This window comes from Aethalodelphis obliquidens, unplaced genomic scaffold (assembly GCF_003676395.1).
Source record: "Aethalodelphis obliquidens isolate GAN/ISIS:26980383/991018 unplaced genomic scaffold, ASM367639v1 scaffold83, whole genome shotgun sequence".
NCBI lineage: Eukaryota > Metazoa > Chordata > Mammalia > Artiodactyla > Delphinidae > Aethalodelphis > Aethalodelphis obliquidens.
In genome coordinates, this window is record NW_020838027.1 from 3,458,163 (window position 1) to 3,599,486 (window position 141,324).

The 141,324-nt window shown below is 53.1% G+C and overlaps 2 protein-coding genes and 1 pseudogene across 5 annotated transcripts in view; 2 read left to right on the forward strand and 1 right to left on the reverse strand.

Moving 5' to 3' along the window:
• The first annotated feature begins 35,433 nt into the window (after positions 1-35,433).
• Positions 35,434-113,806, forward strand: PRMT8 (protein arginine methyltransferase 8). 2 transcript variants are annotated; one of them, XM_027093295.1, is made up of 10 exons: positions 35,434-35,949; positions 68,031-68,216; positions 77,785-77,940; positions 79,998-80,061; positions 92,848-92,990; positions 93,560-93,647; positions 101,034-101,149; positions 106,262-106,412; positions 112,079-112,200; positions 112,960-113,801. In XM_027093295.1, the coding sequence occupies exons 1-10, from the start codon at positions 35,875-35,877 to the stop codon at positions 113,041-113,043; spliced, it is 1,185 nt and encodes a 394-aa protein (XP_026949096.1). In that variant the 5' UTR covers positions 35,434-35,874; the 3' UTR covers positions 113,044-113,801. The 2 variants fall into 2 exon arrangements, with proteins under 2 accessions (XP_026949096.1, XP_026949097.1); XM_027093296.1 differs by lacking the exon at positions 35,434-35,949 and adding an exon at positions 59,911-59,958 and having other exon boundaries at positions 112,960-113,806.
• Positions 81,353-91,378, forward strand: LOC113613029 (forkhead box protein R1 pseudogene; annotated as a pseudogene).
• Positions 113,807-133,469: 19,663 nt separating the features above from the next.
• Positions 133,470-141,324, reverse strand: part of CRACR2A (calcium release activated channel regulator 2A) — a 114,925-nt gene continuing 107,070 nt past the window's right edge. For 2 of the 3 annotated variants that reach the window (XM_027093179.1, XM_027093180.1), the window contains exons 17-19: positions 138,418-138,519; positions 136,091-136,167; positions 133,470-134,570 (exon numbers count right to left, since the gene is read on the reverse strand). In XM_027093179.1, coding sequence (XP_026948980.1) covers positions 134,486-134,570; positions 136,091-136,167; positions 138,418-138,519 — 264 coding nt within the window. In that variant the 3' untranslated portion in view covers positions 133,470-134,485. Of the gene's footprint in view, positions 134,571-136,090; positions 137,669-138,417; positions 138,520-141,324 lie in introns of all 3 variants that reach the window. The other variant, XR_003430015.1, reaches the window with a different exon arrangement.

The window sequence follows — 141,324 nt, forward strand, 5'->3', positions numbered from 1 at the left end:
CTTAAGCCTCTGGAACACTTTCCGGGGGGAGCTGCCCTGACTCCTTCGCCTTGAACTTTTGCTCATTTCCTTGATCCCAGCCATCACTTTGACCTACTGTGCCTCGTGCCGTTTCACGACAAAACTGTAGCCGTTTTTCTCTGTCCGGCAGGTGGGGAGTAGGGAAGATAGATGTGGCTTCTCCCCATAAGTAAGCTGCAGGACGCCGAGTCAACATTATTAATGACGGTGAAGATGACAACATCTCCCCGGTGACCTGCAATTTTCTTTAGGAAAAAAGCGCCAGGCCTGCGTGGCCTTCAGGCGGCTGAGCTGAGAAAATGGGGCCCCCCTTCCTCTTGGCTTCATTCAAACACCACGGAGAGAGGATGAATACATCCTCTCTGGCCAGATGCCAGAGCACAGGAAATTTTAGGAGAATCTGAAACGGAACTTGAAAATTATTCCCAGCCACGCGTGTCTTGCCTTTTCCCCAGCAGAGAGCTCTGAGAGCTCACGTCCTGAGTGGTCTCCTCAGCAGCTGCCCTGGGCTGGGGCCCCCTGTCCAGGGCTGGAGGGGGGCTCGGTAGCCTCTGCTGGCCCCTTCCTGCAGTTTGCTGCTGGCAACTGAGGGCCCACATCCAAGGATGTACCAGAAGGGCAGCTGTGTGACCTGGAAGCCCCTTGTTTCATAGACAACCCTGCTGCCGCCTGCCCCCAGCCCCAGGCTTAGGAACGGGGCTTGCTGTCTTCTGGGCCTCTTCCCAGGACATCTGCCTCCCTAGGGTGGGATTCTGGGGTCAGGCTTCCCAAGGTGGAGGAGCCCTGGATTGCAAGACTGGTTCGTCTTGGGGCCCCTGAAGGGCTGGGGAATGTTCAAGCCACAGCCCCGGTTACTGTGGGAAGGCTGCCCCCCCCCCCCCCCCCCCCCCAAAGGCTGCCATAGAAACATCTGAAGACCCGAGAGGCAAGCATCTCTAAGACATGGTGGGGCACGAGGAGGGTACAAGAGGGGCCAATCAGAGGACCGCTCGGCAAACCTTATGTATCTGTGGGCAGAGTGCAGCTTGGTTGGCATTTCAAGAGAAAAAAATCAAACAAAAGACATTCCAGCCTATCCAGAGCTTACAACCTGATGGGGGAGACACGTAAGAACTGGATGGGCTCATGTTTTCATGTGATCAGAGAGCCCCTCCAGGACTCCTGGGGCCTAAGGCCTCAGCGGGCGGGACCACAGGCCTGGCGCTGCGACCTGAGGGTGGTGGTTGGCACGTGCTCTTGGGTGAGGGTCCGTAGGTGAGGTGCAGGACGTGGCCTCTGACTTCCGAAACCTTGCTTTCTGTTGGGAAAGGCCAGGGGCTACACTCTCCACACCGAGGTGACCTCGAGGTGGGCCTGGGGGTGATGTGTCTGGCTCAACGACTGCGGGGGGAGCACAGAGTCGGGGGCATCCTTAGAAGCGAGCTCCTTCTCGGAGCCAGCCCTGCACCGCTGGAGGGACCGGCCTAAAGCAGCCCGCCCCGAGGGCGCTGCACCCAGTCCTGATTGGTTCAGGCCTCCACACCCGGCTGGCTCAGATCAGCCCCGCTGGGCTGCCCCCTGCACGGCTCACATCAGGCCCCCCGTGACCAGGTCCGGATGTGGCTCAGCTCGTGTGGTACCCTGGTGCTCTCGTTCACGGAAACCCCCTTCTCAGGCCCAGCCCCCAAGCCTGGGCTCCTGGCGGGGAGGGTCCTCCAGCCTCTGGTGGAGCACCGTCTTCAGGGCTGGGACGACGGGGTCACCCGTGTCTCTCGCGGCAAGTTTACGACGGGCTCTTTCAGCTTTCAGGAAGCAGTGATAGGCTCAGGTGGCTTCAGGTAATGGGGGCTTATTGTAAGGCTACATGAGGACATGGCCAAGGCGGGCGACCTCTGGCTCTCAGCCGCGTGGAGCCCTGGACGCTCACGGGGGCCCAGCACCTGATCTCGCCTGGAGACTGCTTCCTGCTTCCAGCATTTCATTTGCATCTCTGTCAACTCCTGAGGCCACCGCCTGCCCCCCGGGGGCTCTGGCTTCTCTGTCCTTCTGTCAGTATCTCCTTAAGTTTCCTCTGAGTCCTTAAGAGGGAGGACACGGCTGGGCCCTCGGGGCTGGGGCCCCAGCAAGCCCATGTCCTGGGCCGCTGCTTGGCCTCAAGGTGGCCACTGTCGGCTCAGGCTCTAATCCCACGTCCAACATTTGCGGCCAGGGTGGTAGTGTCACAGGGTACAAAGCATGGTGACCCGCATGTGAGGCGTGGCCTATGGATGCCCTCCTGAGATCCGGGCGCGTGCTTGAGGGGAGCCCGTGGCGGGGCCTGGGGTGAGGAGAGAGCTGCAAGCTGTGGTCAAAGGCCCCGGGCAGCGCGGGAAGAGCCTCAGGGACACTTCCCCACGTTATTAGAGGTCCTCATACATGCCCACCAAAGGCCCTTCCTAGACCCCTATGAAGTGGGATGGGAAAGGACTGTCGGGGGGCCCAGTGCAGCAGCTGCCTCGCCTCCAGCTCAGGTGCTGAGTCTCCTGGACCCCCGCCTGCATCAGCCCCCTCCCCTCCCCGGGCACCAAGGCATCTCCCACCTGCCCCTCCGGGCTTTAAATGCGAAAGGCAGGCGGCAGCAGGAACCAGATAGGGACCAGGCTGCTCCTTTCAGAGCCAGGATTACTCATTTTAGAGGAGAGTATTTACAGTTTGATGGGAAGTGAATCACCAGTCTTGATGAAAGACCACATTATGCGAAAGCTCTTTAGAGGAGGGGTGATGGGGGCTGGAAAGGAAGGGAAGCCACCGCAAAGGAAGTTGTTCACGGCTTAGCATCCAAGGAGGCGTAGGCCAGGGCCAGGGCAAGCTGGGTCCCAGTCCCTCACCCAAACCCGGCCACGATTCACCCACTCGCCTTTGCCTTTTGCCACCGGCAGGTTGGCAGGGGAGAGCTGGAGCGGGGCTGGGCAGGGGCCTCCAAGCCTGGGGGTAGAGGCGTAGAGCCAGAGGACCAGGGCCCTGAGATGGGACAGGGGAGCAGGGGAGCTGGAGGAGGGGTGGGGCGCTGCCCTTACTTCTGCTTCTGTGCCCCCTCCCGAAACTGGACCAAACCCTCCCGCACCCCCAACAAAGACAGGGCCGTTCACTGAGGTGTGGGTGCTTCCATGCACGCCAGGTGGGAGCTGCTCCGTGGGGGCTTCAGGGCAGCAGCCCCACCTGGCCACCAGGGGTTCTCTCCTCAATCGTGTCTGAGCTGCCGCCCCAGGCGACAGAGAGGACGCAGAGACAGAGCCATCCCAGCATCCTCAGCGCAGCCTCAGCGCTAACTGCCGGCTGCCACTCACCTGCCCCAACGGAATTAACGGAAGCTGTCAACAGCCCCGCCCTGACCTCATTGGGCAGAAGCGCGTCCTCAGCGGACGTGAGCTCCTCTTTCTTCTGAGACAGCCTCCCTCCTGTCTCGGAGCAGGAAGTGCTCTCACGTGCAGTCCACGTGGCAGACAGAGAAAGGAGTTGGGCCTCTTATTTTCCCTCATGACAAAGCCCATTGTGTGCTCACGTATGAGTTTCAGGACTGGTCCTAGGAAGAGCTGCTGACAGGGCCAAAGACAAGCCAAGGAGAAGGTGTGCCAGGGAATTAAAGTCCTCGAGGAGGGTCAGCGGTCCCCTGACTGCAGCCAACCTCAAAACGCATGGTCACTTTGGGCTGAACTGGTCTTAAGCCAGTGAGGTCACAGAAATGTATCTGTTAGAAAGATCTGACTGGTCCTTTCCCCTGAGATCTTGTAGCATAGATACAGGCAGATGGAAAAGACATGCGAAGCCTACGTCACTGCATGAGTGTAGGGGTCAGTACCTACTGGAGAGTGGTGAGTGGTGGAGGTCACAGGAGTGTGTGTTGAAGGAGTGAAATTAGCAGAAGAAAGGCCCTAGGATTCAGGGTTTGCTTATGGTAAAATCAGAGACATCTGGAAGGATGGAGCTAGAAACCCGAATCAGAACTGCCCTTGAAAGTGAGATTTATGACTGAAACAATGTTATCCTGAGAATTTCTAGTTTCTGGTTTCAGATGTAAGATTATGGCTGGTGGGTGAATGTATACACCTGCAGGTATACACATGGACCTATCTGTCTTGGACTTTTGGAAGGTTTTCTCTGGCTGAAGATTGTTGGCTAGGTTAGAATATCAAGGAAGGTTATAGTTGCTTTTTCTCCATTTCTCTAAGAAGTTGGACTTTCATAAACTCTAGTGGAGGTTTGCAGCTGCGTAGAGGGAAAAGCATTGGATTTAAATTTGAATCTTGGCCCTGCCAGGCTGTGTGCTCTAGGACAAGCCATTCACCATTTTGGGCGGTGCTCTAGAGAGTAACAGCTATCTTGCAGGAGACTGTTAACGATCAAGAGGGAGTACAACCAGGAAAAAGATATGTAAACTGTAAAGAGCTGTCATCACCTGACAGTGGTGATGGTGATGATCTTTATGCCCCTGGGATATTGGTGCACGTTCTCACCTAGAGCAGCTATATGTGCAGGATGATCCTTCCAGCTCGAGGATTCTCATAGGTTAAAGGACGCTGCTGTTACCTGGGGTTTAACACACCGGGCCCTACCACCTACTGCTTTATCCCAGAAGATGTGGGGCTGGGGGAGCCTCCATTAGCAATACTCAATACCTGGGTTACGGATGAGTGGCATGTACAAGGGGGCGGGGGTAGTTAACAGCCTTTGAGAGCCATCTGAACCGGCAAGTTATTTTTGTTCAGAAACACAAAGCAAACATTAGCGGTGAAAGGATGCAAACCGCATCCTGCCTATTTAAAGCCATAAAGGAAGGGAGCACAATTACACAGGCAAAGAGGCTCTTGCGTTTCCCCAGCCATGAATTCTGGTTAAAAAGTGCACACAAGCCACAAAGATAGCCGATACCGTCTCCTCAACTGCTAATGCAATGTGTTTCTTCCGTGTACTTCTTTAAGAAAGAAAAAAATACCCTAAAAATAAAGCAGCGTCACACTTTCTCCAACTTGCTATCTCATTTGAGCTTTCTGTTTATATTCTGTTGAGAAAATCTCAAGACATTATCTGTTTTCTCTAAAGTAGCAGTTGATTTTTCCCGGGCGTGGAGTGGGGGAGGATAAATGTAATTTTTCTAAGCACACACGCATTCATTTACTCACTATTAAGCCCTGTCACCTCCCGAGCTCTCTCCTAGGTGGGGATTAACAAAAATAAACTAAAAAGACCCTGCCCTTGGGGAAGAAAAGGCATACACCCTAGCATCTCTCTTTGATTTGTCAAGAGAGAGGTAAGAGGTTTGGGGGTAAGAAGAGGCGCAGTTGTTTCTAGTACATCTGAGCTTCTAGGGGTACATTGAGTGCCTGATGGGGAGATAGGGGGCATTAGCACTAGAGGTGGGCTTAAACCAGATCACAGGTGGCCTTGGATAATGGGCTAAGGCTTTGTGACTTTATGTTTAAGGCACAAGGAGTAACAAGTTTTTTGAGCAGGGGAGTAGGATGGTCTGGCTATAAATAGAACCTGAAATTTGGAATCTCAGTTTTGAGAATGAACCTAGAAGATAATTGCACGGGTGGATTTAAGGTGACTTGAGAATGTTTGAAAGGGAACAGCAGTTTGGGGTTGCCCGCCCACTAGTGTCATACTTGCTGCGTCTCTTTATTTGGCATGGAGAACTAGGCATGTGTACCAAGGGGAGCTGGATTCTTTTGTAATTCGCTCTGTGGCCGAGATAGACAATTGAGAGACCTAGAGGACGTGTCTGAAGTGCTGAATGGGAGGAACTGGTTCCCCCAGGCGGGAGATGTCTCTTCCTATGGGGGGGGGGGCACAGAAGCCAGACACGATAACAGGCTCTGGTGACCAGGACGAATGCATGTTGATGAGGGAGGGGAGGGACGCTGCGGGCGCCAAGCTCTGGTGATCTCGGCTCAAGTCTGAGCGTTGCCACTAATCTGCTGTGTGACCTTGAACAAGTTGCTTTTCTTCTCTGGGCCTGAGTCTCCTCATCTGTAAACTGAGAGGTTAGACTGGATGGTCTCTAAATTTCCTTTGAGCTCTGACATTCTGTGGGTCATGGAACTGAGCGAGGCTGCGGTCCCTCTGGCATGGCATGTGGGGTCCCCAAGTGTCTCTTCCCCCTCTTTGGTGCTGAGGAAGACAGCTCAGCAGGGTGTACTTTCCCCCAGGTCCCCGGCCAGGTCTTACAACCTGAGTTCGAGTTCTGGCCTTGCTATCTGTCAGCAGGGTGAACTTGGGCAAGTCACTTAATCTCTGTTTCCTTTTCTAAAAAATGGGTAAATTCATGTATCCATGTCCTCCAGCCAAAGACTCTTCCTTTTGGCCAAAGGAGATAGAGCCAAGCTGTACGACGTTCAACTCTGACATCCAGATCTCGCCCATTGCTGAATTTTTGCAGGTCAAGATTAGGAGGGGCTCCAGAGAACGTAGTGTGTAGTTGGCCTAGGGGGTCAATCTCCTTCTGGTTCCTTTGCTGCAAGGTGAGTTGCTGGCTCCGGAGACTTGCTAATGACTGCAGAATAGCATCAAACATCCTGGACAGAATATATCAACCAACTGCAACACAGGCAACCATTGGAAACAAAAGGATGTTTAGTTCTCGTGACTGGTCTCAAAGCCAGGGGGCCTAGATAAACCTCAGACAGTGAAAACATGTCCCAGAATCCATCTGGGTCTGCTTTAGAGAGCCAGGTGGCTTTCTCTTGTACCTGGTCAGATACTGTCCTACTTGTCCTGAAGTATTGACGTATAGGGATAGCAAGACCTGTTTGCTGTAACATCAGTTTCTCTTTGACTACCTAAGAAGAAACTGAGGGGTCTGTGATTATCCAGCGTGAACTAACTCTGGCTAATGACGTTTGAACTGACCTGCTGGATTTCTAGGGCAGAGGGTGCTGTGTTTTATGATGTCTGTTAGGGTCAGAGACAAGTTTGGACCACCTTTCTCAGTCGTGTTAACCCCTCCCGTGGGAACTGTGGCTCTCAGAGTGCGTGATGTGCTCTGTGCTTGCCTCTTTTGGAGGTCTCTGAGTACACTCTTCAGGGAAACTTGGAGGGGTGGTCATTTGAAGCATCTGAAAATCTCCAGTAGCTATGCTGAAGAGGTAGAGTACGTTAGTGTGATGGCAGGTGGGTGTAAGCATGATGTCCACAGGAGAAGTAATCCCCTCGTGGGGCACATACCGTACTAGGAGAATATTGTTTAGCACCATAGGGGTGAGCCAACTTTTTGTCCCTCAAGGTGGACAGATTCCTTGAGTGGATTCAAAGAGTTCCTGCAAAGCAAGAGCAGGTGGACTCTTGTAGCTGGAAGAGCCGCAGTATTAGTTTCCCTGCCTGGTGAACTAGGTTTTACTGATAGGGTTGTAATAACCTCAGCAGAAACATCTTGTTGAAGTGCAGGCAAATTTCAATTTTTAAAGACTCAAATTTGGAATTAATAGTGTGAGAGAAACTTAAAAGCCAGAAGGGCCCACAGAAGGAAATCCACCTTCTTAAGTGTTTAAAGAAGTATTATTAGAGTTTGTCAAAAATCAGTTAAATTCAGAGCAAGAGCTAAGTTTGAAGAAAAACACGAGTTTTGGTTTTTCCTAAGTGGCAGAAAAACATAGGGAGTCAAGTAGCAGGAGGAGGAAGGTAAGGGAGCTCGTGCTGAGCAAAGCACAGCGATAAGCAGTAGATGACACGCACGTGAACGAGAATCTCAAGGGCTTTGCACACCCCCTACATGAGCCATTATCACTATTCTATTTAGTTGAATATAATATGGCATATATATAATTTTTCTTTTTAAACAAGTTACGGAAACGGCAGAACTTACTTACATCATGAAACCAGTATAGAAAACTTAGGAAGGTTGAATCATGAGAATTTGAACCATGGCCTCATTGAAAGCAAAATATTGTGCTGACATTATTTGTATAGGGCAACTTATTTTTGAAGACCCTGAATCAAGCCCAAGACTCTACCTCGGATCTAAAGCCTTTTCTAAGTATCTCAACAATGTAGTAAAAATAAAAAGACTATTATGTAAGTATACTTCTCAGCGTCCACGCAAAGAAACACAACTGAATAACTTCCCTTTCAGACATTCTTGACTGTTCATCTGGGCTCTAGATATTCCTGGAATGTACACACAACTACTGAGGGATATTTTTGGTCAGTTATCTTTAGTTTTCCAAGAGAGGGAAAAATAGAGGGCTAGAGACCAAAAAATTAGAGGAAACTGGTTTCCAATAACATGAAATTATCATTATAAGGCTAACGAAGTCTCTTCTGCGTGAAGAGCTAAGGAAGGTTAGATATAGAAAAGCAGCATTTGACATATGCACTCGAAAGCGTGGCCTCACACTGTTTTAGACAATAGCATGGGCCCTTGACAGTTGTATCGAGCTGTATGGTAAAAAGCCAACACTTATTTATCCCCAAAGTATGGAAACTAAGGTGGGGGGTTGTGTCTTCTGTATTAAATGAGATAATCTCTGTCTTAGACAAGACAGACCTTCATGCAGTTTCCTCTCAAATGAACCACCTTGTTCTTGCCAAAATTCCCCCAAGTGGCCAGTGCAATTCCAAACTGTCTCTCACGTTGTGTTAGAGAACTGAGAAATGGGTTAAGACAACAGAGAATGTGGAAGCAGCAGGTGTGAGGCCAAGAAGAGTGTCGTTTCAGGTTAAGAAGAAAGACCCTGAGAAAACCAGAAGACTCAGGAAGGAGGCTGTGTGTCTCGGGACCGTGGTCAGAGGCCAACGGCTGGTCGTCAGTGGTCAGGGGCTGACCCGAATCCTCCGGATTCCAGGCAGATGGAACTTAAAGAAGGCAGTTCCCTAGAACGACACAAAGACGAGATTGGGCGAGGCGCCTTTGGAAGGCTTTGAATCAATAACCTGAGATAAAGTTGGTCCCAAAGGATGCTGGTCTGAGGAGATCTCCTGAACGCCTGCATCCCAGAGACCAGCGCCAGGGCGGACTACTTGATACCGTGTCTGTGCTCTTCCTGTCGGCTTTTCCACAAACAGCACTTAAGACATTAGACAGACAGACAGATGTAGGAGCAGCAGTTAGAATGCTAGACAACAGTTTCCCCAGGGAGCAACCCAAGTCTGACCAGACAACCAAGAATTCCCGCAGCATCTCATTCCTAGGAGAACAGAATTAGCTCAGAGCCAAAGGGCCTCAAGGTGATCCTGGAACTCAGTTTGGGCCGAGCTCCCCTCCAGCCACGGGCCAGCTGGTGGGAGGCCTGGAGGCGTCGGATGTGAGGTCCACAGCAGAGAACAGAGTCTCTGGGTTCCAGGAAACAAGGCTTCTCTGCTGTAGCTAAGCTCACTCTTCAGGGGAACCTCCGTTTCTGCCAATTGCCTCCAGGCAAAAGCCGCCCAGAACGCGCCTGCAATTGAATAAAAATGGGTTTTTTTGACTTGTTACAAGAGGGGAAGAACGCTCACCCGTGGAGGGGTTGTCAGAAGAAACTTTGGGGTTTGGGCTTGTGTTGGGTGATTCTGGGGAGGGTGTAGTTCAGTATGGTGGGATCTCTCTCTGGGTTGAATATTAATCAGGAAGCAGGTGGGAGGTTCTGACTGTGTATCTTAATAATTTTCACCTAGAAGTTGAGACGCTTGGGCGTATCCCTAGGATGGGGAGACGCCTGACGTTTGTGCGTCTGCTTAGACCAGATTATGAAGTAGTCTTGCCTTATGGTCAGTGACTGTGTCTGACGTTGGCGTCCTGGGAGATTATGTCCAACAGAACACCCTGGTCCAGCGCCCGCCCTACCCCTGACAAACCGAGGCCGACCTGTGGGCAACAGGGCAGTTCCTGAAGGTCTGGGGCTGCGTTTCTCTTTGTCATAGAGACCAATTCTTCAGTACTGCCGGGAGACTCAAAACAGAGAACTGCGGAAGGATGTGTAAAAATAAACAGCACGAGGGAAATGAACAATTCTTAAGCTGATACTTTCCTTACCTGGGAGTCGCTTATGCAGAAGCCTTAGCCACTGAGAAAACAACCAAGAGACTGGAAGCAAGCCGGCCGTGCTTCTAAGCACCTGAAATAAATCCCGCAATGCCCCGCATTTTTACAGGAGCAAAACCGATCCGTTCTATCTGGCACACATTCTAACTAGTTTTGTTATCATGCTCACAGTAGGTTAGAAATGCAAGGGGGTAGGGCCGGGAACGGTCAGACGCGGGTGGGCCCTGAGGACATTATGCTGATGAAAGAAACCAGATACTCAGGACTGCATTTCTACAGAAATGTCCAGAAGAGGCAAATCCAGAAGGACAGACGGGAGAGTAAAGGACAGACGGTTTCCAGGGCTGGGGGGAGGGGAATGGGGAGTGACAATTAAATGGGTATGGGATTTCTTTGGTCGGGGGGATGAAAATATTTGGAATTAGATAGTGGTGATGGCTGTGCAACTTTGAGAATATACTAAAAACCACCTTAAAGGGGTACATTTTGGGCTTCCCGGGTGGCGCAGTGGTTGAGAGTCCGCCTGCCGATGCAGGGGACACGGGTTTGTGCCCTGGTCCAGGAGGATCCCACATGCCGCGGAGTGGCTGGGCCCGTGAGCCGTGGCCGCTGAGCCTGCGTGTCCGGAGCCTGTGCTCCGCAACGGGAGAGGCCACAACAGTGAGAGGCCCGCGTACTGCAAAAAAAAAAGGGTACATTTTGTGATAGGTAGTCTATATTTCGATTAAAAAAATGTTATATTGAAGAAGATCTGGCAGCCTGGTAATGTGATAGCAAGGAGGATTCAGACACAAGGAGAGCTTTACTCAGAAGCAGAGCCACCTAGAGCCCTAAGCTCTGCCTGCAGCCTCTGCCGGCTTCACCAAGGCCACCCCACAAATGGACACCACGTCCCTGTTGGCCACCTGCGGACCTGGGCGCCAAGGGATAGAAAGACGACTAAGACATGATCCCTGTGCTCTGGAGGGGTGACACCCCACACAGCAGTGGGCATCCGTACTGATGAGCCCCTCAAGAGAAGGTTGCCTTATTTCCAAAATGTTTAGTTTAAGAAGCAGGGGAGCAGGTCATCGGTAATAAACTTGTAAAAAAAATAATTTCTTTTAAAACCTCTAGCCTTTTAAAGAAATGTGAAAACTTCTGGCATCCAATGTCAGTGAGCTAGAAAGATAAGGCATGTGGAATGGCTCGTTTCCCAGAGAAGCGAGATGCTCACTGTGTTTGCGGAAAGGCAGACATCCCCACAGACCTCGGTAACCCCGGTGATTCCCATGTATTCCGAATCCGCCAGCCTCCTGCATGTGGGATCTCACAGCAGCTGCCCCCGTTGTACTAACTTTTGTTATTTTGCCAAAAGACTCCGTGTGCCTCTCACTCAGGGGGCCAAGAACACAGAAGGCTGTAGTGGAGGGAAAGAGGACCCAGGAAATGGGGGGCTGTGTTCGGGGGCCGCTCAGGGGAGGCCTGATTAAACTCCCCCCAACCCCGTTCTCCAGGCTCTACATCAGCAGTTTTGCTCAGCGAGTGGAGATCCGTGTGCGCCTTTACCTCCAGGGTTTTCCGGGGGAAGGAGGTGGGGAGGTGCAAAGGGAGGGCCCACCCGGGACTGGTATCTCTCAGAAGGCAGGACCGCGCACTGCTATAAATCACTGCCTCAGGCGGACAGCTGTGGCCCCGGGTGGCTTCAGAGGGGACCGTGGAGGCAGAGGGAGAGGGGAGTGATTGACCCCGGGCTCCTGCCACTTGCTGGGCTTCGGGCAGGAGTCCGGGAGGGCAGGATGGGGTGAAAGGCAGCAGGCGTCTGAGTGTGGAGACTCACCCAAGCCCCCAGCCCTCTTCCGTCCTCTCCCCGTGACCCCCCGCAGGTTTAAGGAGCTTGGGGGTCAGTCAGACTCTCTCAGGGGCACAGAGGCCCTCTGGGGTGACTGTCAGTAATGGGGATTTATCGTAAGGATATTTCTGGAAATTGGAAAGATTCCACAAATGCTGAGGGCAGATTGGCTTCCAGGAGTGTGAACAGGATTCTGGATCTCAAGCAGCTCCAGGGGTCGTGCTTATCCCGGCTTTCTGGCGAGATGGAGCCCCTGGACCACGCCGCCTGGTCCTCGGGCCCCCTGCCCTGACTCTGCCACTCTCAGCCACCTGCTTCCGCTTATTCTCGGCCCCGAGAGGCTCACTTGCGCTTCTCTCTCTGTGCCTTTTAGCTTCTAGTCACACTACCAGCTGCCTTTTCTCTCGAATTCAAATCTCTGGAAAGAGTTCGATTAGACCATTGTCACCATGACCCCTGTCAGTAGCCACTTTCACACGAGGCCACCTCCGGGAATGATACACTGGCCGTCGTGAAGTGAGATGTCCACCGGTCCTGTCAGCTGTAGCTTGGATAACAGAATCGCAGCTGACAGCCGGGTGTCCTAGGTGGATGCAGACTGTTCGTGCTGGTGGTGGGATGGGTGTGTGTGCGGGGCATGTCGAATGAGGGAGTAGCAGGTCTCCTAAGACTTGGCCTGTCTGAACTTTGTCCCAGCGATACAAACTATGAAGCTAGTGCACACGGGAGACAGCCCTGCCCGCAGAGCTCTTTCTCCCCGAGTCAGGTCTCCCCGAGCGAGGCTGGGAAGTGCTGTCTCGTTCCCAACTCTCTCTCTCTTCCTTTTTTGGGTCCTGTAAGTGAGAACAAGCAGAGGCGACTGGAAGGTCTGCAGAGCTCTTTCTGGCTACAGGAGATAATTCTCAGTTTGCCCTAAGGAACGGGTTCCACTCTGGCCCTGCTTACTAGACGCCTCAGCCCATCCGAACCTGTTCCTTTTTACATGAAACCGAACGTTTCTGAATTCCAAAGTAGGATTTGGAGGCTAGTGAGTCCTTCAATGTTTGGTAAATGAATGAATGGACGAATGCATGAAAGCCATCAGACCCTCAAGGAGGGCTGGCTGGGAGGGGGTCGAGGTGTCTGACTTTGGTAGAAGAAAGGCCTCGCTTTGAATCCTGGCTCTGCCCTTGGCAACTATGTGACGTGGGGACAAATCACTTAACTTCTCTGAGCCTGCCTTTCCTCAACTGTAAGGTGAGGCTTATGCCCACGGCTAAGTGCTTGGGGCATGGCCGTGACCATGGGGTTCCCAGCACAGGGCCTGAGGCGAGGTGCTCATGACCAGGCTGGCTCCAGGGGGCTGGTGGGCAGGGGGCGCGAGCCCACCAGGAAATCAGCCGCCCGGCCATGTCTGTGGATGGGGGGGGAAGGCCAGGCCCAGTCCCAAGCCGCTGGAACCCTCCTCACTCCCAGGGAGTTGGCAAGGCCGCCAGGACTGCGGTCCACTTCCAACCAGGGCTAGACTACCAGTGAGGCGGGCGGGCCGTGTCCCAGCCCGGCAAGAGCTGGTTCCAGCATAGGGGTGACACCACCAGTGGTGCCGTGGGGTCCATGGAGGCTTAGGGGCCAGAGACCCATTGCCGTGGGTCAGGGGGGGTGGGGGTGAATGGGCAAATGGAAAAGCCGAGAGCCAGCAGGGTCAGAGAAGAGCAAGCCCCGGGGCTGGGGGCTGGGGGGAGACACCGGCCGCCGGGAGGGTGACCTCTGACCGGAGGCCGGGAGCGCCCCTTGAGTCCGCCGAGTGCCAGCCTGATGCCAGGCAGGCTCTTACAGTCTGAGTCTGTGATGCAGTGCGGACGGTGGGGGGGGAGGGTCTGGGCGGGGAAAGGCACTAGGAGCCCAGAGAAGCCCCAGCGGGGGAACCCCTCGCGGCCGGTGGCCGCTGTGCGCTGGTGGAGACAAGCCGTCCCCATCACCGTCCCCCTCGCCCCACCCGCCACGGGCCCACCTGCCCGCGCCTCGCGCATCCCGACGTCTCATCCCTCGGTCCCCCAGCATCAAGGGCCTGGGAGTCTTCCTCCCAGGACTCCCAGTAAGTCCCCCGCGTTGTCACGTGCTTCGCTAGGACCCGCGTGTCAGCCACTCCTGCACTAAGCACGTCGCCTCGTCGGCCTCTTCGTCTGCCCAGCTGAGCCACCGCTGTGGGAGCCACTTGGACTCAGCCTCGCTGGGTGGCTGCTGCGCTCCTGCTTGGGCCGGCCGGGAGCGGCTGAAGGCCGCACGAGCTCCCGGCTTCAGGCCAGCACGGGGCTTCCCAGCTGTGCCGTCCCTGATGCGGCCCCAAGGTCCCGCACACCCTCATCCCTGGTCCCCACAAGTGCCGTCCCAAACCCTCAGCTGCCTCCCTGAGCTCTGCTTCCTGCTGACTTCCCCTCCCCAGCCCCAGCTCCCGGCAACCTCACCTTGCACTTCAAGGTGAAAGTGAAGTTCAGTACGTGGGAGGACCCTTCTGCCCACTCCTTCTGGCAGCCCCTCGTCCCACGACACTGGTGGAGGGCGCTTGCGCCCCGCGCCTCGCCTCTGAGTCCCATCCCCTCCCTGTTGCCTGGGGGGCTTATTCCATGTCTGGTGGTTCTCTCCCTGCCTGAATCTTTTCCTCACCGCCAGCTCCTTTCCCTTGGTGTTTCAACTCGCTCCTGGCTCTTTCAGTACAATTTACGACAAAACCCTCTCTCAACCCCAGGTCCCTCTGAAACTGGGGCCTGGTCGCCGCTTCTCTTGACAGTTCAGCGTTCTTGAAAGTACCGTCTGTGTTTACTGTCTCTACCGGCATCCCTTCCTGCTCACCTGCCAACCCTCCCAATCCAGCTCTCATAGAGCTGCCCACCTCACTGCCCACCTCTGCTCTTGAAGATGCTGTGCAACCACTCAGCTGAGATCACTGCTGACCTCCGCTTATAAAGCCCAGTGGACACCCCTCCCAGGCCCCCCGTACCTCCAAGGCTCTTCCGAGGGTTGCCGTTGACCTCGTCTCCCCCGAGATGCCCTGCTGCCCTGACTTCCCTGACTGTGCTGTCTCTCGAGCCCTGCTTTCTCAGCCTCCTTGCTGAGATCCTCTTCCTCTGTTCACCCCACTTAAAGATTGGGGTCTTCCAGAACTCCGTGTCTCCCTCTGCCGTTCCCAACTGTCATGTTCTCCTCGAGTTCAAATGTTATCGTGGTGCACGTGACTGCCAGCTGGCGTGGGCGCCCGGCCAGAGGTCTTTCCCGAGGACTGCCTGTCGACGGGGACCTCCTCCTGGCTACCCCCAAACTGAATTCCTTCCCTGACGCCCAGCCTGCTCCTCCTTGGCTCCCTATCTGGGTAAATGTTGTCTCCAGCCACCCACTGGCCAGATGAACCACTGCACGAGACCCAGCTGCGCTCAGCCCACCCGGCTGCCTGCTCTGCGCCATGGGTCCTTCTGCTCTGCGCCCAAACCCAGCCCTCACCCTGTCGGTGGAGTGCATCCTTCATCTCGGCTGCCACGGTGTCCTCCAGGCCCCTGGCATCTCTTGCTGGGGTTTATGCAGCCTCCGTGCCCCGCCCACGCCCCCTCCCATTCATTCTCCACGCAGTGGCCGGGATGAGCGTCTACAAATGCGACCCTGCATCCCCCCACTTAAAATTCTTCCCGGCTTCTCCAGTGCCTCCGGGATAAAGTCCAAACTCCTTAGCAGGGTGTCCGAGGCCCCCCACATCCAGTGGTCTCGATGAGCGTGGCGAATGGGACCCGGAGACTGGTGCTCAAGTCCCGACAGCACTTTTGCTGTGTGACTTCGAGTAAGTTACTTAACCTCTGTGAGCCTCTGTGTTCTGTGTCCAGCTGTTGGCGAGGGGGCAGGTGACGCCTGCTCTTTGGGGGCTGAGTCTGTTTCTGTAGCTGTCTTTTGATCTTTGTCTCAGGGCGGGTGCGCTCCCAGTGGGGCCCGCTGTTTCCTGCCCTGGACCAGCGCCCGCTGTGTCTCTGGACCATTAGCTTATCCCCCCCGACAGTCGCCCGGTGCCCCTGCGCTGGCTCCTGAGCTGTGTCCTCCCCAGAAGCCGCCCCTATCCAATCCTTTCCTTGTTTCCACGCCACTGCCACTGTCTGCAGCCCGCGCCGGGGCCTGGCGCCTTTCACTTCTATTTGCTTAACACTCCTCACCACTGTTTAGGGTTCTTCTCGGGAATCACCGGCTGGAAGTTTCCCCTGCACACACCTAGACTAGTTGTGGCTCCCAGATGTTTCCATAGAGTCTTTCCCTCGTCCCGTCAAGGCCCTCAGCTCCCGTCTCCTCGAGGGCTCTTGGCTGACTGATGCAGCCCCGGAGGGTAGGGATCATGTCTTCGTTATCTTTATATCCCTAGTGCTCAGCCCGGCACCTCAGGTTGTCCGTAAACCTTTGTGGAACGGAGTTGTCTCCGGGCGGTACTGGAATCCTCACTTCCATTATTTATCGTTTATAATGCTCTCCTTCTTGTTTGTTTCTGTTCCTCTGGAGAGTAGGGGCTGTCAGGCCATCAGACTGTAAGCTGCCTGAGGACAGGGTCCCTGTCTGAGTGGTGCCGTCAGCACACAGGTGACCCTCATCAGCACTGCCGACTGCCCGGCCTCGGAGAGGTGGGAAATGTCACGTGGGGAGACCGCGTCCTTCTCCCACTTTGCGCAGAGCAAACCCAGTGGCTGTCCCCAAGGCACCGGCTCATGAGAGGTGGCAGTGGGGGAAAGGGGCCGAGCACGTTTGGGGGGTGTGCAGAGCCGAGGCCTGGGTGCCTGGGAGGGCGCTGGACATTGGGCCTGGGGGCCATTAGCCGAGGACCGACCTTTCCCCACCCAGACGGTTTCAGCTTTTGTTTTAAAATCGGCTTCAGGCCGGTCAGAGCATCTCTGAGTGTCACCTGCCACCGGGTGAACCAGTGAACTTGCCTGTTTGTCTTGCGAGGGATCCTGGGGGTTCCTTCTGCCTGATGACCTGGGCTGAGCTGCCGGCCCCCTGCCGGCCAAGTCCTCCGTGGCTCCGCAGCCTGCGGCCACCTCCCGAGTTGTTACGCTCCTGGGGTGCGCATTGCTTTGGTCTCTAGCAGAGGTGGAGGTGGAATGCAGGCGAGCAGTCTGCGCAAACCTCCCTAAGGGTGGTCCTGCCAGGGCGAGCAGCGGCTGTCCCCTCCGGCCTCCCTGGGAAGCCGAGCTTGCCTCTTCCCCCTGGCCAGGGGTCCCAGCGCTGGGGTCCTGGGAGGCTGATGCTGGGGTGGGGAGGCACAGGCAGCTGCTCTGCTCAAGTCCTGGGAGAGCCCTGTGTCCCAGAACACCCTTGTTTGTAACGATCACTCTCTTCCCTGTCCTGTGGGTGTGTGATGTGCGTGGAGGACGGGGGTCTGAAGGGCGATGAACTTCGTGCCTCTAGTTCTGTGTTTTAGACATATTTTCCCATGGCAGAGCTTTTAAAGTTGGTTTTCTGCTAATTTGCCAAGAATGGGGTTGGGCTGGGGACTCAGCCTAGCTTCAGGAGTCATGTGCTTTGTCTGCTAAAAACCTAGGCATGTTGGTAGAGGGAAGACCTCATTTGGGTCACTGGTCCTAAGACCGATTTTAATAAAAATTCCTTAATCTTCCCTCCAAAGACTGGAGTTTCCAGAGCAGAGCCCCAAATGTTTTCTGGCCCCGTTGGGAGCCAAGCAACTTTGAGGGGAGCTTCAGCCGGCAGTGGGGGTGGGTCAGGCCAGGCACACAGCAGCCCTTCTTGCTAGGAGGTGGGTGTCTAGGAATGAGGGAGCTTGTGTCCTCGCCTCCAAAAGTCTTTGGAAGGGGACAAGCCCTCCTCCACGTGCAGTGACAGAAACGTGAGCCTGTGGGGCGAGGCGGGCGGAAATGAAGACGTCTTCTTTCAAGTCTGATTCTCCGCGTGAAAGAGGTTCTGCTACTGGCAGGTTTATAAACAGGGAATCGGGCGAGTGCCTGCGAGCGCGTCTGCACTCACAGGCCCTGGAGGACTCCCGTCGAGCCCCAGCCCTGGTTCGGCCGCAGACACGTGTTCTCCCTCCCTCGCCCCTCCCTCTCTTGGGGTAGGCTTCTTGCCCAGGGCTGTGCAGGCAGGTCAGGAGAAGAGGCAGACTGGATGAGTCCCTGCAAAACAGCCTTCTCTGGTGGAGCCCTCCCAGCCGGGTTCATCAGGATGGTCGCCCTGGAGCTCTGACGGCCACCTCTTGCCCTCTTTTCTGCCTGACAGAAGGTCTGCAGCTGTTTGCAGGTTCTGACGTGAGCGTCCAAGCATGCAGCAGGGCTGTGAACCAAACAGGGACAGGGCTTGGAGTCTGTCCACTTGTGGACGGGGGAGGGAGGCCAGCCCTGTGTCTTGGAGAAACCAGGCAGCATCTCGAGTGAATCAGCATCCTGTACGTGTATGTGTATTTGCAGGAACTTGCATTTGTAGGGTCCGCCTGGAGTGTGATTGGCTGTAGGTGGGAACCAAGTTGCCTCCGGTGGTGCTGGATGTGAGGAGGTTGGGGAAAGGGGGTCGCGAGGGCTGTGGGGCTGCAGGGGTCTGTTTACAAGGCTACCTGGTTGTGCAAAAATTATTAAAAAAAACCTGCTTCCTAATCTTGCTCCAGAATAATGAAAGGCAGTGAGCCCGAAAATAAGGGTTAGGGGGAGGGGCCAGAACTGGGGTGTGGCCACTGATTCACTCACTCACTCACTCATTCATTCATTCGACTAGTGTGTACAAGCACCTTCTGTGTGCTCAGCGCACAGTAGGGCCAGGCACGGAGAGGGGGACACACAGAAGGTCTGGCTCCGTGCTCTTGGGGCTCACGGTGGGGAAACTGAGAGGCACGGCCAGGACACGGCGGAGCCCCCGTGCGGCACAAGACTGGGAGGTAGCTGCACTTTGTTCATTTTGGACCAGAGAGGGGGGACGTGGGGTGCCCCGGGTACCTGGATTTCCCTGTGGGGGATATTCCTATGGCCTTTAAGTTCGGAAACATCTCCTCTGAGCACTTTTGCTGGAGATCTTTAAAAGGACACCACCCTCTGCCTGAGGAAACGGAACCCATGGAACACAACTTCATCTCTTTTTAATGGTTTGGTCCTAACCTTCCCTTCCCTTGACTGTCCCCCAGCCTGTTATTGCTTTGCCGCTGTGGTACCCTAATCGGCCATCACCCTTACCGATCGAGGACCGACTGGAGGAAGGACGGAAGCTATTTTGTTTAATGAGCAAAGCTGAGCCTCGTATTCAACCGAAGGTGATCAGCTTTGGCTTGGTGATGGGGGTGTTGCAGGGACAGTGCGATGACGGTTCTCGTACTCTTCTGAGAGCGTTTTCCTTGCCTTAAGCTGTGTTCTGCAGACTCACAGTGGCTGGATGTAACTTTTGACTAAAGTAGGACAAAACTCCGTAAGACGCTGTGTCAACGTGAGTGACGTGGTGTCTAATACTTTGAGAGTTTAAAGAAAAAAAAAGATTCCCCTGGGGCTGGGAGGCCACAGGAAACGTTTTATGGGACGGAAAGTTAGCTAGACCTCGGGAATGGGACAGGGCCTTGGTGAGCCGAAGGGAGGCGGCCACATTATTGAGAAGGGGTAGACTGAACTCTCCAATGGAATCAAGATACCTTCATGATACGTACATATAACTCTTCATGAGGCTCTACGTGGTGCCACATCCTCCATCCCGCAGCCCGTGCAGGGATTTATCCTATAGAACCTGGGCCCCTCCGCGTTCCACAGGAGCCAGTGGCACATTTGCTGGCCACGGGTGCTGCCTGGATTGTGAATGTGAATCACAGGAGAGAAACTTGTTCTTCCGGCTTTGACTCCAATGACAAAACATGGGACAGCATCACTGAGCTTCCATGTGTGCTTCAAAGGCAGAGGAGGAAGAGGGCTGGTTTCATCTCCTTCTTGTGCTGTCAAAGGCCCATCCCCTTATCTAGAATCCAACTTTCCCTAATATTTTGGAAGGATGAGAAAGTCGCACTTGGAATCAGGAGCCCCCAGTGGGTATCAGCTCATGTGCGCACCTGTTATTAACGAAAAGCGTGAGGGTCCTTTTTCAATTTGTAAATCCTTGGGAAATTCAGAATAATAGGGAAAAGCAAAAAAAACAAAAGAAAAAAACAACCACCATTCAACTGGGCCTAAGACCCTTCCAACAGATGGCCAGTTGTCCATCCACTTAGAATGGGAGGGGGAGCTTGTTGAAATCAGTCACTGTCAGTGAATCAACAACTATTTTTCAAACGCAGGAAAATTTAAAATAAAATGCAGAGTGAGGCGTTAGAATCCATTCATTCATCTAATCACTCTTTATTGAGACCACATCACTTCTTTGCTTCAAGATGAGGGTTTCAGCAAAATTGGCAATCTCACCCTTCCATCCCAAACTCCCAGAAATGACAGAATATATACTTTAAAAAAATATAAGCAGTGCCAGAAATCAAAAAAGGATGTCCCTGGTACGTCAGAAATGGACGAATCCCTGAAGGATGGAAAGTAGTCGAGATCAGATTGATGAAGGAACTCACGGCTTCAAATGTCCCTACAGAAGGATTACTAAGAAATGGGCTCCGGGACTGGAAGTGGCAGACATGGGGCAGAGGGAAGGCAGGAGTACATGAGAGGGTGAGCAGTTGGGGTTACCAGGAGGATCAGGCAGGCAGGTGAACCCCTCCACACCTCCACATCTGACCCCCATGGGGCAGGCAGTGGGCAATAGAGATTGCTGGGATGCATGGGTGAGAGAGGCAGAGCAGTGTTCTGGGTGGCTGACACAACCCAGGAAGATGTCCACTTCTACACTCCCTGCTCACTCACTCTCCCAAGAGCAGGGGCTTTCCCTTGCTTGTGTTGGAAAGGCTGGGGTAAAACCTGCCCCAGCATATATCCAGATCCTTCCCTCTGCTGACCAGGCCCACGTGGACTTTCTGATACAAAAAATGAGTGTGCCTCCAGGGTTCACCAAAAAGATGTGCAAAAGCAAACAAAAGTTCACACTCAGGGAAATGCTAATGGTGTAAGCAGAATAGGACTTTTCCAGAGCCTTTGGAATAAGTACAGCTATCGGATCTGTAAAAACTCAGCCAGAGACCTTGGAAACTAAAAATGTTCACAACGACATGTAAAAATCAACAAATGGGCTGGACCAGCAGAGTGGATGGAACTGAAGAGAAATTCGTGCACTGGAGGAGTTCTCTGCAGCATGTGGTCTAAAGGACCACGAGATGGAGATATGGAAAGAAACACTGAGATGTGGAGGACACATTCTGTCCACAAGACGTTTCCAAAGGAAGGAAAGGATGGAATGGAAAGAATAAAGTAGAAAAGAAACACTGCTAGAAAATTTACCAGGAGATAGAAAAGAAACCATTTAAGACAAAATCCCAAGATTAAATAGCATGACCAAGGGCCAAGTAGGGAGAGTGACAAACACCTATAATTAGTTACAGCACAACCGCAAAGTTAGAGGAAGACTACTAGAAAAAGCAGAAACAAAAACTTAACAACTTCCAGAGAGAAAGAGGGGAGGAAAAAAGATGATCTAAACAGGAGAAGGGTGAGAAGGACAACAGACCTCTCACTGGCTACACTGGATGCAAAAAGGCAGTGGAACCAAGGGCATGAACCCTCGGGGGCGGGGAAGACAGTGAGCAGGAATCTGTCCCCAGTAAAACTCTCCTTCAAGCGTGTCGGGGAAAAGAGTCATTTTGGACATTAGGGATTCAAAGAGTTTACCATCCACTGGCTCCCTCTAAAAAAATTAAAACTGGTCACAAAAAGCAGGATAAAAGTGGGAGTGAAGAACCTCCTTTTGGCCAACGGCACACACTTCTGTCTCAGAAAGAGACAGTTTGCTCCGAGCTGGGGGTGAGTGGACTCACTCATCATCTCCCCAGGACAGCTGGCTGAACAGAAACAACGGCCGCTATAGAAGGTCTTTGGCTGCCTTTGCGCGGTCACCATGGTAAAGTGTGCGATGGACCTGACGCCGGCGATCTCCTCTCAACCCCCATCAGAGCCTTTGCTTTCGTCTCTGGAGCCTAAAGAGGCATGGCTACCTGGCTGGGGCCGCCAGCATCCCATGAAGTGTTTGCTGTCTCTTAATTCTCAAATCCATCCCATGAGTGTTCAGAGGGGATGAGGCTGGGAGAGTCTCTCTCTCCCAGCCTGATGCTCTGGGTGGCAGTAGACACACCTGTGTGACCTTTACCCATTGGAAGCAGTGCGATGGCAGACTTAGGTTGCTAAGAGCATCAGGCATATGCCTGACTGGGAGGTCTGCCCGGTGGCCTGGCCCGTTGGAGAGACTGACAGCTGTGCTGGATGAAGGGGGAAGATCCGTCAGGAAGCAGCCCTGAGGGCTTTGGGGAGGAACGAAGGAAGGAAATAAAAGTTGTTGTAGGAGGTTACAGGCACTAGAAGTCCAGGCGAAGCCACAGGGTGCTGCTTTAGGACGCCTGGCGGGTGGGAGAGGAGGCGTAAGGGGCTGCCCCAAGGTCCCCGGAGCCTGAGCTGGCATAGCCAGTCCTGGCTGGAGCCCCTGGCAGGCCTCTCCACAGAGAAAGTCTTGGAAGCTCTTTAAAAATTCATGTTATTAAAGTAAGCTTCTCCCTCCAATTTCTCTCCTCCGCATAATTGTGCCTGTGGAAACCAAGCGGGGTTCATGTTCCAAGCATGAGTTTGTGCTTCCCTGGTGGCCGCTGTTCGTGGCTCGGCCTGGTTCCCTGTGGGCCAGAGCTGGTCCCAAGACTCCTTCACCCGCATGGGCCTTGGCCCGGGTTCTCCCTGGCTCTCCAGGTTGGGGGAGGCGGGGAACCAGCCGTGCCCAACCGGCTGTCTTCAGAAGGGCCCCAGGAACTTGGCTAGTGTTTTTATTATAGTCCTAGACTGTGCAATCTAATGGGGGGCCCTTGAAGCCCTATGTCCTGCCCCCTGGCTCCAGGCATCACTAGACTTAAACCGTTTTCCTTAGATAACTGTCTTCATTGCTTAAAAAAAAAAACCTCCAAAGACACAGCTACCATGACATCTCTTGAAAAGGCTTTCCTGCTTTTCACTTGCTGATGGCCAAGAAAGGTTAAATCACTCCTGTGCAAGCCCACTGGGTTCAGGGGAAGGGCCAGCCTGAGGGCTCTCCCCACCCCCGAGGAACGCTGGACACACATGGTCTCATGGCATCTTTGCCCCGGAATGAGGAGGCCTCTTGGAACCTGCTGTGTACGTTACATATGTTACGTATTACATGTTTTTACATGTTACCTGTTAGCGTCGGGTTCGGCCCTCCGGTTTCTTTATTCATGCTTCAGGCACTATCCACTCATTTAAAAGCATCTCAGTGGAAGTGGAGGACACTGTGGAAGTGGGGGCAGAGAGGAAGAGGCAGTGGTGTTGGGGAAGATGGGAGAGGAACAGGAAGCCGTTTGTGGCTGCCTTGCAGATAGACGCCCAGCGGTCCCAGTCCACGGATGCTCTGCGTGGGCACGGAGAATGCGGAACCCTGGCTGGCATGTTTCTCCATAAATTCCCAGCTAGAGAGACCCTCTCTGCAAGCCTCACTTGGATGCAGTGTTTTAGAACAGATGATTCCTACTGGGAGACCATGAGCATTTGAGATCCTCAGGGGGAAGAGGTGGCATTTAAGCTTTCTTTTTTTTAAAAACAGAAAAACCACTTTGAAGATAGGTAGGGTTGGGTGTTCTTGTGGCCCACGTGCTGGAGCCCTTGGAGCACAAGCTTTCCCAGTACTTTTTCTTTCCTTTCCTCATTTGTTTGGAGCTGGGGAAGCACCTCTCCTCTGGATGCCACCACGGGTTCCCAACGACAGAATGGAGAGTTGAGAGTGACCCACGGATTCAGCTCGTCGAAACTCTACAGAGGAAGATGACCGGGAACGCCAGGGACTCGAAGCGCCGGGACAGACCTTAGCCACGCCCTCCCACTTGTCTCTTGATAACTCCCTCCCCAGGGTCTTCAGCAACTTGGGGCAGAGCTGGGATTAGAATTTGAGACTCCTGATTTCAGTTCAGTGCTTCCCCCCCGCCTCCCCAGAACTCCATGCTTTCTCTGCAGCCTGCCGGCCAGGGCACAACTTATACCATCAGGCAGGAGAATGAAACCCCGGTGTAACCTGATTGGGAAGGGTGCGGGGTGAACTTCCACCCCAGAACGATGCTCTCATCAGCGTGGAACTGATGCTTGACCTTCCACCATTAGAGATTCATTCCTTTGTCACTTGGAGGTGAGGCCGGCTTCCAGAGTCTCCTCCTGAAATTTACGTACCTCTGGGAAGGCCACCCATGGCTGACAGCTAGCAACCGGCTTGGGCTGTTTCTCCAGGAGAGGTGATAGCTGATGGTGGTAGGGGTGGAGGGGAAGGCGGGGCAGAGAGATATGAAACTCGCTGAAGCAGGAGGACAGAGCTGGGACTGGTGTGAGAACAGGTCCTCCCTGTTGTGGACCTTCCATACGTGCTACCGCCTACCTGCCCACTACCTGTAGGGCAGAACATGACCTGATAACACTGGTGGGAAATTCCTGTCACTGAGGCGTGAGCAAATGTTTGGAAACTGAAAGGGAAAGACAGGGCTGCCCAGCCATCTGCCCTCTGAGTACGCCCAGCCCGAGCCGTCGACGCTGGGGCGGGTCCCCTCTGCTCCCCCAGGGTACATCGTCTGCAGGGACTCACCTGCATGGGCGCTTCCATCCACGGCTGAAGAACAGAGGTGCTTGTGCCGTTATTTTGTGATTGGAAGACAGGCGAAGAGACCGAGGCGGCGGAGGGGATGGGGTGTGATCTGTGTTCCACCCTGACGCGGGGCCTCGTGTCCTGGCAGACGAACGGAAGGGTTAGGGTCAGAAACGGAAAGGGCCGTTTCCCCAGAAGGCTCAGTGAGACTCAGAGCACGAGAAGTGAGCTTGGGGGCTCGGCAGATCTGCCCCAGCTTCTGCACGACATCGGGAATTGCCAGGTGCACAGACAGCAGCCTCCACGGCCATCAGCAGCTTCCTGAGGGACGTTGACAACACGGGCCACGGCAAGGCTCCGGAAGCAAGTTCAAGGTCACTGGACGTTGACCAAGGGGAGCAGAGACGAAGAAGAAGACTCAGCGTGAGTGCACGCAGTGTGGTCCTGCAGGGTCCCCTAGAGACCCTTAGGAGGGTCTTTGGGGGGCTAGGGCACTATAAGGGATTCTCTGTCACATGAAGTTTCAAGAAGAGGAACTTTGGACCCTTGTTACTTAGTTGTGACACAGGGTGGAGTGGCCTGGTTATACTGGAGTTCCTCTTACACCAGCCGAGCCCTGCCTGAGATGCTGATAGACAAAAGTGCCTCTGATCCCAGGACAGGAAAGGAGCCCTTGGTCCTGCTTAGAGAAAGTCCAGTAGTTCATGGGTGCAATCTCCTTCTTCCCCACCCAAGTCATGGCCATGATTCTACAGGACTGGAAACTTTGTCCCAAACTTGGCTTGGGAAAGGGCAGAGTTTTCAGGGACTGCATTATCCAATCAGGAGAAGAAAGGGGGAAGCCTACCCTTGTCTTATGAACTTGAGGGTAAAATGAGGCGGAAGGAGGGGAATGAGATTTGCTCAGAGCCATCCAGCTGGAAACCGTGACCTGAACCTTCCAGGGCTGGTTTATGGGACAGCGGGGAAAGATACAGATGGGGATTTGTTTCAAAAAGAAAAGGTCATCTTCGCAGGCTGCAGAAGAGCCAGGGTGTATAAGCAAAGTTGTTCTGATGTCATTCTCCCCCTCTTCCTCAGCCATCCACCTGCCAAAGTGCCGACTCCTTCCTGCCTGCCTGTGATTAATCCCAGTTTGTTCAGGATGCATTCACTGAGTCCTGAAGATGTTGAGTGACAGATTTGGCCACTTGCATAAGCTGAGTTTTCCAGAAGTTAAGGGAAAAGGGCAATGTCCTCCACACCTGCCAGTACGGTATGTGACCCAGGGTGACACCACTCAGAGCTGTTACTAAGCAGACGTGACAGAAAGAGCTGCAGCAAGAATACGGTTTGATAGATGCCATTTAGATGGAGTGGCCCTGTCTCGAGCCATCGCCCGCTTGACAGATACCGGGCCTCTGGGGGTGTTCTGTTTGGAGAGTCGAACATAACAGCAGATGCAGCTTTGCAGACTGAAGTTGGTCACATCCACACCCAGCACACCGTCGCACCCGTTTACTGAGGTGTGCAATGAGCCTGGCTCTGGGTCAGGCCGGATGCACCAACCTGACCCACCTTTGTTTTTTTTTAATTAAAGTAGAGTTGATGTACAGTGTTGTGATCATTTCTGCTCTATAGCAAAGTGATTCAGTTATATATATATTTTTCTTTTTAAAATTCTTTTCATTATGGTTTATTACAGGATATCGAATATAGTTCCCTGTGCTCTACAGCAGGACCTTGTTGTTTATCTACTTTATATGTAATGGTTTTCATCTGCTCAACCCAACCTCCCACTCCGTCCTGCCCCACTCCCCCTCCCCCTTGGCAACAACAGGTCTGTTCTCTATGTCTGTGAGTCTGTTTCTGTTTTGTAGGTAGGTTCATTTGTCATATTTTAGATTCCACATATAAGTGATATCATATGGTATTTGTCTTTCTCTTTCTGACTTACTTCACTTAGTGTGACCTTCTCTAAGTCCATCCATGTTGCTGTAAATGGCATTATTTCATTCTTTTTTATGGCTGAGTAATATTCCATTGTATATATGTACCACATCTTCTTTATCCATTCATCTGTCGATGGACATTTAGGTTGCTTCCATGTCCTGCCTGTTGTACATAGTGCTGCAGTGAACATTGGGGTGCATGTATCTTTTGGAATTATGGTTTTCTCAGGGTATATGCCCAGGAGTGGGATTGCTGGATCATATGGTAGCTCTATCTTTAGTTTTCGGAGGAACCTCCATGCTGTTCTCCATAGAGGCTGCACCAACTTACATTCCCACCACCAGTGTAGGAGCGTTCCCTTTCCTGCACACCCGCTCCAGCATTTGTTATTTGCAGACTTTTAAAGGACGGCCATTCTGACCGGCATGAGGTGCTGCCTCACTGTAGCTTTGATTTGCATTTCTCTAATAATCGGTGACGCTGAGTATCTTTTTGTGTGCCGATTCGGCCCACCTCTATTTGCAGGTGGGGATTTCGGGGCTCAGAGAAGTGGAGCGATGTGCCCAAAGTCACAGAGGAAAGTATCAGAATCTGGATGTAAAACCAGGTCTGTGGTCTTCCTCCTGGTGGAGTTGTGGGCAGGCGTGGGCTCTAGGCTGTGTTCAGTCCCCCATTAGGAGCGTGCTCACCTCTGGGCTTGGTGTGGACTCAGTGCCTGGCCTGGCACTGCTTGGCCTGCAGTCACTGCTCTGAGGTCCCCAGGCTCCCCCTCCTCCCGTGAGGCCCTAGGAGAGAAGCGGCATGTCCACGGGAGAGACCCTTAGCTTTTCCAGAATATTTCCATCCCAGGAGAGGGAAGCCCTTCCCTCTGGAAGCCACAGCTGCATTTGAATTAAACGGATACCCGGACGGCCCATGGAACCGAAGCCACTCTTTCCTTGCTGTGTGATTTTTAAATGTCACCCAACCTTTATGCAGTTTTTCCCATGGAATAACCCTGAGAGATATGTGAGGATGATAACTGATGCTTGTTTTCCCCACAGGCGAATCAGCCCCAGAGTGGACCGCCCCTGATAGGATCAGAACTCTGGCCGCTGTCTGGACCACCGCCCATGGCCAACGTTGTGTACTGGGGACAACACGTTAATCTGAATAAATTTTGAAGCCAAGACTCATGAGACAGGTATAAATTCTATTTGCACGCACCTGGAAACATAAAATGGGGCAGACAAGCGATTTTTGGGTAATCTGCCAGTTTGCACGTTCATGCGTCGATACGGATCACTGAGACCTGATAGGGTTGTAATTGACCAGAGCCCCGCAGCCTGGGCTGTCAAGGAATTCACTGGTTTTCCCATTGAGCTCTGTTCCTTCGTAAGCGTCTGGGAAATCAAGTGATGACTATTTATAACGACCGCTTGGTGATGACTTTGAGACCGCTAAAGTCAAACAGGATGGTTTAAAATAATGGAATCTGCCCTTTGACCTCTGGAAAGCCCTAATCCTGGCCCCGTGCTGGAGTGACCATTGTAATGAGCGTTAGCTGCAGGCCCCCTTTGTAAGTCTCCGACTCGACAGGAGTGGACCTTCCATTTGATCACTCTGACACGTCAGGGGAGAGTGTGTCCCACTCCTCAGCCTTTGTTTTGGTCATCAGAGTTGAGTTTTGGTTTGAGATGCATGTGACCGGCCTTTGTTGTTACGTGGGTGTGGTTAGAAACATAATTCATGCCAGACATAAAAAGGACAAAGCAGAAAGGGGATGTGGGGCTTGTCTCATGCAAACCCCTTCTTTTAAAGAAGAGGTGGGGGGCTCAGAGAGGGAAAGTGACTTCCTCAAAGCCACCGAGCTATTGAACGACAGAGCTGGGACTAGAGCACAGATCCGATGGCCCCCGGCAGTGATGCTCTCCCTGCGCAGCACGCCGTTGCTGTCCCGCGTGGATAGACATGGTCTTCTCCGGACAGATGCTGGGAAGGAAACTCACTTTTCTTAGAACGCTATTTCCTAGGAAACGTGCTTAATGCTTTATCTACGTTGGTTCATTTTATTCTCCCAATGCATCTGCCAGAGAGCGATCACCAGGAAACCACCCTTGTACCGACGGAGACGCTACCTACTGGTCCGCAAGACCACAAAGCCCAGGCCCTTTCTCCCAGGCTCTGGCCAAAGGTCTCTCCTTCCTTTTGCTTCTTCTTCCCTCGGCGTCTCTCACACTTTCAGGCATCCTCTGATAGCCTGAAATGGGAGGTTTTAAGTGGTGTAAGGTTTCTTTGGCTTAAGGGGTCACGGGTGGGTCACATCTTATGGGCAAGTCTGAAACACGACAAATGTTATCTCAAAAGGGACCAAACAAGACTCCTCTGGGAAGTGGAGGCTGTGGTTTTCCAGGTGGCGGGTTTCTATCAGGCCCCGTGAAAAGTGGCAGTGGCATCCTGCCTCCAAGCCAGGCTCTCCTTCTGGCACAGCCTCCTGGAAGGAATGGGAAATGAAGGTGGCCCCGAAAGCCTGAGTATCCTCTGTGGCCATTGCACCCAAGTGGCATGTAATTGATGCCTACTTTTTTTGTCTTTATTATTTTTCAGACTATAGAGCCTCTTGGTAACATCCAATTCATGCCTGGCTGCCTAGACTTGGAATCAGTCTGGTTTCCCTCTAGGGAAAAATACCCCATGTCTCAGCCCATCTCGTGAACACTTTGCCAGGCTGTAGAGCTCTTGGTGTCGAAATGCGTTTTAAACAAGGATCGTGTCTTTTATCTCATGGATCTTCCCCCTCAAGTGCTTACTCCAGGGCTTTGAATGCAGTAAATATTTTTGTACTCGACGTTGGAATAGCAGATGGGAAGGGAGGCTGGATGTGCACCTTCCAAGGGTTCAGGCTACACTCTGAGGAAGCACATTTTGGAGAGGATCTGGCAATAAAAATTAAAATGATATCACTTTTGGGAAACTATCTTATGGAAGCAAAGCTCCTGTTTATAAGGGTGTATGTAAAAGAACATTTATTGCAAAACTGCCTAGAGTGACATTCAAGATACTTAGAATGACTTGAAAATCCATCAGTAGGGTGCTGGTTTATGAAAGCATGGCTTATCCACACATTGAGACGTTTTACAGCTTTTAAAAATAATAACTTGGGGGCTTCCCTGGTGGCGCAGTGGTTGAGAGTCCGCCTGCCGATGCAGGGGACACGGGTTCGTGCCCCGGTCCGGGAAGATCCCACATGCCGCGGAGCAGCTGGGCCCCTGAGCCATGGCCGCTGAGCCTGCGCGTCCGGAGCCTGTGCTCCGCAATGAGAGAGGCCACAACAGTGAGAGGCCCGCATACTGCAAAAAAAGAAAAATAAAATAATAATAACTTGGATTTACGTGTAATAACATAGAAAGGAGTCTATAATACACTGTGTAACAAAGAAGCCAAGTTGCTGAGCCACGTCTATTATTCCACGTCTATACAACACATATACAGAGTTTCAATGTACGATTTTACGACTTTACCATGGTGTGAAAGTGGTCCGCATTCAGTAGGAACCATACTTTGAATGTTGAGTTTTGATCCTTTCCCGGGCTGGCGATAGGCAGGGAAACCCTCCCTCATGATGCTGGGCGGTGGCAGCCCCGAGATCACATTAAACAACCGACATACTTATAACTGTTCTGTACTCAGACAGCGTTCTGTGTTTCACTTTCAGTTCAGTATGCAATACATTACATGGTGTATTTGACACTTTATTATAAAATAGGCCTTGGGTGAGATGATTTTGCCCAACTGTAGGCTAATGTAAGTGTTCTGAGCATGTTTAATGTCGGCCGAGCTAAGCTGTGATGTTTGGGAGGGTTAAGTGTATTAAGCACATTTTCGACTTATGGTATTTTCCATCTGGGAGGGTTTTATCAGGAGGTAACCCCATTGTAAGTTAAGAAAGATCTGTTGATACGTTTGCATGAGAAACAAATGGAGGATACACAGCAAAATGTTAGTATCACGGTAGAGGGGTAATATTTTACACTTTAAAAAATCTAGCAGAGATTTATATTAAAGAAGAAGCCCTTTGGGAATGGAAGAAATAGATCAGGGTGGTTAACTGGTCCAGAAAGGAAACAGGTGGAATCAAACACAGCTTTCTTTGCCGCCTCCATTCTCTGTGCACTTTCAGGTAGGGCCACCCATGAAACTCCAGAGATCAGCCCTGCACTAGGGCAGGTCACAGTGTGTTATATGCCCCAAGAGGCATCAGTACTTAATGCTTTTGGGGGGCCAAGGCTGAGAAACTTCCCATCCATAAAAGTTTTGGAAACACATTTGGAAGAACTTTGGTATCTTGATAAAGAAGCTGTCCCCAGCCTTACCTGAATGGAGGCTACTGGTCCAGGCCTTAAAGCCTCCAGGGTCTCCCTGTCCATATCAATAGATAGCTCTTGCAGGGCCTTCCTGACTATAAGCCATTTATTATAGCTGTATTTAACCTATAAGAACCAATCCATATGACCTCTGATAGTACCTGAATCCCTAACCAACTCCTCCTGGAAGTTAGGTCATCAGGGTAGGGCTGTCTTTTCATCTTTTAGTCCAGAATGCCTGGCACAGTGCTTGGCTACTGTAGTAGCTGTGGTATAAGGGCTAATGGAAGAAAATGTGTGTTAAGTTCCTGCACCACATAGACTGAGTTGATTTCTAGCTGGCTTTGGGGAGACTCAGGAGAGATTTTCCAGAAAAAGGGGAGCCTTTATGAGAGACTTGAAAAAGAGGAACGGAGTAGCGTGTACAACTTCCACCAAGAAGAAAAAGCTGATTTTTGTCGCGATAGCATTTTAGAAAGACTATTTTAGTATCTTTAAGGGCTCTGCCACTGTGTCCCTCTTCTGCTTTCTCCAGAGAAGTTTGGGTTCCATCGTAGGCCACTGACAAAACGTCTGGATGTCTTCGGAGTCCTTCTCACCCTGAGAGAAAGGCAGGTGAAAATAGTCTAGCTTTTCAGGGGCCTAAAACACCAAAGATTAAGCTCTGACTGCAGACCTACTAAGAAAATGCCTCCCAAATATAGTGAGAATAAAGAGTCAAACCAAACAGTATCATATCCAGCACAAAACCACAGTGAGTTGATTCAATCAGACATTATCCGAGCAAGGAAGACATAACATTCCGGTTTTAATGGCAAGAAAAAAAAAAAAAGGGAAGAAACCCAAATTACTTTGCAGGCGTTGGTGGCACTCTTACAAGTTGTTTTTCGGAACACAGTTTAAGAAATAATTCAGCCTTGGGTTGGGGAGAATTAGGGCGGCAGAGGCTCTCATGCAGGAGAACTTCCCAGGTGTGGGGCCGTCTGGGGGCTCAGCCAGGTAGCCGGCTGCCGCAGCCTTGGCTTGTCTCCCATCTCCCAGAAGACACGAAGCGCACTGCTGGGTTCGCTGCTGGGAGGTGGTGATGGATAACGGCTGTGGCCTGATTCTTGAGGAGCCGTGGATTCACCGCAGCGTGTCTCGGCCATATGTGAGCCCTGGCCACGTGTGAGGTTCCCTGAGGGGGAAGACACACGCTCTTTCTTACACAGCCCCTTTTATTGAAGCAAGCACACGTGAACAGGCTAGAATCTGGGCTTTCCCAGGCAGTATGGTCTGCAGGTCGGAGAAGCGGCATCCTGGCCCCCAGGCACTGGGTTTTGGGAGGCAGCAGAGGAACGGTTGCTTGGCTCCTGGAGTAGAGCTACTACACACGGTCTTCACCTTCCGGAGGCCTGGGAGGAGATGATTATGGGATGGAACTTCAGAGGCCTTGCTCAACCTTCCAGGGTTTGCAGCTCTGCTGCAACAGCTACACCAAATCATTAGTCCAACTGAAACCTTCTAGAACCACTCCCTTGTTCCTGGAACCTGGGTAACCTCCTGGATTCGCATGCTGACTCTACCACTGGGGCAGTTCTCTGTGTTTCTGTGTCATCTGTTATGATGTGGGGACAGTGACAGCATCTCTCTACCTCAAAGAGTTGTCGAAAGAACTTCATGAGGACACATCTGGGAAAGTCTCCAGCACATAAGGGCTCTATCAAGTTTAACTCAGAGCCTAGCACAGTGCCTAGCAAATGTTAGCACAACGTCCGTTGTCTGACCCTAAGCCAGGCCTTGTTTTAAGCATTTTACATGTACTCTTCAATACATTTTGTGGCACTGAAGATCTAGCATAAGAAAAATGACATAAGCAAAATGTGTCTTCAGGACCTCTGTACCCAGTAGGACCTACTGTGCAGACCACTCATTTAACTCACATCCTGGAGAAGTCCCTGTACTCCTTGTCATACGTCCTTTTGCCTCCCAGCAGAGTCCTTTCCGAAGCTCTTCTACAAAAGTTCTCTCTATGTCAAAGCCTCCAGGGTAATTAAATTAAGAGCTGTTCAATGGTCATTCCAGTATCTTTTGTTGCCTGTTGCTAAGCCCAGGGCCTATTCATGAGCTAGGTATATAAGTGATGCCCAGTAAGTTCTTTGTGGAATGACTAGATCTTGCAAAAGACTATGTGACATACCTATACAAAAGAGAAGGAGAAAGACCGAATTCTTGTGAACAGTGGGGATGGTGAGAAAACGCTACCGGAAAATGCCTGCTATGTGCTAGGCACTTTTTATGCATCATGAATTTTCACAACTCCAGGAGATGGGTATCCAGGTAATCCTTTGCTGTGTAGCAAATTACCCCCAAACTTAGTCTCTTAAAAGTAACAGTTATTTTGCTTGTGAATTTGTAAAGAGGTGGGAGCGTAGAAGGGGCAACTCCTCTCTGCTCCGAGGTGGCTCTGCAGAGGACAGGAGTGTCCACTTTCAGGACCGCTCAGTCTTGTCCCCCAGCCTCTCTGGAGCCACCCTGGTGGCCTGGCCTCCTCAGGCATGGCCCCAGGCTGGCTCGGGGTTGGATGGGTCGGACTAGAAAACTCTTTGCTCTGAGAATACAGCTCTCCATCTCAGCCTCTCCACTCCCCCTTGCAAGGGGAGCCGTGCTTGGGGAGAAGCTTGGGGAGAAGCCAAGCGAAGCAAAAGATTTCAACAGAGAATGGAGGAAACACACCCACTGAGGTTCTCATAGCAACATAATCACGCACAGGCAGCAGCCTATTTCGGTGGGAGCTAGTCTGAGCCTCCCTCCCCGCCCCGGTTCGTCACAGAATGGATGCACTGCACAGGCTGCAGCAGTATGAGGTGGGGTAGGGTGGAGAGAGAGCGCTGGACTGGAAGCCAGGGGGCTGGGGAGCTGCTCTGAGATGCTCTGTCAGCTAGCTGATGGATCACAGACACGTGTCCTCTCTCTGATCTCGGGCTCCTTGTCCGTAAAATGAGAGGATAGGACTGAAGAACTGGGAAGACCCTTTCTGGTTTCTGTTGACTGTACAAGTACTGAGCCTCTCCTGGTAGGAGATCAGATGTCTCAAGATCTTTTGTCTCTGAGAAGGATGCTTAGAGAAAATGGGGCTCAAGAGGGTAAAGGTCACTCCTTAGATTCAGCTCATTTGCCCCCCACCACCACCTTCTGCGCGTTGGCAGGATGTGAAAGGGAAGGAGAATGACCAGGTGTTGCCAGACTCTGCTCGCTCACCCTGAACACGCATCCAGGTTTGTGGTCTGAGAGAGGAGAAGGTTAAGGAGGTTAAGGTCATTCTTTCATTTAAAAGTACTCCTTCCTCAACACACACACACACTCACACACACACTCACCCATTAACTCAAGCCTCTTGCCCACTCTCCATCCCCTCCTCCACTTATTGCAATGTATCCTCTCTTTCCCGAGGACCAGGTGATGGAAATGTCTTTAGACCCTGGCCCATTTCTTCAATGGACTCGGGTTAGTTGAGGGCAATCAGGCTCACACCTCCTGGCTGTCAAAGGTGACGTTAAATAACAAATAGGGCATGCGTGCAGGACTGCTCTGCCTAGGTAAGCACAGGGGGGAAGTGAAGAGAGCCAGGACGCCCAAGGAGCCCCTTTTAGGTCCCTGCCCTTGACTTGTGAACTGAAAGCTTGAAAGTGCAGCTGTCTTCGAAGGAGTCAGCCCCAGAGGCCTGTTGTAATGGGGGACACAGAGCGCCCCCCCCAGCCCGTTTTAATCCCCACCCGCCTGACAGATGGCCAGTAAGACAGAGAAAAAGAAGCTCTCAAAGTGAAGACAGGAATGCATTGTATAAAAATTCACACCCTCTGCTGCCGCCCAAACTCCCTTAAAAAAGGATCAAGAGAATCCTAATGGGTACGTGACATTCTCCTCCTCTCCCATAAAAGGGACTTCAAGATCTGGTGATGCTGGGGGAGGGGTGAGGAGGGAGAAGAGAGATGTGTGGGCAGGGGGCTGCCGGGGAGACCGGGGCAGGGGGAGCGCGGCGGAAGGCTCACCCATCTGACTTTCTCCCACCCTCTTTCCCAGGCCACCTCTGGCTGAACCTTGGTCCCACCCTCTCGGCCTGGGCGAGGCTTGGAGCCCCAGGTCCTTGGAGAGGGAGAGTGGGAGAAAAAAGGGGTCATGATGCTACACGTAGCCCTAGAGTTGAAAGAGTTAAGGACCCTCCCTCATCCAGGCATCCACCCCGTGGCTCCCCAAACCCCAAACGCGGAGGAAGGATGCATGTATTGGCAGCGGAGCGGGAGAGCTGGGGTGGGGGGGCGCTGGGATGGGAGCGAGGTGACCGTGGCCCAGCCTTGCCCAGGGCCCGTCCTCGGTGGGAAGACGCACACCGGGTCCGAGGACCTGCCGGAGCCCAGCCCCGGCGCCTGCCTTCTCTGAGCATCACGCGTGGCCCGGCTGCGTCCGCGCAGCCCTCGCCCCCCCCCAGCAAGTTGTCCACGGCGCCCGGGAGTGGAGGCGGCCCAGAGACCCCCGGAGCCCGGGCGAGGGGGCGGCCCGGGGCGCGGGGGCCCTCGGTCTGCGCCCAGCAGCAGCCTCCCGCCCGGCCCAGCCTCCTCCCCGCCCCCACTCACCGGCTCAGCCCCCGGGAGGGACGCGCAGGAAGCGTGTTGCTTCGCCCGCTGATCGGCAGAAGTTGAGAGGAGTTGTCGACTGCCTCGGCCGGCCGGACTTTGCGAGCAGCCGGCGAGGAGCCGCCGCCGCCGCCGCCGCCGCCTCCGCGGAGCCTTCGGGGCTCCCTCCCTCCTGCCTGGCCCGCAGCGCGGGTGGAGAGAGGCGGGGAGGGGGTCGCGGGCGCCACAGGAACTCGAAACTGTGTGAAGGAATCCGAGGCCGATGAGAAGGGAGGAAAATAAAACAAAGTGGAGACTGCAGGAAAGACTCCACCGTGGTTGATGGTACCGGCTGATGCTCCAGCAGAGGGACTGGGTTGGGCTTTTATTTTATTTTATTTTTCCTCCCATTTTCTCTTTCTCTCTCTCTTTTAAAGCTACACCAGCTCTCTCTTTCGGCACTATCTCTGTATCACCAAACCCTTGCTGGCTCTTATGGGCATGAAACACTCCTCCCGCTGCCTGCTCCTAAGGAGGAAAATGGCGGAGAACACGGCCGAGAACACCGAGGTAAGGAGGCGAGAGGCCGGGCTCGGAGACCCCGCAGCCCGCCGGGACCCCCGCGCCGCGCGCCGCCGCCGCCGCCGCCGCCGCCGCCGCTCCGCACCTGGTGCCAAACTTTCCCAGCTCCATCCCGCTTGCTTCTGCCGGCCGTGTGCGCGTGTGTGCGTGTGTGTGTGTGTGTGTGTGTGCTGGGTGCGGGAAAGACAGTGCCTGTCTCAGGCCCCCTCCCTCTTGAAAATGCAAAAGAGTCGCTCTCACCCCAGCTCCCTCTCCTGCCCCCCCGCTGCTCGCTTTCCACCCTCCCCCACCCCACGTCCCAAACCCTGGGCGGCCGAACTCCCCTGCCCTCCCCTCTGGGCTCCGTTAGGGCTCCAGGGTGCCGGTTTCAGCCGGATCGGGATGGGTGATCCGGGGGCCAGGTCTGCTCCCTGCGGCGCCTTGACCGTCTCCGGCCGGCCGCTCCCTCGGCGTTACCCTTCAAGCTCGAGCTCTCGGTCCCCGCAGCACCGCGGAGAGCTCCGGGCCGCGGGGATGGGGGTCGGGGAGGGGGGCCCCCGTGCGCCGTGCCGGGATGGCACTTGGGCACCACCAACAGACCCTCGCGCCCACATCCGGGCCGGGGAGAGGTCTGCCCTCCAGCACCTACGAGCCGCCTCTGGGACGCTAACCCCGGGGAGGAAGCTCGGGCCGCGGCCACCTTCAGGACCAGGGACAGCGCCCGCTCCTGCCGCAGCCGAGCCCACGCGGGCCGTGGGGCCTGCGCGCCGCGCTGCATCGGGAAATGGGTCCGCAGCCGCTCGTCCCGCAGCAGTTCCCAGGAGGTCGCTCTAGCTCCGCAAATTGCGCTCTGGTCCCCCGCCTCCGGCAGCCCAGCGGCTGCCCTTTCTGTACTCTGGAGTTGGCTCGGAGCCGCAAAGACTGGAGGCTGCGTTCCCTGGCCTCGCTCTGACCCTGCTGTCATTACAACTGGGTTAGCCCGTAGGTTCTGGGCACCTGTAGTCACGAAGGGGATCCGCGTGGGCAGCCCCCTTACCTTCGTGGAGGAACGGTGCGCCGAGGGGGGGGGCGGAGTGGGATATGTGTGTGAAGATCATCCCTTACTCGGTGGCAGGAAAAAGGCAGAGAGCAAATTCCCGGGCTCTATTAATAGCCGGGTGTCTGGTGGGGCTGCCGTGCACTTCACATATGGTTACCCATATGCAGCGTGGGGCGGGATGGAGGTGTGGCACGGGGATTGTCCCTCTGTCTTGCTGGGCTGCAGAAAGGGGCAGAGACCCTTCCCGATCTTCTCCCCTCGAGGTCTGAACTGCAGCTACCCCCTAACCCCACCGCGTAGGCAGCAAAGCTTTTAAAATCCCCGTTCTCTGAGAAACTAGAAGCAGCATGTATCTGGCAACTGTCGATTTCGAAACAAACACGCTCTGGGGGAGAACGTGGGGTGTTCGGGAGCTAATGCCGTCACCTTGAGTTAGGGCAAAGCATGCGCGCCTGCGGTCCCCTCGCCACTTCCTCTTCGCCCCCCCACACCCGCCCCCAGGCAAGCAGACACTCAGAATGATGTGTAGTGCAAGGCAGAGAGCTAGCCTTACCAATCCCCTCGCCCTCCTCCCTCCCATCGCCCACCTGCAGAATGGGTTTCTAAAACTAGCTCAGAGTCCAGGCTGCACTTCTGTAATCTGTTGGACCAGCGGGCACGTAGCAGTCCCTGCAGCCGTGTGGCTGGAGCGCTAGAAGCAAGAAACAGCTTCTCTCTACCCATCCCCCTACCGCTCGGCTTCTAAAAAAAAAAAAAAAGTTTTCGCAGGTCTCTAGCCCCCCGGCCCTCCGGTTGTTGCGCCGTGTCTGGGTGCAGACCCCGGCCAGGTTCCGCACTGTGCACGGCGATGTGAGCTTCCCCACCTCGGCCCCGGTTCAGGGAGTCCGGAGCAGGCAGAACGACGCGCGCCAGGCTATTTTTACATGCTTCCCCCGCAGCTCCGCACTCCCCCTTCTCGGCGGTTGCACATGCCAGCTCTGTTCAAGGCATCAATGAAAACAGCAGTATAGGCGGCCGAGCTCCTGAGAGCACAAAAAGAAAAAAACGAAAAAAACCCATGTCGAACGCCTGGCACAAAGTGGGAGGGGCAGATCCAGCTGGGGCTCCGGGAAGGGGAGTGAGTCTGGGGTTCAGTTCTTCACAGCTTCCCCTGAGAAGGGGAAGAATTCAGACTTGGTCAGACGTGGCCAATGGAGGCATCCAGGCAGCGTGACAATCACTTGGTTTTCTTCCAGGAACTGGCTGTTTTTGGAATGAGCCAGGACTAGAGCAGTACTTCCAAAAGTGGGGTGTTGTGGGTCTGCCTGCATTTATGGTGAGAGAGAGGGAGGCAAGGATGCCTCTGTGGGGGGTGTGTGTGTGTGTGTGTGTGTGTGTGTGTGTGTTGTGTCTATGGTGGTAGCGCTCCTTGTTTTTAATTCAACACATCTTTATCAAACACTGACTCTGTGCCAGGAATGATTAGGCTCTCGATATCCAAAGATGAAGACACCAGGCCCCTGCCCTCAAGGAACTCACAGTCTGGTGGACAGTAGTGCCAGATGATCCAGATAGTTCAGTAGCACCTTTTCCTGCCTTTCCTTGGTGTGGTTTACAAGCACTTTATCTCATTTCATCCTCACCATAATCCTGTGAGATAAGCAAAGATTAGTTTTCATTTCTTAGCCCCATTTTACAGGTGAGGATGCTGAGGCTGACAGGTCCAGCAAGTTCTGAAAGTTACCTGGTCAGCAGGACAGACAGCCTTGGAGCACAGACTGCCCCTGCTTCTGATTTACTGCCCTTTGCCCTGCATTGCTACTTCTATTCTTTTATTATTATTATTATTATTTTGGCCGCACTGTGCAGCATGCGGTATCTTAGTTCCCCGACCAGGGATCGAACCCCTGCCCCCTGCAGTGGACGCAATGATTCTTACCCACTGGACCACCAGGGAGGTCCCTACGTGACTTCTAAAAAGATGCCACGTTTGGATGGGAGCAGGAGAGAGGGATAGGGAGAGAGGGTGTTTGGGAAGGGAGAGATGCGGTGTTGGGGCAGGCAAGGGTGACAGGGAGAAGGTGACCTCTCACAAGGTTTTTAGGGAGAGATATTCTAATCCTTAGGCAGGAGAGAGTGGGGAACAAAAAAACCTGCTTGTGAGCAGAGCCTCCCTTGACCAGTGAAGTTTGGAGCTGGGGCGGGGGCAGGGTGGGCACGGTGAGCTCCGTTTCTGCTTTTTCTGGCTCTGTCCCTCAGATGCGCTTCTCCTCCTCGGCCGAGGGCATCATCCCCTGCTCCGCATGTGTCATTAGAAACCTTCTACTGTCTGGTCTCCTTCCCAGCCGGCTGTCCGTGCAGAGGCCACCACCCTCACTCTGCCCTCACTAAGGCAACAGCCTCTCTCCTGTTATCCTCTTCTCTAATCCAGCCCTCGATGGGCTTTCAGAAGTACAAATCTGCTCATGATCGGACATTGCTTTCAAAACTTACCATGTCGCCCTGTTGCCTTTAGGACACAGGATAGAGCCCTTTTCCTTAGCCCTTCAGTACCTGCCCCATGCAGTTCTCTGCAAACACTGACATCATGCCTGAATGCCTTTGTGCTTCCTGGTTCCTCTACCTGGGCTGCTCTACCCACCCCCCTTCTCTCTGGAAACAAAAGATCTTCCTCAACCAGCAAGACCCAGTTCAAAGGTCTCTTCCTCTCAGCAGCCTTCCCAGATCCACCATTTATCCTCCACTCCACGGAGAGTGAGTTTTCCTTCTCCTTCTTCTGTGTTCCTAACACCTGTCTCTCACTTTTCCTATTACAGGATAATTGGCTTTTAAAAAAAAAAAAAAAAATCTTTATTGCAGTACAATTGCTTTACAGTGGTGTGTTAGTTTCTGCTTTATAACAAAGTGAATCAGCTATACGTATACATATATCCCCGTATCTCCTCCCTCTTGCGTCTCCCTCCCACCCTCCCTACCCCACCCCTCTAGGTGGTCACAAAGCACCGAGCTGATCTCCCATTGGCTTTTTACATGTCTGTTTCTTCAGTTGGATAATGAACTTTTTTGGGGGGGAGGGTGTCTACCCCGTTCGTAACACGGTGCCTGACACAGAGTAAATTTAAAATGCTCACAAATGTTGCCTGATTCGTGGGATTATGAACAAGCTCGTGAGGCTTCTGGGTGTTAATCACTCATGGCTTTCTGAGAATTGGGCTTCCCATCCCCACTCCTGTGCTTAGGTCATTGTGGACCCTGAAAACTCAAAAAATGAGTGGAGTTTCTGGGAATCGAGGTGCTGCAAAGCTCGAAGCATGGGTGCACTCTGGTTGCCTGTGTACCTGTTTCATAGTCCATTATTACTGACTCTTCCCCTGGGGTGTTTGTCTGAAGAGCAGATAAAGGGATTAATCACAAGGCCCAGTATGAACCCTGGGGGATGATGGACCCTCAGAGCCTCTGCTTCACTGGTTCTCGGCGAAAGCCTGATGCATTACTTACGGTGCGACTCCCTGATTGGGGTTTTCGCACCTCAAAGGAGAAGCCCCCGGGGTGAGAAAATAGTTTTAGCATAGGAGTCATTTGGGAGACTGGTTTTGGAATGTGCTATTGACTTACTGGCCTGGGGAGAGAGAATAATTATGGGCTGGGAAAATTCCTACAATAGGACAGTGGGGTTAGGGTACCAATGGGTGCTGCCCCGTGAGTTATGGGGAGAAATGGGCTGAATTCCGACGTCGCTCATGGTTCCCTCTTCTCAGGGTTTTCGGCTCAAGCGTGTGGTCCTATAGCACAAAGGTGAGGGGAGGAGAAGAAAAAGGGCAAGAGGAGGCTGGACCCAGGCCCACCTCTCTGGGGTCTGCATCGTGTGTCTTTCCAACGAGCGTGGGGCTCTGGAGCCAGACTGCCTGGCTTTACGCTGAACCCAGTGGACGTGCTGTTATGATGAACGAGTCCCCGAACCCCTCTGGGCCTTGTACGGCTGTTGCGATGATTGAATGAATTAATTCACGCAAAGGGTTTAGAGCATGGTGAGCTCCCGAGGCCTGCAGGATTGTCAACCTGTCAGCTTTTAGGAGTCGCGCCAGAAAAGCACCAGCTGGATGGACTCTCCTACGTCCTTATTTCTCCAGCTGAAATGATTGCCAAACCACAGTCTACATCCCTCAGCAAACACGGATTTCAGCCCTGAACTGAGCTCAGGAGAATTAGGAAGATGCCCACGTGTCTTTTGCGCCCCCCGCCCCCGAGAGGTGTGGCTCTGCAGAGAGTCCCCCGCTGGCTTTTGGCTGTCAAAGAGGGTGAAACCACACTCCCGTCTCTGACTCGGGAGTGGGTTTCGTTTCCTCCTCGGTGCTAACCGCGATGTGAAGTGATTATCACATTCCAGCGTGGAACGTGCAAAAATCTGTAAAAACAGCATTTACACCTTGGAGTCTACGGTGCCAGCAGGAAAAAAATGAGCAACGTGGCGAGATGTGAGCTGCCAAGGTAGCTGGAGGTGGGGTCGTGTTGTGTGACAGGCAGGCGTGTTGTCCCATTGTCTCTCCTTGGCGAGAGGAGGGGAAGCGCGGGCGGGAAGGGGCCTCGCGAAGGTCGCTGTGTCCGCGCTTCCAGCCCTGAGCCCACTTCTTGCACCCACGACGCAGTTGGCCCCTTGGTTCCTTGTTACAAAGCTTCACAGGAGGCAACTTCCCCAAACCCCTCGTGCATCTCAAGAGTCAGGAAGTCAGTTCTTCCTTAGGTCTGAGCTCCATCTCTTCCAGTGCAATTGGAGTCACCTTGGTTTATGTTATTCTAAAAGGAGATTAAAAACCGTCTGGTTGCCTTTGCATTGGGGGCTGCAGGAGGGGTGTCTCACCCTCTTTACCAGCCTCTGTTTGGAGCGTTTCCAACCCCTTCCTCTGAAATTCTGGATTAGCCAGGAGAGGCGTGTTGGAGAAGACATGCCCCTCCGGTGGTACCTGGCCCGCCGGATACATCACACCTCAAATGGCTTTTCTCCTTCACTTGTTATTAGAAGTCCCTCAGGCATCACAGCTTTCTCCAGATTTGTAATGGGTGACCCATACGCAAAGATCTCTTTTTAAAGTGTAATTTTATAAGAGCAAACAGCTCGATGTATACATTTTCATAAAGTCATAGACTCTTAGAGCCGGATGGGAACTTCAGATCATTCAAATTAAGAGACAGGAAAACATTGCCAACATCAGAGCGCTCCGGTGTTGGCGTCGGGTCCATGTTTCCTCTTAGGTCAATGCCGTTTCTACCCCCTTTAGCGCCGGCTTGACTGTTTTTACATTTGATGCTAATTTTCTGGTATATCCTGATATGTAATATCGAAAACCAGTGTTTCCCTGGGTAAGATCTAAGAATTGTGCATAGCGAGATCTCTGTCCTTTTCGTACGACACGTAAAATGCTTCGGCATATATCGTCTTGTTGAGTGGGTGCCGTCATACATTACAAACATACACACATATGTTACATCCTGTACACCGTACATAACGCGTCAAGTTACATATTATTCCCATTGTACAGATGAAGAAACCAAAGCACGGAAAGTTAGCGTTACTTGCCCGAGATCCCACAGCTAGTAAATGATGGAACTCAAACTCTGGTTTTCTAGCCACTGAGACCTCTGCTTTTTCCAGTCCACCGGGCTGTGAAGACAGCAGAAGGAACAGAGTAGACACTTAAAATACAAAGAGAAAGAATGGAGAGATTAACAGGAGAAGCAAAGAATGGTGGATTGGGAAGAAACCGAGGAAAAGATACCAGCCCCGACTTTCTCCTCCTGCTTTCAGTTCTCACTGCTATGCCCCGTGGGTGGCGGGGACCCAGTATAATTTGTGGCCAGGACAGTCCTCGTTCCTCCCGGATGTCCCTGGGTCCGGGAGTCCCAGCTGGTGGGCCAGGCAAAACTCTTGACTAACAAAGTATACCTTTCTGGAAGCTGGACTGAGGCCATCATGTTAAACCTGAACTCTCATCCAGCTTCTTGCATGGGATGAAATGAATAGCAGAGACTTCAGGACAGGAACTTGGTTTTCTAAATTTATCTTTGTAGTTTTATTTCATTGTCTAGGGCTCGTGCAACATAGTGCCACAAACTGGGGGCTTAAATAACTGAAATTTATTCTCTCACAGTTCTGAAGGCCAGATGTCTGAATCCAGGCGTCAGCAGGGTGGGCTCCTGCTGGAGGTTCTTAGGGGGAAATCTGTTCCCTGACTATTTCTCCGCTTCTGGTACTTGTCAGCTATGCTCTGGCTGGTAGACACAGCACTGCCTCTCTGCCTCCGTCTTCACGTGGCCTTTTCTCCTACGTGTGTCTGTATCTCTTCTTCTTCTAAGGACACTAGTCGTATGGAATCAGTGCCCACCCTGTCCAGTATGGCCTCATCTTAATCCGATTACATCAGCGAGGTTCTTGTTTACAAATGAGGTCAAATTCACAGGTAACAGGGGTTAGGGCTTCAGTACATCTTTCGGGGCGACTTGATTCAACTCATAACGTCATCTAACATGGTGCCCACACGTAGTAGGTCTGAGTAGAGAGTGGCTGGCAGATGGCAACGAATCTGTAGAGAGGGCTTGGAGTAGTTGCAGAGTCAGTGAAGGTCGTCTCTCTCCTTTAAGTCTGTCTCCTGCTGCTTGCCCACTGTCCAACTTGCCCACTGTTGCCGCAGAACCTTGGTCAGGCCCCCTCTTCCTTGAGTTGCAGCAAAATTATAACAAGAGCTGCCATTTTCACGTCCTATTTTGTGTTGGGCATGTGTTCAGTGCTTCGTATGCGTTGCCTTGCTTAATTTACACAACATTACAAGCAACTCTTCTTATTCGCGTTTTGTAGTTGAAGAAATGGAAACTCACAGTGGTCGGTTGTCTTGACGGAGATTATAGGACCAGTAAGTAGTCCTATCCTACAGCCCTGCTGCTGACTGGGGCCTCTTCCCCCTCTTTTATTCACATCCCCAGCGGGAAGTGTGTCCTCACTTTTGCCCACACCAGGTCCCACCCACTGAGAGCCTTTTGGGGACTGGAAGGAACTGGTAGACGTCCGTCCGTGTGTGGGAGAGGGTGGAGGCTGGCTGGAGCCTCTGCCAGCCTGTACCCGGCTCCACGTGTTCAATCCCCTCGTCCTCCCGGGCGATTTGCTTTCTGTCGTTGCCAGAGAATTATCGTAGTGGTAGCATCGTGAGCCCGTTCCTAGCGTCCGTGAAGGGCTCTTCTGGAGGACGGGAGCGGTAAGGACTTTCTCGGCACCTTCCATACAGTTCAGCCACGTGGGTTGCTGGCTTCTGGGCCTGAGGCAGTTTTGTGCAGAGGTTCGGGGCGCAGGACCTGGGGCTTGTGCCTGGGTGCAGACCTCAGCCGGGCTGGGTCCTGGCGTGCACGCGTTACACCGTCATCTGTGCCCGGTTTCATCATCTGTGTCGTGGTGGTAGCACCTTATCCCGCAGAGTTATTATGAGGGTTAAATGAGTGACTTCGTGTGAAGCTCACGTAGGTACACGGCAGGTACTCAAGATGAGCTATGATTTATCATCCGGGCTTATCCGGTGGTGTCTCAAAGGGGCGGGGGGCGCACAGGTGAATAAAGGGCCTCCACTGGTGACGTGATGGACTCACTGATCCAAGCATTCTCAGGAGGGACAGCGTTCTCCATGCCTCGCGGGCTGGCCTGCCCCACTCCACACGCACACTCAGTGTTGGGGTCCAGGGCTGCGGTGTTCGCAATGTCCACAGCGGGAAAACAAAACCTCACGGAGCCCCTAGGGATGGAGAGAAGTGGGGGGGTGTAGATGGGCACCCACTTCAGACCTCTTGGCCTTCTCCGGGCGCCCCCAAGCCCTGCTGCTGGGACAAGAGCCACTCCTACTGCTCGATAACTGGATTGATGTTCCCCACGTTCCCACGGCAGGAGAACAAGGCCTGGTGGGAGGGGAGGAGGACACAGGCGTCTCCCAGGCAGGCGCCGCAAATCGGGTGTTAATTACCGAGTTAAACACCCTGTCCTCTTGGCCATGAATCCAGTAAACGACATTCACGGGGGGTGAGGCCCAACCAGAGGGTGGTACAGCTGAGACCAAACCACTACAAAGGGAACTGCGATGAGCAAATCCCTCCTTCAGGTCCCCACCTGTAGCTCTATGGTGAAGCATCGTCTCTTGTTAGCTGAAGGGAAGGAAAGGGGTGGCCTTTAACAGCTGGAGCTGCCAGAAAACGAGAGGCTGCAATTCCCCCAGGCGCATTACATCCAAGGGCTTCATCTCGCCCTGACAGGCAGTTATGACAGCACTTCTCTAAGGAGACGCAATCAGAAAATCCCACAAAAATGATTGCAGCCCATCACGAGGGTAAGTGGGATCCTAATTAAGGGATGTTCGCTATTAACGTGCATCAGTGCAATTCTTGCCTTCAGGCACCTAGCAGGGAAGTGATGAATATTTATTGAATGAATAAAGGAAATAAACTCGCACATCACACGTACACCAGCGAACTTCCTTTTGTTACAGAGTCTGTCTACTCCCAGCTCTCCAGAGTGAAAGCTGCGGTTCCCAGGGTACCGTCGGGGAGGGTTTTGGAGGCAGACGTGAGTTTGAGTCTCATCCTCATGCCTCTGGGATTAACACCCATTTTTATAATCCATGAAGGTTAAATACAATCACAGGAGAAGACAGAAAAAAGAAACTCAACGCATGTTCTCACCTTTTTCCTCCTGTTGTAACTTTGTGTTTATTTGCTTAGCTTTTGTTTTGCTTTTGGGGGAAACTTCGCAGTGCAAAGTGGGAAGAGTCCTTGCGGATTTCAGCGCGGGTGGATGTAAACGACCTCGTCCAGGCTGCGGGGCGGCGGGTGTGTTTACGCGTGGAGGTGTGGACACGCACGTGAGTCTGCGGGGCTGTCACGCAGAAGCACGTGCTCGTGCGCTTATGTACTTGTCACGCTTGGTTTGCAGTTCAGAGCAGGTAACGCACCATGAGGTGCACATTTAACCACTAGCCTGGAGCTCTGGGGTTGACCCAGGGACTGATGACTCAACGTGGTAGGGTGGTTGTATGGGGGGCACATGGGGGCGGGGGGGCGGGGAGTGAGGCCCTGGGTGGGAATCTTGTAGAGCGGATCTGAGGGTCAGGGTCAGGAAGGTTAGCAGCCCTGGCTTTACAGCTGATGTACGACCTCGGGTGCTGTTTTCCTCAGGTGGGGGCTGGGTGGCCACCCTCTCTGGCGCGACACGCTCTCCCCAGGCCATCTCACGCCTCCTCCCTGATGTGCTGAGGATTCCCAGCCGAAGCCCAAATCCGGCCCTCGAGCTTGGGCTGTATGTCTGGCTGCCCGCAGGACGCCTCCGCTCAGGTGCCACACAGGGACCTCGGACTCCTCAGGGCCCCTCCTGGTGTCAGCGCTTCCCACCCCTCTGCCCCCTCCTGCTGGCCGTCATCTTGCTGAGTGTGGAGTTGCCCAAGGCACAGCCCCATCTCCTCTGTGCCGTCTCCATGGCTACGTCCTGGTGATTCTGCTCCTCATCGGCTCGTCCTCTGCCCTGAGTTTGTCCTCCTCTTTTGGGTCCCACTTTGGCCATCCTGGGCATGCCCCCCATCTCTTGCCTGGATCTCTGCATCACCTCCTGGATGCCCCCCACACAGCCGCGCCTGGTTCTGGTCTGTCCTCACAGCAGCATGAACATGCCTTCTGAAGTGGCGACCTGACTGTGCTTCTCCCATCCTCAGACGTGTTCAGTGGCTTTTCCGTTATCATGGGAGAAGGACCCACCTCCTTGCCGTGGCTTAGCTGGCTCCGCAAGCTCATGCCCCTGAATGCTGTTCTCTGAAGTCCTTCCCTTCTGCTCCAGCTACACTCACCTCCTTCCCTCCCCTCATCACCTCCTACTCTTCCTTCAGGTCTCAGCTTAGATGTCACCTCTTCCAGGAAGCCTTCCCTGGCTCCATCCCCTCATCTAAGTCAGGCTTAGCTCTCCCACCATGTGATCCTACAGTACCTGTGCATCCTCTGTCGCGGTGTGTATCGCTTTGTACTCGCTGGCCGACTTCCTCGTCTGCAAGTCCACTGTAAACTCTGTGCGGGAAGGGGCTCCATCCGTGCTGCTCACCATCGGATCCCAGCACCTAGCACAGCGCCTGCTACCTGTTAGAGGTTGCAGACCTTTTGTTCTACGAGTGGTCATTGTGACGTATACCTTTCCTGCACTGAAAATGTTCTATGGATGCTGGCGTTTAAATCATTGTCTACGGCTCCCTTCCTTCTACGCTGGTTGGGACTGTCAGTCACCCAGCGTCCCCTAAAAAGGAAGTCTCTGAGGTCATAGCCGTCATCCGCCAACCCAAAGCAAGGCTGCAGGTTAACTGCCCCGGACAGAGGTTCACCGCTGTGCGGCAGGGGCAGGACTGCGGAGAGAATGGTGACACGCAGTACAAGCTGGGTAAGAGGAGATTTTTCAGACAAACAAGGGCATACGTTTCGTACCCTCCTGAACAGGCAAGCCTTAAGTCTCAGAAAGGGTGGAAGGGGGCGGTCAGGGCTCTGCCTGGGCCGTGGGGGGAGTTCCCTGCACTTCTGCGGTGGGAAGAGGGGGCAGAGAGACCGTGGAGGTAACCCTGCGCAACCTCCCTCGAAGCAGGGCAGTCTCGGGGTTTGTATCAATGTATTTTCTTCCCACTAGGCCTGATGCTTCATCATCGGCTGATGTGAGCAGGGGCCGTGGTGGGGTGGGGGAGGCAGATATGTCCGGACAAGGGGTCTGAACAGCCCTGGGGCTCTGGCTCCTAGCTGCAGGCTCTCGGGGGCCCCAGCCTCCTGCTCTGGGGCCGGCGCTCTGCGGGAGGATGCGACTGTCTTAGGCTGGCGCTGTCAGTCACTCTTCTATTTATAAAGTTAAAAATAAGGTGCTCCATATTCCGGGAGGGAAAGAAAAGCAAACCAGCGGCTTGGGCTGCCGGTGCAGCAGGGCCCTGGGCTTCTGTCCACACGGCCAGCTCCCTCTCTTCTTCCAGCTCCGCTTCAGCACCAAGAGACCAGCGCTCTCAGCCCCGCCCCGCCCCGGAGGGCACTGCACACGCCCCAGTCAAGGCAGCCGGGGTCCCTCCCGAGCACCAAGGGGGCTCGGCCTCGGCCTCCCTGGGTTATTCACTCTGGTTCCTCGGGCCCTCGGCGGATACCAGGTAGCCTGGGAAGAGCCGAGAAGCTTGAGGCAGAACCCGCGGCCCCGACTCTGTTGCCATCCGCCCTCTGACTCTCAGCCACCCGTGTGAGAAACGCCCGAGTTGGTCCTTGTCTGTCCCACCTGGTAGGGCGGCCCTGAACCAGATGGAGGCCAGGGCATGAGGACCTGTGGAAAGCGGGGGGGCTTTGTGCCAGCCTTAAACTTCGCTGTGACCCCCCTGCTGCTTCAGGTGCCTTCCAGCCAACTCTGTGCCTGTTTCCCCTGATCGAGCTGCCAGCGGGGATGGAGACAGCTCGTCACCATCCTCCACATGGCTTCCCCCTCCAGACTTGCCCACGTGTGCTAAACTTGTGCTGCTGAGCACGCGAGATGCTTTCCCCTCGAGGTGGCAAATGGTGTAGAAAGTGGACGTTTGGGGAAAAGCAAAGAGGTGTCGTCCGTCTGGGTTTGGCGGGGAGCTGACCTCTCCTAGGGTCCTGACTTGAACAGGGCGGAAGGGGAGGAGGCTGGCAGGCAGGTGTTTGTCCCGGAGAACGAACCTCCCTCCGGAAACCTCTGCCTGCGCTTCTGCTCTCCGCCTGCTGGCTCGGGCTCTACCCGTCCCCGGGCTGCGCGCTCTGCGCTGCTGAGAGCGATGGCTCTTTCCTTTCAGGCAGGAGAGACGCGCAGGGCTCGCGGTTCAGCTGGTGGGGCAGGCAGCCTCAGCTTCTTGGCCCCGGGCTCTGGGGACCTGCATCTTGGAGAGGCTCCCGTCTTGGGCAGTGGTTCCTTTAACCCCCGCATGACCAGACACTTGATGTGCCATGGGTCTTGCCCGTTCCGAACGCGTACGGGGTAGAGGGAACGAAAGGGAAGGTTTGAATTTCAAATCTGTCAGCGCCATACTTCCTTGTCTTCCGCAGTGTGCGCTGCTGGACCATTATTTCTAAAGTACTGGGACCTGGCATGTCTCCCAGGATCCAGGCCGAGCCAGGATGTTGTATTCCTTTGGTACCACGGCTGGTGCCGGCAGCCGAGCGCTATGCCAGGGGCCCAGAGGAGGGGTGATGCGACGGCCATCCCTGCAGTCACTGTCCTCTGACATCTTCTCGCCCCAGGCCTTGGAGGCCCCCTTGTTACCGACTGCAACGGTCTCTAATCTCACCTGGTCGATCGACGGCATCCGAGGCTGTTTGTGTTTCGTTTTTCCCGATTCCCTCTCCTCTTCGGGGTCCTGCGTCCTCCCTCCTCCCATCTCTCCCGCACCTGTGGCTATTCTCTCTCCCGCCCTCCCATGGATCCTTCTTCCTTCCCGCTGGTAGTGATGCTGACCCCGGCTTCCTGTCCCTGGATGACCTCATCCTCCTGCACGTCTTGTGACGTCCAGACCTGCACTCCTGGCTGGGCTTCTCTTCCTCGGTGTGCGGCAAGCACTTCAAGTCCACCACGACCCAAACCGAGCTCCCTACCTTTCCTCCGAGCTTGTGCATCTGTTCCTGCCCCGGGCTCCTGCCTCCTTGAAGGGCACTGGTCAGCAGTCATACCAGGGGCCTCCCCAGAGAATTTGCAAGAGAATCCTGCCAAATCTACCTTCTTCCCATCCTTTACTTGCATCTCCTTCTCCTTATCCCGCTGCCTCCAGTCAGACCCTCATCATCCTTTGTCTGGATCACTGCAGCCGCCGCCCCGCTTCTGTCCCTGCCCTTTGCCAGGTCGTCCTCTTCACGACAGCGCGATGCCTGCACTCCAGGTGGCCTCAGTGGTTGCTGGCTGAGCGAGTGCCTGAGTTATGGGTAGAGACGCTTTGCTCAGGGGAGCAAAGGCGGGTGTTTGTTCTGTAGCTGCTGGGCGTTGTGAGTTAACATCAGGGTCACCATTCTCCTTCTCTTCTGGCCCTGGTGGAGATGCTTGGGTGTTAAAGAACTTTAGGTTTGAGCTCATGGGGTTCAGGAGACCTGGGTGATAGTCCAGACTCTGCCGCTTGCTTACTAGGGGACGTGTCTTTTCTGAGCTGGCTTTGACCCTGAGAGCACAGCAGAAAACAAAATCAGGGAGTTTGAGGTTTACCAAGGAGCCTTATCCTTTAGGAGGAAGAAGGACAAAGGTTATGACATGGAGTGAACCTGGACAGGTGGCTGAACCCGTAAGGAGAGGTGCTCTGGTCGTTCCTTATGGGAAACGTCGTTCAATCCGCCCGGCATCACCCCACCCTCCCAGAAAGTGCAGATGGGAGGCTTCCAGGCTGTCCTTCTTCCCCTTGCCGTCGTGACAAAATGGGCTGGGTCTTGGGGGTTCCAGAAGCCTCTTGCAGAGCTCTGATTCCTCACCCGAATAGGGCAAGTGCCTGTTGAGCAGATAACTCTTATTTAAGTTTCCGTATGTTTCGGGGTGAGTGGGGATTTCGTATTCAGGTTGAGGGGCTGGCTGAGTGACCCCCAGGGAGCCCCTTGGACCCTTTGGGCTGGTTGATCACATCTTACCTGAAGCCAGGGGACAGGACCAGTGAGTCACTGAGACACCCTTCAGGTTTCCAGCGCTAACTCTGCTCTTCCCGTCGCAGTGTTCAGTGCATGAATCGTGCCCGTGACAGGGTGCATACCATCTTCTCTCTTCAAGTCACAGTGTCTACACCTCACTGTGCCTGGACCTTTTTGGAAAGCCGGCCACTTGCCTCTTACACGTCACTTTCCCGTCAGTATCAGGGAAGTGTGTGGTACCCAGAGAACACCACAGGTCAGCAGTGGGAAATGTTTGACAGCGATGGTTTTAATTCAGTCCGTTGCCTCGGCAGAACCATTCCCTACAGTGTATTCTTTTGCAGTACTTTATCCCGTCCAATTTTAGATAATTAATAATCACAGTCATATCTGTGACTGTGGCTAGATACGGCTCTAGTGATTTCATCCAAGGAGCCTAGTGTGACTTAACACATCTGGGAATCCTTTTCTAGGCCCCAAATCCTGAAGGCTAAGGAGGAGCTGGGCAAAGAAACAGGCAGGAGTGATAGTGAATGTCCCTTGGAGAGGGAGGCTCCGAGGAGAGGTCCGCTGTCAGGGCTGGAGAGTTGATTTCAGGGCCAAAGCCGGGCTCTGAGCCCTGACTGTCCCATGTGTCAGGTTGCTGTGTCTGTTTTCCAGTCTCGGCTAAATCCATCCTCTCTCTTCTGCTTCCTGCAGCATGGTCTCTTGTTCCCCACAGAAAGCCAAGGAGCTCAGTCTCCTTCGAGGCAGGTGCCTGGATGGCTCAGTGCCAGAGCCCTGGCCGGGGCTGGAACCAGGACCGTCCCGCTCACCTCGCTGGGAGTGCCAGGGACCAGATCCGTGTTGGGGTGTGGCTGGTATTTCTAGCTGCAGGATGTGGTTTGGAGAGGAGCTGCTCACCCAGAGCCTTGGAGCCTTTCCGAGTCCCCCAGCTCTTGGCTGGATTAGGGGGTCGCCCTGCCCCAGGGGGAGGGGTATGCATGAAACGATGTGCAAGCGTGCTGCTGTCTTACATCTGCTCCTCTAACGTGCTCTCCATCCTTCTCCACCCTGCTCTCTGCCCCAGAAAGCTGAACTGCATGGACAGGCTCCCCTCCCACCCCAGCTCCCCCAGGCTGCTGGCTGGCAGGGTCCCATGGTGGGGTGTTGTGAGCTGGGACGCCACCAACGGAGCATCAGCAGATCAGAGGAGGGAGGGGAGTGAGCTCAGAACAGTTATTCCTCCAGCTCCTTCCCTGTAGGCTTCCCCTAAACTGAGGCTTCCACGTAGTCTCTCACACAGCCCTCACCGCCTCTGGGCTCCAGTAACTTCTCTCTTCCTGAGCCCTGACACGTAGAGGTCACTGTGGGGTCATCTTACCAGCACCGGGGGCTTCCGCTAAGCTGCTCTTACGAACAGAAATACTTGATGGTGTTCACCCAGCACTTACTCTGCCCCACGCATCTTCCCAAGCTCTTTCCGTGGATAATCTAATTTCATTCTTAAATAACCCTGAGAGCAGATACTAATAATGTCCCTGGCTTGTGAGAGAGGGAACTGCGACTCAGAAAGATGCAGTGAATGTCCCAGGGTCCCAGAGCAAGGAAGTGGCGGACGCTGGTTCCAAACACAAGCAGCCACGTCCCAGGACCCAAGTTCCTGCTGGTTACTGGTGGGATCCCTAGACCAGCCACGCCCACATCATCTGGGAACTTGGGAGAAATGCAGATTCTCAGCCCCGCCCCAGACTGACTGGATCCGAGGCTGGGGGTGGGGCCCGCAGTCCCCTCTCCAGGAGTGGGATGTCCACCGGGGTCTGAGGACCACTGCTCTCACTGACCCCAGCTACCCCAGCCGCCGTCCCTTTCCCCCAGCCTTGCGTGGCTGGACTGCCGTGGCTGGTTCCTCCTCCGGCCTGCTCTGGGGAGCAGGCTCCGTCCGCACCGGCCACTGCCCCGGGCTCCGGTGCTTTCTGTTTTCTGTGTTTGGTGACTGTGACCAGCCCAGGCTCTCCTCCCAGCTGGCTTCTCAGGGCTGTGCACCTATTTTTCTGGGCTCATCTTCCACAGATCTTCTCCTTTCTCTGGGCTTCAGGCCCCCAGGTGTGAGCACAACGCTGATAAGTAACAGCAGGACGTGGGCCAAACCTCCCTGCACAGATGTTTCATTTGGCCTCCTGGTTCCTGCTCCCCACAGGGGCGTCCGCAGCCACCCCCTCCCTCCGCTTGTCCACGCGGCCCACGTGGTCTCCGCATACATGCCTGCTTGGTCCACAGTCTCGAATACGGTGCCGCCACTTTCCGCGGATGGGAATCCAAGGCCAGAGAGGGTAAAGGTTGGTCAGGGATGCCCAGCGAGGCAGGGGCAAAGCCGGGGCTGGAGAAAGAGCTCCCAGGTCTCAACGTGGCCTTCGCTCATCGCGTGGTCCTTGCTCTGGGGCTGAGGGTCGCTGAACCTTCACCGGCTGCCCAGCCAGACACTTGCCTCTCCAAGATCTTTTACGAACCTACATAAAGGCGGGCCCTCGCCAGTTTGTTGGAGATGGGGTCCAGGGTGGGGTGATTCACGAGAGGGACAGATGTTTGTGTTCAATGGGGAAAATGACCAGGTGCTTAAGAGGGCCCAGAGCGCTGCACGGTGGGACCTAAGTGGGATGACTTTGCCGGGAAAGTGTTTTTGTGGAGGCAGGGCTGTCACTATTGGTTTCCTGCCCGTCAGAGTCTCGGCCTCGAGGCAGCACTGCCTCTCCTGAGTCTGACTCCACCTTCCACCAGTTTCAGACTCTATGACCTTGAACCAGTGACTTGTTGTCTCTGAGCCACAGGTATGCCCTGGGAAAATGGCCTCTTGGGCTTGTCTTCATCCTCTTTCCCATCATTATAACAATATACTTTCTTCCTCCTCTCAGGAGGGAAGGGGCCTTGTGAGTGAATTTGCACTAAAGTGCTCATTTGACAAGTAAACGTTTAATGTGTGTGTTCACCACCGCTCCCAGCCAGGTCTCTTGATTCAGGAATTTTGAAGGGGATAGAAAAGATAAAATGGGAAATGCTGCATCCCGATTCCATAGGCTTTAAATCCAGGGATTGCTTATTTTAATGGTTTTCAGGCCACCAGAATAATCAGGTTTTGTCTGTTTTTCCTTCTGCTTCTATCAATTTTTTCTCCATTTTTTTCGTTGTGGTCAAACACGCATAATATAAAACTTACTGTCCTAATCATTTCTAAGCATACAGCTCAATGGTATGAAGTACATTCGTATTGCTGTGCAACCATCACCACCATCTGTCTCCAGAACTCTTTTCGTCTTGCAAATCTGAACTTCTGTGCCCATTCAGCAATAACTCCCGTTCTCCCCTCCACCCTCTGGCCACCACCATTCTACTTGTCTCTATGGATATGACTAATCTAAGTGCCTCACGTAGGGGGAGGCATATGGTATTTGTCTTTTTGTGTCTGGCTCATTTCACTTAGCATCATGTCCTCAAAGTTCATCCATGTTGTAGCATGTGTCAGAATTTCCCTCCTTTTTCAGGCTGAATAATAGTCCATTGTATGTATAGACCACATTTTGCTTGTCCGTTCTTCCACTGATAGACACTTGGGTTGCTCCCACAGTTTAGCTATTATGAATAATGCTTCTATGAACATGGGTGCACAAATATCTCTTCAAGACCCTGCTTCCACTTACTTCGGGCATATACCAAGAAGTGGAATTACTGGATCACATGGTAACTCTAGTTTTAACTTTTTGAAGACGTACCAAACTTTTCCATGGTGAATATGCACCATTTTTCATTCTCATTGCAAAAGGTTTCCAGTTTCTCCACATCCTTGCCAACACTTATTTTCCCGTTTTTTTGTTTTCTTTAATTATTAGCCATCCTAATGGGTGTGAGGTGGTGTCTCCTTGTGGTTTCAATTTGCATTTCCCTAATGATTCGTTCTGTCAGTTTTTGCTTCATATATTTTGCATCTCTTTTATTAGATGAATAAACATTTGAAATTGCTGTGTCTACTTGATGAAGTGACCACTTTATCATTGTGAAGAGATCCTCGTTTTCTTGATATTATTTGCTGTGAGATCTACTTTCTCTGATACTCTTATAGCTACTCCAGCTTTCCCTTTATTCAAGTTAACATGGTATATTGTTTTTCATCCTTTTTTAAAAACTGTTTTTGTGTTAAAAGTAAGTTTCAAACAGGGAGGCATGTGGTTGTTTAGAAAATCTAATATGATAGCCTCTGTTTTTTAATTGAGGTGTTCAGACCATTTATAGTTAATGTAATTATAAATATTATATTGATCCTGTAGGGTTTAAACCTACCATCTTGCTATTTGTTTCTATGTTACTTATCTGTTCTTTGTTACACTTGCGCTCTTTTTAAGCCTTTTTGGGGGGACGATACTTGAGTATTTCTTAAGATTCCATTTAATCTTCTTTGCTGGCTTATTATGTATAACTTTTTGTGCTTCTATAAAGTGGATGCCTAGAATTTGTAGTAAGTGTAATGAACTTGTCATAGTCTCTCTTCAAGTAATATTACAGCACCTCACATGTACTATAAGAATCATACAACAGTGTACTTCCATTCCTTCCCTTCTGGCCTTTGTGCTATTGCCATCATACATTTTATTCCTACCTATGTTATAAATCCTAGAAACATTGTTATTATTTTTTAATTTAAACAGTCAATAATCTTAAAGAGATTTAAATAATAAGGAAAAGTTCTTTTATGGTTATCCATAAAAGTTACTTTTCCAGAGCACTTCATTCTTGGTGTGGATCCAGATTTCCATCTGGTATCATTTTCCTTCTGCCCAAAGGATGCCCTTTAACATTTCTTATAATGTGGACCTGTGGATAATGAAATCTTTCACCTCTGTATGTCTATAAAAATCTGTACTTTGGCTTTATTTTTGAAAGATATTTTCACTGGGTATAAAATTCCAAGTTGAGAGGTTTTTTTTCCTTTCTGTATTTTAAAGGTGGTGCTGTCCTGTCTTCCTGTGTTGTTTCTTATAAGAAGTTGGCTCTCATTCCTATATTAGTTCCTTTGTATGTAACGTATCTTTATCCCCCGTCCCTGGATGCTTTTACGATTTTCTGTTTATCAGTGGTTTAAGCAATTTAATTGTGATATAGTTTGGTGTGTTTTTCTCCCTCTGATTTCTTTTCCTCAGGGTTTGCTGAGCTTTTTGGATCTATAAGTTTGTGGTTTTTGTCAATTTGGAAAATTTCGGCCACCGTTTCAATATTTCATTAAGTATTTTTCTGTTTCCCCTTCCTTTGGGTACCACAGTCACATGTGTACTAAGTCACTTGAAGTTCTTCCGCACCTCACGGATGCTCTGTTTAGCTTTTTGTTTTCAATCTTTTTCTCTCTTTGTTTTATTTTGGGTAGTTTTTATTGCCTGTGTCAATCTTTTCTTCTGTGACATGTAATCTGCTATTAATCTAATCTGGTGTATTTTTAAAAATCACATATAGTTTTTATCTCTAGAAGTTCATTTTCTACCTTCTGTGTCGCCACATAACACACTTAATCTTTCCTCTAGTTTCTTGGACATGTGCAGTACAGTTACAATAATAATTTTAAAGACCTTGTCTACTGATTTCATCATCTTTGTCCTTTCCAGGTTGGTCTGGAGAGACTGACTTTTCTCCTCATTATAGGTAGCATTTTCCCACTTCTTTGGCAAGCCTGATAATTTTTGACTGAATGCTAGACATTGTGGAATCCACACCTTGTTGGAAGCTGGGTACTTTTTGGATATTTTGTATTTCTAAGCTTAGTTCTGGGATGCAGTTAAATCACTTGGAGAGTTTAACCCTTTCAGGTCTTGCTTTTAAGCTTTGTTAGGTGGAATCAGAGCAGTCTTTAATCCAGGGCTAATTTTCCACCACTGAGGGGGGAAAAAAGTATTCACGAATTATGAGGTTTTTCCACTTTGGCTTGGGGAGACAAGAGCCCTTTACTGGCCCTGTGTGAGTACTGTAAAGTCGCCCCTTTGTCTTCTTTGTCATTCTTTGCCTGGTCTCAGGTAGTTTCTTCACATGCATAGTTTGGTCAGTCTCAGCTGAAGACTTGAGGGGCACTCACTCCAGATCTCCAAAGCCCCCTCTGTAGAGTCTTCTACCCTCCAGCACTCTGCCTTTCAAACTCTAGCTGTCTTGCTTTCCTGATTCCCACCTCTGTCTCTTCCACCAAGGCAGACGCCTCTCTCTGCCTGGGTTTCCACTCCCTACAACCCAGCTCAGATATACCAGGCAGTAAGCTGAGGCGTCATAGGGTTTGCCTTGTTTGTCTGTCAGCTTTCAAAGGCACAGTTCTTCATTGCCTGATGTTCAGTGTCTTGAAAACTGTTATTTCACATGTTTTGTTCAGCTTTTAAACTGACCGTCAGAATTGCCTGGGAGTGCTTTGAAAAATCCAGATTCTTGGGATCTGTCATTGGCTAATTTGAGGCCACCTTTGGAGTAGATCTGGTGGCTGACATTGTTCCCTTTCCAGCTGGAACATCAGTATTTTCAGTAAATACATTGGAATCTCTGATTAAAGGAGTTGGTCACTTCTGCTAAGGATCTGGGCGGAAAGATATTTATCTCGAGCAAATGGGTTTCCTAGAACTGGATGGAAAGTGTCTGGAGGAGTCCTGGGAAACCAGATGGGCATCTGGATTAAGCTGATGTGGCTTTGGTCTTGGCCTATAACTTGTGATTTTCTTTCTGATTTATGACTTTGTAGCTCGTTTATCTCCAACCATTGGCTTATTGGACAGACGATGGGGCCAGAGACTCTGTGAAGGGCCAGTTCTAGGGTCCTGAACAGCCCCACTGTGGGGACTAAATCAGCCAGTCAGTTTCTCTGAAACTCAGCCCCATTCCCTGCGATTCTGGTCTTGCAACACTTCGCTGTGAAGAGACTGTTGGAAAAGCGTCTACAAATACGCTCGAATCTGTACTTGAAGCCACTTGTAGTCTACGTGGATGGAAATATGGGGGTTAGTAAATGCATTCTGTATCTGCAAGATATTTCCTTTTCCTAGAAATCCTGGGAGATAAGACAGTTCTCGGTAAAGACACTTGGGGCACCACTGACTCCTCCGAAGAGTGTTGAGTATTATTCAGATTCTCATGGTTATTCTTCTCAGTTCTGTCTTCCTTGCTGCCACCTCCCTCCCCGCGCTCTCAAGGGGAAAGAAAGGTCTCTGGTTGCATGGTGGGAAGGGACCTTGCATAATATATTTATGAAGGGCAGCCTTGACCCGGTAGAAGGATACTTTAATCATCACATCGTTATTGAGCCCCAGCTCTGTGCCAAGCATTAAGGAGGAAACAGTGACACGTAAGATCTGGGTCCCGGTCTGAAGGAATTTACTTCTTGGCTATAGAAGCAACACCTACCATTGTGAGAACATTTGCATGAGACTGTTTGCCGGTAAAAAAGGACAGAACGTAACCAGTAGCTTTGGACCCACAGATGCCACGGGAATACACACTAGGAGCAGGAGAGACCAGGTGTCAGCGTCTGGAGAAAATGACTGAGTTTCCATGGTGGGCATGTTCTTGAAGATAGCAGCTGCATAGTTCTCAGAAACCTCTGGGGAAGAGGGGTAGCTCAGAGCCCAGGGAGTAGACGGTGTGGAGGGCGAGGACAAGGCTCAGGCAGCCAGAGGGACAGAGCGCTAAGGGCAGCCAAGGCCACTGTGTCCAGGGCCAGAGAAGGGCTCGGGCAGCATCCCCAAGTAACACCGGGGCAGAGAGTCAGCTGGCCAGAGATGCAAGTCTTGTTCTCCTCTATCACACTTTAGAATTGCCTCTGAATACTTACACACACGGCATCTTTAGTCATCACAGAAGCCCGTGGAAGAGGCAGGACACATAATTATTGCCATTTGAAGGTCGGAAAGGTTAAATGGATTTTGCATCATAACCTGAATAGGGGGAGAACCAAGACCAGAACCCACAGGTGCCCCGAATGTGTGACCTCTGTCTGACACCCTCTGCCTCCACGGTGACCCCGGCCGAGCATAGAATCACCTGCCCAGCTCAGGTCCCACGGGGATGATGTGACCCATATCTGGGACGAAGGCTTCGTCCAGCTCCAGGCAGGATGAGGGTGGGGGAAGAGATTGGCTGTATCCTCTCTGCACATCTGTCCATAAAGGAAGCAGAGAGGGTGCTTGGTGACGTCCTTCAAGTCAAAGGAGAGAGAGGCCCCTGTTGGCTTGGGGAGGGGAGAGGGAGGGAGGGGAGGGGATGCAGGGCAAGTCTGCTTTGTAAGCCCATTAAGGAGGAAGAGCCAGGAGCCAGGCACCCAATTAACCTGACATCTCTTGCAGCCAAAATATCTGAGGATGTAAGAAGAGAATTCAGTATGTGGAGGCTTGGGGGGAATGTGACTAATAGCTGGAAAACAGCCCCAGTTTATTTAAAGAACAGGTCAGGCGCAACAACTCCAATAGATTCCTTCCCAGCAGTTCCAGATCTGGGAGACAGAGCAGGTACCGTGCGGCTGCAACGCCATCCTGATGTGAAACAGGCATGGCCGTTGTGCCACAAACAGACTGCCAGGGGCTGCCGGGAAGCGCCGGGAAGCACCGGGACACCATACGCGGCTGCCAAGGGCTGCCCTTGGAGTTGAGCCACGCCGTGACCCTGGCCGTGACAGCGGGATAGGGACCGGCCCAGGTCACCCAGCCTGCAGGTGGCGGAGCCCTCACCCAATCCCGGGCCTTTTGCTGTGAGAGCCAAGGTGCTTTCTGTAACCCGTGGCTGCCTCTCCTTCAGGTGACCTTGGCCCGGCTCTGGCATTGTCTGGGAGCCTCAGTAGCACCAAGGCAGAGCCAGGCTGGCCTCTGAGGGCTGCGCCAGGGGTCGCAGAGGAATGGAGAAGGCAAGAAGCTGTCCCCGACTTTGCCTGGACCAGGGCTTCACAGGGAGCCCCGGGAGGGCTTGTTAAAGTGCAGGCTGGCAGCCCGCACCCTCGCAGGAATGGATTCTGCTGGTCTGGGGTGGGGCCTGATACCCACCCAAGGTGACTGACACAGATCATAAGAGAGAAGCACTGCCCTCAGTCAGAGACCTCAGATGGCTTCCCTCAGAACAGTAATTTCTAGAGATGTTTATAGCTCTCTCAGGGAAAAAGAATGCCACAGCTATTACACTGGTAGCACTAGACACCCTCATTCCCTCCTGGAGATTCACGATTCATTTTAGCAAATTAAAGCCTTAAAAGGATTGCAATTAAGAAATCTCTTTATATTTTGTAGTATACACATATATCAAATCATGACATTGTATGCCTTCAACTTACGCAATGATATATGTCAATTTTATCTCAAGAAAGCTGGAAAAGAAAAGAAATCTCTTTAGCTTTTTTTTGGCCCGAACTCACTTGACCACAGAACCCCTTGTTCCAGGAGTGTCTGTTCTGTGGGAAACAGTGTGGAAAAACGCAACTCCAGACGAGCCATTCTCAGTCTCTGGGATGCAGCGGAATCACGTGTGTGGGCCTGTGTTGGAATAGATTGCTGGGCTCCACCCCAGAGCGTCTGATTTAGTGTTGCCAGCGAGGCCCGGGAACATGCATTTGTTACAAGCCCCCAGGTGATGCTGGTGCTAGAGGTGTGGGGACCACCCAGCGAGAGCCACGGCAGGAGGCCCCTCTGTGAGCCCTAGGGAAAGAGGGAGGGTGAGAACTGAGAAAGGTGCGTGGCAGGACCCGGGGGAAGAGGCTTCCAGGGAGCACAGCCTTGGAAGGGGCTTGAGTCTGAAGTAATGAAAAAGCATGTGAGGGCGGGCTCTGCTGAGATGCCAGAGTTAGATTCAGGGACACAGTATAATAGAGAGATGCCAGCTGGTGACAGCAGCTGACGCTCTGTGACATGCATCAGTGTCTGGCCTCGCCACAGGGGGCTCTAGAGACAGTCTGTGCCTTTAAAAAGCCAACGCTAGAGGGGCGCATGAGGGTGACAGTTGGCGAATGAGCAAGCCTGGGAGCGATGCACAGGGAGACAGCTCCAGCTTGTAGGGCCAGCGGTGTCTAGACCCTTCTCCCCGGCCCCGAGTCGTGCAGGCTTCCGACCCCCGGGGGGAAGAGCAGTGAGCCAGGTCGTGGCATCTGCTCCAGCACGGTGCTTCCTTCTGGGGAGGCTGACTGCAAGACTGCTTTGCTGAAAGCTCCTCTCTCAGCCCAGGTGATAGGAAACACGGGTGCAGGAGAGTGGGTGGGACAGTGGAACCAGGCCCATCTCTGGCCAAAGGCAGGCATGAAAGCTTTGTATCTGTGGTGTGGTCATGGGGGACAGGAGAGTCCCAGGTGCCCGACACAGCCATGCCTGCCTTGCTGCTGCCCGACACCCACCCTTAGAATGTTCCCCCTTCGGCTGAGCTCCAGCCCCTACCTAGAGGCAGACAGATGGTGCTAGAAGGTCTAGCTCAGGTCACTACCGACTGCATGGACCACGGTCAAGATGGGAGAAAAGGGTGATCCCAGGCTGGGTGGGGAGACGGTGAAGACAGCTGGGAAGGAACATGCAGTGAGACCCGGGCCAGGAGCCCCCTGCTCCCACGCCCTCCTCTGCTCCCGCTGCGGCCCCCGCTACCCCCTGCAGGCCCCTTTCTGTCCCTCTGCGGGACCTCAGCATGGCACGCTGATGCTGAGGACAGACTCAGGTTAGCGAAAGCTGTCTTGACATTTGGAGACGGAGCAGGATTCGGCTCCTTCAGGGGCGCCTTTTGTTCTCAGGAAAATCATCTGTACAGCTTGGGCCGGTGCCAGGGACTGCCGTTTATAGCCCAATGGGCTTGGGGTGGCTTCGGCTGCCTGGTGCAGAAAGCGCTGGCTGCTCTCCGCCCCCGGCCGTCTGCCTTCCCCTCGGGTCTCCCGCACTCCTCTCCCCCCTCAAAGCCTCTCCTTCCTCTCCCCATCCCCCCCCCATTTTCTTAGAGGTCCCAGTTCTAGATTTGCCCACGTGACCCCAGACACCTTCCCTTCCTCACGTGGACCTCAGCTTCTCCTACAGACTGGAGCCCACTGTCTGCTCCCCTTGGAACTCAGTCACCTTGGCGAGGTGCCTACCTGTGCCAACCTCCACCGAGGCATTGTCCACATTGCCTTTGACCTTCATTCTCCCCTCCCAGGGCTGGGCTTCCTGCCTGGCCTTGCTTTGCCACCCACTTCTGAGCACAGGGCCTGGCTCCCAGCAGAAGCTGTCAGGCTTGGTGGGACTGGACTGGTCCAGCCACGGTGTCAGGCTCGAGAGCACAGCTTTGCTGTCAGATAATAAATGGTTCGTGTCTTGGCTCTGTTACTCGCTAGCTCTGGGCTTAGCAACGGACTGAATTTTTGAGCTTCAGTTTCTCCACCTGTAAATTTCAGTACCTCACTTATTATTAGGCTTTTATGAGATAATATTTGTGAAGTGTTTAGCACAGTGCCTGGCACTCAGTGGGCCCTCAGTCACTGTTAGGGATCATCACCATCACCATCATCACCATCATCTTTACCATCATCACCATCATCATCATCATCACCACCACCATCATCACCATCACCACCATCATCATCACCATCATCACCACCATCATCATCATCACCACCACCATCATCACCATCATCTTTACCATCATCACCATCATCATCATCACCACCACCATCATCATCACCATCACCACCATCATCATCACCATCACCATCATCATCATCATCATCACCACCACCACCATCATCATCATCATCATCACCACCATCATCATCACCATCATCATCATCATCATCATCACCATCGTCACCATCATCACCATCATCTTTACCATCATCACCATCATCATCATCATCATCACCACCATCATCACCATCACCACCATCATCATCATCACCATCACCACCATCATCATCATCACCATCATCACCATCATCATCATCACCACCACCATCATCATCATTATCATCACCATCATCATCATCATCATCATCTTTATCATCACCACCATCATCACTACCACCATCATCATCATCTTTACCACCATCACCATCATCACCATCATCACCATCATCACCACCATCATCATCATCATCATCACCACCATCATCACCATCATCACCACCACCATCATCATCATCTTTACCACTATCACCATCATCATCATCATCACCATCATCACCATCACCACCATCATCATCATATCATCATCATCATCATCATCATCTACCCTCATTTTTACGTGCAAGTGGGGTTAGGTAAAAAAATTCTGTCCCTGAATCCCCAGCCCTGCCCATGGAAATCCCACCCACCCTTTGAGGACCAGCTGGACGCCTCTTCGGCAGGGAGCCATCCTCCCGTCTCCAGCTTTGGTGTTTCCATAGCCTTTTATCTTATCTCAGCATTTAGGAGCCTGGGCCTGTTTGCTGCAGTGGGATGGGGTGGACCGGGGAAATCGCAGGTGAAGTACTGGGGAGAAACAGTGTGCTGAAGATGCCCCGGGAAAGGCCAGGCCTGGGGGCAGGACACAGCATCTGAAGAGTCCTGATCAGCAGTTGATACTAAGAATAGAAGACAAAGTCACAAATCCTCTCAGTGGAAGGTGACCCTGAGCGGATTGGGGGGCAGGCAGCAGCAGGAGGTTTTCCACCAGAGCAGCGCCCTGAGCCCTGGGCCCTGGGGAGGAAGGGGGAGAGCAGGACAGGGCAGGCCAAGGCTGGAGACAACCATGTGGATATGTTACCAGAACCAGACAAAGAGTCTCAGGGGACCCCGTGGAAGGGACCTTGGACTCAGAGCTGAATGGAGCTCAGGGGTGCAGGAGGGCCCTGTGCCCTTGACCATGCAACAGCCTGGTCCAGCTGGGACTTTTTCTATCTTTAATGTATTTAAATGGAGTCAAGATTGGGGTGAGCTTCACGCACAGAGCCTCCCCCAGCCTTAGAGGTGACTGCACAACTTCCTGAACACAGCGTCCTCTGGACACATGAGGCTAGACAAAGGTTGGCTTTGTTTCAGTGCCCTCGTCTGGTCACTGGAGTACAACGCCTGGGTCACACATCTTCAGAGGAGGGGCAGTCACAGAACTGGAGGCATGAGGACACGTCCTCCCAAGCCTCTCCCCCCAGGTCCCCTGGTACCTCCAAGGTCCTCAGAGAAGGATGCTTCCTGCTTCTCTCTCTGCCCCATCCTCACTCCCTCTACCCCCTCTCTGGGGGTCTCTCCCAAGTGAACCCCTCAGCTCCGCTCTGCAGATGGTTTCCAAATCCAGAGAGCCAGCCTCAGTTTCCCGTCCGAGGTCTGGGATCACATTTCCCAATTTCTACTTTTGGCTGTTTACAAATGTAGTACTTGTTAGTGGCATACATTTAAAATATATATAACAAGCACAAGGAAGGAAAGTGTGCACTGTTCACAGCCCCGTGAACAAGCACCGTGACAACTGCGGCCCATCCCAGTGCCTTCCCCTCCTCAGTCACAAGCATGAAAACGTTTTAATTCTAAAAATGCGATCACACTGTGTACTCATCTCCCACTGGTTCTCCTCAACCCACAGTTTGTCACGATCACGTTTCTGTCATTAAACACTCTTCTGCGACATTTGAAGTGGCTGTGTAGCCTCCAGTGTGGACGCCCCGTAGTTTGTACAATCGGTTCTGTTTCATGGAACCCCCAGGTTGACTCTTTATTTTCTGCCATGACGAATAGTGTCGTCACAAAATTCGTACAGCTACGTGCTCAAGGTTATCCACGATCCTTTCTTTAGGATAAATTCCCAAAAATGGAATGGCTGGGTTAAAGGATTTGTGCTTTTCAGTGCATTTTGTCAAACTAGTTTCCCAGAAGTCTCACTAAAGGTCTATGTCAGCACCTACTTTTCTGCAACCATTACAAATGCCGTTTTAGTCTTTTTGGAAGGGGGAGGTTTGAGCTTATTTGATATTTAAAAGTTATAACTTTCTGTGTTCATTTGAAGTTACCCGATTTCTAGAGAGGTTAATATATTTGCAGCTCGTTAATTTGCCGTTTGCGTTTAGCCTCATGTGAATTGACTGTAAGATCCTCTGTCCAGTGTCAGATTGGACTGGCTTGTCAGGGCTCTCTCCATATTAAGGTTATTAACCTGTGTCTGCCATGTATGTTAGAGATGTGCTTCTCACTTTACCGTTGACCTTTCGGCTGTGTTTATGGTATTTACCGGCTGGGACGGCATCACTGCCTGCCGGCCAGACATCTTTCCTTATATGATGCAATGACACGTCCAACTTCTCAGAGCCAAACCGAAGTTCATTATTTCCCCCCGCCCCACATGGCTCTTCCTGCTGACTCACTCATTCCTGTTAATGTCACCACCACTTTCCTAGCCACCCAGGCTTGAAATGTTGAAGTCATCTCTGATTCCAGCTTCTCTCTTCTCCCCTCCGTTCCGCCAGTTGCCAACTCCTGTGGGTCTATTTCTGCTAGTTCTCTTGCAGGCAGCCCTTCTGACACCACAGTGGCTCGTTATCTCTTGACTGGACTTTGGAACCAGAGGCCTCAGAGGTCATACCTTGCCTCCCCAGCCCGAGTGCCCCCCTCTTCCTTCCCCCTTGCCCCTCCTGCAGGCTACCAGCGCATCAATTTTCCCCAACTAGAGCTCAAGCCTAGAACTCCCTGGTTACAAACTGCCAACAGCACCCCGTCATCTCGTATTTAAATACAACCTCGGGGCTTCCCTGGTGGCGCAATGGTTGAGAGTCCGCCTGCCAATGCAGGGGACGCGGGTTCGCGCCCCAGTCAGGGAAGATCCCACATGCCGTGGAGCAGCTGGGCCCGTGAGCCATGGCCGCTGAGCCTGCGCGTCCGGAGCCTGTGCTCCGCAACGGGAGAGGCCACAGCAGTGAGAGGCCCGCGTACCGCAAAAAAAAATAATAAATAAGTAAAATCAATCAATCAATCAATACAACCTTTTAGCCTGGCTGTAATCTCTGACAGCCCCATCTCCCACTATCTGGGCCGCGTTCCCCAGGAGCACTCACTGCTGTTCCACGCTTTTCCTGGTTGCGGAAGCCACACCCTCCAAGAGCTCCCTCCCACTGTCGCCCCCACCACAATCTGTGGAGAAAGCTCCCAGCAATCCCGGGCCTCTCTGACTCTCTCACTGAAGTGACTTCTCTCTCCTCTGAACCCCCAGAGCAACCTGCTTGACCTTCTCTTGTAAAACAAATCTTTCTCCGTCATCCAGTGGAGACTCGGGGTCTTCCGCTTCCACCAGACAGCGTCCTTTGAGGGCACGGTTCCCGCACGTCTGTTTCTTCCACGGGACCATACAGCACTCACAGCCGCCGATGTTCAGTGGGTATTTGTGGAATAAGGAGCACCAGCCCAGGTGGTGATGCCTGGGGATCATACTCCACTGCTGCTCCCCACCCCAGGCCCAGCCTCCTGGGACAGGGCACCCTGTTAGCTGCTGGGCAGAGCGCAAGTCCCCCTCTGCAGGAGGCCGAACTGGGCTGACAGCCTCCGGCCCCAGGGCCTGGTTCACAGTCACCTCTTTGTCCCCGTGACCGGTGGTTATTGAGGCGAACGGACCCTGAATCCATCCATCTTTGCCTCGTGATGCCACGCGTGACGCGTGATGCATGGTGTGTGATGGGCACTTCGTAAGTTGGCACCGTCGAAAGAATCTCAGGGGACCCCGTGAAAGGGACCTTGAACTCAGGGTGGAGTGGAGCTCAGGGGTGCAGGAGGCCCCTGTGACCTTGACCATGCAAGAGCCTGGTCCAGCTGGGACTTTCTCTCTCCTTAATATATTTAAATGGAGTCATGATTGGGGTGAGTTTCAGGCACAGAGCCTCCTCCAGCTTTAGAGGTGACTGCAGCCAGCACGGGAGTGTGCAATTGACAGTCTATTTTTAGCCTCCTGGAGGCCGTGACCAACATCCCAAGTGGAGGGTGGGCACACCTGCTGCATTCTAATGAGGCAGCCCGTTGCCTCTGCTGCCAGACAGCCCGGGATCGTGCCGACCTGAAACCTGATGTTGCTAAACTGGGAAGTCTGCCTATTTCCCAGAGGCTGTAGCCTAGATACACCAGGAAAACAGGACCATCACCCCACCCTCCCCAGCTTGCTCCCCTCCAGCCTGGGACTCTGGGCATGATGGAGGGGATGGACTCGGATTTCTTGATCTTGCTCTAGGACCTCCCTGTTTCCCTTGCTAGAAAGGAGATAGTAAGTCTGCATTGACCCAGCTTACAGATGAGAAAACTGAGGCATAGAATAGGGAGATGTTAATGTACTCTGAGTACTGCTGCTACTACTAATGAGAATAACAATAACAGAGCACTTACTCTATGCCAGAAACTGTTCTAAACTCTTCACAAATATTAACTCATCACTGAAAATAGATTTTTCAGAATTCTGCCCCTTTTGAGGCCTTTGCTGTGCCGTGCACATCTGGATTCCCTACACTTCAGGGAAAGGTGTTTCTTCTCCCGGCAGAACAATGCTTCTGCAGTGAACTCTGAGCCTCTGGGCGTCCATCTCCTCCTCTGTCCTCCCGTTAGCCCGTGGAGGAGGAAGCGCTGGTCAGTGCCGGGCAGCAGCTGTGGTGTGTGGAGCTGAGCTGGCTGTCAGGGTCGGGGAACCCAGGAAAGGGCAGTGCACTGGCAGGAGGCTGGCTGTCAGTGTGGGCGCTTGCATTTCAGAGGAAACTTCTGCTGATGTTCAGAGTAAAACTGTGAATCGGAAACTGGGGGTGGTGGAGCGCAAGACAACAGGTGTGAGAAACCAGAACCTAAGAAACCTGCATTTTGGGGGCCAGGTGCTGCTTGCGGGGTGGAGAGAAGTCCAGGGGCTTGAGCTGCCTAAGGACGCAGGTGGGACTCATTTTAAGAACTCAGACTCACGATGCGCTGGGCCCTTTCCTAAGCACTTTCCAGACACCAACTTGTCTAACCCTCAGGATGACTCTAGGACGTGTGGACCATTTTATTCCCGTTTTAGAGTTGGGGAAACTGAGGCATCAAGAGGTGAATAACTCTGTCCAAGGTTGTGTGGCTGCGAATGGCGGGGCTGGGATTCACGTTTCGGGGGGCTGGCTCTGGAATCCATACTCCAGCCACTCTGCTCTGGGATGCTGTGTGATGCCATTACATCTTTCCCTTTATTCGCCTCTAAGAGATGGTATTATTGTCTCCATTTAACAGATAGGCCAACTGAGGCCCAGATCTGCTCAGGTCACCCACTAGTAGGAGACGGAACTGGGTTAAATTCAGGTTGGTTGGGCTCCTGGGTAGCACACCACCATCCCACACAGCACAGCCAACAGCCTGGGGACACCATTGCCCCTTCGCTGGGGCTGCTGGGGCTGATTGGAGCCGGCTTGGGGCGGGGCGGGAGGGGGAAGGAGGGAGGGTAGAGTCTCAGAGGGCAGGACCTCATGGGTGCTGTTCACACCTGCTCCTTCTCTTCCCCGCAGGTGAGCAGCCCACCCTCGCAGCCCCCGCAGCCCGTCGTCCCAGCCAAGCCTGTGCAGTGTGTCCACCACGTGTCCACTCAGCCCAGCTGCCCGGGACGGGGCAAGATGTCCAAGCTGCTGAACCCGGAGGAGATGACCTCGAGGGACTATTACTTCGACTCCTACGCCCACTTTGGGATCCACGAGGTACAGCATCCTGTGTTGGTGGCCGAGCGAGGCAACCCCAGTTCCGCTGTGGCCGCCCCGTCTCCTTGGACAGCACCATGTGTGCAGCTCTCTGCTGTCATGAAGGGAGTTCTCCCCGTCGCTCGAGGGCCCTGGCCCTGTCTCCATCCCGGGGGCCCCACAGGCGGGGGGTCAGGGCCAGGCTTGGAGCAGGTGAGCACGTGAAAGCACGTGTATGGGTGCCCCTCAGCTGAGAGCCAGGGGTGCTTCCGTGGTCCTTGTTACAGGGTCCTAGCACCCTCGCCTCTTCCTGACCCTGAGCCTGGGAGGTCCGGGAGGACCGGACGTCCTTGGTCCTTTGCTACAGAAGCTCGGGTGCTTTGCAGCTAGCGTCCCAAGGCCACAATGACCTTCTGGCATCATGATGTCCAGTCCTCAGTCAGGCACGAGCCCTCAGGTTCATCCTGGACCAATGAGCACTTCCAGGGAAGAGTCAGCAGGCTTCCTTGGAAACCTGGCTCTGTCTGACACCCTGATTGATTCTCAGGAAATTCTTATGTCTCAATGCTGTCTTCCTCCATAGCAGGGAAGATTGATGTTAGCTGTAGAACAGAACAGAGCTACCCGACTAGAGGCCTCCTGGCTGCAGCGGGGGCCACAACAGTATTTTTACCTCCCTCCCCACCATCTCCAGCACTTCCTCACCCCAAATAAACAGCTGACACGAGCCGAGTGCGTGCTCAGGGCTGGCCACTCTTCTGAGTACATTATATGTGTCGTTTCATTGATTTCCCAAGAGCTCTATGAAGAAGGTGCTTCTGTTATCCCCTCAGTGTGACGACATCGAGAAAGGAACAAAAGCTTGCTCGCTATGCAAATGCTTTTTGAAAACAAGTCCCAAAGCTCCCCTTTCAATTAGATGCTTCTGTAAACCCTTCCTGTATCCAAACGGTGATGCGGCATTGCCAGAAGTGTGTTTACTAAGTAACAGGCAACAAGTTTTTGAGTGTCTGCTCCACGCTGGGTATTGCTCCCAGCATTTTATGTCACTGGCTCATTTATTCCTGAGGTCAACCCTGTGAGGTTGGTATTATTATTTGTCCCCATTTCACAGATGAGGATATAAGACCTTACGAATCTTATCAACCTTCATTCATCTTTGCTGGTTCCTTTCCGTGCAAGGTCACGAGCTGATACACGCAGAGCTAGAAATGAAACCTTCACGTGTGGGGGAGCCGGGGCTTCATCTCCTAATTTCCAGGCCGTACAGCCTTTCTTTCTTTCTGGAAACTTTGGCTTTGTTCCTGCTGGTCCTTTTGCAATTTCCCATGGAGGTAGAGGGTGGAGGGGTTTGGCCCCTGAGGACTGCTCTCCCCGTCGGAGCATTAATTAGGCCTGGGGCCTGCAGGGGAGGGGCTGGGCCCTGTGTTTAGTTCTGGGGGCCTGGCCCAGGGGGGCCTGTGCAGCTGAGGCTGCAGCTTTCGGTGGCTTCCACTGGGGTGGGGTTGCGATGGTGCACGGAGCCCAGTCCTAGGCCTGAGAGGTGAGAAGGTCTGGGAGGGAGGAAGGGTGCTTTCAAGAGCTTCCCTCCTCAAGACCCTGCCTCTAATTAAAGGACAGTCCTGTGTCCTTGGGCACCTGTCTCAGAGCAGATTGCTGGGAAGAGACAGCAGTTCCAGGGATCCTAAAATGCCCCCCTTGGGCCTGCCTGGACCCCCATTAGGGACCAGCCGAAGACAGTGTGCCCCTCCCATCCGCCCTCCCGTCCTCAGGCCCCAGCCCCGCAGAGCCCCCTCCCACTGATTCCTCCCACCCCTCCCTGCAGCACACGTAGGCACCTAGGATGTGCCCTCCGGTGCTGTTACATCTCTATGATTCCTTCAGAACGGGGCTCCCCGGCGCTCCGCACACTGTCTGGTTTTTCTGGGTTTGATGAAACAGCAGCTCATCTCATCACTCAGGCACTGCCTGGTCCCCACGAAGGCCGGGCATCCGGAGCGTCTGATCTCCACTGGGAGAAGATACCCAGGGCCACCAGATACATATAGTATGTGCCAGGCTCCCTCCATTTCAGGTATTGCTAGAAAAATGAGACCTGTTCCTGCACATCCACAAACACAGTGCAGACTGAGCTAATGAACTTGGAGTAAAGGATCTTCAGGTCTCCATCTCATTTCTCTCCTTAGTAACCTGTCCGAGAATACTTTTAGCAGCTCTTCGCACTGGGAAGTACTTCTGATCACCCAGCTTAAATCCTTCTTGCTGCTGCTGGGGGCCAGGCCTAGATCCTGGCTCCTGGGGAAATGCACAGGTCTTTAACGCCGGGGCAGCTAGCTGGCCTCCCTTCATCCCTGAGCTTCCCCTCCGGCCTGTTTGGGCTCCACGATCATCTGCTGTAAAAGGAGGTGAGGGCAAGTAGATGGCCTCCTACCGTCGTTCTCTGCAGACAGGGCCTGTTCATTTCTCGTTGTCAAACACAAGATATCTCCTTTCCGTGCCAGACGGCTCGTGGCGATGCCTTTGCTTCCGCAGTCTGGACAAGACCCACGTCTCGCCGTCCCATCCGGAGCCGAGCTGGCCCTTTGGCAGCCTTTTCCCGTCATTAACAAGATGCTCACACGGGTGGGCAGCGGCACTGCCAGCTCGCTGATTAACGGTGATCAGTGAGTGTTTGGGAAACATGGTGCAGGCTGGATAGGGGTGGTTTAGTCTATAAATGCAAACAAGAAGTGCCGAGTGGCAGGGGGACAGTGCAGGGAGCTGGAGAGCACAGCAGGAGGTGCTTCTGGACGCTTTTCTTCTTGCATCCCATGGCCTCTCCTGAGATGACTCCATGCTCAGCCTCCGGAGGTCAGGGGCCTGTGCATTCCGGACCAGGGCCTCTGTGACAAGAAAGGAGTCCTGGACAGGAGCAGATGTGACAGATGTGTCCTTGTGCACAGAGGGGAGCGGCCCAGCCCCACGGCCTCTGAGATCCTAGCTCTGAATTCTCGGCATCTTGAACGGTCAGCCTTGGGCATGGGGCCTCAGCTACCAGAAGAATCCGCCCCAGTGGGGCCCTGTTCCCAGCCCCCCAGCCCTGGGCGCTGAGCCCACTCCTGGCCAGCTATCTTCTTTTCACAATCTTACTGCAGGGTTTTTGGAAATAGATTCTTCAGGGCCTCATTTCCCAGCAATTAGTCAATGTGCTGCCATGTGTTCAGTGGGCAGCAGATAAAGTCACCCACAGCTGGGGGTGGGAATTGTTGTCACTGAAGAGTGGCATGCTCCTGGCTGAATGTCTGGAGACGTCTTTGGGCTATTCTCCTTCAGGGGTGATTAAAGCAGGGGTGCAGGAAGGGTGGGGAGAGACCGTTTCTTTGAACAGGGTGAGTAGGGGAAGCCTTGCTAAGCCACAACTTCTCCCCCGCCCCCAGAACTTGTGCCTTCGGAATGAACTCCTGTGGGCTGGAGCCTTAAAGGAGGGAAAGGGGGGCCGAAGAAGTGATGAAAGATAATGAATTAAAGGGGGCCCCTTGGGGGGATCCCTTTTAGCAGCAACAGGACCTGCAGAGATACTGGGCCAACCTAATTCCATCAGGAAAGGCAGTGAGAACTTTGAACTACGAGTATGATTGAGAGATTTCTGAACCTTTGTCATTATTCTGCCTCCGTTCCTTACTCACCCTCAACAATTTCTTCACAGAGATGAAAAGGTCACAGTTTTCACAAAGAGCAAGAGGTAGCACTTTTGTAACACTAACTCTACCTATTGAGTCATGACAACAGCCCTATGAAATAGCTTCTCTTTTTACCCCATTCTCCAGATGAAGAGATTGAGACACGGAATGCTAAATGATGTTCTGGGCTGGCCGGAGAGCTCCAAAACTTTGGAGCTATGATTCGTGTGCAGGAGTTGGGCTCTGTCGTTACAGAGCACCAATTTCACACCGTGCCCTGTGCCTGGTTCTAGGGATACCGTCTTGTGGTCTCGCAGTTCCGAGGCCTTGTCCTTTTGATGTCGAGCAGTCTTGCAGCATTTGGTTCCAGAGAGCTTCTGGAGGGAGAGGTTGAGCTCACTTTCGAAGTAGTTAAGAGTCAGACATGAACTCAATTTAACCAAACCCTCACCTTATTCAGTTTCTAATATGACCAAAGACATAAGCCTTGGGGCAACACAGGAGGTAGTGCTGGGCTGAAAAGCAAACACAAATGTTTTTAGCCCCTGTGGGGCCCTAGGCCCTGATACAGGAATTAAAGTCCCGCATCCCAACCTACTCAACTCCTAAACCTGCTCAGACCCTGATTGGATTGAACTGACCAGCCCATTATTCTAGCTGCCTAACGAAAGAAAGGCTATTCCCTCCTGGAAAAAGAACAACAACAGACTAACTTCACCACTGTTGATCCTTGGACACCATCTATGGCATAAATAAAAATGATAAGACCTGTGGAGAAACAAGAGAGTTTGGTTCATAGTCAAGGGAAAAATCAGTCAATAGAAACAGATCTATAGACAGCCCAGGTGTTGGAATGATTAAATAAAGATTTGTAAATAACTATAATAAATGCGATTTAAAAACATTTCTAGGAGGAGATGGATATAATAGGTGAAATTGAAGTCCTACAACTGAAAAATGCAATAGCTGAACCAAATATTCGCTGGATGGGATCAATAACAGATAGGACACATAGAAGAAAATATCTATGACCACGAGGACAGGGAAAGAGAAATCATTGAAACTGAAGAATAGAGAGAAAAAAATTGACAAGTGAACAGAGCCTCAGTGACTTTGAGGACAGAATTCAGTGGTAAAACATGTGAGTAATTGGAATTCCAGAGGAGAAGAGAAAGAATGGGACAGAAAAAAATGTTTGAAGAAAGACAGAGGATAGATGTCTAAAATTGACAAAACAAACAAACAAAACCCCAGCAACTCTCTGGATTGATTTGCTCAGACAATGAGTCCACATCTGAAACGGCCCCTGCGGTTGTGGTCAGCACCTGATCACGTTTACGATGATCCGTAGCCATTCTCCAAGCTCCATCTCTCTTCTGCACAGGTCAGATCGGCAAATTGGATGTGGATGTGGGTTTCCTGGAATTAGTCCCCTGGATTAATGGGTCTCATGGAGCTAGCGTTCCAATAGTTCAGAGCCAGTGTCCAACTATCCTCAAAAATCTGTTTATTTTCCTTTATCCAATGCACACATGCTGGCAAATGCCTGCAGGTCATCTTGGGGAAGACTTGGAGAAAGATTAACAGTACACATTTTTGTCAACATACAGGGTTTCTCCTCATGTGACATGGCCTCCCCTTCCTTTAAGGGCTCCTACATCTATAAATTGGCTCAGGTCTGGGAATCCACCGAGGGGCCATGACTCCCTGTTTTGGTGATTCAAGCCTGACTTCCATTCATGAGACCTATAACTCTTCTGCTTAAACAGATCAAGTCAGAATTTAGTGTGTTTTCCACTGTTTGTTTTCTAGAGGTACTTTAATGAACTGGCCAGCACCGTAGGTCTTGGTGAGCCCGACTGCCCTGAATACTGCTTTGGCTCTCCTCTCCTTTGCAGTAGCCATGCCCACCTCATCTTTGGCGATTACACACTACAATTTGGTCCCCGATACCCCAAGATCCTAGCTGGATATTGTTCCCGTGGCAACTAGGAATCTCAGTTCCCAGTGTAATCTCTGATCTATAGAGAAGGGCACACAGAGCTCTTCAAGGCTACTGGACTTCCCTCATACACTTCTTCCTCACAGCTGCGGTGAGAGGTCTGTTCTCTGGCATTGCTGAGCGAGGCTCATGTGACAGATGGATTTTAACATTCCAGTCTCCTGAAGTCTTTGGATGCCTTCCTCTTCAGCAGATCAAGGAAGTTCTGGCGTTTCCACTTCATTTAGTGTAGACTAACTTTTGGTCCATGTTTCAGTCAATCAACCATGCCAACTGTTAGAGGCATTCCAAGACCCTGGAGGTAAAACAGTGAATCCACAATCTTTGCTTAGTGGACCTATGTCAATAGACTTGGCTCAATCCAACTTTATGTTCCCTCCATCTTGATCCCTCACCCTTACTATACATCCCCACATCTATTCCCTATATTTCAATCTATATGTTAGAAGTATCATGCAGTTCTTTTGGTGTGTATCACACCTCCTCATGGGTCACTCTTTGTGCCTTGTTCTTTGGGGTCTGCGTGGAGTCAAATCCAGTTATAGGGTTTTTGGGGATGGGTCCTGAGGAGTATTAACATTACCTGGCTAGCAACGACCTCAAAGGACACCAGTACGACTCTTCAGGAAAAGGAAAATGAACTTTCTTGGGCAGGGGTAGAAGGTGTTTCTACTGGCAGAGAATACGGTAATTTAGGAACTTGAGGTCCCAGCTTCATCAGAATCTGCCTGTATGTTCCTATTCCAATTTTCAGGACCCTATTCTTTCCCAACAGATGACTCAACTTTAACAAAAGAGGCCTTGCAAGGATGGGAATTCAATTTGTGTTGTAATTCAGGCAGGATTAGACTTTGGCTTTGGTTTTCAGAAATCTTGACCCTGCAAGAAAATAAGGTTTTTGTTCCTTTCTTTTATTTTCTTCCTTTTCTTTTCTTTTTTTCCCCAGAAGTCATAGAAGTTTTCAGGTGCTATATGAAGGCCTTGAGCTGGGAATTTAAATCCCTGAGCTCATCATTTTCTTTTTCTAAGTTTTCTAGCACAATTAGCAATGACCAAACCAACAAATCCACCCCATTACATTCCTTACTTTGACTAAAATGTTCTAAGGTGGCAAATACTTGGTCATCCAGAGTCTTGCCTTCTGTAGGAACTTTGTCACCGGTGTCTAAGGCTAAAACTTGAGTAACTCTTTTGCCATTTCACCAGTGCCCTCTTCACCAATGGCAATAGACTTCTTAGTGCCTTTAAATCTAATCAGATCAGAAAACCAATTCCAGAAAACTCAGAACCAATTCAGAGGACCCATTCTTAGATTCTGCTCCGTAGGAGCTATTCTTGGTATGAAATTTTGTATCGGTCGGGGCTCAACCATGGAAGCATCTGTATAAGTTCAGTTCAGGATTGCAGGGAATTGGCTCATGCAGTTGTGTAAGGTTGTTGTCTCCATGTCTGATGCTGAAGCTTGAAGTAGGTAGGTTACAGGGTAGGTAACCAGGAAACGACTATGAATGCAAACTAAGGGGAGATCAGGAGTAGCTACAACTCATAAGCACAAGCTTGAACCCTATGAGGACGGGCTGAAGCACACATCCATTCTATTGCCTTTGACCTTGGTGGGGAGCATATCCTATAGAGGCTGGAGTGTTTCACCTTGGAGCTAGATACACACACACCTGGCACAGGAGTCAGAGAGGCTGAAGGCAAAGGCAGAGCAATTGTAAGCCCAGCTGCTGCTTCATGCCAACAAGGTGGACCAACCCATCAGCAGTGACAAACGTGAACTACAAAATGCTTCCTGCTTCCTTTGTATCTTCTGATTCTCGTGGGAATCTCCCTCACGAACCACCTTGACTAGAGACATAGTAGAAAGACAATTCTGGGAAATATAGCTCCACCTGGTAAGGTGACTGATTACAAAGCCATCACACATGTGTGCACAGAGCTTCAAAAGCATGAAGCAACATCTCCGGAGCTAGAGGGAGAAAAATACATCCCACTGTTGAAGATTTTTGAACACTTCTTTCTTGGGGATTGATAGAACAGATACACACACAATAAACAGTAAGGATGTAGAAAATCTGAACAGCACCATCAAACAACCCAGCGTAGTAGGCATTTATACAACATTGCATCCCCAGAGTACAGAATACACATTTTCTTTTTAAGTGCACATGGAAACATTCACTAAGATAGATCATATGCTGGCCCATAAACACATCTCAATTAAGTTTCAAAAGACTGAAATCATGTAGAGTATGCTTTTTTGGTCATAATGGAATTAATTTAGAAACCAGTAAACAGTAAATTATCTAGAAAATCTCCAAATATTTGGAAATTAGGCAACAACTGAGAACAGGGTCAGAAATCACAAGAGAAATTAGAAAATATTCTCAACTGAATGATAGTGAAAGCACAGTGCTATGATCTGATGTTTGTGTGCCCCTCCCCCCACCCCCGCCCCAAGACTCGTGTTGAAATCCTAACTCCCCATGTGATGGTGTTAGAAGGTGAGGCTTTGGGGAGGTAATTAGGTCATGAGGGTGGAGCCTTTGTGAATGGCATTAATGCCCTTATAAGAGGCCTTGCTTTCTTGCTCTGCTCTCCATCATGTGAGGATACAAGGAGAAGGCAAACCAGGAAGTAAGTCCTCACCAGACACTGGATCTGCTGGCACCTTGATCTTGGACTTCCCATTCTCCAGAACTGCCAGACATACATGTTTAAGTCACCCACTCTATGGTAATTTGTCATAGCAACTGAAGTGACTAAGACATACAACATATGAGAATTTGTGGAATGCAGTTAAAGCAATCTTTAGAGGGAAATTTATAGCTTTTTAAAAATATTTATTTATTTTTGGCTGCATTGGGTCTTCGTTGTTACGTGCGGGCTTTCTCTAGTTGCGGCGAGCGGGGGCTACTCTTCATTGCGGTGCACGGGCTTCTCATCGCAGTGGCTTTTCTTGTTGCAGAGCATGGGCTCTAGCACGCGGACTTCAGTAGTTGTGGCGAGTGGGCTCAGCAGTTGTGGCTTGCAGGCTCTAGAGCGTAGGCTCAGTAGTTGTGGTGCACGGGCCTAGTTGCTTCGCGGCATGTAGGATCTTCCCGGACCAGGGCTCGAACCTGTGTCCCCTGCACTGGCAGGCGGATTCTTAACCACTGTGCCACCAGGGAAGTCCCCTCCTGTGATGCTCTTAATGACACTCTGAAGTGGACACTGCAGTCCCCTTAAGGGAGGCACAGAGAGGATAAGTAACCTGCCTGAAGCCACACAGCCAGGCAGCATCAGAGCCAGGATGCAGACCCCGGCTGTCGCCTCCCTCTTACCAACCTCTTGCACCTCCTCTCTGGCTACCAGAACAGGCGCTGCCAGCCCCGGCATTGAGGCTGACGTGGCGTGGGTGCCGCGTGTTTGGGAGCCCCTCGGGTTCACCACCTGGTGAGAGGCCCGCATACCACAAAAAAACAGAACAGAACAAAACAAAAAAACCCCAAGCAAATAGAAAAAGTACACACACACACACACACACACACACACACACACACACACAGCCTCCTTTAATAACCTGTTTCACGACAATTCTCTCACGATGGCAGAAAGTTCTGCTTCAGGTCTAACTTAAATCTCTCATGCTGTGTTTGTATTGCTCCTTTCTTTGGGTTTTTGTTAAGTTGGAGCTTTCCCAGGTCTGGACGTGAGTTTCTCCTTTAATGGTACAAGGCGCTCTTTCGCCTTGTAAGGGGCAGAGTTTTAGGACGTTGTGTGTACTGATGTGGGGAGCCCCTGGCACAGCTACTCTTCCGTGGCTCTGCCCCATGACAGAACTGAGGTCCCTGAGGAATTCGTCGGGACAGCCCTGGGCCCATGACCTGACAGGTGTGCGCCCAGGTGCCCTGAATACATCAGCTCTACCTTTCCTTCCATACAGGAGATGCTGAAGGACGAGGTGCGGACGCTCACCTACCGGAATTCCATGTATCACAACAAGCACGTGTTCAAGGACAAGGTCGTACTGGACGTGGGCAGCGGCACTGGGATCCTCTCCATGTTTGCTGCCAAAGCAGGGGCCAAGAAGGTGTTTGGGGTGAGCATGCCACTCCCTCCACTGGCCTCTGCGGGGACGCTTCCTTGCTGGGGTCACACCCTCCAGACGGAAGTCAGACATAGCTCTCAGGAGGTGGGCAAGCTCCCGGGCTCCCTGTCACCTGGGCATTGCTCCTGGCCTTGTCCCGGAGTAGCTGACATTTGTGGGGGACTTTTGACTTTTCTGAAACCATTTTGGTGTCATCACTACCTTAGAGTCCTTAGCCCTACTGTGGGCTGTGGTGGCAGGGCAGGGTGGCTACACCTGTGAGCTGTGGTTGGAATCTCCACTATTCCACTCCCGAGAAGTGTGATCTGGACAATTCACTTCTCTTCTGTACCTCGGTTTCCCCATCTGTAAAATGGGCATAATTCCAGTCCCTCGCCCACAGGGTGACTGTGAGGAATGAGTGATTTTTATACGTAAGCCAAGTGCTTAGAAACGCACCTGGCGTAAGTCAAGTGCTCAGTATTTATTAGTATAGTCGGGGCCCTAGGTGGTAACAAGACGGTCTTCTCTCTCTGTTCTTTAAAGGCAAGTTGGTAGATTTAATTCTGCTGTTCTGGCCGCTGTTGCCTCTCCAGCTAGAGGTGGTCGTGGTGGACCTTCTGGGAAGGCTCCCACAATGCAGCTGCACACAGCCTGAGGACGGGGGGCTGGGAGGCTCCGGAGCTGGGAAGAAACTGAAAAAGAAGAGCTCTGAGCTTCCGACTGACATTTGAAAAATGCAGTGGGTCTAGGGCTGGAAAATGGGAATTCATCTTGATCAAAATTCAAGGCACACTGCAGTCAAACAACACGCAGCCCGTGCACAGGACAGCCCAGCGCAGAGGCTGGCGGGGAGCTTTCAGTGGGCTTCGTTAGCTCGGTCATCCCGCAGCCTGTCCTGAGACCCCCCTGGCTCCCGGTTGACTAGAGCCCTCCAAGTCCCCGTGTCCCCCCATCAGTGCCTGTCCCTAAGCCCCGGCAGGAACAGCATCCTCCTCCATGCCTGACCCGGAAGGTCCAGGGCCCTGGCTGGAGGGGGTCTCTGGGACCCCTGACCTGTCTCAAGACACCTCTGTTGTAGCCTTGACCGGGAAAGCTATGATGTACTCACCTGAGGTGCGTGTTGAGGGTACGGGTCCAGCCCGGACGCCCAAGGTCAAGTCCTTCACGGTACTGTCCCTCCCCACCGGCCAGCCTTCCTTCCTTCACGGGGCCTCCCCTCCAGGATGGGGGCTTCTGGCCAAGGGACCGACTCCACTTCCAAGGCTCTCACAGAGCCTCAGGGCAGGACGTACACCCCCTGTAACGCCCCGCCCTCCCTCCCAGGGTGTCTCTGAGGCCCCAGCTCAGCTCCGGAATGGGACGGGAGCCCAGGGCTGAGCCAGGCTAGGCAGGGCTGCCCGTCCTTCTCTTCCAGGTGCGGGGTTCCCTCTGTTTCCAGCAACCTGGCCTCCCCGCCTGGCCCAGGCCTCCTAACCCCAGGCTGGGGCTTGGTCTGTTCGCACAAGGTCCTGCTCTCAGCGCATGGTCAGCGAATTTCTCAAGTACCTTGGCCCTTTGCTTAGGAGATCTGGGGAGCCTGGAAAGACTTCTAGATTCAAAAGAACCAGTTCTTTCAAAGGTGGAGACTGCGGAAGGGATGAGAGCTAACAGGCGTCTGCCCGTGGGGTGGGGAAGGATCTTAAGACGCCCTGAGGCCCTGGACTGTGCCGTTTAACCAGGGAGGGCTGGGGGTGGGAGGATGACCTCAGGGAGGCTCACAGCCACTCTGAGGGTCTCTGCCTTCCACCTCCTCTCCCGGGAGGGCAGTGACTGTGCCAGGAGAGTGAGGCCTGCCAGCCCCTCCCAGATCTCCCAGCTCAGAGACTGGGCCCTCCATGGTGGGGCAAAGGCAGACCAGCGGAAGAGCCCGTGAGTCGGGAGGGCCGCGGGTTAGGTTTTCATCTGCCACGAAGTAGCCGTGCAGCTGTGGCAGGTCACCTCACCCCTCCAGACCTCTGCCCCTCCGTCTGTTACTCTGGCCCTGGACATACAGTGATTCTTCCTCCTTTGCTCTGTGTCCTTTCTAGATTGAATGCTCCAGTATTTCTGACTATTCAGAGAAGATCATTAAGGCCAACCACTTGGACAACAGTAAGACTTACCTCTGCGTGCTTTCCCGTGGATGGAAGCGGGTGAGGGGACTCGTACTTTCTTGTCTGGGTGGCAGAGACTGACATAAGAGCGCTTGGCCTTGGAAACGTGGAGGCCAGCTGAGGCCCTGTTAGCAGGACTGTGCCCACGGGGCTCCGAGGGTCGCATTCCCTGCCAGGTCGGCCAAGGGCGCGTCTGTCCCAGCGCAGCCTCCAGTGAGCCCAGCCTGAGGCTACAGCCTTCATTTCCAAGCCCTCTGCCTGGCCCCCAGCTGTAGGCATCTGTTGAGTTTTGCAAAATGGCAACCATTCCTCCACCTCTTCTCGCTCCACGAACCCTAGCCCCACCTCTCTTGACACCCACCTAGTGGCGTCCCCCCAGACCCCAGGCTCTTCCTTTGGAGAGATGCAGTCCTCTCACGCCACAGCCCCTGCCGCCGATGGGGCTGTCTTGGCGAGTAGGTTGCCCTCGGGAGCGGGACCTTCTTGCAGCTGGAGTCTGAGTATAAAGATATGTGCGTTCCCTTCCCTTCCTCTCCTCACTCCCTTCCCACGTGTTCGTGACATCCCCGGCCCCTCCCTCTGGGACCCGTCCTGAACACACTCACCCCCGCAAGCGTCCCCGATCAGAAGAATTTCTGTATCTCCCATCAGTCAGCGGGATGGGATTTAGTCCCCAGGCCCTGTGCTGAGCGGGGCCACATCACTCATTTCCTAGTTTATAAACTAGGAAAACAAGGTCGGACTTTCTTCCTAAGGATGATGAAGACTTTTTGAAGGATTTTAAGCAGCGGAGGAGCATTCTCTATGGTGAATGGGTTGGGATAGGCTGTAGGCATCAGTGTGCGGGAAGAGACTACTTCATAGCCCCGGGGCCGGGGGGTGGGGGCGGTTAGGCCTCTTGTGTGGCCAGGGTGGCAGCCATCGAGGTGGGAAAAAATGACCTCTTGGGCGATGCTGGGAAATAGAGGCCAGAGGACCCGCTGACAGACTGCCTGGGGCAAGAGAAACAAGACGGGAGCAGGGCTGGCTTTTTGCCTTGAGTCAGAGTGGCTGGTGGAATGCTGAGTGACAGGAGGGAGAAATCAAGGGTTCTCCCTGGCATGGGGTAGGTTTGCGATCCCTGGGGAGATGCAGGTGGACGTGTAGAGTGAGACTCGGATATGAATCTGGAGTTCCAGGGAGGGTCAGGCTCTGTGGTTGGGGGTCTTCAGCGTTTAGATGTTATTTAAAGCCCCAGAACAAGTTCCCTCAAGGATAATATAGAGATACAGGAGAGAAATGGGCCAAAGATGGAGCTCCTGCGCATTTCAACATTTGACGGTCAAGCAGAGGAGAAGAGGCCGCAAGAGGCAGAGAAGATACAGTCAGTGAGGTCAATGGACCTTCGGGAAAGAGGAGTAAAGGAGGAGGACGCCAACGGATCAAGTAAGATAAGAACAGAGACGTGACCGTTGAACGGTTGTGACGATGGAGGATATTGGGGTTCTTAACGGGCGCAGACTGGATGGAGGGTGGGGATGGAAGTCCAGGTAAAGTTGGTTAAGGAGAGACTGTGAAGGAAGGGCTGTAAATAACTCCTTTTGCTGTGATGGGGGAACAGAAAAACGGAACTGTAGTGACAGGGAGAGGTGAGACCAAGGAAGGGAGTTGGTTTTTAAGGATAGGAGATATGGAAACGTGAACAATCCCGCTGTCCTGTAGATAGAAAAAATTGCAGATTTGGGAAAAAGTAAATTCAGAAGCAAGGACTTTGAGAAGGTAAGAGGGGGTGGGATCCAGAGCACAGGTGGAGGAGTGGGTCTTCTTCTTGGAGAAGGGACAGCTTAGCCACGGTAACAGAGGGGACATGGGGAGTGTGGGTCCGATGGAGGAGGGCTGCTGGAGGGAAGCCGCGATTTGTTGCTTCCATTTTCTCAAGGAAGAAAGAGGCCGTCGCTGGCGCGGGAGACAGGGAGGGGAGGGTGTGAGGGTTTTGGAGGGAGATGAGAAGTGATGGGACGGTCTTGCAGAGGGAGGGAGGGAGGGCTGGTGCGGGGGAGGGTCAGCGCCCACTGGAGATGGGCAGACACAGACCTGCAGGGGCCCCGGCCTCCCTGGTGTGCGACTGTTCCCAACCACGTCCAGCAGCCCCGGTCGGAGCGGAGGGGAGGGCCAGCTGGATCTGGGCGCCGCTGGGGACACAGTGGAGGGAGGGAGGAGCCAGTGGTTGATCACAGTAATGGACCACGGAGTCTAAGCTGTGGGACGAGGGAATGAGGGAGTGAGGGGCGGTGGTGGGCAAGTGGAGGGGGCCGTGAAGAGTCCAGGCGTCCTTCCAGCCTGGGTAGGGGAAACGTGGCTCACATCCCCTCACCCCGCCCTCCGGGTTGGTGTCCAGTCTCGCTTGTTTGGGGGAGCAAGGTGTCTCTGCACACTCGTTGGGAAAGTCCTTGACCCGGGCAGAAGGGACAGAGAGGGTTCCTCTCGACTTGCCTACGAACGATGGAGAAAGAAAACCGGCCAATTCTTTCTCTACAAGGGAGACGGAGCCTGGCGTCCTCGTGTTTTCATCTGACCTCCCTCCCCCAACTCTGAGAAATACGGCAAGTGTTTCTCCCCACTTGAGAGGTGTGGAGACTGAGGTTAGGAGACATGGGGCAGAGCCTCTGCTCTCGGCTGCCGTTCCTGTGCTCTTTCCCAAAGTGTGTTTAGTTTGACGAGGAAGCACCGGGAGCGCCTGCCAATCCTGAAAGTGAAAGTTCAAGCCTCTGAGGACGGGAGGGTGTGTGCAAGTACCTGTGGGACCAGATTCCTCTCCGAATTACTGAGTCTCAACCCTGGGGGCCCCCAGGAGCCTCCAAAGAATATTTGGACCCTCCCCTGCCTCTGCCCTTGTTTCACTGCACAGTGATTCCTGCCCTCGGGGGTCTGTCCAACCCCCTTGCCCTGTATCTGTCTCTCTCGCTTCCAGCTTTTGGGGTCTGGTGGGCCAGCCTCCCTGGCTCACCGCGGTCCTCTGCAGAGGGTGATGGCCCTGCCACCACAGCAGAGTGGGGACGGGCGCCCAAATGGGAGGAATCCCTGGCCTTCGGGAGGGGAGGGGCAGCATCCTCAGAGGCCCCTCTGGCTCACAGCTCGAGGTCCCTCCTGCCCTCCCCTGCCTCCAACTCTTGTAATGTTTTTATTCCCCTTCCTTTTTCTCTTTCCTCCTTTTCCTCTTATTTCTTTAAACCTTCGGAATATCCCAGTTTACAGAAAAGGGGCAAATACAGCTGTTTTTTCCTCTGAGTCTTGGAGCAGGCTGTTGACACGATGCCCTGTCATCCCTAAGCATGTTAGTGCGTGTTTCCTACAAACAAGGGCACTTCCTACGTAGCCACGCGCAACCATCCAAATCGGGAGGCCAGCTCCCACCACCGTCACGGTCTTGTGCTCAGGCTCCATCTGAGGTGGGCTTTTGACGCAATAGCATCCTTCTCGGCAAGAGGACTCGGCTCTGACCCGCCCACTGCACTTTGTTGTCCTGTCCTGGTTTCCTTCAAGCTGGAACTGTCAGACTCCCATTAACCTTCGTGGCCTTGATGCTTGACAACCACAGGCCAGTGTTCTGTGGGATGTCACTCAGTTTGGAGACGTGGGACACCTCCTCACGGCTGGATTCAGGTCACCCGTCCCGGAGGGATGCCTCGGATGGGATGCTGCGTCCTCACGACATCCTGGGTGGCGTCCCCGCAGTGTAGATGTGTCCTGTTGCGACAGCATCTGCCTGGATCCCTGGCCTGGGTTATGTCCGCCAGCCATCTCCCCGTTCATTAGTGATTAGTAAGGTTTTCTGGGAGAGGTACTTTGAACCGTGGAAATACGTCCTTCCTCCCCGTTAATTGCCTGTCTTATTCAATCGGTCATCACTGTTGGTGTCAGTACTGAATCTGATGCTCAAATTCTCCCTGACTTGGTTCCTGGGAGCAACCTGGAGCTGCCTCTATGTCCTGTCCACGTAACCCCTTCACTTCGCGTGAGCTTCCTTATCTTGTGGGACAAATGTTCCAGGCCCATCTCGTACTTTCCACGTCTCTGTTCTAGAATCAGCCATTTCTCTGCGGAGTCTTGAATCCCCTCAGTGGACGATGGCTTTTAGAAATGAGGACGTGGGGCTAGGTGTGTGCATTGATTTTAGGGTGTCGAGGCTCCCAGACTGTCTCCGTGGGAAGAATTTGCGTGTGTGCTCACACATGCTCACGTCTGTGGTGTCACGTACGTGGACATGCATTGATGTAATGCATGTTTCCGCATCTATGCACGTTGTCCAGGACGCCTTCATGTGAGACCCCTGCTTCTAATTCAGCACCTCGGGGTTTCCTCTCATCTTTCCCCCTTTTCCATGTGATTCCGTCCTCTGACAGTGAAGCCCTGGCTGTCATCCTTCTTAATATGTTTACATACTGGGTCAGCCCCCGTGTGTAAACAGTCACCCACTGTCACCACCTCCTGCCCACGCACCTGCCACCCTGTGCTGGGCTCCGACCCCCATGCTGGGCAGCCCCCCCGTATGACCACCTCGTCTCTGGGCTCAGCCTCCGGTGGGTGCAGCCAGGTTGCCTCTGCACACAGCCCCCCCCCCCCCCCCGCCAGCCAGGTCCCTCCGAGGGGCCTCAGATACCCCCGGCCTGTCGTGTGCTAGTGGCATCTGGTTTGCTCAGCCCGCCTCATGGCCCCGGAGGGAATCATTCCCTGCTCTGTAGTTTGATGGCTCACACTTGATCCTGTGCCCAGGAGGTGACGGCCCAGGAGGGACAAAGTGTTGTCCCAGGTGAATAGCCACCCCCGTGCCCCGTGCCTGTCCTACTCCTCACACGGTCCTGGGGGCCTTTTCAAGGCAAAGCCGCCTCTATTTCTTCTTCCCCGGGGGTAGCAACAGGTGGGTGGAGCTGGCGAGGCCCCCGGGGCGCTGTCCTCGGCCCTAGCTCGCTCTGCCTTGGCACGTGTACTAGAAAGAGGACAGCTTGGCTTCCATGGAAATGCTTTTGAAACACTGCAACAGCCAATTGTGTGGGTCTCGGGAGCGTAGGTGTAGAGACATAAATAACAACCCAGGACATAAAATACCTGCTACCCAGAAGCAATCAATCTCCCTCCCTCTCCACCTCCGTACGGCTCCCGGGATGGGTTTGTTCCCAGCAGACGCACACCTCCACGCAGCCACCTGCGGACGTGCAGCCTTCACGTGGCTCCTGCCACCGAGAGGCCCGCACACGTGCTCAGACTATCCTCTTGCACTTCAGCACCGACAGCTCCCGTTTCCTCTGTTTCCCTGCCCAGGAGACCAGTGGGCTGCCGGGATGCTTAGGATGCGGATTCGCTTGTGAAAAGTGACAAAGGAGCTCAGGGACAGACACGTCTCTCCTTCTGCCCTGGAGCGTCAATGCCATAGAGGGAGAGGCCTGAGAGAAGCACGATGCGCAGAGAGGCCGCAGGAAGGGCTTCGTCAGTGGCTCCCCACGGAGGAGACACCTCCATGCACAGCTTGCAGGGCTTCTGGGGGATTAGATATCACGCACGTGAGGCGCCTCGAACCACAAGCACGAACTGTAGGTCCTTCTTACATAAAGGAAGGACCTTTACGTAGGAAGGACCTACAGTTCTGCACTTGGCTCATTCCTGGCCACTCGCCCCAAGCCTCTTATAGACGATGCTTGAATTCTCCGTTCCTATGACATCCCTCCATGCTTGCAGCCGTCCAGTCCTGGGATGACTCCCCTGATGGGGACCCCACTACCAGTCGCCTGGGGCTGTGACTGTTCGAAGCACTTCCTTCCACTGAGGTGGAACCTGCCTTCCTGCAGCCTGACCCATGCTCTGTGTCGTCGCCTGGGGACTGCAGAGAATGAGGGGGACGCCCCTTCACCTGGCAGCCCTTCTCCCACAGATACAGGCGGCACACCCCCGGTTCCCTCACACTTTGCTCTGGTCTCAGCCCCCTTCTCCTCTGCCATGCTTCAGTGTCCCTCTCACCCCACCCAAGGACCCAGCCAGGCGGCTGGAGGGGCCCAGATGCCTCCCTGCTAACACCTCCAGCCTGCTTAGCAGCTGCGGGGAACGCCGTGCCACACTGGCGCTGAGCGGGCATCAGCCACGATCTGCAATCTACCCTCCCGTGGCTGCCGAGCAGCGGCTCCTAACCTGCGTCCGGTCCGTGGACGTTTTGCATCCAGACTGAGAATCACACTTTACATTCACATCCAACCTCACGTTGTTAGATTTGGTCCTTCCTTACAAGCTACTTGGAGTCCCCAGAGCCTTACTCTTTGGGGGTCACCGTTCTCTGCGTGGTGTCATCTACACGCTGATAGGAGCCCTGGGGGAGCGGGGCAGCTCCCCTGGGCTGGTCTGGTTCAGCTCTGAATCAGCACCTTTGAATACAGTCGGGGAGCAGCTGTGAACCCTCACAATCACTGGTCAGCTTCCCCGCCACAAGGCCGCGGAGGGGCTGCCTTGTCAGACCCCTGTGGAAGGCTGGCGCGGTGATTAAGAGCTCTGGCCGGTTCACACTCAGCTCCGGCAGATCAGCTCGTGATCTTGGATACCTGACCTCCTGGGCCTCCGTTTCCGGCTCTGTGAAATGGGAATAACAGCGGTATGGACCACAGAGGGTCACTGTGAGCCGTACATAATTACCGTATGTAAAACCAGGGCGTGCTAGGGCCCGTAGTTAAATTTTCAGTGAATTTGCGGAACGGATGTGGGCATTTTGGTGGCTTGAAATTGGCCACAGTGGGAGTATTTACACGGAGAAATCAGCAGATGCTACAAATCAGGGCTTCTTTCCTGGAGAGCCCAATGGTTAAGTGTCTCTCAGCACAGCCCTTTGTAAAACACAACAGTGTACGATGTGCAGTTCGCAGCTAATAAATGTTAGCTATTGTTATGATTATTTCATTCATTAACTTGACTAATAGCCCTGTCCAAAGAAGGCAAGAGATTAATCAGATATAATTGTTTTTAATGAACCTGGACTAGTGGCTCCTGGCAATGGCTGCCTTCCTAACCAATCAGAAGCGGCCCATGAATAATCTCAGCACTGGGTTTTGTGCACCACTCCAGGGGAGGGGGCAGCTGTCAGCCACCCTCTGGGCCCTGCTCCAGGTGCTGTGGAGTTGGCAGAGAACGGAACTGTCTCAGGGAGGGGACAGACAGAAAGCAAGTGGACACACAGCATCACAATAGAATTACAAACAGTGATGGTGCTTTGGAAGGACAGGATGGAGTAGTTGAGAAAACTGGGGGTCTGCTTTGGATGGGGTGGTCGCCCACGCATGCCGGACCCGACTCACACCGCCCGGCGAGAGGTTCTCTCCCGGCCCTGCTTTCGGTGCTATCATGGGTGAGCCGGAATTGGGTGCGGTGGGAGCGTGTACACTGCTGACAGCAGTGGGGAGTCGGGTCGTGATTCTGTCCGCTCGCAGATGCAGGACGGGGGTCTCAGGGAGGTTGGTGACGTGTACCAGGCTGCACGACAGGCCAAGATTTGGGCTCCCCTTTTGACGTCCCAAACTCTGCTCCTCTTATCAGACAAATGGAACAATAAAACCAACCACACACGTTCCCGTGAAGATGATCGAGGTAACATAGATGAAATCACTCTGCCAGCTGCTAGTCAAACGCTACTGGTGTTTTATTCTCAGAATTAGGACTAGTTTGAAGATCTTTTGTCTCTGAACTCCTTGTCCTCTTTTGAAAATTGCTTATTCATCCATCTGTTCACTCGGTAAGGATTTCAGTGAGCTGTCAAGGGCTCTGCTCCATCCTGGAACTAGGAAGCTGAAATAGATAACGGAGAGGAGGGGATCAGAGGCTGGAGGTGGGTCAGGCCCTCAGGAGGGGTGTGCAGCCGGTTCTGTGTCGCCCAAATAGGCGTGTGGGTCACGTGGCTTTGGGGCCACGGGGGCGGGGGGGGGGGGGCATCGGGGCGGCTCCACGGCCCAGTAACCTGCTCTCCGTCTTAACGCTCACGACTCTCACGCCCACTCTTCTGTGGCACAGGGTCTGCTCTGCGAGCCGGGGAGGGGCCTGAATGGGGACACCATGAACTTTGGGCTCTGTGGGGTCAGCTGACTCTGTTGGACACAGTAGGGGCCCAAAGGAGATGGGTCTGGGCTGATTTTTTTTTTTTTAAAGTCAAACAAGGGACCAGGAATCAGAATGACTACATTTCTGTAATAATCACTCAAGACAAAAAGAAAAAATATCCCACTGAAAACAACCCCCCAAAATATCTGGGTGTCTAATTTGAGAACTTGAAGTTACAGGGGAAAAATCTCCCAGGTTAGAGTTCTTGGGTCCCCATCGTACACGTACGTATGACAAATCCTTCTAAAACCTATCAGCCAGGGTCCTGTCACAGCTGGTTGAACAAAATTTCATCATCCTTATGGAATAGAAGCACAGCTCCAGAGGACGACCTCAGTGCCATCCTGAGAACTGACACAGTCTTAATGATGAGGGATCCAGATTGGGAGTGGGCTTCTGCAGCCGGTAGCTAATCAGAGCCTAAATATCGGAGGCCGAGATCCCCCTTGAAAAGGTTGCCATGGAGACGAGATGCCCGGGGCTGCATGTGCCCACACAGGCCTTGGAGACAACCCAGTGCCCTCACTGGGTTGCCATCAACCCCACCACAAGAGGCAGCATTTTGCAGATTGGACACTTACATCCGGGAATTTCAGTGGTTGCTAGTGGCGACTCTGGAAAGCAGGAAGAATGTCCCTGATGATTCAGGGGGGCGATTGTATTTGGGTCCATAGAAAAAATGTAACCTCTTTTTCAAAAATCAGGATTGAGGAACTGCTGCAATTTAGAGTCAGACTGGACGTGAAGGCACTGCTCCTTCATTGATGTCAGCCGTCTCCACGGGCAAACTTACAGAATGCCTTACACATGCTCAATACATATTTGAAGACTCAAAACATGTTGGAGCTGCAAAGTATCTGAGGGATTTCTAGGTTCAATCTCTCTCCTGTTTTACCCCGATAAGGAAATTGAGGAAAAGAGGGGAGGAACTATTTGATGGCGGTTACTTGTCAGATGGAACGAGAATGTAAGTCGTCTGCCTCCAGGACCCAAGCGTAAGGTTGTGAAGGTTGGGCACTGCACAAAAGCACCTGGACAAGGGGATGAAAGGGGTCTGGAATCCAGGCCGCAGCTGGACTGAAGTGAGGTGTGCATTTTTCCTTTCACAAAGGGCCCATCTACTCAACAAGCCAAGTTGAGGGGGGGTCATGCCTGTTCCCAGAAATATTTGGATGCAGAAGGGTGATAAGAGGACAGAGGTCCAGGCTGTTCAGCATTGTAGGGGGTTAATTGATTCCTTCTGCATTTGGTAGGCAGAAACTGTGATTTTTGCTGTTCTGTGATCCACTGCACCTATGATATATCTTCTATTTATCTATCTGTCATCTGTATCTATCTATCTATTGTCTATATCTATCGTCTATCTATCTATCATCTATATCTATCTATCATCTATATCTATCATCTCTATCTATCATCTATATCTATCTATTGTCTATATCTATCTATCTATCATCTATAGCTATCTATCGTCTATATCTATCTATCATCTATATCTATCATCTATATCTATCGTCTATATCTATCTATCTACCATCTATATCTATCTATCATCTATATCTATCTATCATCTATATCTATCGTCTATATCTATCTATCTACCATCTATATCTATCTATCATCTATATCTATCTATCATCTATATCTATCTATTATCTATATCTGTCTATCGTCTATATCTCTCTATCATCTATAACTATCTATCGTCTATATCTATCTATCATCTATATCTATCTATCATCTATATCTATCTATCGTCTATATCTATCTATCATCTATATCTATCATCTGTATCTATCGTCTATATCTGTCTATCGTCTATATCTATCTATCTATCTCCCTACCTATCATCTGTTGCATCCATATAGATCAGGATAACAGCTAGTGGACAGGAGTGCTAGGGCAGAGATCAGGAAGAGCATACACTCTCACTGGGGGGCACCTGAGGAGTATTCTGTCCATTCCTGTCTGTTGGACTGGGTTAGAAGTTCTTGTCCACATCTGCTTCCCACGGTCCTATGGAGTCCTGTCTATGGAATCATGGTTGAGCCTTGTCCTAGGCACCCAGAGTGGAGGCCATGGGGCACCAGAGGCAGGAGAAAACATCTTCCTGTGCCTCAGGGAGGTCGTGATTAATGCAGGAGGAGGGACCGACCCATAGCCCCACAGTCACGTGCAGACATTACGGAAGAGGCTTCAAGAGATGTGCAAAGAGAAAGAAAACACTTGCAAGTGTTTACAAAAATAAGACAAATCAGGCTTTGCATGCAAATGATTAGGCAGGTGGCTCCGGCATATATCTGCCAGGTCTTTTTCGGAATAAACTAAATTAGGTACTCTGTTTGCATTTTCAAAACTCCCATGCTTTGTCCCCTTGTGAATGTTCCTTCTGCATCCTGGGTCCTGCTCTAGCTTGAGTTCCCGCCCTTGGGTCTCAGCCCCTGAGGAGCAGAGCTTTGACAGCCCCCTCCCCTTCCGAGCCTTTTGGTGAAGACTAGCCCTTCCTACCCTTCCTTCCCAGGGGCAGGGCTTCTGCGCAGGAAGCAGGAGGACCACGCAAGCCAGGGAGTGATCAGGGCCAATGTGCCCTCAGCCACCCCCAAAAGAAGAAGACTGCCAAATGCCCAGAGGCCACAGTGGTGGAGTCACCATCACTCTCTGCAGACCAGTGTCCCCCTCGGAAGTGCTTTGCCTCTTCCCCCGGCAGCTGGGAGCTCACAGAGGAGGAGAAGGCTGAGGGCCAGGATGACAGCTCTGCTGGGGCTCTCCCGTCCCCTCACAAAAGGGCCCCCCTCCAGAGTCGGAGGCTTCGGCAAGCCAACAGCCAGGAGGGGGGGCTCTGGTCCCGGCCCCCTCTCAATTACTTCCACCTAATTGCACTGGCATTAAGAAACGGTTCCCCCTGTGGCCCCAACGTGCAACAGATCTACAGTTTCACTCGACAACATTTCCCCTTTTTCCGGACGGCTCCTGAAGGCTGGAAGAATACCGTGCGTCACGATCTCTGTTTCCGAGACAGCTTTGGGAAAGTGCCGGTCAGCACGCAGGGTGGGACCAGCACACGGCGCCGGTCCTGCCTCTGGAAGCTGACCGATGAGGGACACCGCCGCTTTGCAGAGGAGGCCCGCGCCTTGGACTCCACTCGGCTGGAAAGTATCCAACAGTGCATGAGCCAGCCAGATGTGATGCGCTCCCTCTTCGACCTTTAGTTCCACAAATCAACCATCAGCCCATGCCTTATTAAAGTTATCTGCAGGGGAAAAAAAAAAAGAACCCCACTTTGTGCCGGAAGTGCCTGACACCTACTCCTTTCAGAGGGGCCTTATCTGATTAAGCTTTGATTAAACACCACGCCCTGGAGAGCAAATCATCATTAGACACTGCTGATGGGCACCCCAGCACCCTCCACTGTGAGGGCGGGGAGTAAAGCCGGTGACCTGAGTGCCCTTTGCCATCTAGGAGTCTGTCATCCGCATTCATTTTCAGGAAACTCAGATTCAGGACAGAGGTGGTGGTTGTTTTCTTTTGTTTTTTACTCCTGAGTACAGGCCATTGTTTAGTTTTCCCAGAAAAGCTCAGGCATTGGGTGTTTTTTTCAGAGGATGGCGCAGACAGAGTTTCCTTCTAGAGGAAAGGTTCTGATGGGACCAGCCAACCCATACATCACCCTGTCAATTGCACAGCCAGTGGCATCTAAGATAGCTTGTGCTCTGATCTTTACAGCAGTGAATGCAAAACGAGATTCCCAAACTCTGTGTATGTCTACGTCAAATGATCAAAAACTCAACTGAGAAGTTCCTCCTGCCGTAGAGGGAGGGGTCTTGGAAGGGACTCAGGAGCAGAGGCCATTTAGGGAAGGGCCTTTGTCCCGATCTTACCCCCGTCACCTCTCCATCGGCCGGTGCCAGATAATACTTGCCTTCTCTAGAGCCCCAACTGCGAGCCTGCACCTCACCTGTGACATTTCATTACATCAGTACAACCTCCCACTATGTAGATGTCACTTCCCCCGGTTGTTCTCTGGGGAACTGGAGTTCGGTTGGGTCAAGTGACTTGCAGAAAGTCATACAGCTAGTGATGAGAAGATCCAGCACTTAAACCCAGGTTTCCTGAGTGCGGGGCCCATGCTTTTGTCAAAACACCAAATTTCCTTCCTCTCCAGCTCTAGATGGGCACCCCCTGGGGCTAAGCCCGGGCTGTGAACAGATACAAGGGTGGGAGAGGCAGCCTCTCTTCCTGCTGTGGGTTTGAATCATCACGGTAGCCTGACATGGGGTGGGGACTCCGAGAAGTGTGAGAGTCGCTGCTTATCAGACCCGGGCTCTGTTTGCACGGTCATCCTTTAACCCCTCTAAGCCTCAGTTTCCTTAAAGAGGAGAATAAGAATAGAGTGTTTACTTCAAAGACTTGTTGGACGATGACAGGACAGGTGCCTGTCTTGGGCTTAGCACGGTGCCAGCCACACAGCAACTGCTCAATACGTTTTAGGGGGAACATGCCAAGAGTTTTCAATCCTCTTAGGGTAAACTAGCTTGGTGAAGGGGGAGATATGCCACCTCCTAGAAGGAGAATCAGAACAGCGCTGACACCTGTAGGTCGATCGGGTCCTGATGCGGGGTGCTCATGGCTCCCGGTCAGGGTGCCCAAAAAGTGTGGCCGTGGGGTTCTTATTTTCCAGTCATCACCATCTTCAAGGGGAAGGTGGAGGAGGTGGAACTGCCTGAGGAGAAGGTGGACATCATCATCAGCGAGTGGATGGGCTACTGTCTGTTCTATGAATCGATGCTCAACACTGTCATCTTTGCCAGGGACAAGTGGCTGGTAAGCCTGCTGCATGCTGTCCCTTCGCCGGTCTGCCGGCTGCCTCGCTGCTCTGCCCCACCGCCTGCAGCCCAGGAAGAATACAGCCACTGCTTCCGGGCCCCTCTCTTTAAACTAGATTTGCTTCTGGGGACAGAATGAGCATTCTTAGGTCTAACCTTGGCCTCTTTTGGTATAATTGACACCCATTCTTTGCTGTCCAAAGTCGATGCTGGTCACCAAGTGCTAGGGACTTGCATGGCTGCCAGAGAGCCCAGTGTGCTTTTGACCTTGGCTTCTCCAGGCTCAAAAGTTAAAACATCTTCCACCGCCCCTCACTGGACATACCTCTGCCCCTCCTCATGTGTCCCATTGACCCCACCTCGCCCCCTTGAGTTTTCCCACGTACCAGAGTCAAAACTGAGCTTCCCTGCCCAACCCTAGTCCCGGCCAAGGTGACAGACAGTCTGCTGAGTGAGAAATACTGGCAAGGGGGTGCCTGTCTGGTGACTCTATGTGCAGTTCAAAAATGTGATGTCTTTGTCAGGTGAATAGATTACGAGACCCATTTCTCCACAATTCATCAACAGAAACCTGGAGGGCTTATGTTTCCAGACCGGGCAGCATTGTACGTGGTAGCAATTGAGGACAGACAGTACAAGGACTTCAAAATCCACTGTAAGTCACCTTTTGATTCTCTGTTGGGCTTTTTTTTTTTTTTTTGCGGTATGCGGGCCTCTCACTGTTGTGGCCTCTCCCGTTGCGGAGCACAGGCTCCGGACGTGCAGGCTCAGTGGCCATGGCTCACGGGCCCAGCCGCTCCGCGGCATGTGGGATCTTCCCGGACCGGGGCACGAACCCGTGTCCCCTGCATCGGCAGGCGGACTCTCAACCACTGCACCACCAGGGAAGCCCTGGGCTTTTTTATTTATTTATTTTTGCGCGTTTGGGGTGGACAGTGCTTCAGCGAGCTGACGATGAGCAGCTGCTCTCGCGGCCACAGCTGCCGTGCCTCTGGAGTTTACCTGTGACGCTTTCAGGATTCTTCTCTCTGGATGTTTTCCCCTGGTCCCAAGAGTGGGGTTCTACAGAGAGGGAATAAGCAGCGCGGCTGGTGGGAGATAAAGCGGGGAGACAATGAACACAGTGCGAATGGAAAATGGACGAAGCAGCAGAAGCCGAGGTTTTGCAGAGCTGTCCGGGGGGCTGGAAGCTGTTAAGGGTCACTTATCCCCAGCGTCCACACAGGGGCAGGGACCACGGGTCTCCAGCCAGGCCAGTCGTTTTGAACCCTGCTTTTGTACCCTTCAAACGTTTCAGCATTATATCGATTCTCCTTCCCATTAAGTAAAAGATGGGGAGAGATGGGGTCTGGCCATGTAGGTGTGGGGGGCAGGCAGGGGACTTATCCGCACCTGTGTTCATTATGCCTCATCAGCTGAAAACGTGTTGTCTTAGAAAAAAGCCCCCCAAACCCTCCAACGTTTTATCTGGTCCCCAAAGGGTTGTTTTGTTCTATTTCCTTTAAAGGGTAACTATTCTCAGTGACACAAACCTGGTCCTCCACGAGATTAAACGGATTATGTTTTCATAAGGTTTAGAGACAGCCATGTGTCCTCAGCCAGAACTAAAACGACCAAGGGGCAAAGACCCCCACACAGAAGCATGTGTGCGACGTGACCAGAGCACAAGCAGAAATTCCAGACGGTCTAATGGGCTCTGCAGATCTGGGTTCCAGCCCCTGCAGCGCTAAACCCCCTTGGCAAGACTACCTACAGTGGAGGGGTTCCCAGACGGGACAGATGGGCCTCCTGCCCCCAGAGGCTAGGCCTCCAGAGCTCCACAAAGTCTTGTGCCGTCTAATCATTGTTCGTGCTGCTGGCGATACCACAGAATGAGTGCATCTGCTTGTGTGTTCACACCCTTCTGGAAATATAAACTCAGAGCATGAAGTTCAGAGACGGGTTCGGGAGAAGACAGAAACGGGACGATTGTCTGAGGCTCTGTGCCCTATGCCTACAGCCCTTCTGGCATCATTTCCAACATTCGATAAACAATGAGAGGTAGGGGGGCCGAGGTTAGATGATCCTGCTATGAAGTTGGCCAGCCCTGGCTTCACATCCTATGGGTGACCGTGAGCAAATTACCTAACATCTCTGAGCCTCGGTTGAGGTGAAGTCCCCAATCCTATAGACTTGCCGTGAGGATTAAGTGAGGTGATATATACTAAGGGATGTGAGAGTCGTTGGTGCTGCGTGCACCAGCCTGGTCTCCGAATGTATCACTAAACCCCTTCCTGCTCATGGCTCTGGCCCCCGAGCCTGACTGCCAAGCTCGTTGGCCTCCAGTGGCTCAGAATCTAGGACAGATGTGCCCTCCTGATAAGTTTCAGAAACAGCTCAACAGGGAATGTTGATCAAATGCATATATAAGTAGGACATGTTTTGCCCTGGGGCTACGCGGTAATGCTGTTTTTGGAGTTCTTGCCGTAACTGTGTAAATCGTGTTTGGGGGAGAACATTCAGACCCATTCTTTGTTCTCACGTGCATTAAATATTGATTGAGCTCCGACCCTCGGCACAGCTCTTTAAGGAACTTCCTCATGGTTTAAAAGCAAACATACCTCACCCTCCTCATTGCCTAGATCATGGACCTTGGCTAACGCATCTTGCAATGAGGACTGGACCCGTCCTGACAGGCGCTGGGGCACTGGCCGCTACTCAGGTGCCAGCCCAGGACTGGAGACCGTGGGGTGGAGTCTTGTCCTGCCCATTGCAATGTTCATACCTTCTGAAAAAGAAAAGAAAATGAAAAGTCAGCCCCATTTTTTCTTGTGGAAACTCTGTAGTCTGTCAACACCACTGCCCCCCAAACCAAAAATCTCACACACCTTTACATTTTATTTAACATATTCTCGTTTTCTATTTAAATGTTGTTTTTTTTTTTTTTAATGCCCTGCTTCTGTTTTTAGTGAAGGAAGCAAGTCCATTTAGAAATCTGTTTTAAATAAACAGGGATTTTGATTGCTCTCAGGTCTTAATCAAGAGTGAAAGCATAAAGGTTAATGATTGCCAAGGGAACAATTGTAAGCAAATTCCAGTTGGCTCAAGAACCAGCTAAAAAAGAAAACTCTTAAAGTGGGACAGGAGAGGGAGACAAGCCCAGTCCCTTGCAGAAAGGAAATTAAGAAAACAATTTCTCCCCTTCCCTCCCCCCTTCTCCTCCCCTTCCCTCCTTTCTCAACCATGTGCAACGCGGGAACACAGGCATGAGTGAAATACAGAGCCTGCCCTCAATTTGCTCACCGACTACTAGAGAAACACAGAAAGAGAGACGTGATTGTCATGTACGAGGCTCACAGCGCATATTTTGTTGAGTGAATGAATGAGAAAATGAATGAAGGAATAGAAGTAAACCAGCAGACGGATGTGCAAGGTGGACGGTTTAACCCTGAGAGAGGAGCAATCATTACATTTTTTTTTTACTCTGGGGATTTCTAGAATCTCAAAATGGGAAGGAAATTTGGTAGATATTCTATTTGATTTTGTTGCCCAGTACATGAATCTAGAACCTGCTGAGGGTCAGAGGATGGGCACCAGCTTCCCCACCGACGAGAAGGTGACATGGAACCCCTCGTGTAGATGTGGTGGTGCCTGTAGCTGAAGGGTTGAAGGGCAGAACCGCTTGGAGGGCTCAGACGCTCTCCATGGGTTTCCCTTCCACCACCACCCTGACATCCAGAGTTCCACTTCTAGCCTATTTTACACAAGGAGCTGACTTTGATCTGAGAGCCTGAAGTGTATTAAACTATTACGCGCACTTTCCTTTCTGACTAGAGGAGAAGCTGTAAGTGGCTCCTGGTAGCACTTGCTCTGATTTTCTCGGAGGCAGAGTCCCATTTGCCCTAGCAGGGAAGCTCCAATTACTCGGGCCAGGGAAGGGAGGGATTGTGTAGCTACAGGTCTCTCCAATGAAGAGTGAAATTTGTTTTCCGGTCTTTCATATTCCTGTCTTTGTTTTCAGTTTTATTATCTCCTCTGATATATCCATTCTGCTCATGAGCCCATTGGAAGAATTCTTCATCTTTGATATTGTGATTTTCACTTCCAGCAGTTCCACTGGCTCTTTTTTATGGTTCCCATCTCACCGATGAAATTCTTCATCTGTTCATGCATGTTTTCTCCATTAGATTCTTTTTTTTTTTTTTTAACTAGGCAGTCTCTCTCTACAGGTTACATTCTTTTTTTAAAATAATTTATTATTTATTTATTTATTGTCTGCATTGGGTCTTCGTTGCTGTGCACGGGCTTTCTCTAGTTGTGGTGAGCGAGGGCTACTCTTCGTTGCGTGTGCGGGCTTCTCATTGCGGTGGCTTCTCTTGTTGTGGAGCACAGGCTCTAGGTGCGCGGGCTTCAGTAGTTGCAGCACTCGGACTCAGTAGTTGCAGTGCATGGGCTCAGTAGTTGTGGCTCGTGGGCTCAGTAGTTGTGGCTCGTGGGCTTTAGAGCACAGGCTCAGTAGTTGTGGCGCATGGGCTTAATCGCTCCATGGCGTGTGGGATCTTCCCGCACCTAGGATCAAACCCGTGTCCTCTGCACTGGCAGGCTGATTCTTAACCACTGTGCCACCAGGGAAGTCCCTCCATTAGATTCTTTAAAATATTTATTACAGGTACTTGAATGTCTCTGTTAGATAATCCCAACACCTGATCTCTGAGTCTGTTTCTATTGACTATTTTTTCTTTTGGTGATGAGTCATGTTTTTCTTTCTTTTCCATGTGTCTTGTAATTTTTATTAATGCTGGGCCTTGTGAGTAATGCTGGACAGTAGAGACAGATGCATAATTTATGCCCAGAGAAGAGCATACCTTTTCCTCTGCCAGGCCATTAAAGTGGGACTTTTAGTCCATCTGGTCTGTAGTTATGGTGGGTCTGGGCTTTGTTGCTGCTTCAGTTACATTCATTGCACCATAGCATGGTCCTTTTCAAGAGTTTGTTTAATACAGAAACTAAATTTCACAGGTCCTTCTGATGTTATTTTTTTTAATCCCCAGAAAATTAATTACAGTATTTCCTGCAGGCTGATGACCCTCACCCCCCATTCACTCATTCAATAGACAAGACAGAATTACAACAAAAGATTAATATGCCTGATGTCTATCCTCTCCGATCCCTGCGTAATGTAAAGAAGTTAGTGGGAAACGAATGGTCAGCAGAAAGGAGAGAAAAGTCTAATGTCCTGGGTGATCGGTCATTGAATAACTGGAAGTGGGGCAGTCTGGCTGGGGAGATAAGACACGAATTAACCCCTAAGAAGATAACTAAAACACGAGGCATTGGGAAGCAGGACAGGCTTAAAAGTTTGGGAATACGTTCCAATTAAAAAAGCGTTATCCGTGGACCTCTACTGTGCCAGGTGCTCTGCTGTAGGTGCTGAGGGTACAGGAGGAGAGGCCCCATGGTTGAGAGTCGTTGGAGAAGGTGTCACAATGGCCATTGGAGACTTTAAGTTCATGTGAAAGAGACTTCGAAAATTATTGAGCCCAAGGATTTCTAACTGGTTGGAATTACCTATGTAGTTTAAGTCCATTTGAAAGGGACTGGAAGGGACTTCGAAAATTATTTAGGCCCAGGATTTCTAACTGGTTGGAATTGCCTATGTAGACGTGAAAATTCCAGCTCACTGGGGCGCAAATCTGGGGATTCTGATGCAGTAGGTCTGATTGTGGTCCAGGAATCTGTATTGTAAAGAGTGTCCCAGATGATTCCGGAACACAGAACCACGGAACCAAACTCCTCACTTTACAAAACAAGCCAGAGATAAGGGGACCGATCTGCCAAGGTCACACAGCTTGGATGGTGGCAAAGCCAGGGTGCAAACCACATAACGGCGGCAACAACTGTGTATCAACTGCTATGGGCCAGGCACTGTATCATGTACTTTACATATATCATCACATTTAATCCTCTTAACAGCTCTATAGAGTAACTAGCATGATCGTCATCTCCATTTTAAAGAAGAAACCGGCTCTTTGGGAGGTTAAATTCTTGCCTGGAGTTGCACAGCAAATAAACAGCAGAGCCCAGATTTGAAGCCCAAAGCCCAGGACTTTAACCATTACCCACATAGACTCTTAGATATCTGCCTAACTTTTTTTTTTTTTTTTTTGCGGTACGCGGGCTTCTCACTGTTGTGGCCTCTCCCGTCACGGAGCACAGGCTCACGGGCCCAGCCATGGCTCACGGGCCCAGCCGCTCCGCGGCACGTGGAATCTTCCCGGACCGGGTCATGAACCCGTGTCCCCTGCATCGGCAGGCGGATTCTCAACCACTGCGCCACCAGGGAAGCCCCCTGCCTGACTTTTTCACTGAACCTTAACTTAAAGCAGGGCTGGAGGGGGAAAGAGCAGGTACGTGGCTGCAGGTCTCTTGAGAAGGGGTTTTAACCAAAGGCAGTGTGTTTTGGTGTGCATGTTCTATCTGGGTGAGCAGGGACGGCTATTCCCAGATTCTAGAAGGAGGTCTTCTCTGAAGCGTGTGCTGTTGACACACTTCCCCAAACATAGGTAGGTTCAGTTGGGACTTTGGCACCAGCCTTGTGTGTGTAATGGCATCTGACTGGCATCTTATCCTCAAGCCAGAATTTCACAAGTGCTCCCGCTCTGGGAGATGCTTATTTTCTCGGCCTCTTCTCCCCGAGGAAGGGCTTTGCGTACCCTTGAAAGGAATCTGAGTAAAAGGGGCAGAGCTTTCCCTGACCATTCACACCTCCCTCCTCCCACCCCCCTCTCCTAAACACATGCAGGCTCATGAGTTCCCTAAGGTACCATTTGTTTGGTGAACATTTAAAAAAAATAATCCTGTAAGATTTTAGAGAAAAGCGTCTCTACTGCAGTGTATTTCTAAACCCCTCCGAATAAACAGACAAGTAAGATTTCAGCTGGCCAGTAACTGAAGACTCCGCTAAGGCACCCTCTGCGCTGTGGGGAGAGCAAATGGCATTCCTGGTTGCTCTCACGACTGAGTCAGTGCAGCTGAAGGATTAGGACCCAAGCTGGGTTTGAGCCCCAGCTCCACGGTTCCCCTGCTGTGGGATATTGGACCAGATACTGCATGTGAGCCGGATGCCAGCTTCTGCAAGCCCCTGTTTTCTCATCTGTCATAAGGAGGTGTCCTCATGGGGTTGATGGGGAGATTCAATGAAGGGTCTGGCCAGAGCTAGGTGATCAATCAATGATTACCATCATTTAAGGGTGATCTTGGACCATCAGACCTGCATTCATTTACCCTCCAACCCTGCATCCTGAATACGTCCCCTGCTTAAAGCATCTTATGAACAGCCCCAAGGGGCCAAAGAGCACTGTTGGGGTGCTTTGTGCCCCAACGGGGGGATATGTCTTACGAGATGCATCCTTAGAGAGAACATCATGGCGTGTAAGAAAGTTAAGCCCTCTCCTGGACTACCCCTGCCCCTGCCCCTGCCCCTCATTTCTTCAGTTGAGAAAATGGAGGTTCAGAGAGGTTAGGAAATTTGCACAAGGGCCTGGCCAGTAAGTGGTGGTGCTGGCATTCACGCTGCAGCCTGTTTCACTGAAAGCCCATGTTTCTTTCTGCTGCTTGAGAGGTTCAGCTGGCGGGGATGGGAGGAGGGAAAGAGATGGGCCTTGTAGGTGTGGAGAACAACTGGAACAAAGGCTCCGGGGTAGAAATGTGGACGGCAGAGGAGAGAGTTCGTAGGAGACTCTGAGGCTCAGAGAGGGGGCAGGAGAGCAGGTACAGAAGAATCAGGAATGTGGGCTCTAGTCTTGACCCCGTGGGAGTCTGCTGTGTGACCTTGGAGAATTTTCTCAGCCTCTCTGAGCTTCACTTTTCCTAACCCTAAAGTGGGACCTGTACAGATGAGATGGTGTGAATGAGCGTCTGGCACATTGCAGAGCTCTCCACCAGGCAAGCAACTCTCCTGCCCTCAGGCAGGGGGACACAAGCTGCCCCCCACCCTCTAGGACTCAGGGGGGTCGGGAGACTTCTGGGGGTCCTGCTGCCACTTCTCGCTCTCTTCCCACAGGGTGGGAGAACGTCTATGGCTTTGACATGACCTGCATCCGGGACGTTGCCATGAAGGAGCCCCTGGTAGACATCGTGGACCCAAAGCAAGTGGTGACCAATGCCTGTTTAATAAAGGTCTGCAGACGCCGCTTGCTCGGGCCTGGGTGTGCGGGAACCTGGCTGTGTCACCTGGACTCTTGGGCCTGAGTAGAGGCCACACCAGCTCCTCCCAAACTGTGAGGCAAGGCCACCCTGGCCAGAGCCTCTGGCAGCCCGTGGTGACCTATCAAAGCCGGCACTGTCACCGAGCAGAGCTGGGGAGAGAGCGCCACTGGACTCCACGTGGCACAGTTGGGGGGTGGGTGGTGCATGTCCCTTGGTGAGGGAGGGGTGGGGTGTGAGGGGGGAGGGGTGTCGGGTGGGCTTGTAGGAATATCCGAGGGAGGACACCCTGGAGGCTCAGGTGGGGGGAAGCTCCTGCATTCCGAGGGCGCTGGCCTCCTAGGCAAGAGATCCCACACCTCAGTCTGCCGTGTGAGCAGCTCACGCCCGCACCTCTAAGCACACATCTGACCCGGCCGCACGGAGCTCCCTCCTCCTGAGTGCCTTGTTGGTGCGGCCCTCACCTCTTGTCCTCCAAGGCTTTCTTCAGCGCAGACGGAGAACAGCTCGCCAGCACCCTCGGCAGACCAGTCCTTACCCAGTGCATCCTTATCACTAAATATCAGACGTGCCAAACTTGCTGGGGTACAGATAAAAGCCCCCCGAGACCTCCCTCCCTCCCAGCCCACACTCCTGCAGGTAACCGCTGTCCACAGGATGAGCTGACCTTTCCAACCCTTTTTCTAAGTATCTGCATTTACAAATGCTAATCTATCCTGTCTAACGATGGAAAACTCTTGCTATTTCACTACTTTTTTTAAAGTCTAGAAAGACATCTGTCTTATAGGCTTCAAGTTAATGTTTTAATCGAAGAATCTGGGTTCACTGTGTCCGTTGTCATCAGCCCTCCCAGCCCCCATCTTGCTGAAGCATAACCTCCCGCCCTGGTCCTGTGCACCTCACTGCTTTTTCGGGAACTCTGGGTGGAGGCAACGGGGAAGAGCCCAGGGGTGCGGGGAGGTTTCTGCAGGACTGATGCAAACGGCTGCTTTGTCCAGGTGAGAACGGTCCCTTGTCCCTGGTCACAGTCTTCCTGAGAAGAAATGCAAGCCTTGTCACCATGGCATTTCAAAGGGACCTCAGAGGACAAATAAAACTAGATGTACCTTGTACAGGTCCCATCAGATAGATACCGCCTCCCTTTTGGAACATCCTGCCTGAGGATTCTGCTTCTTAACTCGGCCCTTTCTGAGTCCAGGCAGGGTTGATGAGAAGCAAACGTCCTCTTATTTCTTCCCACCGGCCCCTCTGTCCCCGAAGCCTCTCTCTCTGGCATCCCAAACAAGAGCCAGCAAAGTCCACCCCAGATAACTCCCCCGTAGTGCAGAGCATGGCTGCCAACACTGTAGTACGAGTGGAGATCACCTGGTGCAACTGCATTTGCCAAAATGACGCATGGCAGCTGTATGGAACTGATAGGCGTCTGCCCATGGTGGCGCGGGGATACGATTCCTTCAATGTGCTTGGGCCCTGGGTCGCTCTCTGCCCCTGCCCTGCAGGTGTGGCCACGGCACTTGTGCACGTCCAAGGCTGGTCCCAGACTGGCCTGCTCTGTCCCCCCCGCCTCCCTCTCCCCCTCCAGCCAGGAACAGGCAAGGATCTCTCCTTGGTTACACCGGAGTGCAGCCTGGGACTGTGGGTATTGCGGGGCTGGAGCTCTGGGCCCTCCGTGCATGTCACATTTCTTCCTGAGCTCTGAGAAGGGCAAGGACGGCTGTGTTTGCTTCTGCCACCAGGAGAGCCATCGTCAGCTCTCGCTAATGTGCTCAGCACCTTCCCTGGGAAAACACTTGCCCTTCTTCACACGCTTAATTGCTATTTTCATCGCTATTAACGTTGCGGCTTGTGACACTTTATTATAATTAAGACTCTGTTTTGACCAGACTTCTGATCTGAGACATCCATCTGTAACATGATGTAGTGATGTGGACAGCATCGGCCGGGGCCCCTCTGAGTCACCGACGCCTGCGGAGCCCTGCGCCTGGTGGGGCGGCCTGAGGCCGAGCCAGGGGTCTCGCTGGGGTCTCAGAGTTGCTGAGGCGGCTGCTGAAAGAGAAAGCCTTCTGGCAAAGGGATCGGGGCTCTGGGGGCCAGCATAATGTGTCTGCCTCTGGACACGTTGGGCCTGAGAGGAGGGAGGGCCCTGACCGGAGGCCTTTGTGTCTCTGAGGCCCGGTCACAGCTGACTCACCCACACAGACTGCCTGTCCCCACTCCAGAGGCCAGCAGTCGCCTCCCTGGCGCCCATTCTAATGCAGATCATCCTTTCAGTCTGGACGGTTTTTGTTCCTTCCGAGGCCCCTATTCAGATGCAAATGTCCGTAGGACCTAGAGAACGCTGTCAGGGCACTGGTGGCGACACTGGTTGATGGACGTCTGAGACCCTATAGAGACGGAATCCCCGACGGATGGGGTGTTTTTGTGTGTGTGTGCAGGTGCATCGTTGTTCCTGTGCAGGCTGAGAGTGGTGAAGAAGTGAGGCGAGGACGGAGGAGAAAGGAACCAGTCCAGATGGGTCACGGGGTCTACTTCCCAGGTCCCCCTCTGAGTCCAGGCCAAGAGGCTTGGGTATTTTTAGGTAAACCGTAGAAAGTCGTGGAAAGCTTTAGATCCAGGGAATGGCACAGTGTGAATGCATCTCAGAGAGATTAGTTGGTTGGTCCGAAGGAGAGGCCTGGGGAGGGGATGGGAAGGAGAGTCCTCAGGCAGGGAGACAGTTTTAGGAGAAGAGTGGCGCATGTCGGGGTTACATCGCTCACTGAGGGCGCACAGACCATAACGTCCAGACCCCGCGTCTAAAGGGCTCCAGTCTAATGGTGGGGACAGGGGCGGAGGTGGTGAGACCCCTGAGAGGAGCCAGAAGCAGGGTGGAAAGACCAGGCGAGGCCCCTGGCAGAGGGCGCCCGAGAGAAGGGGACAGGGACCTTGGAAGGAGCCTGGAGCCTGGCGGGCTGGCCCCAGTGGAGAAGGAGAGGAAACGTCAGTGAACGTAGACAGCGTGAGCCCAGCCTAGGGGACTCTGCCGAAGCCCTTATCAAAATCACAGTTAAGCGCAGCTGCGCTAAGAGTGTTTGGGCTGGAGGGACCTGCAGACACGTGGCCGAGACGGGTGGCAAACGTCATAAGCTGACAGGTACTGGGGCTAAACAGATTTCCCCACGCTGGGCAATGGCCCAAACTAACAGGGTGACATGTAATGAAGGACCCTCCCCCCCCCCGCACTCGGGTCCCAGAAAGAAGGATTATGAGAGGGATGTTGTGGGGAGGGGCTTGGCCGGCTGAAGGCAGCTGCAACCGGCAGAGCGCGCTTCGAGGTCAGAGGCTGCTAGAAGCGGGTCCCAGATCAGGAGGGTGACGGCGTCGGAAGCCATGACTCAGGAGACGCAGTTTATGCTGGAGAAGAAAAGGTTTAGGGGACCCACGTGAGCACAAGCGGGCGGTGGCTTGTTCCGTGGGTGGAAGTTACAGAGGCTGCTGAGGGCCCTGCTCGCTAGTTTAGAAGCAGGACCTACTGACTGGAGACATCGGGGAAGGATTGGCTGCCTGATAGGCAGTGAGTGCATCCTCCCAGGGGGAGTGCAGGAGCCCACGGCAGCCACTACCTGGGGATGCTCCCCAGGGCTCTTGCATTCTCGGGGTAAAAGGGGACTGGCTTTCTAACCCCATCGAATTCTGCACGCCTGACCCGGGCTCACAGGGACCTTTAGCCCTGTTCCCGTACTTGAGCTTGCATGTGAAGTGATGTCACCGACATCGAGGGCTCCCACGGTCCCCTGCACCTGCAGTCCCACCCTCTTCCCAACCGACAGGGCAGAGGAGGTCACAGCTGCCAGCCCGCACCGTAACAAGGCTCTGGGCTGTCTGGCTGCCTCGACCTCACCTGCGCCTCTGTCCACTGCCCTCCTGTGGAGACAGGACTTGGCTTTGAAGTCCCCAGGATGTTTTGCATCAGTTTTTCCTTTATTCATCCTAGAAACGTGTAGAGATAAAAGTCTCTGTCTCTTCGCTGCTCTTGTTTCCCCACCCGGAGACCCCTCTCTCCTAGTCACTCCCAACATCTTCCATCATCCGGGTCTCAGGGGCACCCCTGGGGACCGCTCCAGGCACACAGGTGTCTGTCTGGCCCGTACAGAGCTTTCAGGACGGAGGTCTCTGCCATACAGCCCGGCAGTGGGAGGTTCTTCCTTAGACCTCACTGAAGGCGGCCTGGATGCCTCCTGGGCCTTGGGAGGTCTGCTGTGTCTTGCTGGAGCCGGCCAACGACGGGTCAGCATCTTTCTCGCAGAAAGAGCACCATGTTGCAAACCATTGTTCATTTTACTCCCGCTCCCGGCAAGACTGATGTGCAGCCGCTTCCCAGCTGAAACTGTTAGAACGATGAGTTCCTTGTGTTGTCCATTCCTAGCTGGAACTGAAAGTTCTCACCTCTTATTTCCCCCTTTCATTTGTTTTTAACTGTCCGGGCTTGTGCTAACTGGTCGGCTGACTTCCCCAGGCTCAGTCCGTGACCGTGCGGGCTCGGTCCTCACTCCTGAGAGAATACTCCGTACCTCGTATTGCTGGGAAGGGAGCAGTCGGGTCTGCTGGAACCTGGGAGGGCTTGACGGGGCACACACTGCTGCCTTGATTCAGTAGGTCTGGGATGCCCTCCCCTCCCCGCCCCACCCCCGGCGATGCCGACGTGCTCCTCCAGGGACCACAGCCTGAGAACAGCTAGATGCACTAGTGATGCCGAGGGGGACTGCTCTGAGGATATCTGGGTTGGGTTTACAGAGGCTCTAATTCATCCTCTTCTCCTCTCCCCTCCCCCGCATCGGCACTCATCCCCAGAAGATTTACCGTCCTGATTCTGTTATCCTCAGGCTCTGACTTAAATCTGCTCGCAGCATTGCCTTAGCCGACTCCACCCTAGAAAGGATGGAGGAGGTCATGGGGAGGGGGGTGGGTGGGCCTGGGAAGTCCCCCCGAGAGCCATGACACCCTGGGGAGTCTGCCATCCATAGTCTCCCTGGGGAATGAAGCTGAGGACGGCCCAGACCCGGTGGAGGCACTAAGCGTCCGCATTCTCTCTTCTCTGGGCTGCAGGAGGTGGACATCTACACGGTGAAGACGGAGGAGCTGTCCTTCACATCCGCCTTCTGCCTGCAGATACAGCGCAATGACTACGTCCACGCCCTGGTCACCTATTTCAATATCGAATTTACCAAGTGCCACAAAAAAATGGGGTTTTCCACAGGTGAGCCTTCTGCTGGCCTTCCAGACCCTCCTGGCCTCGTGCCAAGGCTCTGTGGGAAGTGACCTCCCTGGCCTGGACGTGGGGCAAGGGCCAGGGGCATCAGCCAGGGGCCCTCACTTAGCACCTCCTAAGCCTCTCCAGCTGTGGAGGAATCGCACGTCCCCAGGGTTTTGGATGCCCGATGAGAAGGTAAAAAACTTGTGGCTGGTGTGGCCAGAGCTGAGAGCAAGTGTCGGGTGGGGAGAGGCAGGCGTGGAGGCCACCTTTCAAATGCACGTTTGTTCACTTAGTGTTTCCCGAGCCCCCTCTGTGTGGGTGGAGGATACGGAGACGCCTCATGACAGATGCAGCGTCTGCTTCCCTAGGCTGCAACCTGGCTCTACGTCTCCTTCCTGTCTTCCCAGCTTCTGTCCCTCCCCATTAAGTCCCTGACGTGCTCCAAACTCCTTCAGAGGTGCCTCATCGCCCGTAGCAGATAAGCCCAGATTGCTTAGCCTGGTAACTGGCAGGGGGTTGGTCCCCTGACCGGCCTCATCCCACTTCCCCAGCCTCATCTCTCAGCACCCTTCGCGCTGTGCCGTCCACCCCACCCCTTTGCTGCCGCACACGCAGCCCAGCACACGCTGGCCCTGCAGCTCTCTGCGCCCAGGCATCTTCAGCCCCTCGGCCGTGGCCTCTGCCTGCCCCAATCCCTCTTCCATCCTCAGGGCAGGAGGGTCTTCTGTCAGATTTGTCTCCTTCCCTCCTGTATTTGTCTGCTGGGGCCACTGTAACCAAGTATTCCTCATGGTTCTGGAGGCCTCTGGAGTTTTCTCCTGAGGCCTCTCTCCCTGGCTTGCCAACGGCCGCCTTCTCGTGGCCGCCTTCCTCTGTGCTCATCCCTGGTGTCTCTGTGAGTGTCCTAATCTCCTTGCTTTATTAATTTTTTAATTAATACAAGGGACACCTGTGAACTTGCCACCTAACTCAGTAACAGATTATAAAGTATTATTAATTAGAATGTAATAGTAACTAGAACGCATTATTAACTAGAAGGTAATAATTCTAATTATTATTAGAATGTAAATACATTAGTTAATATCAAGAGATAAACTATTGTTAATTAGAATGTAAATATTAACCAGAAATACATTATGAATAAATATAATATGATTATGCTTATAATTAATACATGCAAGTCAAGTAATTCAGAGTCACATAATAAATCCCTGTGAGCTCAGCATCTAGCTCAAGGGCTTAAATACTACCAGTACCTTTGCGGCTACCTGGATGGTCCCATCTTATCCCCTCCCTCCACATCGCCTCTAAATGAACATTATCCTGAATGTTCAGTTCCTTATCCCCTGCTATTTTTAAAAAGGTTTATCATGCGTAAGTGTAGGCCTAAACAAGGTATCGTTTGGCCTCAGCTGGCTTTGAACTTCAGGCGAAGTGCAGCCTGCTGTAAGCGGCCCCTCGCCATCGGCCCCCAAGGTTTGCAGCTGCTCCGGGAGACCCACGCGAAGGCGCGTCGCGGCTTGTGCAGCTTGCAAACCGCCCCCGTAAATGGTGCTGGTGACTGCCTGCTGCGGCTCCGGGCACAAGCACCCAGGGTTCCACGCTGTGCCAGCACAGCTGCCCCGCCCCTTGGACACAGCCTCGGAGGGCGGGGCAAGAAGTGGGAACTGGGCCCCCTGGGGCTCCTGCTGGAAGGGCAGTACCCAGAGTAGAAGCAGGCCTTCGCGAAGTCCTAGTTTTTCCAGGAAGCCCTTCAGGCCGTGGAGGTGCTGTTAAGTGAGCTCCTTTCTGGGCCTTGGGCTCATTAGTGAAATGACACGGTTGGACCTCGACTGCCTGGAAGCCCCTTCCCAGCTTTGCCACCCTGCGACACTGAGCCATTTTCTCAGGTCAGAGAAGCTTCTTCATGCATCGTCTTTAATTCTCCAAAAAGCCTGTGAACCCCCCCGGGAACAGAGTTACAAATTTACAGCTAGAAAAAGTATTAACTTCCAGAAAGAACTACCAGCCACTTAGCCATGGGGAAGAGAAAGAGGAAGCAGGATTCCACTCCCTCTCCGGAAGCACCAGGAAAAGTCTTCCTGTGAGAGGCCCCAGACATTTGCTCCTGCAGCCCCCGTGCCCCCCTCCTCCACCCTCGGTCACAGCTCCCACCGGACCTAATGGCCAGCTACCTGAGTGTCTTCTCACTTAGGCTGCAGGATCTCGGGGGGCGAGGCCGTACTGGCTGCGTTCCCCACATTTAGGACCACATCAGGCACGTGGCAGGCACTCTGAGTGGATGACTGCTGAATGCATGAATGATTGAATGAATGCCTGAATGAGTGAATGCACGCGTGAGTGAATGCATGAATGAGTGAATGAATGCCTGAATGAGTGAATGCATGCGCGAGTGAATGTATGAATGAGTGAATGAATGAATGCCTGAATGAGTGAATGCACGCGTGAGTGAATGCATGAATGAGTGAATGAATGAATGCCTGAATGAGTGAATGCATGCGCGAGTGAATGTATGAATGAGTGAATGAATGAATGCCCGAATGAGCGAATGCACGCGTGAGTGAATGTATGAATAAGTGAATGTATGAATGAGTGAATGCATGAATGAATGAGTGAATGCATGCATGAGTGAACGAATGAATGTGTGAATGACGGTACGGTCATAACGAGGAAGCCTGAAAGCCACTTACACTATCTTGAAGGTTGTAGTTGGGGCAGAGCGGGAGGGAAAGGCTTGTCCACTGACCAGAACTCTGGGTGTCGTGGTCCACAGTGATACTGAACGCTCACCCTTGTGCACAGCAACTTTCTGGAGAATCCATAGAACATTCCAGACCACGACAATGAGGCAGCACCGCTTTACAGGCCAGAGCCATAGTTGATGGATACATGAAATGATATACCACTTTCCACAATGACTAAATAACCACCTAATGCAATGGCTTAGCAGTACCCTAACCTGGGCCCGCTATGTTACAGATAAGGGGACCATATAAGTCATCTTTCAAATGAGGACACTTTGAGAGTGAAAGGGAGAGCTACAGATAATTACACCAGGATAACGGTCCTGGGCACAGCAGGAGGCTGGTCGTCCTCAGTGTATCCTTTCCCCTTCCCATCACCTATCCTCACAGGGAGGTAAACTTTCTGCAGGTGTAGAAAATGAGCCCCAGGGTCACAGTGCAAATGCATGGCAAATGGAGACTGGACACTGGGCCTACTGTTGCCTAATTAAACGTCCCTTCCACTGATACCCACCCAAGAGATGTATTAGATGTAAATGATCGAGTCTGCACGGCAACGGGCTGTGTATCTACAACACCTGGGGGGAGACTTTTACGTCTTGGCAAGCCTGCCCCCATCTCACACCCCAGAATTACTGAATTCAGATCTCTGGGACTAGAGTCAAAACATCTGAATTGTCACCCACTTCTCCTGGACACCCTGATGGAGAACCTGCATTGAGAAAACTGCTTTAGCAATGAGTCCGTGGACCCATCGTGGAAATGAGATGTTTGGGGAAGTTCTTAACCTTTTGATGTTGATGTCAAGGGGAAATGTCACTCTCCTCCAACCCAAGGCTGGTGTCTTTTGGGCGACCAGCATCAGAGGTGGATTTCTGGGCTCGCTGGCTGGCGGAGCTGAGCCAGTGAAGTCTCTGGGAGTCTCACAGGCATCTGATTAGGAGGCAGAAGGTAGCTGCTGGAATCTCCTTGCCTGAAGGTCTTTAAGAACAGGAGAGACACCTGTCTGGGTAGGCGTGGGTGGCAGCGGGGGTGACAGTGCTGTCAGTCATACGCTGCCAGCCTCTGCACACCCCGGAGACGAGCTTTTGACAATTCGTTTAGATGTCGTTGGAAGGGAAGGTGCTGGGAGCAGGTGGACTTTGCCTGTGGGCCGCAGTATGCGTCGGAGGCCAGGAAGGCTGGGTGTGTTTGGGGATCCAGGATCTGAGCGGCACAGACTCTACGTACATGATTCTCCTTCAAGCCCTTCCGAATCCTCAGGCTGCCTCCCCTCCACTAGACCTTGAGTCGGCATCGATTTCCTAAATGCACACATCGAAGGCTACTCGAGTGTCCAAACCACTGACATTTGATCAAGCTGGTTCATTGCAAAGGACACAGACAGACAGACTCTTCACCACCATTAAAATAGATCTTGGGGTTTGAACGATCTTGGTCTGACTGGGCATACGATAAATTCCCAGCCAGGTTGTGTGTGCACTCCTCCAGGCCGGACCGCGGGTGTTCATACGGTCGTGGGGCAGCCCCAATCCTTCCTGTGATTAAAACTCTGCCTTCTAGTGATTCTGAGTGCCTAGCCTTTGTTCTGCCTCCAAAGCCATCTATAAGGCCACATATAAGTCCTTCCTTGTGACAGCCTTTGAAGTATTTGAAAGGCACTTACTACATCCTCCCTAAGTCTTCCCACCTTTAGCTCTGGTCCTAAGCAAAGAGGGAATCAGTGTTCATGAGTCCTGCATCCTGGTGGAGGGAGGTAAGAGCCTGAAGGGCAAGAGGAACTGACTGTAAGACGGGTTCTTCTACAACCCTTAGGTTCCAAAGCCGCAGTGTCACCGAACACCTCTGGGTACCTTGAAGCGTCACAACACGCCCCCTCTGGGGCTTTTTACCATCGTTCATTTATTCGGTACTCACAGACCCAGCAAGGGTGGTGATGGGCTCTGAGGACAGAGCAGTAAGCAGACCCCGGCCCTCATGGAGATTGCAGTCTTGCGGAGGACACAAACACGTAAAAAGAGACAGAGACGGTTATGCAGGGGCATGACAGTCACCGTGGTAACATAAGCCCAGGGTGCCTTTAATCCAGCTGAGTCAGGCAAGGCGTGCCCAAGGATGTGACCTTGAAGAATGAGGAAGGGAGAGGCCGGTGATGAGGGAGGGAAGAGTGTCCCAAGGACGGCTGCTGCTGAGGAAGGGGGCCCATGAGACAGGACCCCTCATCTAGTTGTAGAATTGGTAGTGTGCCCAGAGGGATGGGTGGGATTTCGTGGCAAATACAAGGGAGGGGAGGTGCAAGCCTCAGTCAGTGTGGCTTTGGGTCATGCATGACGTGTGAGCTGTGGAGCAGCGTTGGGTCCGTGGAATGAGAATCTTCCCCTATTCCTATTCATCCAGGTAGGAAGGCACGGCTGAAACCCCAGGGCAGGCCTGGGCCAAGGCAACTAGGCTTGGTTTTAGGACAGAGAGGCAGGCAGGGAAAGCTATGTGTAGGACTGGGGTATCAGCGGAATCGGCGAAACCGGCTTAGCCGTGGCGTTGGCATGAACGGTGTCATATAAGCGGAGACGGGATGCACCATCCTCCAAATCTCTCCCCTACAACGTCTGAAAGTCTTCACTCTGTTGAACTAATGAAAACCAGTAGCATTTTGAGATTCGTTGTTAATGCCGCCCCCTGTATGGCTTTGTAATATCAGCTTGTTTCTCTTCTGATCCCCAGCGAAGACCCGCAGTCCCGAGGGGGCGGGGCCTTGACCCGGGAGGAGTCCCCGGGCTGAGCGGGGCGTCCTGCGGGCTTGGAGAAGGCGCAGGGGCTGGGTGCCTGACCCAGTGAGAGCGCTCGCTGCGGTGTTCAGTGGGTCGTCCGCGCAGGGTCCCGGCCCCTCTGAGACGTCTTCTCTAACTCTTCCTTGTCATCCTTCAGCCCCTGACGCCCCCTACACCCACTGGAAGCAGACCGTCTTCTACTTGGAAGACTACCTCACCGTCCGGAGGGGGGAGGAGATCTACGGGACCATATCCATGAAGCCAAATGCCAAAAACGTGGTGAGTGCCGAGGCCTCTGTGAGGCCGGGGTCAGAGAGGAGGAGGGACCCGGGGGCCGGCTTCCAGGGAGCTGCCAGGACCCACTTGCCCCGGGGGGCCTGGCTGCCTTGTGCACAACCGGAAAAGTTACAGGGGAAGCGGTAGGAAGGCGGGTTTGGATGTGATGGCCTCCTTCAAGGACTCCAGCCTGGACCCCTTAAGACTGGGGAACTGGAGCCTTTCTGTAGGACACCCTGGCCACCCTCCCAGCCTTGAGGACAGCTTCCCGCCCTCGGTGGGAGGTGTTTTGAGAACAGAGGCTGTGGCCATGGACTTTGCCTCATTTAGGACCAGCTGAGCCAGGAAAGGACAGTGTGTGGTGGCTTGGAAGACCGGGTTCGCCTTCCTCAGGCTGGCCTGGGGGGCTGGAGGCCGTGTGATTCTCTCTGAGCCCCCTGGGGTGCGGGCACGTGCCGGGCAGGCGCCGAGGGGGCGCCGAGGCTCCCGCCCTGGGAGACTCAACCGCCCCACTTCTCCCGGGATGAAACCAGAGGGAACATCTCTGTATTCTAACAGGAAGGACTTACTTAGGTTAGAAATCAAAGGCCTCCCCGTGAGGGTAACTAGGCACCGGAAGAGGCTCCCGAGGGCTGTTGGTGGGGAGTGGAGTCCTGAGCTGGAAAACCCTAGCGGCGCAGATGCGCCCGGCCCCCTGCCTGCGGGGAGGGGGCGGTCCCCGCCTCCTTCCGCGCTGATGCCCCGGCTCCTCCTTCTTTGCAGCGAGACCTCGATTTCACAGTAGACTTGGATTTTAAGGGACAGCTGTGCGAAACATCTGTATCTAATTACTACAAAATGCGTTAGCACACGTGGGAGGCTGCAGAGAGCGAGCGAGCACGGAAACTCACCTCCGTCTGAGGCGCCGCCACAAGGGACCCTGTTTGCAGGACTACACGCTCCAAACCGGAGTCTGACACTCTGCCCTTGAGATTGGTGAACTCAGCCGGCCTCCTGAGGCCCCTGCCACTGGACAGAGGGCCTCCAGCTTCTCGGCTCTGCTCTGGGGGCCCTCCTCAGAGGCTCTGTCGTCCCGACAGAGAGCCACGGCCAGCGCGGCAGCCGGGCCCCGATGGAGGAGTCCACGCGTGTCCCCATCGTCCTCCTTAACCGTGACTCTCGGATCTTCAAGTTTTGCATGCTGCAGGCATCTAGGACAGATTGCTTCACTAGACCCTGGAGACTAGCGTCTTTGATAGCATAAGCCAGACGCTGTGCGTACGGCGGTGCGCGTGCGCATGCGCGGACAGCATACCTATTAGTTCCTTTACCCGGCACCCGGGCATGTGCTTGCATATACAGCCAAGCGGTAACGTCCGTGTTCATCCAGGGCTGTGTGCGTGTGTGCGTGCGCGTGTGTGCGTAGAATATATATTACTCTCAGAGGAGATTCTGTTGCTTTCGAATAGGAATTTGTTTTGTGATTAGTTCTCCCCCTTCCCCACCCCTTCCCAGCTATGAAATGTCCTCTGTACTAGCTCCGGTCTCCTTTTGACTAGACTGTGGCTGCGAACCCTGGACATAGGACCATGCACTCCGTGGGCGCTCAATAAATGCACATGAGAGCGAAGCGATGGGGCGGCTGTGTTCTCGGCGCTCTGGGCAGGGGGGCGGGAGGAGGTCGGAGGCCACAGTGGAACAGAAGATCCAATCGTGCCGCTCCCAGACGAAGGTAGCTCCTTGGTAAAGGGAGCCTTGAAGCTAGGACCAGTCCAAGGGCTTCTCCCTTGTGACCCTCAGGGGTGGGAGGAGAGTCCTGCAGCTGGGGTGGGGGGACATGAGTTAACCTCAAGTGCTCCAGAATGGGAGGCGAGGTGTAGCCCGGAGAGAGGCCAAGGTCGGGGCGGGAAAGGCTGGGAGGGCCCAGAGGAAGCAGGAGGTGGTGTGAGCTCACGGTCCTGGGCTGCTGGTGTGAGACGAGGGCAGGATCTGAGGGCAAGGCCGGTGGAGGCACAGGCCGGGGCGTGGTGGTGGACCGTCTCGTTCCTACTCTCCCTCACCCCGTTACTGGCTGCCTAGGTGGGTGTCTGCCCTGGCCTGCACCCTCCCCCTCAATGGGACCCCCCCCCCCCCCCCACCGTCTTGAACAGAGCACCCACAGAGCCCAAGTGAAAGCACTTGGGTCCTGGAGGTGACATCCTAGGTTCTACAGAAGCTCCCTTCCCCAGAGTGCTTGCTAAACCCCCAGTTCCCCAAACGACTTCTGCCACCTCTACCCCTTTCGACTCTGGTCCCATCGTGGAGAGGGCGGAGCCAGAGGGTGCCTGCCGGGCCAGCAGAGGCCTGGGATTCTTCGAAGGCCCAGAATGTTCCCTTCCTGGGAAGGAGCAGGTGTGAGCTACTGCAGGGGCCTCAGGGAAGTGCCTGGTGACCCCCGATGCCCTCCCGGGCTGGAGAGCCCTGGGCAGGCAGAGCTGGTCCTCCAGCAGGGGTGCCTCCTCCCACTGTCTGCAGGTCACACACTGATTGCATTTGCATGCGGCTCTGAGGGACAGGTGTGCCCTGGACCAGGCGGGGCCTCTGGAGTTCCTCACCTGTCCCCGTTCCCCACCTTGCTGCTCCAGCGCTCAGCCGTGGCAGGAATGAGATCTCTGTGGTCGGGACGATCACTTGGTGAAAAGATGGGGCCTCACCCACGGGCAGGGACCAGACCGAGCTGCCTTGAGGATTCAGTTGCCGAGGAGGCTGAGGGCTGCCCCTCTGGTGTGGGAAGGAGCGAGCCAGGCTGGCCTGTGGGTGGGTGTCCTGGGAATGGCCGTGCCCAGGAAAATGACAACGGACTCCAGTGGCAGCGGCCCCTGCCCTTTCATTGTCCTCTGGCATCTGTGTACGTGTTGGCTTCCCCGAAGCCCTGGGAGTTGGGCACGGAGGCCCTACCCACAATGGTAGCTGAGCCTCTGGGCCCCGGGGTGGGGAGGAGTGTGGTCCTGGGGGAGCTGGGCCCCCATCTCCACACCTGCTCACGTGTCCTCTGCTGCCCTGCTCAGTCCTCTGCATCCCCGGCTGGGGAGGCCTCTCTTTGTAGCTAGAGACAAACAACAGTGCAAATCGTGGAATGCTTTTGTCCACGTGTTTTGCACAAGAAAAATAGAGAAACTTAATCGGGGAGAACAATGAGTGTGTTAAAAGAAGGAAGGGGGTTGAGGAAGGATGGGGGGTCCCCCAGAGGGCACGCGAGGGGAACCCCTTAGTGGGAGTCGGGGAGCCCCTGGATTCTGCCCATCCCTGGGCAGGGAGCCCATCTGGCTTTGGAGAATTCCATCCATGGTCCACAGGGCCAAATCCCACATGGCCACCAAGAGCCAGCAAGGTTGATGACCTTCCGGGAGCTCTGGGCATTTGGAAGCTGCAGGTGTTCCTGACACCCCTGGGGGCCGGAAGGGGAGGCCCAGGCTGGGCAAAGGCCTGGCAGTATTGCGGGCCTCTCCAGCCAGAAGACGAGAAGCGGGCAGCCCCGCGGCCTCTCCCGGGCCCCGGGTCTTCAGCACCTGCCACCCTGGCTCCTTGCTCTGCCCCTGGGCTGCAGGAGTGAAGTCAGGAGAGTGTGGAGGGGCACCTCCACCACGGCCCCCTCCCTCCTGCCCGCGGGGGCGCTGCAGTGGGACTGTCATCTCCCCTGATTCAGTGGGAAATGAGCGGTGTCTGCTCTGAGCACGTTCGCGATGGGATGAGGGCTCAGCTCAACAACAGGGGTGCTGCGGAGACCACTTCACTTGTGACAACTGTTTTTCCCTGACTCTGCCTCTTTCTTTTTTCCATCCTTCCTTCCTTGACTGTACCCGACTCAGTAGTGACTTTCTCCGTGTTCCTCTCCTCCCTCTCTGGGGAATTTCTCCCTTTCACCCCACCCCACTTCTCCCCAGGCCTGCAGCCGCGGTGCCCCTTTCGTGGTCTTATTTGGCCTGGATTGTTCATGGGCCCCTCTGCGCTTGCTCTGAGGTCCACTGCAGGCTTGGACTTCCCCGCTGGGCCACAAGCTCCAAGGGCAGAGATCTGCCTCTTTCTGCCGGAGTTTCCCCTGGACAGATGGGGGTGCAGGTGGGAGGAACCAGGCAACAGTGGACCAGCTTGACTCCCGTGGAACGTGCCCTGGAACTGCTCAAGGACCCCACGCTCCTGTCCCTGCGATCTCTGCCCCTCGGGGGATGCCCGTCTCCCCTTTGCCAGGCCCTCCCTGGTCCCCCCTCGGCAGCCTTCCTCTCCTCTGGGCACCACACCTGGTACTGCACCGATAGGCCCAGCGTGGTTCCAGGCCTCAGTAACGGAACGAAATTAAGCCAGACCTCTCAGCCCATCCCCGTGCCTCAGGGCGGTCACCTGCTCAAGCGCCTGTCCCTGGCCTACTGGCCAGTTCAGATCCGTGGGCTTCTGGCCTGCCTCGTCTCCCATCTGTAAGCCCCAGGTCCCACACAGGACAGGAGCTCCGTCTTGCTTTCACAGACGCCGCTCTCGACGACTTGGCGGGTCCCAGCCTGGTTTCCGGAGGCCGCTTCCTAAAGGCAGGCTTTTCTGGATCCCTGCTCCCTCCCTGGCGTCTTGACTGGCACCCCCCTGCATGCCTGGCTTCATGCCTGGAGCACAGCCCCACCTGTGAGGCGTCCTACCTTACACGCCTGGGCGTGTGGAGCCCAGACCCTTGGCCTGCGGTCCTGTGACCGCCGGGAGGAGTCTGGCTTCCTGGGGATGGGAGATCACCTCCCACCTGTCTGACCACGCTGGATGTGCCCGGCTCACGTCCAGAGCCTCCGAGGCCGCTCTGCCCCCATCCTGTTGGAAACAGCCCATGTTCAGCTGAGACCCAGACACGGCCTGCTCAGCGAGCAGAAATTCAGCCAACAAACACGGAGTGGAAACGGCCTGGGCTCCGGGCACTGGTGATAACAGAGCAGAGTCCGCAGCACCGACCCTGCCCTTGGGGCTCCAGGTACGCACTGCAGGCTGGTCAGTCTCTGGGTGGGCGGGGCCTGCGCTTGGCCCAGAACTGAGAAGCGGGGTCCCTCAGCCGTCCTCCCTGACCAGCCCGCCTCTCCCCCGTCCCCTGCAGTCTTGGCCCCCTCAGCAGGGGACACAAGCTGTGTCCAGGTGGTGGTGGGGGGCCTGATCTGCTCTAGAGAGAGGCCCTGCTGAATTGCCCTGCTCTCCGCAAACTGCCCATGGCGGCCCAGCCTGTCACTTTCAGAGAAGGCCCGGAGCCCTTCCTGTACCCTAGCGATAGGTCATCTCTCACCGCAGAAGTGAAAAGGGTCTTTACCAACCTCTAGGCTGTAGCCAATGACTCGGCCTCGAGAGAAGCCAGAGCACACGGGGCAGAGGAACCCCCAGGGCGCTGCGTCAAGGACCCAGGCCCACGCGGTCCCCACCTCCCAAGGGCGCTGCATCCCCTTTGCCAGGCCCACGCGGCCCCCACCTCCCCAGGGTGCTGCGTCGAGGACCCAGGCCCGCGCGGCCCCCACTTCCCAAGGGCGCTGCGTCCACTTTGCCAGGCCCGCGCGGCCCCCACCTCCCAAGGGCGCTGCGTCAAGGACCCAGGCCCGCGCGGCCCCCACCTCCCAAGGGCGCTGCGTCAAGGACCCAGGCCCACGCGGTCCCCACCTCCCCAGGGTGCTGCGTCCATCCCTGGACGACTCTGCCACGTGACGCAGCTTTGGAGCCAAAGGACCCGCTGGAACCCCAGCGCTGGTGCTTAACTAACCGCGTGAGTCTGGGCCAGGTAAGACTGAAAGGAGGTAACACGGATGAAATGAAAGAACTAGAAAACGTTTGGAAATGGAAAGTACGATGGAAATTCCAGTTATGGTTACTACAGTAGTAACATTTCTGCCTGTATCCAACCCTGTCATTGAGAAGTACGGCTGGGCGCCAGCGCCTGAGGCCCGTGGGCCTCTGACGGCCCTGGGGGAACAGCAGGCACCACCATGCACCGTCAGCAGCGGGCTAGGCCCTGGGGCTGCCGGCTGAGGCCCCCGGTTCGGGGACGGCCCTGCAGGCGACACACGTGCAGAGTTCTGCCAAAGGCCCTGGGCAGGAGTGGCCTGCTTTGTGGCTTTGCTCGTGAGCTCATTAAAGCCTTCCCATGCGGCTCGCTGAGGTCTTGACGTTTGTCACCCAGCCTTTCGGCAGGCAGCGACCGCCTGGCACCAAGACACACGTGGCCTTCCGTTAGAATGAAAAGCTCCTCAATGACTGAGGTGCCACAGCCCCACCTGGGGTGCTCTGGGCACGGCCTTCCCTTGTGGCTCTCTCTACCTCATTTCTAAGAACCTCCTGGTGACCTGGAGACCCAGCTGGCCTAGGGCCCGAGTTGCATCCTGGGGAAGCGCAGTAGGAATCTGCAGCTCACTTCACCCTGGAATTCAACGCACACTGCTTTTCCCAGGAAATGTCATATTTGCTTTGGGTCAATAACATATTCAGTTTCTATAATGGGGACACCTATTCTCTTTGACGGCTAGAGTGAGAGACTCAGAAGTACCTTCCGGGAACCAGCAAGAGAGAGGAGGCGGGGACCGGTAAGACCCGTGAAACCCATCTTGACTGCAGTAACGTCCACAGAAATGCTCCAGCGCTTCTGGCTATACTGAACAGGAAATAACCGGCCAACAGTCCACTGGCATAAATCGTCATTACTGTGACAGAGGCGTGTGCCACGACGGCGCGGTGAGTCGGGAAAAGAACAGAACAGGGGGGTCCTTCTCTGTGCTCAGGGCCAGGAGCGCGTCTCCCAGGAGAACACCTATGCGGGAAGGAAGGTGTGGTCTAGGAATCCTGTGTGATCACCAAACGTGGAAGACCTACCCGGCAGGGGAAGGAGACACACCCCCACCTGTTACCTGGAGGCGGCTCCCCGCTTAGGCGTGGGAGCTGAGCCATCCTCAGCACAGTGGCTCCGGTTCTGGTCCCAGGTGGACCCAGGAGAGCTACGTGAGGAGCCTCTTCCAATTTCCTCATTCCATAAACTTGTCGCGGTCCCTCCTGGGCAGCAGACACTACGCCAGGCACTGGGAATAGAGCAGAGAACAAAGCAGGCGCCAGGAACAGATGCTCCACAAGAGTGAGACGTATTACGAGGGAGCAGAGACTGTTAGGGGATCAAGAGAGCCGCTCTGAAGATATGACGTTAAACGGAAACTTGACAAAGCAGAAGAGGAGGGAAGAGTAAGGGAGAGAGAGGTAGGGGATGCGTAGGCAGAAACGGCAGGTGCGAAGGCCCCGCCCAAAGGAGTCCACACAGGGAGGCACGTGTGAAAAGAAGAGCAGAGAAAAGGAAAAGGCCGGGGCTGGGGGAACGGGGAGAAGGGAGGCCTGGGATGCAGCCGGGGTCCGCGGTCGCGAGCCTGTGGCCGTGTCAAGCAGACTTTTTCCTCGGTCACTGAGAAGACACTGGAGCTTTAAACAGGAAAGTGACGGGACAAGGTTTGCAGCCACACATACTCTCCAGCTAATGAACTCAATTTAGCAGTTGCTTCCCCTGGAAAATGGCAATAGACTTAACTTATTGCCTATTTCAGAAAATCAGCCACAGAAAATGTACGTGCAAAGTACACCCGGCAGGACCCCTAGGAGCCCCGGGTGGAGGGTGGAGAGGAGGCTTCTCCGGATGCTGGTGGAAAATGGCTGGAGTTCAGATGGCTGCCTTGTAGGATTGCCTCTCCGCAACAGGGAAGCGCAAAGGGGCAGTCTGTGCAGCTCTGAGATCGTCTGCCTCTTCCTTTCTGGTGTCAGGTCGTACTGTTCTTCCCACAAGGACGGCTCGAGGGATGTAATTGTCCGGGAGGCAGGAGGGCGCGTAGGGTCCGCACCAGGCTGATGTGCGCCGGGATACTTCTGTCTTCCAGCCCCAGGCGGCTGTTTCCGGGGGACCGTGATGCTCTGCATTACTTTCCACTCACAGAGCGTATTCCTGGAGCATCTTTCAGAGTCTCCATGGGTCGTAATGGGTTTCTGATGTTATGACAATTGCTTCCTGGCCACAGTTGGTTAGCTCGGTTGGATGGAGCTTGAAGCCAAAGACACAGGCTTCTCAGGCTCCCGCTCAGCTTCACAGTCACGGATGACACCTTGAACTCCAGCCAGCCTAAACAGACCTGGGGCTGCAGCCTGGCTCCTCCAGCCAATGGCTGAGACCCACAGCGAGGTACTGGAATTGCTCATGCCTGTGTGAAACCTTCCTCTGTTAGATGGCATCATGATCACACCTCTGTCCCAGACTGTGGCAAGGGTTAGATGAGATAGTACTCGATGGCCGGGAACGCATCCTGCGCAGTGAGACGGTAGCTCCTTGTTCTCAGAACTGAGGGTCCCAGGCAAGAATGTGCAGGCGCCCCTGGGAGGGAGAAGCCCCTCCAGGCAGAGCCTCTGCCCACAATGGGTCAGAGTGCTTGCTTTCTGGGGCCAAGGGGACAAGGCACAGGATCCGCCGTTGCCTGGAAACGATTCGGAAGGAAGCTTGAGGATGCCCAGACTAGAGACGGGGTGGGAAGTCAGAGCAGGGCCCGGCCTTGGGGGACCTCAGGCTGTTAAATGGGACGCACGCCGCCCGCCACGTGGTGCAGAGTTGGAGCCAGAGCGCACACCTGCCTGTGATGGGAGGCTCCCGCGGCGTCGTCGCGGAGGACCCGCGGTCCCCTCACGTGGGAGGAGCCTGGGCACAGTGGAGTGCACGCTCTGGGCTGGAGGACCGCATTCAAACCCCGATTCTCCCATAACCTCCTGGCTGCGTGACCTGCAGCCTCTCCACCCGTTTTCTCTACCTGCACACTGGAGGTAACCTGTCACCTTCCTCAGAGGACAGTGGTGGAGCTGAGTGGGACCCGTGCCCGGGACGAGGGGAGCTGGCATGGGTTTGCTGTCATGACTGTGTTTGCAGCTGTGGCTCTGACCTGGGTCCAGTTGAGCCCCTCCAGGGCTGGGACACACAGCCCCGCGGAGCCCCGCCTGGCTCCCTGCATCTCTGGGCGGATGTGTGCCCAGGCGTGGTACCCTGCTGTACTGTCAGCGTCTGTTCTCGTGCCTCCCTCGATGGTGATCTCCTGGAGGGCGGGTTTGCATCTCACTTGTGTCGAGCACAGACCCCGCCCATCATAGGTCTTCTGGGTGCTGGGGAATATTTGCCGAATGGGCCGAGGACGGCTTCTGACCGCGACGCTCCTGCCCTTGAACCTACCTGCCGCGCGGCCTTGAGGTCAGCACCTTCCCTGCTAGGCCTCTGCGTTCGTTCTCACCTATGCAAGGAAGGTGCCAGCCTAGAACCATCTCCAGGCCTCCACCCAGCTGACGAAGCTGTGATTTCCTGCTTCTGCGACTCTATGCCTCTTATTTTGTGACCCTGGACTCAGAGTTTTCCAAGGAGATCCTGCCCCAGACTTTTTAGTGGGGAGAGGAAGAGCTGCTGGGCCGTCAGGGGTCAGGGCGAGAAATAAAGCCTCCAGGGGGAAACAAGTTCCCGCCAGGACTGCAGCACGACATCACGGCGACTTTGCCAACATGCAGCAGAGTGGGCGGTAGGGACCAGGCTGCCAGGTCCCTCCGGGCTCTCAGCTCCGTTATGAATCTGTGACTCTGCTGAGCTGGGACTATCTCTTGGAAAATCATTTTAATAACTGAGCGGAAATGGAATTAAGGATACGGCTGCCAGCTGGCCAGGGCTGGGTGACGCTCACCCAGTGGGGTGTTAATTCAGCTCTGCTAATGTTGCCTATTGATTATTTCTGATTAGATCCCCTTCAAGCATCACTCCTACTGTGCTCCTAACGAGTGGGCCTTTGGAGAGGTGGGCTTCTGCAGAAGGGGAGGGGACCAGAGGGGGAAGTAGGACCGGGCCAGCGTCGGGGATCAGGGGAGGCCTGGGGAAGATGACCAGTAGATGCGATCACATCTAAACAGCGACCTGGCCCCGGACTTAAGGTCCTGGGTTGGATGAGTCCCAGCCATGCTCTGGAGGAGTTCCTCATGCTTCCACAGAGAGAAAGTGGTCCACAGAGGGTGTCACAGAAGAGACTTGTAAGCTCCAAAGTGCCAGGTACTTGTGGGCTTTCTGTTATTCTCTTCCAGTCCACAGACCACAGCTAGGTTTGTTTACTCACGATGGTGGCGGGAACTATGGCCTGGGGAATTCCAAGCAGTGGCTGATACACAGTTTAATTCTTCTGGCTTGAGGTCTGCAGTGTGTAATCCCTAAGCCCCAACTTCATTCTGAGAAATCCCCTTTGCTAAGGCTCTCTGGATTTAGTTGGAGAAATGTCAAGTAAAAATTCAAATTAAGTTGGAGATTTAATGACTTCAAGTACAGGGCGGGGACGTACTGGGGAGCCTGGACGCACATGGACCCTGGGAAGGCCAAGGCGGACAGCACGGTGGCTGGTGGACACATGTGGACCCCGGCGAGAGCTGAGCTTGGTTCGTTCTGAGGTTTTCCTTCCTCCCCTCTCCTCACCACACCTGGCCTCCCTCACTGTTGTGTTCCGGGACCAGGGTGACAGATGCTAACATGTCTTCCGGCCTCCAGTCCTGTCCTCATCCTTCCACTCCACCCTCTTCAAGCACGATGGCAAATCTGAGCGCCGCTCCCCTGCCGAAACCCTCCAGTGGCTCCTTGTCACCGGCGGGTGATATTTAAAAACCCCTTGAAGGCTCAGGGAGGCTCTTGAGCTCCGGCCTCTTCTGCTTACGTCCCCCGCCCCAGAGCCCTCCTCCCTCGCTCTGCTCCAGCCCATGGGACTTGCACCAGCCCTGCTGGACCCCAAACCGCTTCCCCTTCCTGACAGCCGGGCTGCTCCCCTCCCACCTTCCCCTTATGCTTCAGTCCTCAGACCCTGATTAGATCCTGTGTTAAAACCCGGCTGCCTCTACCCATCCTCCCCCTGCAAACCCAGGGGCAACTTCGCCCTGCTCACCTCTCCCCTCCGCCAGCATCTGCACAGAGCCTGTCACTTCCAGCCCTCTCTTTGCTAGTAGCTCCTTCACTGGCTCTGAGCCCCTGGGTAGCGTATTGCTTGGCAGGATGGCATGTATGCAAAGTTTCATGGAAAGTAGTTTAAGCTATTGTCAACTGAAAAAAACAAAAAAAAAAGCACAACCTAAAAGTTGAGAATTATGTTTTATTCGGCAGACTTACTGAGGACTGAAGCCTGGGAGACAGCCTCTCAGATGGCTCTGAGGGACCACTCCAAAGAGGTAGGGGAGAAGCTAGGATATATAAGAATTTTTGCAAAACAAACCCCCAAACCAGGAACTGGAACATCAAAAGATTACTGCTAACTCAAAAAAAGAGCAGAAAAAACAAAACCAGACATCTCAAGTTAATGAACTTAGTGCTTTTCTATGTAAGGGAAGAGGCAAGAGTCTGGGCTCATAGAAGTCGTTTCTTTGACATGTAAGTTAATTATCTAAGGCCAGGGTCCTGTTTTCCTCCGTCCTGAGATACCCTCAGTTGGGCTGCAGTGGCTGATAGCTTTATGGCTGCAACATCCTTTGTTCACTGAGATGGCAGGTGACATTCTTTGTATACGCCATCATGGTAGTGAGACAGGCTGGGACCTGGGACCCTTTGCTGGGACCTTGTACTCTTTGCTGCAATGCTTGCACCTGGACATATCTCTCCTTAAGCAACAAAATACAAAGAAACTGTACGGGACTAAAAATAACCAGTGCATGCTCAGTTGGGGCAAATTCTGGACCAAAAGATACGAAGAGACCAAAAAACCCGCCACTTTTGAAGAGTCTGGAGCAAAAGCAGGGTACTGCGCATGCCCCCTGCACACAACACCACCTAAGGAGTGGGCGAAACACCTAAGCCACCCCTCTGGCCTGACCCCTGGACACAGCCCTACCCTCATCCCATATGGGGAACAGGCTTGCCCCCCATCGGGGACACAGCAAGCAAGGGAACCTGCCGTTTGTTCTCACTCCCCCCTGCTTCAGCAGGGGCCCCAATAAAGCCTTGCCTGAATTTCCTGTCTGGCCTCTGGTCAATTTCGATTGATTAAGGAGGCCAAGAACCCTGGTCGGTGATAGTCGGACGATTGGGAAGGGAGTCAGGGATGAAATTGGAATAGGCGGAGTGTGTGGATTCGTGCGTGTGTGTGTGTGTGCACGCGTGCTCACGTATGTGCTATAGACCAACAGACACAGGCTGATGGGGTGCAGCACCTGAGCCCCAACTCTCCCCTGAGTGTACGGATCACCCACACTGACCGCTGTCCAGGCCTGGTAATGAGAGGGTCTGCAGTACTGGGGAGGTCTCAGAACCCTGTTAGGCCATCTGCTTCGCTCATGACCAGCTGTGTGGACAGAGGCAAACCTTTGAAATGCCCTTAAGGAATCCAGACAGAGGGAAGATTGTGGGTGGAGACAGAGGCGAGAGAGCAGATCTGAGGAGGAGTTCACACACAGGTGGGTTTTCCACTTTCTACTACTCCATGCCATTGTTAATATTGGTAATAGTAAACAATTTTTTAAGAGGTCTTTTAACTTCTAATTAAATAAGAATTTCTTGTGGGGGGAGTCCAATGATACAAGGATTGGTATTATTTTTTTTCTTAGTACTTACCAACCAAGTGAGTTGAAAGAAATAATCCACCAATGTATTATCAGTAAAATAACAACATTAAAGGAACACTTTCAAACACTAAACACACACCAAATAATACCCCTCCCAAAAGAAGCACAATATTATTATCTTTTACAAAAATTATTTTAAAATTACTTTTTAAAATAACAAAATAAATAAAACAAGTAAAAGGAGAATAAACAAACAAATAGTAAAAATAAAGAAAAACTCCCCAGGAGATTCAACGGGCATCCAAAGCTGAGAACCTCAAGTTGGAAGCCTCGCCTTCCTCGTGCAACTGGGGTGGAGCGGTAGGGGGGTCGTTTCTGGGAAAGCAGCTCTCCAGATTCTACCACTGTAATCCCTGCAATCCTGGCCGCCTACCTGTAGGTGGAGGACATGCTGCCGGGTCTGCTCATGAAGACTCAAAGCGGTGATGCTCAGAGAGTAGAGGGAATAGGGCTTAAATTACAGCAGGAGAAAATTGGGTTAGATCAACCAAAGTGGGCCAAGGCTCCAGAATGTCTGGGCACAGACTGTGACGCCTGCGGTGACAGCAGCCTGGGAGGTGTTCACAGGTGGCTTAGCGGGAGCTGCGGGGCTCTGGAGAGAGCAAACAGCCTTCCTGGAAAACAGAACGCGGAGAGTTGGGAAGGCTGGCCGTGACCGCCACGTACGTGGGCTGCAGTCTCCTCATCTGGGACAGGAGGGGGCTTGGTGAGCCCAGCTCTGGGGTCAGCCTGGCACTGCATTTGCACACAACGGCCAATGCAGATGACCCCCTGGCCAGGCAGGGATTGAGCTGGGAGTGAGGGCGCCCCGCATGCCCGTGGGGTGGTCTCCCTTGTCTCCTATGAGCTGAGGAGGGAACCCAGACCCCAGGGGCGCCCAGCCACCGCTCAGGCTGCAGACTTCCATGCCATTGAGAGAAGGGGAGGGGTGGGGAGGGGGAAAATGGGCCTCATGAATGAAAACTGCTCTGGGAGGGCGCAGGAGACGGGGAGGAGGGAAAGAGGGCGGGGCTGGCACAGAGGAAGGAAAACGCAGCCTCATCTGCTTGTTTGTGTTTCTTATATTCAAGATGCTGACTTCTAGCATATTTTTAAATCCATCAGACGTGAAAGGCTGACTTAAATAGATCTGCAGTATGAAGCTGGTAATTTCGCTTGCCATGGTGGAGGAGCTGGCAGGACGCTGGCGAGGATCCAGCCCCTCTCCCTGCGCCAGGGAAGCTGTAGGAGCACGGCTGGCTCTCTGTGGTGCTTTTAGGCAGGTGCTTTCCCTGCTTACTGGGGGAGGGCAACACAGGCTGCGGGGGAGGGGAGGGGGTAGTGGGAAACTGAACTCGAGATGTGAACTGGCCCAACATTCTCCTGGGCCAGGGGAGCCTCCTGGTTTAACCCATCCTGACCCCCTGTCACATACTTATACTACATACTCTCACTTCGACCTCAGCTCAGAAGAATCCTAGACTCTTGGGGTCAGTGGGCTGGAGGTGAGGGCCTGGCAGCTCATGGTATGTAATTTCTCACCTGCATTCCTTAAAGCAGAACCTCAGCATCTGCTTGAATGCCTCTAGTGTCGGAGAGCTCGGTACCTCACGAGGCAGCCTGCTCCTTTGCTAGACGGCAGTCACTGGGTAAACTTCCCTGGGATGACGCGAAAGCCCCGTCCTCTGCGTTGATTAGTCCTAATCTTGTCCTCTTGGCATGATGCCAAAGTCAGCCCCTTACCCCTGAAGACGGTACTCAGCTCCCTCCCCCAGCCCAGTGCTTCTGTACCAGTGCCTAGTCCCCTTCCCATAAACTTACCCCATAAATCTCTGCAAAACCAAAATATTTCTGGGTGCTAAATTAATGTATTTCCTGTTGTAGGAATGCATATTTTGCAATGCAACAAAATTCCAGGAATGACAAAAGACTCTGTCATTCAATTTTGTTGTCATCCAGCCCACTCTGGCCCCTACCCTGGGGCCAGGCTATGCTTACCGTTGGCCTTCAGTGTATGGAGGTCCCCTCATCCCCAGGAGCTTGTCTCCAGGGAGAGGCGCCAAACTCCTAAAGAGACGGGTGTGCACAGGTGGGCAGGGGCAGCAAGGCCGGCAGAGTGCTCTGGGGGCGTTCACTCGGAGCCCTGCAGGGAGGGGAGCCTGGGGTCGTTGTCCCGGTGTTTTTTTTTTTTTTTGCGGTACGCGGGCCTCTCACTGTTGTGGCCTCTCCCGTTGCGGAGCACAGGCTCCTGACGCGCAGGCTCAGCGGCCATGGCTCACGGGCCCAGCCGCTCCGCGGCATGTGGGATCTTCCCAGACCGGGGCACGAACCCTCATCTCCTGCATCGGCAGGCGGACTCTCAACCACTGCGCCACCAGGGAAGCCCGTTTTTATGATGCGTCGGTGTATAGTTGTGGGTTTCCAGGTGTTTCCTCCCCTCGGCGCCCTGAAGCTCAAGCGAGCTGGTCTTCCTTTCGCGCTCCCCCATCTCCTGACACAGCCCCACACAAACACCGGGTGTTTTAGTGCCTCCGTGGTGGCACCGAAGAGGATCCGTCCTTCACTCATTCACGGAACATAAACGTTTGTGAAAGAGCTTGTTCAAGAAATGCATTGTGGGAAAATAGACACAGCATACAGTGACAATTTGAACCATTTTCAAATGTACAATTCAGAGGCATTAAGTACAGTCACAACCGTGTGTGCAGCCGTCACTCACTGCCCCCCAAGGCCAGAACTTGGGCCTCATCACAAAGTGAAAGTGTTTCATAAACCGTGAGGGTAGAGATGGTTCGATTGGGAGTGTGGTAGCCGAAGTCTTGTATCTGCCCCTCCACCCTCCTGGTGTCTGTTACGTGCCAGGCCCTAGGAAACACAAAAGTGAACGAGACCTGAACCCTGCCAGGGGGAGCCTGGAGCCTGGAGGCCGGGCCCCCGTCCACCTTCAACGCAGACGGGGGAGGTACAGAGCGTTCTTAGACCAAGTGTCTAGCTTGGAGGAATGCAGGTCTTCCTGGTTTTATTAGCCTAGGGAAATGGGAAATGCTCTTGTGTGAGACTCCAGCTGCTCCCAGTACCAAGACTTGAAGGATTTTCTCTCTTGCCTATTGTGTTTTGCTCTGGTCTCTTCACAGGAGATAGATGTGATAACTAGTTTGCCTAGAGATTTTCAGTTGACTAAGCCCTGTCCCCAGGGTTCTCATTTGACCTACACACGCCTGGTGACGGTAGTCGGGCAGAGAGAACTCTTTTATAGCCTGGGAAGCTGGGGCTCAGAGCATCAGGCAGGTCCAGGTTCTGCCCAATGCCACAAACTTGTATGTAGGTTCTCACTCTGCACAGGTCTTTAGGGGCTAGAGAAAGCCTTTGGGAGAGGCACCGCCTGGGTGAAGGTGGCTGGTTCCACACCAGGAAAGAAGAGGGCCGGGCAGGGAAGTATCTTTTAATGCTCAGAGGCACGGAGCCCAAGTCAGATTGAGCTGTCGAGCTGCCAGTGGGAGCCGCGGCGGCTGCAGGGTAATGAGACAGAGGCTTTGATGGGCCTCACACTGTCTGAAAGGCAATCAAACCGCAGCAGCTGGAACGACCCTCAGCGCTTTGTGTTAAAGCCGGAAGCAGCTCCTCATTGGAGCCAGCGGGCAAACCCCATGGGTCTACTAGGCCACAGGGGTCCAGGGGTCCAGCGGAGTGATCCACCGAGTGGTGGGCCTTGCTCTCGACACACGATGCTCTGCTCTTAACTGGACCTTTAGGCAAACACTGCTGGCCAGACACTGTGCCCAAAATGAGGTGACAGAGGTGAATGTTCGTCCCTCAGGGGAACGGTCCGTGACACTGTGCATAGATAAACCCCACACCCAAACTTTACAGAACAGCCTGGCAACCCATGGACTGCATGCTGGATCACCCCAACCCTCTGCCCGTGACCTAGCTCTACACCTGCTCGTTGAACCCCATTTCCACAGTCACATGACGCCAACTCATTCTTATGCCCCTTGAGCACCATGTTTCAATTCTTCTTTCTGAGTCAAAAAAGATTCCATCCCCTCTCTCCATGTTCTTTGGGCATTTTTGCTTAGGAGGGCAGTGTTTTTATGTGTAGTATGTATTTTTATAGGTCAGATGGGTGCAGTCATAATCACTGTGATAGCACAGGCCTCACTGGACCTAGGAGTCCTTATTTTGGGGGAGTGGAATCTCCCAGTGCTGTGACAAGGGCCTGCAATGACCACTTCTGGATCAGAGCCCGAGCCCTGATAAAGCCGCAGCCCTTGGAGGGGATCAGTCCCTGGACCTGACCCAGTCCTGCCCAAGGATGATAAATGGCCCAGCCTCACGAGCGCTCCTCAGGCTCCACACTGAACTCAGGTCCTCTGCCACGCACCGTTCGGGTCCTTCCTAAACAGGGCACTTTGATTATGTGCCCTATTTGTGTGAAAGGTAGAGCTATGGTGTTCTTTGTTACTGCTGCTGCTAATTAGCATGTCTATTAATAGAAACATTCATAGTTAGGAAGTGGGGAGGTCTAGAAAGCTCCCTATCCTGCCGACCAGCATCATCCTCACCCCACCAACACACACCCCAGGATAAGGAGGGAGGGAATAACTAACGAGTATGGATTTTGACTGAATTGGTTGGAATTTGTAGAGCCACTTTCTGTTCCCCAGAATGACAGGAGGAGAAATAGCAGGAAACCTAGGGCCAGTCAGCAACAGGACAGCTGAGTCATGGTTTTTGTATGCTTATATACTGTGATTTCATTATTTTGAAGTAATTAAACTGCTTTTTAAATAAGCTTCTGATTTGCAGTCTTCCCACACCTATCCCTTGTGAGTGAAGCTTTGTGGAATGTCTGGATTCCTGGCAGGAGGGGGAACACTGCGTGAGGATTTCTGGCCTCCCTTCATTTCCCCAGGGAACTGGACACCTCCTTGAGCGGCTCATCTTCAGCAGGGCAGCCAAAGGCTCAAGGTGGAGGGGAGGGTTTCTCAGATCTAAACAACTTCTGATTTTAAGGTCCCTCCTCCAATCTAGAAGAGAAGAAAGACTTTGGGGGGGAGGTTTGGGATGGGGCTAAGGAAGGAGACCAGAGTCCTCGCTATGTTGTGTGAAGTGGGAGAAAGAAAGCAGGGATGGCAAGCAGAGCTTCATTTGTGCACAGGGCAGAGGGCTACCAGCGTGAGGTCTTTGAAATTTTAAATCCAGCTATTTAAAATATGTTCAAAGACCTAAAGGAAACCATGTCTGAATAACTAAAGGAAAGTGTGAGAACAATGTCTCACCAAATAGAGAATATCAATAAAGAGACAGAAATTATCAAAAAGAATCAAACAGAAATTGTGGAGTTGATAAGTACAATAATAAAATTCACTAGAAGTACAATGAAAAATTCACTAGAGGGTCCCAACAGCATATCTGAGCAGGCAGAAGAAAGAATTAGTGAGCTTGAAGATAAGGCAATTGAGATTATCCAGTCTGAGGAACACAAATAAAAAAGAAAGAAAAATGAACAGAGCCTCAGAAACCTGTGGGACACCATCAAGCGTGCCAACATATGCACAGTCAGGTTCTATAAGGAAGGGAAAGGGAGAGAGAAACAAAAATAATATTTAAAGAAATAATAACCAACCCCCCCCAAATTTGATGAAAGCCATTAATTTATGCACCCAAGAAGCTCAGTGAACTGCAAGTAGGATAAACTCAAAGGGATCTATTGTTAGACACATAAAAATCAAACCACTGGATGACAAAGACAAAGAACTTTGAAAGCAGCAAGAAAGAAGCAACTCATCGCATACAGAGGATCCTCAATAAGATGAACAGATGATTTCTCATTAGAAACCATGGAGGCCAGAAACAGTGGGATGGTAAAGTCAAAGTACTGACCGGGGCGGGGAAGAAACCCTGTCAGTCAAAAGTTCTATATCTGGTAAAACTATCTTTCAAAACTAAAGGATAAATTAAGACATTTCCAGATAAACAAAATTGAGAGAGTTCGTCTCTAGCAGACCTGCCCTACAAGAAATACTACTGAAATAAAAGGACACTAAATAGCAACTTCAGTCAACATGAAAAAATAAAGAGCACTGGTAAAATTACATAAATAAATTAAGATGCTATAAATGTATTTTTTATTTGTAACTCCTTTCTACTGACTTAAAAGACAACTGCATAAAGCAATAAATACAAATCTATGTTGATGGGCATAAAATGTATAAAGATGTAATTTATAATAATAACAGGGAGGGGGGAATGGAAACTATACAGGAACAAATTTTTTATACTATTGGAATTAAGTCATTATTAATCCAAACTGTTGTAAATTGAGATATTAATGGTGACCCCCAGGGCAACCACCAAGAAAACAAATAAATTATACATAGTAAATAAAATTACAAGAGAATTACAGTTGTATAGTAGAAAATAACTAATACAAACAACAAAAGAAGGCAGTAGTGGAGGAATAGAGGAACAAAAAGGACATATGAAATACAGAAAAGAAATAGCAAAGTGGCTGACACAAATCATACTTTACCCATCACATTAAATATAAACAGATTAAACTTTCCAATTAAAAAGCAGAGACTGGAAGAAAAGATTTAAAAACGTGATCCAGCTACATGCTGTCTACAAGAGAACCACTTTAGATTCAAAGGCACAAATAGGTTGAAGGTAAAAGGGTTGAAAGTAAAAGGGTAGAGAAGATATATCATGCGGAAGATGTATCAACCAAAAGAGCTGGAGTGGCTGTACTAACATCAGACAAAATAGACTTTAAGGCAAAAATTGTGACTAAAGACAAAGAAGCACATTTTATGATGATAAAGGGTCAATTCCTCAAGAAGAGATACAATTATAGACATACAAGTGAGTGAAGTCAGACAGAGAAAGACAAATATCATATAATATCGCTTATATGTGGATTCTGAAAAAAAGAGTACCAGTGAACTTACTTACAAAACAGAAGTAGAGTTACAGATGTAGAAAACAAACTTATGGTTACCAAGGGAGGGATAAATCAGGAGACTGGGATTGACATATACACACTACTATATATAAAATAGATAACTACTAAGGACCTACTGTAGAGCACAAGGAACTCACTCAATACTCTGTAAAGACCTATATGGGAAAATAACCTAAAAAAGAGTGGATATATGTATAGGTATAACTGATTCACTTTACTGACCACAGCCCCTCCTTGTCAGCACCTATGTGTCCTGGGCACTTCACACGCACTGCCTCCCGTGATCCCTAAACATCCCTGTGAGGTAGACATGGAAACCTCCCGTCTACAGACAGACAGGAAACCTGCTTAAGGGACTTGCTCAGGGTCATGCCAGCAGCAAGGGGGTGGAGCTAGGAGGCTTTTCTGACACACGGTGCTAGGCTCTGGGCCGGGCTGGCGGCCACTGGGGTTGCTTCAAAGGAATGGGGAGGGAAGGGGCAGCTGAGACCCAGGGACACAGAACGTCTGAGTCTCTCTGAGGTCCCTCTCTGCCATTTTTTTTTTCAGGTGGGGTTGGAGAAGGAAGCAGCAGAGGCCTAACGACCCTTCCTGCCCCTCTTTCTGCCTGGATCTTTGCGGGTTCGTGGGGATTTACCCAACATGCCGGAAGGCCAGGCACTAGGGCCAGCCCACCCTGCTCGAAACCCAAGCCAGGGACTACTGTCTGGGTACACAGGCACCTGTGGGCTCAGGGAGCCCCGGCTACAGCCTGCTGGCCCCATGAGTCCCGTTGACGTCTCTGTTTTTTGTCAGAAGCGGGAGAGCTTGTTCACTTTCTCCACGCTGTCCCCTCTTCTACCTGCCCTCCACATACAGACACACAGACATCGAGAGCCACTTCTGGGTGACCCATCCCACTATGAGACCGTCAGCAGTGCCCTCTCTTAGGGAAAGGAGCTGCCTGTGGGTCCCTGCACACCCGGACTGGGGGCCAGCATAAGTTAGACACAAGCCCTCTGAACAGGAAGAACCTGAAGCGTGAAACAGCCCACCCCTTATTTTACTGATGCGACGGGGGCCCGGGAGGGAGCAGGCTTGCCCAGGGTCCTGGGCACCTCCTGATGCCCAGTGCTGGCTTTGTCCCCCACTTCTGTGGGCTCCCAGGGGCCTACGAAGGCTGGACGAGAGAGAAAGTCTGCACGCGGCGGCTGCCGCTTGCTTGTGGCCCATGGGCTCTGACCCTGAGGCTGGTTTGGGAAAGAGGCCACAGGAATACCCTTGGGAGCTCTGGCCAGTGGCTTTCCCTCCCGCCCCGTGGTCGGGCTGGCTGTGTGCAGGTGTCTTGAATCATCTTCTTGGAGGCCCGTGGATACTCTCTGCTCCCTTCCTTCCTGCATGCCCCACCGCACATGGACATCACCCAGTTTCCTACGGGGGGCCTGGGTCTAGCCCTAGAATGGTCATAGGCAGTGATATTTATGATCATTGCATTCAAACTCCCAGCCGGGGCAAGAGTGCCCTTGCCAACCCCCTGGACACCAGCCAGGGACGCTGGAGCGCTGCCAGGGGTTGGGACCTCACCACCTAGCGGACGGGCCCCCACACGGGCCCAGATCAGTCCCCTCCATCCAAGTGCCCTGTGCCGGGGCCCTCACAGGGCCCTCACAGGGCCCTCACAGGGCCAAGGCCGGTAGCTACCCTCTGTTCACGCTCAGACCCCAGCAAAGTGTCAACATCACAGCCACACTTTAAAAAGAAAATAGAGCCTTCTAGAAAAAAGTAACATAAAGTGAAATCAGTAACTGCGGACCTGGTGTTGGGCCTCCCTGCTCGCCTGTCAATCTGCCCTGTTAATTCATCATGTACACATTTTGAAGAGCTATTTTGAGAAACATTTAGAAGATGGCTCTTACGTAGCTGTATACCCTTATTTATACCCTCAGACATGGCCTCTCTGTTCAGCAACAGATGGCTTTGTTGCCCTGGTTTTCTTTTCGTCTCCTAGTCAAAGTCAAGCAGTTAGAAGCCCACTCGCTGACCCCAGGCGCACATTTATCACCCACGCTCCAGCTTGGCGTCAGGGGTCTGGGTGGGCGGCGGGGAGCAAAGGCTGTGGGTTTTGGAAGGCGTGGCTTCAGAGAACCCCAGGGGACAAACACTGGAGGCATGGTGGCTGCTGAGAGAGGAGAGGCCCGGAAGCTTGGGAAGGAGCAGGACCAGTGCGGGGAGAGGCTGGGACAGGATGCAGATGCCCCAGTGTGCTCTTCTCAACACCCGCGGGCATCTCGACGTCCACGAAGCACCTGCCAAGGGTATCCCACTGCCATCCAGAGAACAGGCTCCGAGGCCAGACCAGCTGCCCCAGTGCTGTGGCTTTGGCCTACAGGAAGCAGCAAGTCTGCCTTGCTTAGTTGCCATGGCAACCTCAGTGCCGAGGCTCCTAAGGGCAGGGGGCGAGAAGGGAGGTGGGAAAGGCACGTGGTGGCTTCTCTGGAAAAGCCCATCTGTTGTCTCCCCAGGAAACCAAGCTGGGGGGAGAAACAAGAAAGGAATAGGCAACTGGGTCTAGACAGAGAAGGGGGAGAAAGACCCCAAGAGGCTCCAAGAGCAGCTTTCCTGACGGGATGTGTTTTCCTTCCTTTGGGGTGGGGGACATCGCTGACAAGGATAAAGGTCTGGGTGGGCCCTGGTGAGGGCATCTGTGCAGGAGGCAGGGTAGGCCCTGTGGCCTCAGGCCTGGGTGGGAGTCCTAGGGGACCTGTATCAGCCGCAGCAGGCTTTCTTCTTGGCGGGGCGGTCAATCTGAATGGTGTCCTCCCTCACTGTGTCTTCTTGTTCCTTGAGGATCCTGGGAGAGGGGAAGGTAGAGTGTCAGCAGCAGAGAAGCTGCTAGGCACCTCAGGTTACAGGCCATCTGGGTCATGAGGAGGGACCCACCCTCCCCAGAGCATCAGAGAGTCCTCCAAGTCTCCCCCGGCGAGCACAGGTGCACGACTATAATTTGTAAAGCCAGAGTGTAGTCAATAGCGTCCTTCATAACACCTCCTCCAGGAAGTCTCCCCTGATGCTCTGATAGCATGTGGATCCTTTCTCCATTATAGCCCCATCACTGGGTGTAATGCACTGCTTCTGTGCTGGCTCCCTCAGCAGAGGGTGACGTGCTGATGGCAGAGACTGTATCTTTTGTCTCTGCAGCCTATCACAGTACCCAGCACACAGCAGAGGCTCAGAAATTATATTTATTGGTTATTAACTTTATGGTGGGGCTTCCCGCATGAGCACAGCTCCAGATTAACTATAAGAGGTGAAGGATTAAAAATAGCATTAAGTGTCTTATCCCTGCTTTATACCTTCCAAGAGCTTTCACCTGAAGCATGTCTTCTGATTTTCACAACCACCCTTGAGTGGGCAGGGAAAATACAATGGATGTTCCTATGCTGGGGGCAAAGCTCAGAAAGGCAGGGTGACTTGCCCCGGGAATCAGTGGCAGAGAAAACCCTAGAATTTTCCCCATAGCTCCCTACGTCTTCCACAACTCCAGCGCCTCTCCAGTGCATTGAAGAAGTTGTCCTGAGCTCTTAGTTACTCAAATAAAAATATTTTTTAGATGCCCCAAGATGAAGGCTGAGCACAAAATGAGCGCTAGTCAGTATTTGCCGGCTGGATGGATGGACAGATGGATGGAGGGAGGGATGGATAGATGGATGGAGGGGTGGATGGAGGGAGGGGTGGACAGATGGATGGGGGGAGGGATGGACAGATGGATGGAGGGGTGGATGGATAGATGGATGGATGGAGGGAGGGGTGGAGGGACAGATGGATGGAGGGGTGGATGGAGGGAGGGATGGATAGATGGAGGGAGGGGTGGATGGATGCCTAGATGGATGAACGAGTGAATTGCCCAAGGATTGAGATGGGGCTTGTGTGGTTCTGTTTCTTTACCCTCAGTGTAGGCAGAGTGGGGCCGATCTTTTGAGTGCTGTCCTCTCGGGTGCCTCTGTGTCCCCCACCGCAGCCCCTCTCCTTGGGTTCCCCTCCCCCTCCCCCAGGAGCCCACGGTATAACCCAGCTGGCTGCCAACTAATCCCTGCTAAAATAGTAGCCAGCATCGAGGGGCCTCTGATCTGACCCTTCCCAGGAGGATTTGCATTTCAATAGAGGATCGCTGGGAAGAAGGCAGGCTTTACGGCTCAGAAGACTGCAGTTGGGGGGCGGGCGGGGTGACAGGCAACGAGGCTTTCTCTTTGTCACTGTGTTTCGGGGGGCTGTCCCTCACCCCTGGGGTCCCACACAAAGGCCTAGGCCTCCAGCCGCTCTACCCAGATGGCTCAGATGGACAGAGGGACCGGCTGAGTGGTGTCCCTTTACCTGGCCAGATGGAGCACGGACTCTTGGGTGTTGTGACCGGAATAGGCACTGCATTCGTAGAAGATCAGGTTGTGCTCCTGGAATCAGAGAACAGAGGGCATGAAGGAGAATATGGGGGGGGGGGGGCTGGAGGGAGCCATGGGGGGCATGGGAGAATGCCCCTCTGCACTTACCACACCCTCACTTCCTTGTGTCGTCCCCTCCCCACTCTGTACCAGGTTGATTTCTGTCCCTCCTGCTCCCTGACTGATGCAGGCTCTGGAACTATCTCTCAGGGGAGCCGTAACAACTATAAAACAATAGGACCTACACTGCTGCCTTCGTGTTTTACACTTTCTGGAATTGCTGTCCGGGATGTACGGGCTCCTTTCTTTTCACACCAGCCTGTGATGCAGGCCGAGACACAGAGGCCAGGGTGGGCAACATCCATCCCACTTTACAGGCAGGGAAACTGAGGCTCAGGAGGGTACGAATGGCGGGTGGGCCTGTTTGGGTCACAGCGGGGCTCCCAGCAGCCTGCTTTCCCCAGGACACGGGCACAGTTAATTCATACACCAGTTAATTAATACGCCGCTGCCCGCGCCATCCGCACTGGCTCCACAGGACAATTGTCCATCCCTTTGCTAGGCAGAAGCTGGACTGTGAGAGTGGAGGTAGGGGTGTCGTGGCCAAGGCCCATCTTATTCCACTTGTCACTCCCATTAATAGGTTTCCTGCTTCCTTAATGACAATGCTAATGGCATCTGGCATGAGCCCTGGAGGCTGACGCCCTGGGGGGACGGGTAGCTGAGTGCAGACACTTCTGTGGTTGCAGATCAGGAGGCCCCGCGAACGCTGGCCCAGCTCCATCCTCTGCCTTCACCTGGTCTGGTCCCTGCATGCCTCGGTTGGGCCCTGACTCCCCTTCCATCTGTGGAAGGTTTAAGGTTCTGTGTGGGTGCGGGCAGCATGCAGGACCTAGAACTGGGAGATGTGATTTGCCTTCCAGCTTCGAGTCCTGACCCCACCCCTGGGGCCGGGTGAGAATTTGAATAAATCACTTAACTTCTAGGAGCCACAGGGTTTTTTTCCACTAGAAAGGAAGAGAGAAAGACAGAAAGACAGAAAGACAGAAAGACAGAAAAAGAAAGAAAGAAAGAAAAGAAAAGAAAATGGGATGACAAACTAAAAACACAGGTCTGCACTTCCTTAATCAAAAACCTTGGATCCAGATGCATTTTGGAATCCAGAATTTTTGAGTTTTAGAAAGTGAATACTTGTCTATAATACATATTATTTAATAGCCTCTGTGGATCTGGGATAGCAGGCTATAATCAAATATATTAATAATTCTTCAGTGAAATATTTGAATATTTATTCAAAGTGAGGTAAACAAAACCCATAAATAGCCTCACATCGGTTCCGGTCAGGATTTTTCTGCCAAACGCAATGCAAAAACCTCTGTGCTCAGAGCTCCTTGGACTGGGAATTGTGGATGCAGCCCATGGACATGCAGCTGTGGGACTCTCTTCTTCCTTTTTCCCTTGAGTTTCACCACCTGTGCCTGCTTTCCTAGCCTCTGAGGTCCTGAGTCCCTGTCTGGAGCAAAGCACACGGAGAATTATGGAATCCTGGGGCTGGGAAGCCCTATCTCCCCAGACACACAGTTCCCCAAAAACCACTCTGAAGCAGTAGAGGAAGCAAGGAGCGAGCATGGCTTTTGTTGCTGCCTGATTGCCATCACGCCGCGACAGTTCCCTGCTTGGGCAAGAGGGTCGATGCTCATTTTAATGGCTGGCTTTGCAGTGCCCGCCCTGAATTTATCTGGAGTTTGCAGCTTGGACGCTCAGTCTCGGTAGAAAGGATGGATGCTCTAACAGAGCTGCCCAAGGAAGAGCACGCTGCCCGACAGGCAGTGAGTGTTTCATCCCTGAAGGCAACCAAGTAGGGAAACACAGATGATGGGATTCAAGGATCAGCTGGGGGACTGAAATAAGTAACCTCCTACTATCTGAGGATTCATAGTTCTGAGTTCCAAGGAAGAGAATCTGGGAAATTCCCCACACCTGAGTCAAGTTCTCTGCGGAAACTTCCACGTGCGGCAGCTGGACCAGCCCCACGATGCCAGGACACCACCCAGCCCGCCTGCTGACTTCACAGGGGGCTCCCAGAGAAGGTTCCCACTCCGGCTCTGGGGTGCATGCCCGACTCCCCTTGGGGTCCCTCCCTGTCCAGAGAGACGGGGATGCTCGCCCCTCACCTGGGCCAGCTGCTCTCCTCTGGGGTGCATGCCCGACTGCCCTCGGGGTCCCTCCCTGTCCAGAGAGACGGGGATGCGCGCCCCTCACCTGGGCCAGCTGCTCTCCCAGGCCCCGCGGCACTTCCCGCTCCTTCTCGTTGTCAACTTTGTTGCCCAGCAGAAGAACGGGAATGCGGTCTCCCACAGCTTCCTGCGGAACAGATAATCCCCCAACTGAGAGAAGCATCCTTAAGGAGAACCGGGAAGGGCAGGTGGAAACACTGGCTGCAAAGACACAAACTAGCTTGCGAACCCACTGCTGCCATGAAGGCTGGTGGTAGCAGAGTCACCCCAAAGCACAGAAGGGACCACCATCTCCCAGAGCCCCAGTTTGCCGGGCTTCTGCAAGGTGCTCAAGGCTGCCTCTGGGTGCCTCCCAGCCCTCTCAGTGCAGGGACCCCCCTTTTACCCCGCTCCCCGTGACCTGGCACTGGGAGCAGGCTAGGGCACAGCTGGCGCTGGTACAATAGGTGTCCGTACGGAGCCCCCGAGGGCATCCCCAGGTGATCAGACTTGATCGATGTGACCAGAGTGAACACGGAGTTGCTCAAGGGGCTTTTGAGGAGGCCCAGGGGCTGCACGGTCAGCAGTGTACCTCTGGCGGCCTTGAACTGGGCACGTAGCTCCCCGAGGGCTGGGTCCACATCCGAGTCACGGTCTTGGGTCCACAGCACGTGATCCGTGACTGTCATGTGCCTCCCTGGAGGTCACCCCATGGGGACCCCTGTCCTGGGTGCCCTGGCTCTGAAGGAGCCCTGATCTGCAAGAACGGGAGCCACAGCAGTCGCACTTCATGGGCCAGAAGGACAGGTTTATTCCAGGGCTCAACCCTACTTACTCCTCCAGGGGCTGTCCTGTGTCATATCAGCCAGGGGCCTGCACCCCAGGGTGTCTGCACCCAGGGCCCCTGAACCCTAGGGTCTTTGCACCCCAAGGTCCCTGCACCCCAGGGTCCCTGCATCCCAGGGTCCCTACACCCCAGAGTCCCTATATCCCAGGGTCCCTACACACCAGGGTCCCTACATCCCAGGGTCCCTACATCCCAGGGTCCCTACACACCAGGGTCCCTGCACCCCAGGGTCTTTGCACCCCAAGGGCCCAGGACGCATAGCTACTGAGTGAGTCAATATGGTAATGTTCACATTTACGCAGGTTATTTTTGCTTTGTGAGATGTTTAATTAGGGGCTTTTAATCATAATTTGGTAATAAATAGTTATTCACTGCAGCTCTGTTTCACTAAGTAGAGAAGGCCGTGGGACACCAGAAGCCTGCCGGTGGCTACTTTCGCCAACAGTTCGTCTGCTTTACCCTGGACCCCATCAAATAAATGTCCACGGTCCACCTGACAGGCCACCTGTTTTGGGTTTAAACAGCATCACATTCGAAATGAAGCGCCCATGGTTCCTCAATCTACACATTCATTTTTTTTTATTTTATTTTTTTTGCGGTACGCGGGCCTCTCACTGCCGTGGCCCCTCCCGTCGCGGAGCACAGGCTCCGGACGCGCAGGCTCAGCGGCCACGGCTCACGGGCCCAGCCGCTCCGCGGCCTGTGGGATCTTCCCGGACCGGGGCACGCACCCGCGTCCCCCGCATCGGCAGGCAGACTCTCAACCACTGCGCCACCAGGGAAGCCCCACACATTCATTTTTATTGTAGTTCAGTAGTGAAAAGCCTCTCACGTATTAAATGAGAACGTTAAAGCTCAGAGAATCCAGGAGCACCCGGCGAAGTCAGCGCTCTGAGCACCCACCCTTTAGTGCACGGGGCCACCTTTCTCTAATCCTTCGTTCTGAACTACTATTTCCAATGACCTCTCTGCTATTTAGTGTCTCATTAACCGGAACTCTCTAAAGGCAGTATTTCCACATATTCGTGGTGACGTGGTCATGAACATTCGTGACGATGACTCAGAGGCCCAAGATCGTACAGTGCCCTCAGCAGGAGACTGACTTACGCACATGGTGGTGGATGTGTTGGGTAGACTTGGCCACATTCCAGTTATCTGCAAGTAAGAAACCCACTGATGGCTACGTGCGTGGACCATAAGGCTCCCTCTTAACTGGACTGCGGGTACTGGGAACACCCTGCTCCCCACCTGTGCTGTGCCGCAGAAACTTGCGTGAAGAGTTTTTCACAGAAAAGGAAGAAAAGGGGAAGAATCAGGAATGTGGGCCAGAAGACTTCCTATTTGCAGCACACGCGCGCGAGAGATATTTGTAGATTGATGTGTGAGGAATGACTAAGGCTGGTGGGATTTCTTGACATGGAAATGCTCTGAAAATAAGAGCATCAGACTTGAAATCCCAGGGTGGGATTCTAGCCTGGAACCTGGTATTACTTGTTACGGGCAATGGCTTGTTCCTCCCTTGTAAAGGGGATGCCAGGTCCTGAACGACCAAATAGGATGAGGTAGGAACAGTCAGCCCAGCATCTGGGCCCCGCACCATGAGCAGCCGGGCTGCCTCTTGGAAAAGGAGAGGCAGTCTTCCTTCCTAAAGTGCTTCCTGGCTAAGAAAATAAAAATAAAAGAGCTTAGAAGGAGCAGGAAAAAAAAGCTCAGGCCCCAGCTGGAGCGGTGGTTTTCTGCCCTTTGCAGTGTTCCTCTCTTATACAGACTCTCTGGACCCCTCGTTTCCCCTCCCAGGGCCCTGGCCTGTGCTGATGTAGGAGAATCAGGCCTATCTCCAAAGACGTGGCAAAAATAAGTGAGAACACACATAAGGCCAGGGCGTGTGCTACCCGTTGCTGGCAGCCAGGCACCCTCACCACGGCCCCAGGTCACCCTTTGACACAGGAGGCACTGGGGCTGGGCTGGGGGCTTCATGGTCCTCTCCGACTTGAACCTCGAGACGTGAGCTTTTTGCCTACACTTTACATCATTCACCTACTTAACGAGGGTGTTGGCCTGTCCGCTGCTTGGACAAAGGGGCTCATAATTATCCACCAGATGAAG

Excerpts from the sequence above, each read along its gene's own strand:
- PRMT8 (XM_027093295.1), top strand. The coding sequence starts at position 35,875 with ATGGGCATGAAACACTCCTCCCGCTGCCTGCTCCTAAGGAGGAAAATG. Across the intron at positions 101,150-106,261 it reads CCAATGCCTGTTTAATAAAG|GAGGTGGACATCTACACGGT; the intron begins GTCTGCAGACGC and ends TCTGGGCTGCAG. Across the intron at positions 106,413-112,078 it reads AAAAATGGGGTTTTCCACAG|CCCCTGACGCCCCCTACACC; the intron begins GTGAGCCTTCTG and ends GTCATCCTTCAG.